Source organism: Zootoca vivipara, chromosome 1, assembly GCF_963506605.1.
Source record: "Zootoca vivipara chromosome 1, rZooViv1.1, whole genome shotgun sequence".
Lineage (NCBI taxonomy): Eukaryota > Metazoa > Chordata > Lepidosauria > Squamata > Lacertidae > Zootoca > Zootoca vivipara.
In genome coordinates this window covers 84837583-84957783 of record NC_083276.1, presented here as the reverse complement: position 1 = coordinate 84957783, position 120201 = coordinate 84837583, and the positions used below count along the sequence as shown (strand labels likewise).

The 120201-nt window shown below is 46.4% G+C and overlaps 5 protein-coding genes across 16 annotated transcripts; 3 read left to right on the top strand and 2 right to left on the bottom strand.

Moving 5' to 3' along the window:
• Positions 1 to 15419: 15419 nt before the first annotated feature.
• Positions 15420 to 27397, top strand: LOC118090854 (sterol 26-hydroxylase, mitochondrial). The gene is made up of 9 exons (XM_035127158.2): positions 15420 to 15708; positions 21034 to 21224; positions 22596 to 22795; positions 24321 to 24518; positions 24819 to 24979; positions 25366 to 25532; positions 25714 to 25795; positions 26141 to 26344; positions 26549 to 27397. The coding sequence occupies exons 1-9, from the start codon at positions 15472 to 15474 to the stop codon at positions 26672 to 26674; spliced, it is 1566 nt and encodes a 521-aa protein (XP_034983049.2). The 5' UTR covers positions 15420 to 15471; the 3' UTR covers positions 26675 to 27397.
• A 2200-nt stretch (positions 27398 to 29597) lies between these two features.
• On the top strand, positions 29598 to 45649 carry LOC118082394 (rac GTPase-activating protein 1-like). Its single transcript, XM_060278095.1, has 16 exons — positions 29598 to 29944; positions 30994 to 31196; positions 32789 to 32925; positions 34002 to 34074; positions 36067 to 36108; positions 36452 to 36532; positions 36873 to 36990; positions 37883 to 38058; positions 38777 to 38932; positions 39196 to 39291; positions 40573 to 40774; positions 40876 to 40981; positions 41765 to 41897; positions 42739 to 42850; positions 42991 to 43111; positions 43661 to 45649. Exons 1-16 carry the CDS (start codon positions 29863 to 29865, stop codon positions 43713 to 43715), a joined length of 1893 nt encoding a protein of 630 aa, XP_060134078.1. The 5' UTR covers positions 29598 to 29862; the 3' UTR covers positions 43716 to 45649.
• An 841-nt stretch (positions 45650 to 46490) lies between these two features.
• PRKAG3 (protein kinase AMP-activated non-catalytic subunit gamma 3) lies at positions 46491 to 62196 on the bottom strand. 3 transcript variants are annotated; one of them, XM_035127135.2, is made up of 13 exons: positions 62107 to 62196; positions 60353 to 60392; positions 58711 to 59363; positions 57269 to 57350; positions 56899 to 56957; positions 56626 to 56671; positions 54812 to 54866; positions 53813 to 53939; positions 52933 to 53098; positions 52231 to 52268; positions 51351 to 51497; positions 50069 to 50162; positions 46491 to 46855 (listed from the first exon to the last, which is right to left on the bottom strand). In XM_035127135.2, the coding sequence occupies exons 1-13, from the start codon at positions 62143 to 62145 to the stop codon at positions 46833 to 46835; spliced, it is 1569 nt and encodes a 522-aa protein (XP_034983026.2). In that variant the 5' UTR covers positions 62146 to 62196; the 3' UTR covers positions 46491 to 46832. The 3 variants fall into 3 exon arrangements, 2 of the variants coding, with proteins under 2 accessions (XP_034983026.2, XP_034983016.2); XR_004693326.2 differs by lacking the exons at positions 60353 to 60392; positions 62107 to 62196 and having other exon boundaries at positions 49981 to 50162; positions 58711 to 59643; XM_035127125.2 differs by lacking the exons at positions 60353 to 60392; positions 62107 to 62196 and having other exon boundaries at positions 58711 to 59643.
• Positions 59782 to 95553, bottom strand: TTLL4 (tubulin tyrosine ligase like 4). Of its 7 annotated transcripts, none has more exons than XM_035127079.2 (21): positions 95247 to 95384; positions 87807 to 89289; positions 86630 to 86751; positions 84910 to 84973; positions 84337 to 84461; positions 83102 to 83212; positions 82144 to 82220; positions 81474 to 81668; positions 79065 to 79147; positions 78517 to 78645; positions 77638 to 77760; positions 77218 to 77316; positions 75636 to 75770; positions 75062 to 75199; positions 74247 to 74349; positions 73604 to 73814; positions 72891 to 72961; positions 72578 to 72660; positions 70811 to 70975; positions 62107 to 68619; positions 59782 to 60392 (listed from the first exon to the last, which is right to left on the bottom strand). In XM_035127079.2, exons 2-19 carry the CDS (start codon positions 89213 to 89215, stop codon positions 70822 to 70824), a joined length of 3432 nt encoding a protein of 1143 aa, XP_034982970.2. In that variant the 5' UTR covers positions 89216 to 89289; positions 95247 to 95384; the 3' UTR covers positions 59782 to 60392; positions 62107 to 68619; positions 70811 to 70821. The 7 variants fall into 7 exon arrangements, with proteins under 7 accessions (XP_034982970.2, XP_034982979.2, XP_060134071.1 ...); XM_035127088.2 differs by having other exon boundaries at positions 62107 to 67281; XM_060278088.1 differs by lacking the exon at positions 95247 to 95384 and adding an exon at positions 95472 to 95553 and having other exon boundaries at positions 62107 to 70975.
• ZFAND2B (zinc finger AN1-type containing 2B) lies at positions 95365 to 109799 on the top strand. Of its 4 annotated transcripts, none has more exons than XM_035127178.2 (10): positions 95365 to 95500; positions 96096 to 96202; positions 99491 to 99585; positions 102322 to 102453; positions 103447 to 103598; positions 103904 to 104008; positions 104899 to 104974; positions 107043 to 107119; positions 107707 to 107791; positions 108647 to 109799. In XM_035127178.2, the coding sequence occupies exons 2-10, from the start codon at positions 96148 to 96150 to the stop codon at positions 108683 to 108685; spliced, it is 816 nt and encodes a 271-aa protein (XP_034983069.2). In that variant the 5' UTR covers positions 95365 to 95500; positions 96096 to 96147; the 3' UTR covers positions 108686 to 109799. The 4 variants fall into 4 exon arrangements, with proteins under 4 accessions (XP_034983069.2, XP_060134115.1, XP_034983060.2 ...); XM_060278132.1 differs by lacking the exon at positions 95365 to 95500 and adding an exon at positions 95551 to 95569; XM_035127169.2 differs by lacking the exon at positions 95365 to 95500 and adding an exon at positions 95716 to 95794 and having other exon boundaries at positions 96093 to 96202.
• The last annotated feature ends 10402 nt before the right edge of the window (positions 109800 to 120201 follow it).

Here is a 120201-nt window from a genome sequence, read left to right as displayed (position 1 = left end):
TGACAACTTCGTTTAGAAATTAAGCAGGGATGATGATCAACAACAAGGACTGTACTCTACTCCTACGTTTCACATCCGATTACGACTCCTGGTGAGTCATTTGAATCCCGGCAGCTTTTCTTAATATATAATTTTTGAAGACAGGAGTGCCTGGCGTGCTCTCGTCCACGGGGTCACAAAGAGTTGTACACAACTAAACAACAAAATATATTTTTTATTAAATTTTCTGTTTTACGATTTAAGTACTCATTTTTGCATCCTTGAGATATCAACAGCTTCCCTTCTTCTCTTTCCATGGTTCATTTTGTGTATCATAAATCCCTGCATATTTTACAAAAACTATACCATTCAGTATTCCATTATTACATCCAGCAAAACTTATTTACACTGTTGCATTTATCTTAATGCTGCCAGCGTTTTCAGCTGTACAGTTATTTCCTTATATTCAATAAGCGTTTTCCAATCTTCTCTAAACGTATGTTCTCTTATTCTATATGTTAAGTCTGCAAGCTGCGCATTTTCTGTCAATTTAAGATGCCTAATCCCGGTTGCTTTTCAATGCAATTCCATCGGATCAACGTGGGCAACTTTTAAAAAAAAGTCGATCCCGTTGTTGTTTCTCATTCCTAGACTGGGGACACCCCCCGCCCCAATTTCTTTCTTAAATAATAGACAGTCGGGGAAGGCGGCCTCCCTGCCTGGAACCTTCGCCGGGCTCCGCTTGCTGGAACACAGCGACCCCTAGCAGCCAGCCTGCCAGCTTGCAAGAGCAGCCTGAGAGGCGGCGGCGGCGGCTTAGTCCGGAGGGCTGTGCCACCTGCCGCCCCTCCGGCGCGCTCCCTCGTTGCAGCGCCGCCTCTCCCCGCCCCCGCCCCCGAGGCTCCGATCTTCGCGGCTGCGCCTCGGCCCCCGCCTGGAGGCCGAGGAGCTCTTGGCTTCTTCGCCGAGGCTCCGCTGTTGACAGAGGATCGCTCTCCTCCCCGGCCGCTCCGCCGACCCAGGGAGGGGCGGGAAGGGCCGGCCCCGCTGCGGGGAACGCTCGCCTGTCTCCAAGTCAAACAGCCGCCCGCTCCGCGGCCGCATACTTTCCCATCGCCCAGGCCGGCGCTGATGGAAGGCCGGTGGGCCCGGCGTCCCGCCGTGAGGTCATCAAGGCATGTTTGTGACATCCCCGGCCGTCTCCATAGCAGCACGCTGTGATGTCATCAGCACGGGGTCGCGACCTCGCGGCGGGCGGAGGGGATGATCTGATTGGAATAACAAAAGGCCCGGCAGAGAAGGTGGCGGCGCGGGAAGGAACCTCCGCACGGAGGCCGCTGGTGGTCCCGCCGGGGTCGGTGGGGCTTGCCAGCATAGCTGCCAAGTTTTCCCTTTTCTCGCGAGGAAGCCTATTCAGCATAATGGAATATCCCTGAAAAAAAGGGATAACTTGGCAGCTATGCTTGCCAGGAGTCGCCCACTCCAGCTGCACACGTCCAACAGGGCGAGGGATTGGCTGGTTCGAGGCCTGGACTTCCATCGCCCTGCCTAACTCCCAATTTTTAGGGCATGTGTGTGCAGCGCTGGCTCCCCATTCTACCCTTTTCCTGCAACCGAATAGCTAGGGATTAATTAAAAGTCAATTGGCAGTAAGAGGCTGTGTTCACACTTCTGCCCAGGGCTCTTTTTTAACTCCATCAATACTAGACTTGCCACATTGGCAGAATCGGTGAATCCCTCAAGTGTTGTAATTCCTATTTGCACCCTGTCCACAATGGCCAGCTTCGGCTGAATGTTACTGGATGGGGAAAGGCAGCAAGACAAAAACTGAGTCTGTGGCCCTCTAGATGTTGTAGGACTGCAGCTCCCATCAGTCCCAACCAGCATGGTCAGCGGACAGGAATGCAGGGAGTTCCAGTCCAGCACCATCTGTAAACCCACAGGTTCCTTGTTCCTGCTGTAAGAGAATTTCTTCAGATTTTCCTTTTCCAAGAGGTGTGGCTGACTTTTTGACCCTCCAGTTGTTGTTGGATTATAAATCCCATCATAAATAAACATTGGTCATGCTAGCTTGGGCTGATGGGAACTGGAGTTCAGGAACATTTGCGGAGCCATGGGTTCTCCATCTTTGCTTTTTCTACTGGAAAGCAAGGTCGCAAAACAGTAGCACACACATATACTGTACCGTGTTTCTCCGAAAACAAGACACTGTCTTAGATTTATTTTTCCTCAAAAAACCCCACTATGGCTTATTTTCAGGGGGTGTCTTATTTTTTTATTAAGTATGGTACAGTTTAACCTACAATGTTAAACTGCCTATCACTATGGCTTATATTCCTCGAATGCTTAAAAATCCTGCTATGGCTTATTTTATGGCTACGTCTTATTTTCAGAGAAACAGGGTACCACCTCCTCCCAAGCCCAGGGTGATGCCAGTAGAGCCCTGGAAGGTTTTCAGGTGAGACAATTTTTTGCACAGATCCTCTGTTGCTGCAGGCCTATTTTATATATGGGGAACCTCCAGATGTTGTTCAAAGTTCCATTGGCCCCAGCGAGCAGAGATGATGGGAGTTGTAGCTCAGCACAGATTCCCCATCACCAAATCAGAAGACATCAGAAAAGGCGAGAAGCCTTGTATATGTGCTGAGTATGGTCACAACCATTATTCTCTGCCTTGATTTTGAAAGGCACAAGACGACCAACATATTTGCACTCTGGTTGGAAAATAAGATGGAATGAACGACTGAGTTATCCAACCATTGGGTCTCCAGATGTTGTTGGACTGCAGCTCCCATCATCCCCAACCAGCTTAGCCAGTGATCAGGGATCTGGAGATGATCAGATGGAGGCCCAAGGCTGAAGAAGGCTTGCGTAGGCTATACTGCACTAGATAGGACATTGGTCAGACTTAGTATAAGGCAGCTTTGTATGTTCCTAACTACAGCATTGAGGTTGAAGGAGCAATTACACTTCCATTCCATACCCAATTGCCACCCACCTTGAGTGACAGGAACTGGTAAGTGCCCACCATCTCTTCCATTATGGGCCACTCCTGACTGCTGAAGAACACTCTACCTTGAGCCTCTTTACCAGCAAGGATAATAGCCTGTTGGAGCAGCTGCATCCACCATATTTCTACCCCTGACCAAAGTCAGTTGATCTCATGAAAGGAGGGCAAAATAACCGCTTCGGGTAGCAGAATTTGGGCATCATAAAAGGGCAACAACCAATTCACTTGTTTTGTTTCTTAATTACCACTCGGAGCACCATTTGGACCCCCCCCCCTTGTGTATCAAGAGATATTGGGTTAGCCTTGATGCTCAGAACAGATTCGCGCTCAAGTCTTGGCATGAATGAAAGTGTAGCCTACACAGTGTTATAACTGGCACAAATTCCTCCATTTATCTTTTTCTCCCTAATAATGGACTTGCACTCTCATCGTTACTTAAAGCACCATTCCTGTGGCAAAGGAGCAATTTCTTCCTGCGTCTTTGTGCCCCGTGGGACTAAGATCAGAATGAGCCAGCAGGCATTAATAATACGGTACCAATAATACTAAGAGTACAGTGCATTTTGGAGTGTTCAAAGCACTCCACGTACATAATCTTATTATAATCCTTAAAGGAAACCTGTAAAATTGGGCAGCATTATTATCCCCATTTTGCAGATTAAGCAAGGCTGAGGCTTAAGAGAGAGCCGTTTGCCTGTGGCTACTAAACGAGTTTCCGGCAGAGAGAAGATTTTATTCAAGGGGCCGCCTGATTCATGATTCTTAGCCACTATGATAGGGTCACAGATTTGGCAGCTGGTAAAAGCTGAATGACACAGATACTGTGACATATTGTAAAGGGCTGCCCTTTTGGTCAAATTACGAAAATTAAGGTGCACATTAGATTCGATTGCACATTGACATTTGCCAGGAAATACTTTCTTTGGTTTCAAGGTTCTGAAAATTGAGGCATGTGTTAGATTTGATGGCGCATTAAAGGTAAAGGTAAAGGGGCCCCTGACCATCAGGTCCAGTCGTGTCTGACTCTGGGGTTGCGGTGCTCATCTCGCTCTATGGGCTGAGGGAGCCGGCGTTTGTCTGCAGACAGCTTCCGGGTCATGTGGCCAGCATGACAAAGCTGCTTCTGGCGAACCAGAGCAGCGCACGGAAACGCCGTTTACCTTCCCGCCGGAGCGGTCCCTATTTATCTACTTGCACTTTGATGTGCTTTCGAACTGCTAGGTGGGCAGGAGCTGGGACCAAGCAATGGGAGCTCACCCCGTTGCAGGGATTCGAACTGCCGACTTTCTGATCAGCAAGCGCCACCTGGGTCCCTATGATGGCGCATTAGACTTGAGTAAATATCCTGCTGGATCGTCATTCACATTGCCCTGCATAGATCTGTCACTGCTGAGATTCTGGAGTTCAGCATATATTATTTTCCTATGATTATTGTTATTTATTTTTTAAAAAATACTTATATACTGCTATTCATTAAAAAATGTCAAAACCAGTTATCAGATGTCACTTGATTACTGCAAGGACATCCATGTCTGGCCCTTGGGACCCCCCAAGCCACACCCCTTTCTCCAAGCCACACCCATTACCAACACTGCTTTGCACCCTCCTTGAGTGTTACCTGGCTGGAATGTGGCCTTGAACTCTCATGATGCATCTGGCTTGTCTAGATGGGGGAGAGAGGGGTGCGTGAGTGTGCATAGAAACTAGTACAGTACTCTACTGTGTAAAGGTAACTTTTGCATTTGCTGCTCTGTCCACTAATGTAGCTCCTGCAAGACCACCCAGAAGGGTATGTGGCCCTTGGTCTGAGAAAACATCCCTTTTTGCAAGATTACAGAGAAACTAAGCCCAAGCTAGGATGCTGGAAGAAGTTGCTTCCCTTGGTCTCAATTCCTAACCTGTTTTAAAGGGCAGGGTCATTGGGCATTGATGGGCCGCTCTTAACCTGCTTAAAATAGCCACCTGTCCTGCGGGTCCATAGCCGATTACACCAGCAAGCATTTCCACACTGGAGGCATCCATTCAAACCAGCTCCCTGCTCTGCTTCAAAGGGCAGTTTGAGTCTGACCCAGACTCAGGCGGAGGCACAGTCCTCAAGCCCTGGGTGATATGGCGCAACCTTTCAGGACTATCAGGCTCCCCACACAATCTCCCTTTTCAGGGGTCGCTGGTGTGCTGACTGCAGCGCTGTGGGCTGCGCAGTGTCTGGATGCAGCCACCTCCGGGCCTCTGCAGCTGGGAGCTTATCGAAGCAGGAGGCCCTTTCATGTCCTGCCGGCCCAGACAGGCAGATGAGCTGCCAGCAGTGGAGGGGGGCTGGTTGGTTGCTGAGCCAAAGCCTGTCCACAGATGACTGTAGGCTCCTGGCTGTGTGTACTTGAGGGGCTCTTGCATCAGGCAAGATGCCTGTAGCATAGGCTAGGGCTGCCACATTTCAAAAAGTAAAAGCCAAGGCATTCCAAAAGTTGTTGAGCTTTTCTTAGAGCTCTTCTTTATGTGATTTTTTGATTGACTTGCCTAAGATCCAGGACAGAGTGCCAGATGTATGGCAACCCTAGCATACACACCTTCCTTGCGACAACCCCAGCTCCTTGTGCTTGATGGGGGGCTTGGGGGTTAGAGGAATCTTGCACAAGGCTCTCAACCAACTAAAAACTTTCATGCTTAATCTGGGTTCTAACCAGTTCACTGATAGGATTTAAATTCCTTTACAGATTACCAAATGGTTACTACCCACTGTTGGGGGCAGTATGCCTCTGAATGCCAGTTGCTGGGAACCACAGATGTCAATCTCAAAAGTTGTCGCTTACACCTCACAGAGCTGTACTTCCTACCACCTTTCAGAGACTACAGTTCTCAGGATTATTTGGGAAGAATAATGTGCTTTCAAGGTATAGTGTGCATGCAGCCAGAGAAAAGGAGATGGTAGAGATAGGGGGGTAGAAAAGGTTACCTATCCTTACAGTAAGGAGAGAGCAACCAATCACAGCTAAGGTCCTACCAAAGCATAGGGCACAGAGCCAACTAGGATTGTTGAAAGGGTGGCATGAGGGCAGCCCACTTGCCAGCCTCAGGCAAGATGGAATGTGGCAACTGTTGTGTGAGAGTGTGCGCAGGAGATGATTAAGTGAATGAAGCAGGAAAAGAGAGGCAGAGTGTAGAGATGGGCAATGGAGGAAGCATACTCAATGAAAGCAAGGCATCAGGGGTGGTGGTTACAGAAAATCTAGTAAGTTTCAAAGGAAGCATGATCTCACCATGTTTGAGAAAACTCTGGCATAAGGAAGATTTATAGCTGAGGAGGGCATTACTCAGATAACAGGGTTAATTTCTTAAACAATCAGAGAGAGAGAGGCCCACACTGCTAGATTAAGCGTGGACGAGCATTTCTGTAGGCATATCATGAAAATGATGGTGTGCACAACAAGCTTGGGAGATAGTCTCACAAAACTACACACAAATTGCACCAGTCTTTGAGCTGGACATGTATGTTGTCCTTCCCACGTTTTGCTTGCATACGTTTCCAGACATAGGTTAGGCTCGTGAGAATACATTTCTGCATTTCACACGGGAGTGTTTTGAGGCTCTGAAGATCTCCAGGTCTTCTCCTACAGTCTTCCTTCCTCAAACAACTTGAAACGTTGGCAAAGCCTGCAAAGTCAAATGGCAGCAGCGTCGTCCAATGGGCAGAGCACAGCAACAGGTCAGAAGATGCTGCGGAGTCCCTGTTGGGAAAGCTCTCGCTCACTCGCTCGCTCTCCACCCTTCAGGACAGGTCGACGGAGGGTAGCCTCAATGGGATGGTTTGTGGGAGCCCTGCAATTCCTTCAGGCATCAGCAAAGCTTTGAAAACCAACCGCCCCAGCTTCCTTGTCCCTGATTGTGTTTTACAGTTACGAGCCTCGCCTGCGTAGGAGGCATCTAGCAAGGGAAGGCGGCCAACTCCGACTGGAGACGGAGATAAAAATCAGGTTTGCTTAGGGCTGAAGGCAAGCAGCCATATGCAACAGGGGCAGGGACGCTGCTGCCTCCTTGGCTCTGCAAATTCACTCCCCACCCCCACCCAACAGGGGTTTTAAAAGAATGAGCTAGAAAGTCTGTAGGATGCAGGGTGTGTGTGCTTCCTTACAGCTGGGGAGGCCCCCATTTGCAGCTCTCCACCGGACAGGACAGATCTTGGCTGGGATGTGGCTCCAGAGCACAGGGTCAAGGGCCAGGCCCAATTGCTCTGTGATTATTAGGCACGCTGTCCCGAGGCTTCTTGGAAAATGCTTCTCTTTGATACTGTCTTGTAGGCACTTCAAGCCCTAATCAGCCCAGCCCACTTGAAAGGGAGACACGCAACTCTTTGGGGACTGGGCCTTGTCACTGCCAGGATCTTCCTGATGAGAAGGACTGGGCTGCACTCTCACTGATATTGACCTCGGTCTGTATGTTTCGCAAACTGGGGCTCTGCAAGGTTTTAACCCTTTCCTTCTTTTGAACCTCAGCATCAACGAGGAAACAAGCAGCAGCAACCCACACAGCAGCAACCACCAAACCATAGCTGATGGTGGAATTCAGAGCACCAGTTTGTCATCATGCCCACCCAAGCAACACGGAGATACCGTAGAGGGAAGCTTGAGGACAGTCATCTGAGATATTTATGGCAGGAAATCACCAGTATGTGCTGCTGAACAGCCACAAGCGCAATGAATAGCAGCTGCAGGCTGCCATAGTCCTGGGGTGTTAGCTCATTCTCCCCCCCCCCCTCTGAAAGGCAGCACTCTGTTTCACAAAGAGAACATGAAAGGAAACCAGGAGTTGACAATCAAGCAGTGAGAGGTGTGTGGGTGTGTGTGTGCGCGCGCGTGTTGTGCAACAGTATAAAATGTGTGGTTCTCCACCTCCCTCTGGTGGCTATTCATAACATAAGAACCCTGCTGGATCACTTCCCACTTGTGGTTCTCAGAGGCAGCTGGTATTCAGAGGCATACTGCTCCCAGTACTAGAGATGCTGGCCTCTGATACTTAAGAAATAGAAAGAGAATTGTTGCTAGCCCTACTCTGGGGCCCTTCAGCTAGTGAATTAGGGTCCACCGCTGAACAGCATCTTGAATGCAGCAACACTACCACCCCACATATGGGTAAAATTTGAAAAGGAAAAGTGGATCCTGAAATGCATGTTTGCATGTGGGTCTCTGGAAGCCAGGGTTCTCATGTATGTATGTATGTATGTATGTATGTATGTATGTATGTATGTATGTATGTAACTATACAGAGGCATACCTCGGCTCCCTTGCAAAGGAGCTGTATTGTTGCCTCTGAAGCAGGAGAGACCATGGACCAGAAATTCAAAAAGCTTGCTTTTTATTGCCTTTTGTGCTCTGTCTGTGACTTCCTCTGTGGACATTGGCGTTGGGTCTGTTCTGTTCTGCCTCACCTCCTCTTCTATCAGTCTGCCTGCCTGCCTGCTTCCACTCGCTGCTTTCCATTCTCCTTCCTTCCTTCCTCCTCCTCCTCAACTTGAGTAGCATTAACCGAGAGCATGGCAAGCAAACTGCACCTTCTGTTTCTCCCAGCAGCAACCACCAGAGGGATACAGAGAATTACACATTTTGAACATTGAGGCACTTTATAGTGTTTGGTCTTGTTTTCAATTATCAGAGTCTATTTTATGTTAGTGGCTATAATTGGCTTTGAAAGCCAAGTCAGGTAAAAAACAAACAAACAGAAGAATAGTAGGAGAATAAACACAAACACTTTCCCACCAAAGCCATAGAAATATAGGTTGCAAAGACAGGTCTACCACAAAGCAAGCAATATTAAGCAAGTTTTCCCAGGTGACAGATTCGTTTTCCTGCCTCCAACCTCCATTTAGTTTTTAAACTGGTTAAATCACTTCCATTCAAAAGGGAAGGTGTGGGTGTCTTTTTCATTTTTTCATTTCTCATGCAAAAAATTATAGGACCAGTACTAAGAGTTTACATTCTCTGCCGTAACTACACTTGTTCCGTGAAAAAAATCACGAGGCACACCACCATTAAAAAAGTTAAAAAATTTAACTCTGTGCCGCCCTATATTGACTATAATTATGACTGTAAGAAACACTTGCCAATTGCTGTGTTGGTTGCAATCTCCTGTAATAAGGCTTCACAAGCCGTCCGGCGGGTTAGCGTTGCTTATTGGCGGCCGCCAGGCACGTGACAATGCAAATCGCCCTTCTCGTCGCCGCACGTCGCGGCACACCAGCCAGCGTCTCGCGGTAGTGTGCCGCGGAACAGCGGTTGAGAAACGCTGCTGTATTGCATTGTCTGAAGCAGGAGTGCTAATATCACCATTTTTGTATGAATGATGCATTGTTGCTGCCCTCTTGTGGAGGCACCACTTCAGTTGAAACATTAGGCTTTCTGCCCTAAAATTGAAAAACAATATGAAATGAGCTGCCTCTCCCATGGAAATTCCTCCCCAACTCAAAATGGAAAATGAGATCTTGGTACCTGCATAATCTGCATTCGCAGAATAGTCCTTCAAAGACATTTACCCTAAAAAAAAGGTAAAGGACCCCTGACAGTTAAGTCCAGTCATGAACGACTCTGGGGTTGCAGTGCTCATCTCACTTTACTGGCCGAGGGAGCAGACATTTGGCCGCAGACCGTTTTTCCAGGTCATGTGGCCAGCATGACTAAGCCACTTCTGGCGAAACCAGAGCAGTGCACGGAAATGCCGTTTAGTTTCCCGCCGGAGCGGTACCTATTTATCCACTTGCACTTGTGTGCTTTCGAACTGCTAGGTTGGCAGGAGCTGGGACCGAGCAACAGGAGCTCACCCCGTCACAGGGATTCAAATCACTGACCTTCTGATTGGCAAGCCCTGGGCTCAGTGGTTTAGACCACAGCGCCACCCGCATCCCTTTATTTACCCTAAAGGTGCATACTTAAAAGTGGTTGACTCTTAACTGGCAGTGAATGTGCTGCTTTCTCTCTGTGCAAGTGACATGAACATTGTAATTTAGAAAAATGAGACCTTTCTGGATAAAAAACTAAAGAAATTGATTCAACCGCCATGCCAAGTTTGAAGACAGGCATGCATCTACAGCAATTAATCTGCCATGATGATGCCACTCCTGCCAATGGAGCTAACACCATGTTGACAACAAGGGGCACCAGCCAGTCACTAAGCAAAGGGCTGTGATGTACAAAAAAACATGGAATATTATATGGAGGGCCAGCATAAAAGACAAAAACACAAAACAGTAGGTACGGCTGACCTCAGCATGGAGATGTACAAACAGGCAATACTGTGCTTTGCCTGTTGTGCAGCTTTTGGAGGTGCAGCACCTTTGAATGAAGGAAAGAAACTTGGCAGACTTTCCCATTGATTGACAGACTTGCACATCTTTAGCAACCTTTATTAACTGTCTCCCACACATAGGTCTGCAGTGCCTGGACTTGTAGTGAACTGCCATGAAATAATAGGTTTTATTTCATAAACTTTTCTGGTCATGTGAGCAGAATGCTGCTTTCCATGGGGAAGTGGTATACAAATAGGCTATGATGAAACCAGAAGAAGGAAGAAATTGCACGTACACCCCAACACCTTGATTCTATGCTCAGCCTGCATGTTTGCAAATAAAAGCAAGTCTTACAACAGGCCTCCTTCCAAAGAGAACGAAAAACTTGGGTAAGCACTGACTGCACCCCTGCACCTACTTGGAGAAGTAGGATGAGCATGTTTAGTGTCCTTTTTGGCAGGGGTAGCTAACCTGCAGCTCACCAGATATTTTTGGACTCCCAGTATGGCCAGTGGTCAGGGATGATGGTAGCTGCAGCCCAACAATGGCCGGAGGGCCACAGGTCTAGGTACCCAGTAGAGGCTGCTCCAATAAGCTGAACAGAGCACTGTCTTACCAACCTCAGCCTGCCCTTTGCCAGCCCCCACCCACCTACCTTCTTACAAATGGAAGGAGTGGCATGGACTATCAACTTCCACCTCCTTAGCCTTGGTGTTGTTCTTGAAGAATTCAGCAGAGAGGAAGCTGGGGACAAAGCTAACATTAATTGGCTCTGCCTATTACTGGCTCCGGCTCCACCTACTGTTGGACTCCCTGGCTTCAGTCCTACAGTAGCTGCCCCTACCTTATGAACTGAGCAGATGCAGAAGAATGGAGAACTTCTGCACCTTTATAGTTGTACCTGCAACTTGTCAAGCCCCCTTCTCTACCTCCTGAATTTTCCATTTCTGTCCCTTGTTTATTAAATATGCAGGGACCCTATCTCCTTTTACATAAAAGGTAAAGGGACCCCTGACCATTAGGTCCAGTATTGACCAACTCTGGGGTTACACGCTCATCTCGCATTATTGGCCGAGGGAGCCGGCGTATAGCTTCCAGGTCATGTGGCCAGCATGACAAAGCCGCTTCTGGCAAACCAGAGCAGCACATGGAAACACTGTTTACCTTCCCACTGTAGCGGGAAGGTATTTATCTACTTGCATTTTGACGTGTTTTCAAACTGCTAGGTTGGCAGGAGCTGGGACCGAGCAACGGGAGCTCACCCCGTCACAGGGATTCGAACCGCTGACCTTCTGATCAGCAAGCCCTAGGCTCAGTGGTTTAACCCACAGCGCCACCTGGGTCCTTTTACATACAGTCCCTCTAATTCCTCATTAGAGGCATTCATCTCCCTAGGTTAAGGGCTACATTAGGGTGTTCACCTTTCTCTGAGAAGGCTGCTGTGCCTTCAGTAGCTAGAGTTATCCTAGTCTTTGTCCTGACAGAGCCACTGTGCTTTTCTAAAGAGTAACAAGCCCTTGGCACTGGGATTTGCCAACCGAAAAAAGGCAGCATGAACTTCATCCTCTCCCCTTCCCAAATCACTGTGTGTCTTTCAGTCAGTGTGACATGGACATAGGCTTCTATTGCAGAAACCCTGAAATTCACAAATTTGGCAGCTTCCCAAGGTATGTTACATACCGGTACCTGTCAAAAGTGTGATTTTTACCTCCTTGCCAAATTTCCCTTATGCTTGGCAGAAAATCATTTTGTTTAAGATAGCAGAGCAAGTCATTTTCTCAGAGCGAATGTATTCTCCTAGCCCAGAATCATCCAAATAACCCTCCTCTCACACAAATTTGCTTGAAAACAAAGTGTACTTCAGATATAAGTTTAGATAGAAAAGATGGCGATCTGAGTTCAAACTAGGTAACTGCACTGTCATGGACTCATCTTTGGATTTGGACTGCAGTTGTGAAAGGAATTTCTGTTGCCTGGGTGCAAACCTTGAGGCAGAGCTCCTTCCCAGATACCACCATATTCTACTCTTGGAAGAGGTGATTTCTGACACCTTCTATTTCTTAAAGAAGTAGGGACCTTTTACTTCTTAGCTTAGAGCAGGGGTAGGCAACCTAAGGCCCAGGGGCCGGATGCGGCCCAATCACCTTCTCAATCCGGCCCGCAGACAGTCTGGGAACCAGTGTGTTTTTACATGAGTAGAATGTGTCCTTTTATTTAAAATGGGTCTCTGGGTTATTTGTGGGGCCTGACTGGTGTTTGTACATGAGCAGAATGTGTGCTTTTAGTTAAAATACAACTCTGGGTTATTTGTGGGGCATAGGAATTCGTTCATCCCCCCCAAAAAAAATAGTCTGGCCCACCACATGGTCTGAGGTGGGCCCACGGCTGGAAAAAGGTTGCTGACCCCTGGCTTAGAGTATAACTCTAAGCTAAGAATGTGAACAATAAATGCTGCCACGCACCCCAATAATTTTGCACACCAATAAAAGAAAGTGTTGCTTTAGTTTGGTTTATATCTATGTTCTCGAGTTACATACACACATCATTCAGGCACATTATTTCTGGGCAAGTACCTGGTTCATCTCTAGCAAAAGATTCCCCTCCTCTCTAGGAGTTGTGTTGATATGTGGGGAACAGGTTCACTTACAAGGGTTCCCAACAGTCACATGTGTTAACTTATTCAACAGACGCATGATTGGGAGTGGAGGTGGGAGGATGACAATCTGCAGTTAGAGATGTGATGATGGAGATACTCCACCTATTGCATTTCTGCCTGTTGTGGCTATGTTTAAATTACAGGAGCCCTCATGGAACAAAGGTGGAAACTTTGATTATTATAGGCTGGGCAAGTTGCTCAAGCTCAAGGGACATCCCAGAACAAAGGTTGGCCCTCTAAGGATGTCCTTGAGCCAAAATATCTGATAAGGGAACTTAATAATTAGCCTCGGGATCTACAGAGTAGCAGGAGTGCTGGGAATACTTCAGAACAGGAGATGGTTCCGGGGGACTGGAGCTAACATACCTGCAGCTGTGCCTACTTCAAGAATCCCACAAAATCTGCTCTCATTGTCGGGTCTCAACTCTAAACGAGGAAGAAATTACTCAAAGAATACTACCCTTGGTTCAACTGCAACTGAGATCATGGAAATAATGGAACGTAGCCAATAGCCATTTCTGAAACAAGCACAGAAATATTCATTAATTACTGGAACATAGAGCAGATCCACACCACACATTCAAAGCACATCAATGAAAAGAAAAGAACTCACCCTAAAACCTACCTACAGGTGGTACCTAACACCAAGAAAGCTAGCACTAATACTCCCAGGAACCTCACCAAAATGCTGGAGAGGGTGCACTTCTGCAGGTACATACCTCCACATGTGGTGGGAATGCCCCAAAATCCAATTATTCTGGGCAACAACCATACGAGAAATATGTAAAATAACCGGACAAGTAATAGAAATTACCCCAGAATTGGCCCTACTAAACATCTTCCAAGATAATAATGCCCATTTAGACCACAAAGACCTCATAACCCACCTACTTTCAGCAACAGAAATGTCATAACCAGACATTGGAGAGACCTGTCAGGAGTAAGCATGGACCAATGATACCAAGTAGTATGTGAAACAGCCTTACTAGAAAAACTAACCAGCAAGCTGAAACTGGCACGGGGACAAATAGAAGAGGATGCCTTCACCCCGGTATGGTTCCCCTTTATCACACACACAGCCCAACAAGATAATGACAAAAATTTACCGCCAGCATACAAATCAGTATGGCTAACCTGACCCAAAAATACCCACCCACCCCACTCACACATGAAAACAAAGACCATCATAGCCAATCACAAATGAACAACCACATCCTTGGCCAACCCCAATCTCTCTCACCATCAAAAGAACACAAGCAAATAAAAGAGTACCAACACAAACAAAGCTGACATCAAGCCCTACATATATTAAGCAAAACAGAAACATCGTCACCTACTCTAACCCCCATCCACCCTCCCATCCCCTATCTACCTCGTTTTTCCCTCTTTCTTCTTAGTGTCTTAACAAATGAAACTGATTTGCAAAAATGATGCATGTTGGAATATGAGAGACACTGCACACACCTTTGTAATTCAAGAAATCTTTAATATTTTTTTTTTAAAAAAACCACACACATTCAAAGCACATGGCTTCCTGCAAAGAATCCTGGGTACTGTAATTTCCCTCAATTCACTGTCAGTCAGCAAGGCAGAGCAGCTGACACTTATCCACGGCTCCCCATCGTAGTCGCCAGCGGTGCTCCCACCAGTGTGTTTGCACAACAAACCCTTCATTCCTTTCCCTCCTAATAAGCAGCAGCAGCAATGCCTGGTGACAGGAGGTCAGGGAAGTGCCACCACCCCATGGCCCACTAACCAAAATTTTGGCTTGTATGATTATAAAGTGCTCTGGCAAAATTAATCCACTTTTAAAAACCCACAACTTTTTGCAATTAGGGCAGTGGCAGGCAAGTGCACTAAAAAGTGTGGGATAAACTTGATTAACATGAAGACATATAAGCACTGCACAAACCAATCAGGATGAATGCTCTTCCCTGCAAACGATTCAGAAAGTTTCTGACAGAAATGCTCAATAAAGGCTGAACACAGCATATTCTATGTTTGTTTTTAAACCATTGCTCCGCCCCAAGTTTTTAGCCGTAAGCCGCCTTGAGTCCCTGTCAGGAAAAAAGACGGGATATAAATAAATAATAATAACCTTCACTTCAGTTTTGTGCAAGCAAATAATCATGGGCGGAGTGCAATAAAAAGGACGCCTGGAGGAGGCCCCCACCCTCGCGATAAGCACTGCTCCCAAGCGACTCGACACCAAATCCAGGGCACCGCTCAGGATGGGAAGTGGCTACTTCGCTTCTGCTTTGTCCCGTAACCATCTGCTGCAAAGCACAATCGCTTATCGTCTCCAGCGCAGAAGGGCTCAGTTGGATACGAAGGAATGCAGTTACTTTTCCCGCAAAAGCTTTTCCTCAAATACGCAAGCAGCTCCCGAGTCCCGCCCCCTCTCGGTTCCTCCTGCTCCTCCTCTTCTTCTTCGGCTTCTTTAGGTCAGTCCCGCCCAGCTGGCCTGGCCCCGCCCCTCCTCCTCCTCCCTCTCCCTCTCCCTCTCCCTCTCCCTCTCCCTCTCCCCCGCCTGACTTTCAGTCCACGGGAGCCATGGCGAAGTTGGGAGGCTTCTCCGGGAGGCTGCTGCGGCGCTGTCTGGGGTCTCAGCCAGGGTCTCCGTGCCCCGATCTAGTTTGCAGAAGCTCATCCAGCGCCGCGGAGGCAGCTTCAGTCTCCCGGCATGAGGAGCGGCTGAAGCGGCCGGAAGAGTTGCCCGGACTGGGGGTCCTGGGATCCTTCTATTGGCTCTTCGTGAGGGGCTATTTGCTGCACACGCACCGCCTACAGGTGGGAAATGGTCGACGGTGGGGCACCTCGGGCAGTGGGGACGGGCAAGAGGGGGCAAATCCTAAGGGATCTCACCTGGTGATCTCATCTGGCGTCGCCAAGGCTCCCAGGTATGTTCATGCCAACAGCTGAGCCAGTCCGGAGCCAGGGACGTTGCCAGGTAGTTTATATGAATCTATTCCTCTGGGAAGTTGAGACTTAAGGCTGACGTTCTGCCAGCACAGTTGCCCTATAAGGAAGGATAAGGAATAATTTATTGGCCAAATACAAAACATACTTGGAATTTTGCTTCGACATTGCAATGTAAAAAACGTCGTTTTCAAGGAGGAGATTGGCAGGTGATCTCATGCTTGTCATAAAGCACCTGGTGCTTAGGGGGTCCAGAGATGCGCCCTGACAGTGTCCCTGCCCTGGGCATTTAGGATGGTTAGGGGACTCACAGCCACTTTGGGACAGAAGCCTGGATCCTCCAAGAACAACAAGGCTGATATACCACATCTTGAAGTTAGTGAAGTAGTGTACATCTGAAGAGGAGACTCTGTAAGATCATTCGCTACAGAGTTTTAAATTGCTTTTTAAAGCATTGCTGACAGTGCAACATGTACTCTGATATGTCTACTCAGAAGCCCCAGTGAGTGAAATGGGCCTTACTCCCAAGTGAGAGGGGCTAGGACTGCAGCCTAAGTGTCTTTCCCCATCTGGATAATCTGATGGGCTTCTCTGAGAGTAAAAGTTGTCCCTGTGTTATGGTCCTGCCTCCCAGCCTCTTTGAACCTGTATGTCTGATCCTTCACTGCTAACACAAGTAATGCATCATAACCCCCATTGATGCTTCAGATAACAACAGCTGACTGGAAGATAAGGAAAACTTTTAAGGTTCAGAGGACTGAATGGACTATGAGCCCTTAGGTAAAGGTAAAGGGACCCCTGACCATTAGGTCCAGTCGTGACCGACTCGGGTTGCGGCGCTCATCTCGCGTTATTGGCCGAGGGAGCCGGCGTACAGCTTCCAGGTCATGTGGCCAGCATGACAAAACCGCTTCTGGCAAACCAGAGCAGCACATGGAAACGGCGTTTACCTCCCCGCTGTAGCGGTACCTATTTATCTATTTGCACTTGACGTGCTTTCAAACTGCTAGGTGGGCAGGAGCTGGGACTGAACAACGGGAGCTCATCCCGTCGCAGGGATTCGAACTGCCGACCTTCTGATCAGCAAGCCCTAGGCTCTGTGGTTTAACCCTGTGTCCCTACATGAGCTCTTACTAGCAAGTAAAACCAAAGTGATTCTTGGATGCATGTGCAAAATAGCTGTGGCTGGGGTCATGATCTGCATGTTGCTTCATAAGGTCACAGGCACTATGATCTATAACTGAGCTATTGTCTCATTCTGGTGTCTATGCTTTAAAATGAACGGAGAACCTATGGCCCCAGATGTTATTGAACTACAGCTTCCACCATCCCTGGCCATTGGCCATGCTGGCTGGGGCTGATGGGAGCGGGAGTCCCAAGAACTTCTGAATCCCTGATCTGAAAGGATGTTGGAGGAATTAACACCAATAACCCAAGAACTGGAAAGGTGGTCAGATAGCTAGGCACGGAAGGAGTTTGATCTACTCTATGGCTTCAAATCATGAAAGAGGATCTGAAGGCAGGGCTTCCACTGCAAGAGGGAAAGTGTTGGCTACTCAAGGGCTGTGACTGAACCCACTCTTGGGAATTAATATTGGCCACATGACATTCGGGGTTCAAGAGTTCAGCAAAACAGTAGCTCAGTCCAAAGTACACCAAGACAGAAAGTTTAGAGAAGGGGAAATAGTCTCCTTCACTTTCAGATACCTAGCCTGTGGTCCTCCAGATGTTGATCCCAGCCCCAGCCAGGATGACTAACTGGCAGGAAGATGGGAGCTGCTTTAGCTCAGCAGTTTAACAGGCTTGATTCCATACAAACTATAGCAGTAGGGAGGGTGGAGTAAGAGTTTCATAACGTAGCAGCAGCAGCAGCAGCATATTGATTTATTAGATTTCCTCACCACAAAGTCCTAGGGCAGGTAACAGCCCTGTACAAATACAATAACAAAAGGTGTCAAGAGATCACAAGGGGATGGGGAGCAAATCAGCAGGCAGATATGACAAAACTGGATAGCAAGAGTCAGTTCTCAGTGGCTGTTTTCAAGGTTTATAAAAGAATAAAGAAAACTCTAACTTGTGGCCGTTAGTAACTGGCCTATAGGCATGTTTACAAGTTTTGCAAACATTTGGTTTCCCCAAAGTCTCTGTGAACTCAGCCAACCCCAGAACTGGTGTGGTTCTTCTTTTTCTGTTTTTTTTTTTTTTTTACAAACTGCTTCTTCTTGGGAAAGTTGCCAGTTCCCTAACATGAGAAATCGGTACAGCAAGAGCATAGCTTCTTATGCGTCACTGCTTGTGAATTGTTCTGAGGTGAAAACTAGGGCCAAAGAACTCAAATGGTGGTTATTTCTAACCTTTGAGGTGTGTTTGGTGTGAGGTCCTGTAACCAAGAGTTGACTACCGAAGCAATTCTGTGCATGGACTTTGCTTTGGAAGAAAGTTCCCCTGGGTTCAGTGGGCCTTATTCCTGTATGGATAGAATTATAGCCTCAATTAAGGAGAGAGAGAGAGAGACTATTACGCTCTCCTTAGAGTTTATCAATCTATGTGACAGCCAGTCTCCAGGAGGACTCATCACCCCCTCATATCCCCAAGAAACAGGAAAAAAAGTTAAGACTGTGGAAAAAGTAGCAGACTCTATCCTTAGAGGATAGAGGTTTTCTGCTTTAAGGTAAACAGCTTGCAATGGGAAAGTCTGTAATTAGTTATTACACGTATATCATGCCTGTCCTCCAAGTAGCTCAAGGCAGCAAACATAATTGCCATTATATCCTGAAAACAATCCTGTAAAGTAGGTTAGACTGAGATTTAAGATTCAGTCCAAACTCCATTTATGCCAGGCTTTTGGCCCGGGAGATGGGACTGAGTGGAGGCAGCCAGGTAGGGAAATGCTTGTGTCTTTCTGCCAGCACAAACCTCCCCATTCACCCACCAAATGGGTGAGATGCTAGTGGAGCTTGAGGGGTGGGGGGAGCTGAGCCAGCCTGGTATCTGCTGAATATAGAGCTGTGCTCACAGCCAGTGCTGGCTAGTGGAGGAACTGATCTGCACGCTATTTGCCACGCTTTTCTGCTGCTGCTGTTACTGCTGCTGCAGTGAGTGTCCAGCCCATCATTTTTCAGAGCCTGGTTAGGATTGCTCCATCAGTGATTGGCCTAAGCTCACCCAGCCAAATTTATGGATGAGTGGAGATTCGAACCTAGGTCTTGCCAGTCGTTTGTCACTCTAGCCCAGGCATCCCCAAACTTCGACCCTCCAGATGTTTTGGACTACAATTCCCATCTTCCCTGACTAGCTAGGGATCATGGGAGTTGTAGGCCAAAACATCTGGAGGGCCGCAGTTTGGGGATGCCTGCTCTAGCTAATACAGCACGCTGTCCCTACTTCACATGGATTGTTAGAGAAGGGGCTACCCCCAAAAAATAGTGTAATGAGGAGCAAGTACTGTATTAGTTTTAGCCCACTCTAAAATGGGTCATCTCTTATCTAGTAGGAAGAATGCCCTAGAAAAACCTGAGGAGAACAAGATGAAAGAGTCGATAAGGATTAATTGATTACACTGGTTGAAAGCAACTATTGTGCAAGGAGTTCAACACCATTTCCTGGTATTTACTTTAGTTATGAAATGGCAGAAGCTAAGCATCAAAGCCAGTGTGGTGGTGCTGTATTTCCTAACCAACCTTTGCCCGGGGCCCAGTTTACACCTGCTTCCAAAAATAAGTAGAACTCCATGCTCTCACAGTGAGCCAGTGTGGTACTGTGGTTAGATTGTCAGACTAGGACGTGAGAGACAAGGGTTCAAATCCCCACTCAGCCATGAAGCTCACCTTAAGCCAGTCACTGCCTCTCAGCCTAACCTACCTCACAAGGTCGTTATGGGGATTAAATGTGGAGAACCATGTACTCTCCCCTGAGCTCCTTGGAGAAAAAGGTGGGATGTAAAAGCTGGATCCCACTAGCGCAGCTATTTACAGTAGTTGAATCCGGCCCCAAATATCTCCTCTTGTCCTGACTAAAAGGTTGGGAACTGGAGTGAAAATATTGGATATAAAGCAAGCTAGAAAACAGGGTAGTTAGAAGGCTGCAGAACTGGCAACTTGCATAAATGCCAAATAAAGAAGGGATTGAAACACTTTATTTTTTAAAAAAATTTTTTAATTAGTTCTACATAAGAATAAATAAATAAATAAATAAATAAATAAATAAATAAATAAAGACATAACCTTGCCTACAAAGGTCCGTATAGTTAAAGATTTGGTTTTCCCAGTAGTGATGTATGGAAGTGTGAGCTGGACCATAAAGAAGGCTGATCACTGAAGAATTGATGCTTTTGAATTACGGTGCTGGAGGAGACTCTTGAGAGTCCCATGGACTGCAAGAAGATCAAACCTATCCATTCTTAAGGAAATCAGCCCTGAGTGCTCACTGGAAGGACAGATTGTGAAGCTGAGGCTCCAATACTTTGGCCACCTCATGAGAAGAGAAGAATCCTTGGAAAAGACCCTGATGTTGGGAAAGATTGAGGGAACTAGGAGAAGGGGACGACAGAGGACGAGATGGTTGGACAGTGTTCTCGAAGCTACGAACATGAGTTTGACCAAGCTGCGGGAGGCAGTGGAAGACAGGAGTGCCTGGCGTGCTCTGGTCCATGGGGTCACGAAGAGTCGGACACGACTAAACGACTAAACAACAACAAAGAATAAATAAATAATAAATAAAACACCATAAACATAACATTTTCACACATATAGAAAAATGTTCTTTCGAACCTTGAGACCTCCTTCCTTCCCCCCATGGGTTCCAATTCTAAATTTTATGTCTGCATCTTTTACTGTACATTAATCTATCTGTTATGTAATCATAGTATCCAAAATCCAGGGGCTGAAACACTTTAAGAGAGATGGAACTATGGGAAGTTTTATCACAGTTGGGCACTGCAGGAGGAAGGAACTTGGGGAAGACCCCCAAAGTGACCCTGAAGCTCAACTGAGGAATGCAAGCTCTAAACTAAGCAAAACAAATTAAAATGGCAGTATGTCCTTGCTGAGAATGAAGTGATGTGATCCTTCTTGGTGTATATGGCATGTGGACTTAATTATTGTCCTCAGCAATAAGGGGAGTTATGCAAACATTTATGATTTTTCAGAATGGGCAGGTGTCATGGCTAATCCCACTGACTCTGTGTGTCTCTTTCAGGTCCTTTCCAGGAAGAAGTATGGCCCCATTTGGAGATCTTGGTTTGGCCCTCTTGTTAACATTAATATTGGCGGTCCTGAAGTCCTCGAGGAGCTGTTGCGTCAGGAGGGAAAGTATCCCATCCGAAGTGACATGGCCCTCTGGAAGGAGCACCGGGACATACGGCACTTGCCCTATGGCCCCTTCACTGAGTGAGTGTGTGAAGCATTCAATCTCATATCATGCCGCTAGTGTGTGGGCATATCAAGGGCAGTATTTACAAAAGCAAGGGGAGGCACAGACTTTGCATAGCATGCATTTTATTTTTCTATGATGGTTTGATATTTCAAAGGCTTTGTATAAACTAGGCTTTTTATTGTTAAAAAGTGTAGGAAAAGAAGCAGCTAAATTCTGCAATTTGATTCAATGAATCAAATTTGCATGCTTGGATACTTTGTATAATTTGTTCCAGCAATCATGAGAAAGGCACAGTGCTTTCTGGGCACACATCTGGAACGGAACAAAAAAACACATTCCAGATACATTCTCTCCAGTTCCACGCACTGGTGTGGATGGCAATGAATATCATGAATGAGAAGCAGGGAATGTGTGAAGACTCATGCGCCAGTTGCACACAAAGGAAAATCAGATATGATGTTGCAAGAAAATGCATTCCTCTGGAAGCATCCGTATGAATAGCAAATACAATTCTCCAAATACCAACCCCTTTGCAGCCAAGATGGTACCACACAAATAGGAGGAGGAGGAGGTGTCAACAGACTTAGGGGAAATCACAAGGTTTGCCAAAGTATAACGAAGATTCTTCGGGAGAGCACCCCAAAAGAGCTCAGTGAGAATGGGCACCCAGAGTGGACATGGAATGCCAACTGACTGTTGGGGAAAGAAAACTGGGGTAAGAGGGGGAATGGAAAGGATTATCCTACAAAAAGGCATGGCTGACTTGCTGCAACCCTGAACAGGAACTCTCCACACCGCAGCATCTTGTAGGTTGCACTTGCATGGGGTTCTTTGCTTCTACCCCTTTCAAATTTTAAGAAATAAAGCCAAACTAACATTTGTTTTATGAGATTGGAAAAGGAAAGTATTAGTGCCTTTATGGGTGCAATCAATCAAGACCTTCCACAGTTGACTTTCATTGCACAATATATAAAATTGTTTGTAGTTGTTGTTTTTAAAGAGTTTGCAGCTGTCTGCTGTTCCCTGCCTCTTCCTGTCAGCCAAACGAACAGGCTAGCCATTGTAGGCTAAAGGGTTTATTAAGTGATGAAAGGGTTTCCAAAACCCTCCTATTCCCTGCAGTCAGGGCTGCCTAAACATGCCCTGTGGCAAGGATGGGGAACCTGTAGCCCTTCAGAGAGGGTTGGATTGTAACTCCCATTATCCCTGGCCATTGACTATACTGACTGGGGCGGATGGGAGCCCCACAACATTTGGAGGGTCACAAGTTTCCTATCGATGAGGAGCAATTCCAGACCAAAACCATGAGCAGATACTGGCAGACTGAGAAATATTCCAAGGCATATATGGGTTTCTTACATGGATCCAACTGTCTCTCTCCTCAGGGATGGAGAGCGGTGGCACCGCCTGCGGCAGGTGCTGAACAACAGAATGCTCAAACCTAAAGAGGCCGTTTTGTATGCAGATGTTATCAATGAGGTGGTGTCAGACCTGATGGTGTTTCTGGAGGATGAGAGAAAAAAGAGTCCCTCGGGGATAGTGGTGCAAGATATGGCCAGTGTATTGTACCGATTTGCCTTGGAAGGTGTGTGGACAGTTACAATGCTGTAAACTATTTCCTTTCAGTGATTATTCTATTATTCTCCTAGTACAGCTTATGGGTAGGTGGAAGAGGAGCTGTTCAGGTGTCAGATAGGTCTAGGTGTGACCTCATGCATGTGAGGGAGATATTTTGATTATAGACCCCACCGAACCTGACATCACATGCATTGTTTCATTTCATTGAGGCAGCTAGACTGGTGACTAGGAGTGGCTGCCAAGACCATATAACACCAGTCCTGAAATACCTACATTGGCTCCCAGTACATTTCCAGGCACAATTCAAAGTGTTGGTGCTGCCCTTTAAAGCCCTAAATGGCCTCCGCTCAGTATACCTGAAGGAGTGTCTCCACCCCCATTGTTCAGCCTGGACACTGAGGTCCAGCTTTGAGGGCCTTCCAGCAGTTCCCTCACTACAAGAAGTGAGGTTACAAGGGACCAGGCAGAGGGCCTCCTAGGTAGTGGCACCTGCCCTGTGGAATGCCCTCCCATCAGATGTCAAAGAAATAAACAACTATCTGACTTTTAGAAGACATCTGAAGGCAATCCTATATTGAGAATTTTTTAACGTCTAATGTTTTACAATTGTTTATGTGCTGTAAGCTGCACAGAGTGGCTGGGGAAACCAGACAGGTGGGTGGGGTATAAATAATAAAATTGTTGTTGTTGTTGTTGTTATTCATTGACTAGTTGACTCAAGTGGGGCTAAGCACCAGCAACTGATTACAGGATTCAGCTTAAGAAGGTTTTCCATTTTCCGTTTAATAACCCCAAATGTTATTTTTTCATAGAAACATTATCTCTCTCTTTTAAAGCAACACTTCCCCCCTCTGCATTTCAGAATAAGAGGGGTTAATCAGGAGAGAACATATTTTTCCTAAAATACTGAACAATTCAAAATGTTTTTCTTTAAAAAATAATAATAATCAGGAAGTGTATAGCTTGTTTGATCTAGCACTGGGGAAATCTGTGGCCCTTCAGAAGGTGTTGGACTCCAACTCCTATCAGCCCCAGCCAACATGGCCAATGATCAGGAATGATGGGAGTTGTAGTTCAGCAACATCTGGAGAGCCACTCCAGAAAGCAGACCAACTCTGTGGGGAGTATAGTCAGATGAAAAATGGCAAAGGAAAGGATAGTTAGACGTTTTTGTGTCTGCCACAATGGGGATCCATGTTTTTGGTGTTCATGTGTAACAGCTTATCCTGAACACAAGTCCAGTCTTTTAAAACAAAGTACACAACTTGCAGCTGGATAGACACTGCCATCCCTGGAGAGTTAGGCAAAAAAAAAAATTGCCCAGATAAACATGGCAGCCATCATATACAGTACCCTCCTTTCCGAGCAGTCATGCTCATTCCAATACTTTTGGTCTGACAGTCCACAGTTGATATATTGTTCCAAGTACAACCAAACTTTTTGGAGATATTCCTTCTAATGTGATTATAGTTCTATGATGGAATATCAGGGCCATTTCCTGAAGTCTTCCCACCTGTGGTTTCTGCTTCCAGGCATCTCCTACATCCTCTTTGAGACCCGCATTGGCTGTTTGGAAAAGCAGATCCCTGCTGAAACACAGAACTTTATCCATGCAATTGGGTATATGCTGAAGAACTCCATCTTTGCTACTATCCTGCCCAAGTGGACTCGGGATGTGCTGCCTTTCTGGAACCGCTATCTGCAGGGCTGGGACACAATCTTTGCCTTTGGTATGTCAAGAGTGGGGACAACTCTGGAATTAGCTGATCTCTCACTTTCTCTCTTGAGAGTGGGAGGATTCGTAATCTAAGCTTCCTCAAGTGCCTGTGGCAGTAGGCCAAGAAGTCAAAGGTGAGTGGTAGATATCCAGCCAACGTGGTAAATGCTGTCATGAGCAGTCCCAGGATTGTGCCCCCATGGTAACAGTAGGCCACAGGTGAGTGGTAGATACCCAGCCTGTGTGATGGATGCTGGAGTGATCAGGCCAGGCCTGTGTTCTCATGGTAACAGATGCTATTTAATTACTCCAGGGAAAAAGCTGATTGATCAGAAGATGTTGGAGGTTGAAAAGTCTCTGGAGAAGGGTGAGGTTGTCTCAGGCTACCTAACTTACCTACTGTCCAGTGGGCGGATTGGCCATGAAGAGATATATGGCAGCATAGCTGAGCTACTCCTGGCTGGCGTAGATACGGTAGGAAATTGACTTCTTAGCCTTCCTTACTTGGGTGCCCACCCCAAAACGTAATGACCAAAAACGCAGCTTACAAGCAATATCAAGCTACATAAATAAAACAAACCATCAGGAATCAACCCACAGAGCAGTTGGTGTTAGATGGCTCTTGGGTGGAGGGGGGGAGGACCATGATGTCTCCTTGCCCTGCATCCCTCAAGACACATAAAAAAAATAATAAACCTGCTGTATTCCATCATAATAAGCTTTTGGAAGAGATTTGACTGCCACGTGCTAGTCACTGTCTGATTCATTGGGATGGTCACATATGCAAGTTCATTCCAAGGTTTTCTCCTGCCTTTGCTGCCTGGTTGTAGCATCTTCACCCCTTTGCTTTGCCCTTTCAGACATCAAATACCCTTTCATGGGCCATGTATCACCTGGCCAGAGACATGGAGGTCCAGGAAGCCTTATACCAGGAGGTGATCAGTGTGGTACCCGAAGATCAGATCCCTGAGGCCAAGGACCTCACCAGGATGCCGCTGCTTAAGGCAGTGATCAAGGAGACTCTTAGGTAAGGGGCCTTTCTCATTGTTCCAAGGAGCAAGATCACAGGCCTGGTCTTTGCGGCTCCTGGGGCTTCATCTTGCCCAAAGTGGTTCCACCCATTTCCCATTCATCTTCTGTAGCTTCTGAAGAGTCCTCCTTTGTTCTGATGCACAGTGACAGCCCTTCCTCCACTAATGTCCTTATAGGCTTTACCCTGTGGTCCCCACCAATGCCCGAGTCATCGCAGAAGACGATGTTGTTGTCGGAGGATACAAGTTCCCAAGGGATGTAAGTAGCAATGTATTCCTGATGTTGCAACTCGAGGCATTTGTTAGCGGCCAGAAGTGGATGAGGAATAAAAGGAATGGGGCTGTCACTGAATTTGCCATATAGGCAGTTCATGTTGGGCAAAAACAACAGTGGGGGAATGCAAGGCTTGAACTTGGTGAAGGCCGTATGTACATATGTCAGAACGGGTTAGCGTTGGTTAAGCTGCCCTGATGGGAAATGGTAAACTGCATGGCAATAATATTGCTTTGCCACCAGCCCTCATGTTGCTGTGGGGAATCGACTGTCGGAGAGCAAAGTATTTGTCATTTGCTAACTCTCTGTGCTTTCCACTTGTCCCTCCAGACCCTCTTTGTTTTGGCCCATTACGCTCTCTCGCACGATGAGTCCAGCTTCCCAGAACCAGAGCGCTTCCTGCCACGTCGCTGGCTGCGAGATCAGAGGGACTTGCCTCCCCACCCGTTCAGCTCCATCCCCTTTGGCTATGGGGTGCGTGCCTGTCTGGGGCGCCGCATCGCTGAGCTCGAGATGCATTTGGCTCTTGCCAGGGTGAGTTACTTCTGTGGGGGCAGAGGGGGTGTCCTTTGGGAAGAAGGGCGGAATATGAATACAGTATAATAAACAAACAAGAAACAGGGCAATGCTGTGGCCCAAGAGGTCATCACAGCTGTAGGCATATTTGATTACTTGTGCTTGGGGGGGGGGAGAGAATGAAGCTTTGCCCCAAAATAAGTCAACCTTTTCTTTTTCCAGCTTATCCGGATATTCTTAATCAGACCAGGTCCACAGTGCAGAGACGTGAAACCCCTCTCTCGGATTGTGCTTGTCCCTGACAGGCCCATTGACCTGGAGCTTCTTGACAGACGGACAAAGCTTTAAGGCAGTGGGGGGTGTCACAAACCCACAGACTGGATCAGGCCCTCCAAGACTATTTGCAGTGTTCCATCTGCCCCACCTTCCTCCCCGTTGCAATGCTAGGCAGAAGAGGGAGAGGTTCAAAGCTCTTCACCAAGCCCAGGACGTCTCATTTCTCTTCTGTGTGTATGCGAGCGAGTGTGTGCGCTGTGTACTGAGTTTGTATACATGTGGGGTGAGTCTGTGTTTGGTGGCCATTTTGGCTCTGATGGCTGCTAGAACGGGGCCCACAAAGGGCTGGCCAACTCTGAATGTAGCCCGCGGACCAAAACACTGGGTTGCCCCTGCTTTAAGCAAACCTTGGCCAGCACTCCTGAACTTCGTCTGGATAGACTATGAAGACTGAGCACTTAAGAAGATCAACCTTGTTTGTGCCTTGGCTGATCAGCTGGTGGATCTCCCTGTACCCAAATCACCTCTGATACAATTTACTAGTATCAGATTGCTCTGCAATCTTCTCCTGTGAATCCTTGCAAAGCTTTGCACCATATTCTGGGCCTGATTGATTCTTGCGGTGGATCTGAGGGGGGGTGGGTAGGAGTAGTTACTGTTAGCCAGTGTACCTCAGAACTGGCTGAATGATTGCATCACCCTTTCTCTTCTCTGGGTTCCCAATACTCAGGTCTTTAAGAATGAAATTGTCACAGCTTGGTGGTGGCTATTAAAATCCTTTCTTCTACCCTACAACATGCAGTCTTTTTTTTATGGCGCTACAGTTCCTGGTGTGTTTGTGCACCAATTCAGCAGTCTTTGGTCTGAAAAGAGTTTTCCACCCATGTGCCACAATATATTTCTTATTTGTTTTTTAAACTTAATCCCACTTAATTTTCAAATGAATTCCAGCCATATCAAAATGTAATAGTTAAGTATTTCACATAATCCTGGAATGGCCCCTGTTATTGTAAGTGGGATCTGGGTTTAAACACTGTACACAATGTTCATGGCCATAGCCACGATTCATGTTGGGGGTGGGCAGGCTTCATGTTAGGGGGGCAGAACCTCAGTTAAGTATTTCTATTGATTTGGGGGGGGGGCAGCTGCATCCATGACAATGTTCTCAGACCCAGATGGCTGCCAGGCCTCTCACTTTCTGCTTGGCATTGCTAGCTGAGCACTGCTAGTCTGGATGAAGCACCCTGCTCCCCCAACCCAGTGTTTGCCACTCTCAGCACTTTCCTCCTTTGAATTTGGCCTACCCTTATTAGGATAGCTCTGTAGCTGAAAAGGTGGCTGGAGGAAAGCTGACAGGCGCTGAAGGGCATCCGGTCCAGAATAAATCATCCTTAAAGGATGGGAGTGAAACTGTTTGGTATTGCCCAAATAGTGGTGGAATAGAACTAGGTAATGAAAGTGCAGGTGCCTGAGACCTTTGGAAGAGAGAAACCATGTTTATACCATCATCACCACCACCATCATCATCTCCTACCTTTTTCTCCAAGGAGCTCAATATATGGTGTACCTACTTCTCCCCATCCTTATTTAATCCCCACAACCATGTGAGGTTAGGTTAAGAGGCAGCAACTTGCCTTGCTAGAATATTCAAGAGCTGGAGTGCTGGGATTTAAAGGCAAGCATAGCTATAGCGGGCATGATCGAAGCCTAGTGGAATGGAGAGAGTACCAGAGGGACCCAATTATCGCTGGATTGGAATGCTAAAGGAAGGACAGGGAAGGATGTGCTGGAGGTGCTGTGCCTCTGAACGTCGAAGGAAGACACACGAGTCCAACAAACTATAAATCCCAGAAAGTGGCAGGCTCCCCTGCAGAATCGCTGTGGGTAGTGATTCCAGGACCTCTGACCCAATCACACCCCTGACCAAAATGCCCAGGTACACTGGAGATGGGGAAATGAAATCAAGGAGCCTAGCACCACCTTAAAAGACGTAGAGACAAAGTTTCACGGGCTGCAGGCCCCTTCCTCAGAAGCACAGCGTGATGTCTTGAGTGGCCGGGGAATGTGCACGTGGTTGGGGGCGGGCGGGTATTGCCTGCAGCCGGGAGCAGATGCCGAAAGTGCAAATGGATGGACAGCGGCCCCTCGCGAGGAGGAATGCCGTTGGTAATGCGAGCATCTTGGGCTTCAAGGTACCGGTATAGGCGAAAAGGTGGCGCCCACCTGCTCCGGAATGGAGCCTCCCCCGACTTCAGGAAGGTCGTGGAAGCTTCGTGGCCCAAGTACCGAAGGAGATGGGGTTCCGCACGTGCTTCAGCCCCCTGGAGACGCGCTCGCTTTTAAAGTGCCACAGAAACCTAGAGAAAGTCTCCTACGCCACTACTGCCTTTGGAGCGATGGGCTTGAGATTCTTTGCCGCTCAGGTCTGGGCGGGGCGAGGAGGGAAACCCCCTCACCTGTTAAAGAGCCAGTGTACCCACATCTTTGCTGAGGACGAGGCCTAGCCACCCACAGCCAGAAAGGGCTGAGAAGTCGCAACAACTTTTGACGGGCCGCTGGTAGCTGAGCAGAAAAGAAAGGCTTCCAAAGCGGCGGGGGTTTATTGCCGAGATCCCCGTCCCTCCTTAAAAAGAGGCCGAATTGGCTCCCAGCTTTAATCCCGGGGATGGGTGGCGCTTTCTAAGTAGGCGGGTTGCTTAAAAACACGCCGCGGCTCACCCAGTGGTTCTTAGATGGCGGAGGATGCTTTGTGTGGGTGGCTGTAGTAATATGGCTTGTTACCTCAGGTGCTGATTCATTGATGCTCTTAATTTGTTCGGCGAGCAGTCAGTGTGTTTCCATATTCGCCTGACTGGAGTCTCTATACCCTAGTAAAGTGTAAGTGGGATATAATACGCTCTCCTGCCCCCTCCTTTCTGTATTATAATGTATATAGATTTGCTGAGGATGTTTTCTTAGATAAAGAAAATGTTAAGTGGTTCCTCTGGCTAGGCCTCCTCTTCACAGCATATCAGGACTTCGTTTCTGGAAGCTGCTTTAAAAGTGAAGGGGTTGGGTGGAAGTGGCATAGCAAAGACTCTCTCTGTACATGCTCAGGAGAAGCTTTTCCTTTGTTAGTGTTTTGCATACACTAAAGGTGTTGGGCCCCTACGGGGCTGGGGCCTACACATACTTGGGTGTTGCCTGTTCTTCACTCCCTAACTGATTTTTGAAGCCCAGAGTGCCTTTGCTTCCCTCTCAACCCTTGTATCTTTAGCAGGATGAATCGCCTGTGCCCGCAGCTGATGCGCCACATGGACCAGCTCTTGAGACTCATAGAGTTCAACAGCAGCATTGAACTAGGTGGGTTGGCCAAGGTTCTCCTTTCTTTGCCTTTGACAAATCTGAACATATTGCTAATGGTGCTTGACGTGCATTAAGCAATGCACACAATGCCTTGGGGGGCTGCAGCCTGAAACTTCAGTGATTTTTGAGATGATGTTCTATTCTAAAATACAAATTTTATTTGAAGTGCAGAAAACTTGCAAACTGCATTCTCACCCATTGCCCAGTTAAGAAGTAAGTGTTAACAGAACAACCTTTTGTTGTTCTGCCCAGTCAATGCAGAGAGATTGGGCTTGGCTGACAAGTATGTAGCTGTTCATTATTTGAATGTTAATGGCATTACAGTACTAAGCTAGCTGATATATTTAGATTGCTTGTAATTATGTTGTTACTGAACCGAATAAAAGCACCCCCCTGCTGCTCATTCTTGGGCTCACATTGCCATGACAACAGTTCCCACTTCCTTTGATTTGTGGCCTGGCTTTGTTTTGTGTTTGTGAGCATTTTTCAGTGTTGTCGGGTTTTGTGTTACAAAAATAGTTTGTGTGTCGATCCTGGCACTAAGCCGTGCATGGAAACAGGTTCCAGTGTTGTCTTTCTTTATATCCTGCTAGAGGGGGTGGACAATCTCAGGCCCAGAGGCAAAATGTGGCCCTCCAGGTCCCTCTGTCTTGCCCTCAGGACTGTTCCTGGGCTAAACTAACTATCACCACACTCAAGTGCTTTTGCCTGTCTGGCATATGCCCTTGAACTCTGACCATGTCTTTTATTTGCCTCTGACTTCTCCCGTACAAAGGCTGGTGTCCACACCTGTTGCTCCATCCTCTTATGCCTCTGACCTTGCCCACCACTAAGAGATTTTCACAATCAAGCAGCATATAAAGTGTGTTAAATAAAATGGCACCCCCATAATTTGTAGCCACTGCATTCAGCTGTTCTTGAGCTCTTCTAGAATGGCACGTTTACTTAGAAAGAGTCCACTCCACACAGTTAGTTCTCTTTTTCATTGCTGTTACCTCATGGAGAACACTTGTGGATGTCATAATGCTTGTTCCTGGCCTCTCTAGACTGCCTCCAGATTGCCAAATGTCTCGAGGGGATGCGCCAGCGATGCTACCGCCTGAATTGTGACTTGCAGGGAGCAAGGGAGAAGCTGCGCCAGTCGGAGTCCGAACGTTCAGTCCTGGAAGTGAAGTTGAAACACGCCCGCAACCAAGTGGAGGTGGAGATGAAGAAAAGGCATCGGGCAGAAGCTGAGCTGGAAAAGCAGGTTCTTGGAGGGGGATGGTGGAGAAAAGTAGATGGGGGGAGTTTTTCCTCCCCTTCTCATGTTAGAAACTGAGGCCATTAAATGAAGCTGATTCAGGGCAGACCATAAGGAAGCTGCCTTGTACTGTGTTCAGGGTTTTGGTCCATCTAGCTTGGTACTTGTCTACATCGACTGGAAGCGCCGACTTTCCAGGGGCCAGGAAGCAATGACAGTCCTACCTGGAGATGCCAAGGATTGAACCTATCTGCATACAAAGCAGATGCTTTACCACTGAGCTATAGCACTTCCCTACGTAGTTCTTCACAAGCTCCTAATTAAGGTGTAGCAAGGTGTAGCAACAGCCACCAGTTTATATGGCTTTTAAAGATAAATTCATGATGTATAGGGCCAGGGGTAGGCAACCTAAGGCCCATGGGCCACAAGCAGCCCACGGGGGTCATTTAAGCCGCCCATGAGCCGCCCCCGAACTGAGCCACCCACTCGGCATGTCCCCGCCCGCTGCACTAAACCAGTGCAGTGTGGGGACTCACTTCCACGGTGCTGGAAATCGCATCTGCGCACGTGCAAACGCCGGAAATCGCATCTGTGCAGATGCTGGAAATCGCGGGTGCATGTGCAATCTGGCCCACAGAGGGATTGCCGACCCCTGTATAAGGCTATCAATTGCTGCCTATCATGATTGTACTGCTTCCAGTTCTGAGGTAGCAGGCTTCTGAATACCAATTGGTGGTGGTGGGGACAATAGCAAGAGAGGGCTATCCCATCCAAAGGGCTAGGGTTTCCAGAGGCACTCTCTGAGAAACAGGTTACAGGACCTTTAGTCTGATCAAGAAGACTATTTAACTTTAAGTACCTGTATCCCACTCTTCATTGCCAAAAACGACTTCCAGGGTGGGTAACAATAAAAAGTAAAATTCATATGCAGAAAAGCAACAGCAGAAAACAAGAGCAAATAAGATTCCAACCAAATAATGATGCCCATCTTATTATGTTCTTAGGGTGATAAAGCCTAGTAGGTGAATGGTTTGTGTTATGTCAGAGTGATGCATGCTGGGAAGAATAATATCTAAACCTGGAGTGGGGAGCTGCTGCCACAGAACTTGGGAACTAAAGAGATATGGCTGGAGCAAGAAGGAAGTTTTAAGCACGACCCGAATAGAAGCTAGTGTGGCACAATAGATGGACTGCTGCACCATAGCAACTACAGCTGTGCTGTTTCAGGTCTCATAAAAGCTGCCAGGAGCTGATGCAACTCAATAGCTTAGACACTGAACTATGCAGCAAGCAAGTGGAAATTCACTGTTCTCTAGAAATTAAGACTGCAGAATTTTGGACTTTGGGAGCACAGAACTTGGATGTATTTAGTGCATAGTCAATTGCAGTCCTGGAAATGCATCCCAGGCAAAAACAGTTCACTTGCATTAGGTTGGCTTGGGAGAACTAGATGCCCCCCACACACACCCTAAGGAGGGATGTACCAGTCTGAACATGGTTACAGCTGCAAAGAGGCTGCACTTGAAGACTGCTACATTCTTCATTCCAACAGGGTCTCCATTGTTCCACTCACCACCACCTCTTTTCATCCCTCTTAGGAGCGCAAACTGCAGCTTATCTATGACTACCTGATGGCTGATTCACAAATCAGTCCTTTCAATGAGGACCAGCACTCAGCCCTGGCAGCTTTAGACAGGCCGTGTTTCCGCCGCAGCACCCTGCTGCCTGGCAAACGGTGAGTGACAAGGGAGTACTTCAGACAGCTGATACTGCAGCTTCTCTCAGGCAAGTGAATCAGTCCCTGAGTCCTGTCTATATATTTTTGTTTCTTTAAATGGACATATGTAAATCTCTGGTTTCACACATGCCACAAATCAGACAATAAATGAAATTCAATCAAACAGTTGTATATACATTCTATAGCCCAAACACACAGCAGATCAGTTTTCCCTCTCAGCTTAATTGGCTAATTCCTGCTGTCTAGATTTACTGGTTCCAGTAATGGATAGAGTCAAATTATTACTATTTGCAGAAAGTTTCTGGTGATGCAGATGTGCAGGTACAATCATTCCATCTTCTCACATCCATTGCGCTCTCTCTCTCTCTCTCTCTTTCTCTCTCTCTCACACACACACACACACACAATTTGGGGCAAAAGGCTTTCAAATTAAATACCGATATACTGGTGTGAATAGGCACATTGAGAACAGGGGTGCCAACTTGAATAAAATATTGTGGGGGCCCAGGTAGGCCCCGCCCTGCATGATTCATCAAATGACACAGTGCAACCACACCATTTGCATGGCAATGCCCATCAACTATTTTAGTGGGGATGCAAAGACCCTTTGGCCCCTAGGAGTTGGCTTCTATGATTGAGAAGTAGTATTAAAAAAAAACCAAGTGACAATTCTATAGGTTTGAAGGGACCCCTTGACCTGCATATGGAAAATAGCAATAATGATAGGCGACTAGTTCATATGCGAACCCACAATGCCAGAACAACACAGCAACTGTGATAACTTGTCATGGCTTTTGGCTAGAACGATAAACTTACAATAAACTTGATTAAACGTTTCTTTTGCCACGACTGTCTAACCTTCATCATGGGGTCCTTGCAAAGAAAGGGACTGAATGAAAACAAAATGTAGCTTTCCCACAATGCTATCCCCACATTAAAAAATTAAAACAATGATGGGTGTTTGGAGAAGATATTGGATTAGAAGAGCTGAGCTATATAGCAAGAGTGGGAGAGACAGGCGTGATGCGAGGCTGTTATTTGTGATACAGCCCCTGTGTTACTCTTCTCTGAAGGCCGTCTGCAGTGGAAGGACTTGGCACCTCAATCATCTCTGACATCAGTTTTGATCACTCGGATGACGAAGTGGTAAGTAAGCACCGCTTCCTCCCAGGCTTGCCAGGTCAGAACTGAAAGCTCCAGGGCTCAGCCAGACTGGTTACTGTTGTCTGAGATCTCTGCGCTCTACAAGAGCAGAAGCCAAGACTTCACACTTGAAATAGATGGAGCCCCATGTACTACCTGCAACAGGAACTGCATGTTGGTGTATCTTTTCAGAAATACACATTGATATGAATAGAGGCAATGTACGTGCAAGGGGGTGGGTATGAAACAAAGTACCATATTTTTCCATGTAGTAGATGAGGAGTTTTTTAAAATTAAAAAATAATGTTAAGAATCTTGGCTCGTCTTATACACGGGTAGTGCTGAGGGGGGACATGCGATTGGCTGCTGCCATGAGTTGGAGTTTCTTAGCGGCAATAGGGCGGCTGATTGGTGGTTGTGGCAAGGGTTTTTGGCGATTGGCTGCCGCTACGGCAATTGGGTGGCCCCGGCAATGCATGAGATTGTCAGTGTATGTGCGGCGGGTGAGCGATTTTTGTAAATCCTCCCCTAAAGAAAGCTCAACAACTCTGGGCAATTGCCCTAAAAAAGCTTAACAACTCTTGGCAATCTCCCCCCATTTTCTTAATTTTGAGTCCCCCAAAATTATACACAAAAAAATACGGTACTCTTTCTGGAGGAATTATGCTTGGTCACCGAAGGGATGAGATGCATGTGACATATAAAGAGCAACAGTCTGAAAACACCCTTGTGGCACTTGTATGCCCCAAACAGTACTGTACAACTACAAAGTTTTCTGTTCTACGGGGAGAGAACCAGTTATGCAACATTGTTAGTAGAATTTGGTTTGAACTAGGGAAAGCTAGCTGTGGAGAGCAACTATTGCCAAGTGCATGTATTGCAGCACCATCATGACCACCTCCTTCTTCCCAGATTTCCAGAGCAGTCTTGCAACTATTCTAGCAACAACAAGGGAAAGCAAAATAGCTTTGCCATTTTTAAAAAGACTAAACTATGTGAGGAGGAGCAGGACTAAACCAGCCTTTGACCTAACTGGTGTGTATTTGTGTAAAGCAAGTTGCCAACACCCTTCATAGGTTCAAACATTTATTTGCTGTTTTGGGGTGAGAAATGGGCACCTTGTTCTAATGAGAGCACAGATTATTTGGAGCCAGATACCATGGCAGATGAAATTCAGTTGCATTGTTTATTTGCGTATTTATTATTGCATTAATACCTCTCTCTTCCTCCCCAGGTCAGCAAACAGATACACAACTTTAAAATTAAGCAAAAACATTCTAAAAATAGCTAAAAGCATATGAACACAGCTTCAGTTCAAAACATTCTAAAATCAATTACAGTTCAAAACATTCTTCCATCCAATTGTCATGGGGTTGCCAGGAACTCTTCCTTGTCCCCCAAATGCCTGGATAAACAAATTCCTCTGCAAAGTTAATTATGATGGAGGCAGGCGCACCTTCTAATGCAGATCGTAGGCAACTCTGTGCTTATTTTATTTATTTATTAAAATTGGTATACTACTTGATGGTTAAAAAAACAACAACACTCAAAATACTTTACATAAAGTAAAAACAATTACAACTTTTTTTAAAAAAACAGCAACAAACTAAAAGCACATCAGCATTCTGCTTGACTGTAGCCAGAATACCAGGGTTTAGGGTAGCTTCTTGCAGAAAACAAGAATATGGAACCTTCATAAGATACATGTGTGTTGTTGATGAATGCAAGTACACAGATTCTTACAGCCATTGAAACACGTGTGCATACTGTGAATGCTGAAGAGGCTTCTGGGATCTAGATACAATCTGATACAGGGGGCTATCTGCAGAAGCTTTTAAAATGATACATATGTATGTATGTATACACACAGTTCAAAACTTGAGATGGGAAGAAGTGCTCAAGCTCAGGGTGCGCCATCATTTTAAGTAGCTTATGAGCTACAAATGTGTCTACATCCTCTCTCAAGCTTTTCCTTCCTTTTCTGTTTTCTTCTAGGATTTGGAAGTAATAAAATCCCTCAAAGGCAGAGACAAAGGGGTAAGTGAAGGTGGTGTTGGGAAGCATCCTGTCCTTCAGCTGCCACACATTCCAGAACTGAAGCACACGTCCTATATTAGTTCTGTGTGCCTGCCTCAAACATCTGTTTCATCAGAGACCACAACTGGACAGGAGGAGATAAATCTTCCTTACCCATATGCGATTCTAATTACACATTCAAATATTTGAAAACGTCTTCATCTGTATCCCGCCATTTACTTTGCTCTGTCTTGTTGATAGTCTGTAGGGTGGGAAACGGCAAGCAATTTGTGCTGAGCTTTCCCCACCCGGAATAACGTGGATCTGTCTTCCTGTTGCACTCACACCTCTTTCTCTCCACCAGTGCTCCTCCCTCATGCCCCTGATTCAGCCAGTGTCAACAACCAAATCTGCACGAATATCTGTGTCACCTCCGCCTCCTAGCGTAAGTACCTGGCAGTGCCCTTGTGCTTATCTCTGTGCGAGGGAAGACCCAGCCTGCAACCTTTGACGCCGTTGCAAAATTTGCTCTGATAATAAATGGCTCTGATACAAAGATATTGCAATGTGGTAGATTGCACAGCAGGGTATGTGTTACACGTGGCATGATCAAACAAGGCAATGAAGCTTCAAGTAAAACTGAGGGGGTTAAGATTCCTTTGAACGTGTGTGTGTGTGTGTGTGTGTGTGTGTGTGTGTGTGTGTGTGTGAATAATCCTGCATCCTTCATTTAAAGGGGTTTGATCAACACTACCATTCATCATTCTCCCCTCCAATCTTGCCAGGCCAATGAGATGTCTGTGGCGACTCTGAGATCGGGAGCCACTGCCCACGTTTTGCCCCCTATTGCTGTGGTGCCCCGTCGCCGATCCCAGCAGAGCCGTTGCCTCTCCACACGCTCAGGTGCCTCTTCCCTCCTCCTTTTTTGGGTGTGGCCTGGCCTGTTTTGAAAGTGGGCAGACATGGTTAGGTAATGAGTGTTGGCAGTGGGTTTAGCAGTAGAATTAGAGAATATGCTGCAATAAGCTTTTCTGTTTCCAAAATGGAAAATGGGCTGTTCCCAGAAAGCTGTAAGGGGAGTTGGGGACAGTGAAGGGGCGAAAGATCCTGGTCTACCTGGGCTCCTCATCTCCATCCCATTTTCCTTAGTTGCAAGTGGGGATAGGGAATCTACTCAGCACATGCTCAGGGTACTTATGCCTTTCCTTTGAAGAAAGGGTGTGCAGTCCAAACATGTTAGGAGGTGGTGCTGGTTTAAAGGAGGAGGAGGGATGGAACCACGAAACCATGAGCAACGTTATGTGCAAGAGACTGGCAGGCAAACCCTGAGTGTTTCCGAATGGTTTAATAGTGATCTCAGAGGTGGAGGTATGTATTCATAGGAGCTAGAATAGTCAGAATGGCTTTATGAGGAGCAGGGAGATATTTAGCTTGTCTCCCTCTCCTTTAAAGGTGGGGTCTGGTTTGCAAACTTTTGAGTCCATTCTCCCACCTGTCTGTTGGCTGCCACCATGCTCCCAAGCCCAGGACCACTGGAGGGGATTGAGCAAGTTGTCTGCCCCACCTTAGCCCAAGTTCCTGGCCAACTCCGTCCACACATAGCAGTCACACTGAGCTCTTGATTGTGGGCTTCTGCACCCCCAGGGTATCATCCTCCAAATGGGAGTCTGCAGATGGATGTAGGTAGACCAGTACTAAGATCCAACAATGCCTTCTGAGAGGTGCCAACTTGAATGCTGGACTAAAGTGTCCATGTCTTTAAATGTGTCTCTGATGTGTGGTCTTGTCTCCACAGACATCACTTCCGTCTGGGGCAGCAGTGAGGGGTCAGGCAGAAGTAATAGCCAGGCTGAGAGTGACGCCATTGGCACGAAGATTAGGACTGAGTTGAGGGGTGTTCAGGACCCCTTTTCTCCTTCTTCCGCACAGGGAACACCACCCCTCCAAGAGCACCACTTTACTTCCAAGACGGTGAGAAAAGAAGAACAGGGCTGCCTCTCAGCAACGCCCTCAGCTGGAGTGCTTATCTGCTGGGATGCTTTCAATTGCTCTTAATGCTAGGTTGACTGGGTTCTCCCTAAGCCAACTGTCTGCATTTGTTTCCAATGCATGCAAGTCCCATAACTTCCTGTTGAAATCCTGTAACACCATACCACAAAAGGTCTGCTTCTGTTTTACCCAAGAGTGCTCTTCCTGATGGCAATAATGCAGTAACATTTTGAAAGTATTGCAGGATAGCTGATAAAGTGGAATGATGTGTGAGTGCTCCAGTACAAATCCACCACTAAGGAACTAACGATCATGCCAGTAACATGTGGAATATACCTACAATAAAAGCTCCATTCTGGAGGGGCCTACCACCTACCTTCTGGAGATGAAGAAGAGATTGGGGTGGGGTGGGGGGCAGGCAGGGGTGACACCAGAGCCTGTGCCAGTTGGACTCTCCCATCCCCACCTACCCCCGGGCCAACTATACTTTTTATATCATTTATTTGATTTTTTAAAACTGTCAACCGCTTTGGCAGAAAGGCAGTGTATAAACGCAATAAATAAATCCAAGAGCTCCATGGGACAAATTCAAGATACAGGGATATTGTACAAATGGGCAAGCTATGGGAAGCCTGTTGTCTTTGTCCTCTTGATCTCTGCTGTGCTCATCTAATGCTCTTCCCTCTTCACTGGCTACAAGATGATCAGCCTGGAGTCGTGTGCGGTTTGCAAATCCCGCCTGCGCTTTGGGAAGGTGGCCCTGAAATGTCGGCCCTGCCAGCTTGTAGTGCATCCTGAGTGCAAAGAACGCTGCCCGTCCGTGTGCAGGCTGACTGCCTCCCCCAGAGTGAGAGAGGTGAGGACGGTTCCCTGAGATGGGAGCTTGTGGGGCTTTGATTTCAGTGCTGGCGGCTTTGCCGGGGGCAAGAGCAATTCGGGTGGCTGGGGTGACTTGTGTGTGGCAGGTGTGGCTGAGCTGTTTCTCCCCAATCCACATTGATGGCTACTAGCCGTGATCAATGGCTACTAGCCACAATGCCTGTGTTCTTCCTCCACTGTCAGACAGTATGCCCCCGACTACCAGTTGCCTCTTCTAAGGTTCTCCGTGTCTTCTCTCAGGGCATTCTGGCAGATTTTGCACCCTCCACGCCACCTCTGGTGCCCCCACTAGTCATCCAGTGTGTGAATCAAGTGGAAAGGCGTGGCCTGAAGGAGGTAAGTGCGTTTGTGGGGGGGCCCAACAGTGGGGCTCTGAAAGGCTGGTTGAGCTGCTGTTTTATTATGTTCTGGATCTCTTCTCTTTTTCTCTTTCTCTTTCTCTCTTTCTCTTTCTCTCTCATATACCAGTCAAACCAGATTTCCATTCCACATTACCCTTCTTGTCCTACTTGTGGTTTACTGAAGTGCTGTGGTTTTCTTAAGTAGCTACAGCTTCAAAGCTTATAATGGTTTACTCTTACCTGTCATAAACCTGGATTTCCACATCTAATTCTGTCACTGCGCAACTTATGTGATATTTTCCTTTTCCCCCTAATATCCCCTGTTGGGATAGAGGTGTTGCATTTAGTTCACTTGCTTCTCCTGACTTCTGATCTTCCTTTTCCTTTTTTATCTTGGCTGGTTGTTTGGTTTTCTAATGCATTTTAATATGTATATTTCTGTTCACTGGCTATGTTTCCTCCCCCAAATTTCTCTCAGCCTCTCTAGGCTCTTCATAATCTTTCTTCTGATCTATGCTGCTACTGTTCTCCTTATCATAGAATCATAGAGTTGGAAGAGACCACAAGGGCCATCTAGTCCAACCCCCTGCCAAGCAGGAAACTCCATCAAAGCTTTCTTGACATATGCCTGTCAAGCCTCTGCTTAAAGACCTCCAAAGAAGGAGACTCCACCACACTCCTTGGTAGCAAATTCCACTGCTGAACAGCTCTTACCGTCAGGAAGTTCTTCCTAATGTTTAGGAATGTCCATCCTTTCCCCTTCTCCCACTTTTAAATGTGCCCTTGCTAGTTGCTTTTTTTCTTCCTGGAGCAGCGAGCAGCCAATCTGGTGCCCTCGTTCTTTGCATTCTGCATGCTCTGAGCTTTCTCATTTGGCATCCTGTGTTGGTGTTGCCTGCTCTGACCCTCTCCCTAGGCCTGGAACTCTCTGCCTCTGCTACCCGCCTTACTGGTGGTGGGAGATGGGCTTGCATACCCACTGCCTGTTTTTATCCAGCCACAGAATTTAATTATATACTTCCAGGCCCAATCCAAGGTCCTGTCTTTCAAATTTCAAGTCCTAAAGTATCCATGAGGGTGCAGCATTACACAAAATGGCTGTGAAGTCTTTAAAAAGCAGAAAGAGGCAAGGCCACAAAATGGTGCCAGCAGATGCTTCTGACTAGTGGTAGTGATTCCAGGCCTGAAGTGCCGTCTGGGACCGTACCTTAGTGGCCGTTACAAGCTTGTGTGTGTGCATCTGTTCCTCTTGTCTTTTGCTCCCCGTCATCTGCAGACCGGGCTATACAGAGTGCCAGGTTCAGAGCACCTCGTTAGAGAATGGAAGCGCAAGCTGCTTTGTGCCAGAGGAGCGCTTCCCTCACTGGACCAGGTGGCTGATGTCAATGTGATCTGTGGGGTTCTCAAGGACTTTCTGAGGAGCCTGAAGGAACCTCTAGTGACCTTTGCCCTGCACCCTGCCTTCCTGCATGCTTCAGGTGAGTTTGGACAAGGCTGTAGGTGGAAAGTGCCTTTTCTGGAGTGGTAGTAATGAACCACCACCCCAACAACCTCATAGCACTATTTTCTTCCCACCCAGAAATCCCAGATGAAGCTGCTCGCCAGACTGCACTCTGCCATGTTGTGATGAAGTTGCCTCTGGCCAATAGGGACACTCTGGCTTTTCTGGTGCTGCATCTCCATAGGTAAGCTGGTGAGGGCAGATTTTAGGCTTGAAGGAGATACCTAGGACTCTAAAATGTGCAAAACTTTCCCTCAACATGGTGGAGGTTTCTATCTTGGCAAAGGGTGTCACTGAATGTTCAGGCCACGCATTTTCTTTTGAAACAACATAATACTGTTTCTGCATGTTAGGATCCTAGCAGTGTTGTGAATTTGCTTCCCCATTTGTAAAGGCAGAGGCCTTTACATTTCATTCCATAAAGGTGAATGTCTTCCTTTTCTTAATTTTCTTACTCTGTACAAGGGCAAGCAGATAAGTATCTGACAGTTGTTCCATCATCAATCCTTGTTGAAAGTGCTGACTGCACCACTTCCTACTGTGAATATTTTCCTGTCTTGCACAATAGGTTTGAACACCACTCTTTTCTGTTCATTGATTGGATCCTCAGTAACTGTTCAGAAACCTATTTTGGGACACTTAATTTGCTACAGCAGATAATGCACTTCTCACTTAAAAGAAACAAACATAATGGATATCCGTTGCATCAAGGGGTGTCAAGAATACATTTTCTGCTAATGAGGGGTTTTGTCTAATCCTGTCCCCTGCAATTTGTCTTGTGTTGTGGGCTTGGTTGCTTCACCCATTGTGTGGCCTGCATGAACCATGGTTTCTGACCCTGCTGTGATGCCCACCATCCATGTTATGGACACTCTGAATGTTATGAATATAGCTGGGTTTTGTACCTTTGGGTTAGAAGGATTCTGCTTTGGCCTTTGACTCTATGGATCCATCTCTCTATCCTTAGGGTCATGCAGAGCCCTGAGTGTCGAATGGACCGGCACAACCTAGCACGTATCTTTGGACCGACTCTAGTGGGGCACAGTAATCCTAGCCCTTCCCCACGCATCATCATGGAAGACACACCACGCCAATGCCTGGTAACAGATGTGACCTGTATTTGTTCCTTGTGTGCAGTGTTTAATTTTTTTCTGACCCTCTGTGGGACTGCAGGAAAGACTGCACAATGCTCAGACAGTACATCAAGCAAAATCCTGATGTAGTTTGGAACTGAGGATTAATTATTTTTGTTGCACCAGGGTAGCTCTTGTGTACTCAATGGAATGTGGGAAGGTACCCTGAACTTGGAGGAATGCTTCTGCTAATTGTGAGAAAGGCAGGAACATAGTCCTGACTGTGGGAAATCCTGCTTACTTCTGAGACTTTGCCAGGCATTTTAAACAGATTTTTAATAGTATATTTTTGTCTTACGGGCTAGAAACTTGCTTTTTTATATTAAAAGGTGGAGGGTGGGAGCTGAGATTCCCAGAAACGCTAATTTTAGCCCAGTGCAAAATTTGGCAAGTGAACCCTTGCTATGTGCCATGGCTTCCTTATTCCATAAAATTTCATAAGAGCATGAAAGCTGCAGTGAGAAATTCAAAAGTCAAGGTAACAAATGGGGTGCAACTAACTGCTGCTTAATCAATGCTCTTGCATCTCAAGTAGGAGAGTTCGGAGAATGATTCTGAATGCTTTGTTTCAAATATTGGCTTGTGAGAGTGTCAGCTTTCACTGCTCCTCCAAGCTTGCATTTTTGCAAGCTCTCATCTCTACCACATTGTCAATAAATTTATGATGAGAACTGAATCCATGTGAAAACAATGGGCAGATAGACACCTCTGTGGAACATAAGCAAAAACCAGCTAATGAAGGCCAGGAGGGAAGAATTTCCGTAATTAGGCAGCAGACAAAAGCTAACATGATTCCATTCCCCCACAGGTGGTTGCCCATCTCTTAGCACTGCCTCTTTCGTTCTGGAGACATTTTGTGGGAGAAGAGCAGGAAAACCTGGTGCCTTCAGTGCAAAAGCCCAGCATCGTGAATGAGCAAGGTGAATTGAAGTGTGGGTGGCTTGGGGAAGAAGAAATATAAGAGCCCCATCCTTACTCAGTTTTGGTGATCCTCCAAGGGACCAGGTTGGTGATGGTGGTGGTGAGGAGCTGAACCTAATACTTGCCTCCAACCTTCCAGCCACAGACCAGCTCTTCCTTCCTCTGACTCCCCCTGAAGTCAGCACCATCCAGATGAGCCCAGGAGGTGGCTGTCTCCCTAATAAGCTACGGGACTGCATTGGGACCACCTTCCCACCCTTGTAAGTGAGCTGGCACAGCTGCTTGGGGTGCATTTTGTGGGGTGGCAGGGGAGGGGGACCTGTGAGTTGAATGCAGCCATCAAGGCCTCCTTATCAGGTCTCCCAGGGCTTTCCACAGGCCACACCCCTTACAGATCTTGCTGCACTCCCTGCTTTTGCCTAACTGGAATGTGTCATAGTCCAAAGATAAGTCACACCTGCTGCTCTGACCACTTTTGCTTCCGGCCCTGTTCACCACTAGTTTGCATCAACAGGAAGGTTGCCCATGAGGGAAGGCTTTCTTCCGGCTGAAGAAGATGCCCCAACCCTGCTGCTATCGAGTGCTGCTACCATCTTTTGATAAGGACTGGGTTTATTTGGGAAGGGTTATCCAACTCTTGTTGCCACAGCTGTCCACGTGCCCATGCCCCTGAGGTGTGGAGACCAGGCTCCTACATGTTATGAGGGTTCTCTGACCTTCCTTTCACCTGCCCAGAGGAGCTGCTGCCAAGGCTGCCATAGATGTCCACTCTGGGGGTCTCCCACTCATTCTGTTTTGTCTTCTGCCAGGAATGCCTCCCGCACCAAGAAGACGGGCAAATTCTTCCCACTTCCAATATCATGAAGCAACTCTGATGCACCAGCATTGCCTTGGCTTCCTCCCAGCAACCCTCTTCCTTGCCACCTCCAGATTCCAGGCCTGTGTCCTCACATTTCATAGGGAGATGCTCTGTGCCTTATCTCTTAATGGCGGCTGACAATCCTTTCTCCCTCCCTTGGTCTTGTTTTGTGGACTTCTGAGTTGGCTGAAAAATCCAGGCATGTTCTTGGGCCATCTGTTTCCTCTGTTATGATGGACCCTGGGGTGTGTGTGTGTGAAAACTGGATTCAGCTTACCTTGCGTGCATACCTTTTGTGCCTTTCCCCCCATGTCCATTACTGGTTATACTTGAATGGCTGAGTTGGTGTCATGTGGTGGGTGGAGGAAAGTCATTTACTGGAGCAGTTCATTAATGGTCTCATTCTGATCAGAGTCAGATTCTCCAGTAGCCTCTTGCTCCCTTGTCCCTTCTGTTGGATGCAGTAACCAAGATATGTGGGGTGGCTGTCTTCAAAAACCAAACATGGCACATTTGGAGGTTTCTCTAGCAATGGAATCCTCATCACCTTAATCACTGATTTTTGCTCTTTATTTACACTGTTACCAGTCCTTGTTAGAGCACTTACATGTTTACAGAGGGCAGCTTCCTCAAGAACTGGAATGGCTAAACAGGAAGTGGTGGTATTTACTAGCACATGAGGTTGGTGTTACTATTTCCCCCCCTTATTACAGTTTCTGTAACTCCTGTGCCTACTCCATTTGGGGTTTGTGGGGGGGGGTGTCTGCTGTGCTGGCCCACCACCCAATCAATCTCTTCTGCCCAGAATCATCCTAGAAGTAGTACCTCTGACCAGCTTGGCCACATGTCAGCCCTGAGTGAGGCTATTTACTGTTAACGGGTGTGCCTGAATCACTGATGGAACTTAATTGATGCTGAACTTAAGGAAGTAGGACTTCTTAGCTCTATACCCTGTATCAATCTGTTATGAAAATGCCATAGAAGTCTCCTGGGGCTAAAATGTTCACATATCCTTCTGAAGTAAACAGTATCAAAGAAGGATGAAAGACTGTCCAGAGCAATGACTTGGTTTTGTTTCAGTTTTGTCTCTCACACAGTTTATCACTTTCCTTCTCTCTCTTGAGACTCACTCCTGCCCTATCCCTTCTCTTTCTCTGCTCATTTCAGCAGTGCTCTAAACTTATGTACCGATACTTTGCTGAGGGAATTTTGGGTTCTTGCCACCTGAAAGATTCCATGGAACTTAGCAAATCATTCCCCTTTGTGACCTCCCAACTGAATCCCAGTATGCTGAGTGGAAGGAGCTGTAGCGTGAACTTCTTTTCCAATGCGTGAGTCAACCTTACTCCAGTGGCTGGGAACTGTGCTTCTAAATGCTCAGTGAAATCCCTCTAATCGGTGCTGAGTGCCTTAAAGGCATGGTCAACAGCAGGGAATTGGGTGTGGATGAGGATGCTTTCAAAGGGTGTTTTGAATTTTCGGATCCCCATTAAAATTCCATTGTGGGTTTTTCTTTCATAAATATATTTGAAAAGACTTGAACAAGAAGATCCTAATAGCCTAATAATAAAGACACTCTATTATCAATCTATCATAATAAAAACTATAACATCAGTATGTGACAGTCTTGCTATTTATCATTCAAATAAGTCCATCCTCTCCCCTTCCCCTACCTTTAAATGTGCCCTTGCTAGTTGCTTTTTTTCTTCCTGGAGCAGCGAGCAGCCAATCTGGTGCCCTCCAGATGTTTTGGACCACAATTACAATCACCGGCCATGCTGGGTGGAGCTGATGACAGTTTTAATCCAAAACATCTGCAGAGCCCCCTATTGGCTGCCCCCTGTCCTGGAGTTGCATTGCTCCTTCTGTGAAACGTAATAGCATCACCAACTGGCCACTGAACATGTGGCCTCCAGTGGGTAAAATAGCTCTACCTGTCTCAGAGTGGGATACGAGATGGGTGTTGAAAGAAAAGGTGTAACTATCCTCAGCAACTTTCTACTTTCTACCTGGAATATTCAAGTAACTTGTGCATACAAACAAAGGTAATCATGCTTGTTTGCATATAGCCTGTGTCTTAATATGAAAGTTTATTTCAAAGAACATGAACACAACAACAAGAAGAGAAACTGCATGCTGTGAGACCCTCTCCACTAAGTCTGCTGGAAAAATGCTACCTGCCTCCTAGCAAATCCTTCTATTGCTGCTAGGGGGACTTAATAGTCAAAAGCCTTGGTTTTTACTGAAGAGGAAAGATTGCAAGTCACTTGTTGTTGTTATAGGAAAATGGTGGACTGAGCTAGGCTTTTTCTACCATCTCTTAAAGTTGACAGAAAATGACCCTATAATGTTCTGTAATAGGATAAAATACATTTGAAAGAATTTCCATGAATTTCAGAACTCCCAGTTCCCTCTTAAATTATTTTTCTCCAGCTTAGCTCATGTCAGCCTCACACCTTGTTGCTGGTTCAGGAACAATGGAAAATCACAACAATACAAATAATGCAAAAGCCTGCTAAGTGCTTAGTCCTGTGTTGGAAGCAACCTGCCTTTTCTCCAAAGCAGCAGGGTCTAATGCGGAAATCCTTTCTCCCTCTTGAAGTCATGGAGCCAAACCACTTTTATCGTAGTCTACCTTCCTCTTGTGTGTGTCATGGGCCTTCTTGAGTATCCGTAAGTCTGGAGCAGTAGCAGTTGCCTCGGTTCAGTCAAAAACATCTGCTAGAGGCCTTGAAACAGGGTGGATTTTTGTGCATGATAACACGTCCTACAGTCAGCAGGGGATAGAAAAAGACAAGCAACAGGTGCAAATGTTCAACCAGGGCCAGCTTTCTCTCCATCTGTAGCACGGCTGCTTGTATAACACTCTAGCAGATTTCGGCGGTTGAAAAATCTATTTACAGTTCTGCAGTTCAGATCCTCCTTTCTTATCGCTTCTCTCACCTCTTTCTGCATCATGGGAAGGAGGAGGAACTCGCAGCCAAAGCACCAATGTTGCCTGTTAGGAAGAAATCTCTCTCTCTTTCTTTCATGGGCTGGAAAGCCCCACCTTACCCTCATGTGTCATAGATGCCCTGGAGGTAACCCAAAGTGCTGGGTGGCAAGTGTGGCCTTTAATGGCATCAGATTGAATACCGGTCGATGCCTGTGGAAGGGAATGAAGAAAGTTAATACCATATTGGCAGAAGGATCCTGCCCTATGCTTCTCCCTCTTTGTTGTCTGATGGGCATGATTCTGTTGGGAAGCAGCTGTTTCCTTCCATGAACTACATATCCCAGAGGATAAATCCTGTCCCCCAAGCTGGCCTGCTGGGAAGAATCGCTGCAGTCATAGGCACAGGCCAGGCTGTGCCTCCTATAGCAAACCCCTGGCCTAGAGAACGTGCAGAAGCCTCATTGGATGCACTGGCCTCCTCTCTAAAAAGAAAAGTTCCCAAATGGGGTGATCAGTAAAGTTTCTAAAAGTTCAAAACCTCTTGCTTACAGTTAGAGGCTTTTGATGATCAGAGGCTAGTTGGTGCATGGTCTCTCTTCTTCTCCACCCCAGCCCTTATGGTTCTTAGGTAGTCCCATGGTTGCAATTATCAGAGAGGGGTGTTCTGCTTAAAAGCAGTTGCATTGCTCAAGCTGAGCAAGTTTGGCCCTGAAAGCTATATACAGGGGAAGACTGCCTGAGAATCATAGGGAAGCTGCTCTGAGCTTTAGTGTTTTACCCACTGGTGTTACATGCTTATTAAATTTCATGTGCTGCATCATAAACTAGATAATCGGGAGCCAAAACCAGTCAGCTGAGTGGCAATCCTAAAAGTAACTCAGCCAGAAGTTAGGTGCAGATGGAACTTGTCTGCAGTTTCTTAGCTGCCTTTCAACCATTGTACTGGGAGGGAGGGGTGAGGTCCTAACAGGGCTGTTCTGCAGCCAAAAAAAAGGCTTAGAATTTTGTCTAAGCACCTCTATCTCATTGAGTTCTTCTGCAGTGAATTATACTTGAGGCAACTTGCATTTCCTTATATCAGGCCCAGGAAGTGCATGGTCCTCCTAGATGTTGTCCTACTACACATCCCATACTGTTCCCCATGCTGGCTGAGGGCTGATCTGACCTGGGGAGTCCAACAACATCATGAGGACTGCACAGGTAAGCCACCCCCACTATGGCATGGTGGCTACAGGCGTCAACCAAAGGGATGCTACCCTACATAGACCACGTACAGATCCACCCCAGCTTGCGTACAAACATGTAGCACAGACGCAGCCGTACACACAGCTAGTTGCGGGAGGGTGGCAACACAGTGAACCAGGGAGCCCATGGCATCAGGCAAGAACAAGGGAGATCATTCAGACTCAAGCCCAGTGGAACAAGGCAACAAGAAGCCTTTTGGTGGCAGCCTGTGTACCTGTGGCCAGAGCGACTCCTGGGAGCCGTATCAGCCAGAATTGTGTGCTTTTGGGGGGAATTGAGTGTAAACACAAGAGGAAATGATAATGTGGTTGCTATAACAACTAATGGGTAGTCTAGGTTGTCAACCAGCCACGCAAGGCATGAGGCCGATCTACCCCACCCACCCTTTATAGCTTATGTCGGAGGAGAAGGTTCCTTAGCTCCTTTTTCTAGCTGCTGTGCTCATCCATCACTGAGATGTTCCTATGCAGGTGGAAGAGTGAGAGAGCTGAGGACACCCCCCGAAAACTTGTAGATAATGTAATAAAAGTAGCAGAAGCTGGATCCAGCAATAGTAAACTGCAATACTTTCCCCACTCCCCACAATGGTAAGGGTAGCCTTGTTGCAAGGCAGATTGCTGGGCCCTTTAGAGAGATTAAATATTAATTTAAATAAAACTAACTGGGAATGAAAAGAATGGAAGTAAGAGAAGAAGTGAATGTAAAAGGGAACAAGGAGAAGGGATTAAAGAAGCAGGCTGTTTCTGGCAGGGGAAAGTAGGATACAAGTTAAGTGTGAAAGGAGACGGGGAGAAGAAATGAGAGATTATGAAAAATACTTTTTTGAATGGCATGTGTTTTTGGGGGGGGCAGGGGTATGTACAGATAAAATGCTTTCTCCCCTTTTAGCCTCTAGCTCAGCAAATTCTGCCTATAATGGAGAGGCTGAGCCACAGTGGCTCCAGATCCAATGTCTATACTTAGCTTGAGGAAAACTGAACTATGGAACTCCTTGCCACAAGGAAACCACTCTGGCAGAGAATTTAGCAGGTTCCAGAAATGGATTAGAGACCAGTGAACAATTATGCCAGATGATTAGAATAAACTCTGCCTCCATTCACCACCATTCTGTTACTGGCTCTGCCATTTTGTGTCTGGTGGGCCTCTCAGGTAGAAAGCTTGAGAACTCCTGAGTTAGAAGTCAGATGTGAAAGACAGAAGAAGTCACAGGGGATGAGTAAAAATAGTTTACAAGGCATGGAAGGGGGGCAGGGGGAACTCTTCTGAGATACACAGTGGCTGAATTTCTGATGGGCAGCTTTGAAGTCACAGTTGAGCTTTCAGATAAAGGGGGGAATTGGGGGGGAACTGTGGCTGTGTGTGCGCTTTTTCTACTGAATACCATCTTTTTCCATTGCAACCTTTAAAGGCTAGGCTTGCCAGCTGACCTGACACTCTACTTGCCCCCAGGCTGTAACTGCCTCTGTGTCTTTAGCAACCACAACAGGTAAAGAAATCAGGCGAGGTGACTGTGTAGGGCATGGGAAGTAACATAACTCCCAGCTCATGTTACCCTGTGAACTGGTTGTTACGGGGAAAACCCAGTGATAAAATCTGTGCTAGGAAAATGCTATGTGAAAAGCAGGGTTTTATCATTGCAATTGGAAATGAATCTAACATGCATGCAACAAAACACTTCCAACAATTGGTGTGCCGTGTTAGCACCAAAAGATGTGAAAAAGAGTAAGGAGAAAATCCAAATGGATTAGAGGTGGAATGAGAAGCTGCTGATTTTAAAGGTTTAAGCACAGCTTTGGTGTATCAAGAGGCCTCTCTCCTGCCAGAAGCTGGAACCCTGCCTGTGTGTGTCTGAGCAGCCCCCCAATCGTAATAATAATTGCCACCCTGTGGACCTCTCATGAAGAGGTTCCTCCTACAAGGCTATGCTGTGTTTACGATCCATAGCATTGGCCTCCCTTCCAGGCTGGGTGTTTGGTTCTAGACAGACAGAAATACAGACCTGGCTTGGCCGGACGGACAAGAGAGACCCAGCAGCAAGGCAAAAACGAGCAGCAGGGCAGAGGCTAGAGAGGCCAAGGCATGGGGCCTACCTGAGCTGGAGAGAAGCGGAGGAAATGGAGGGTACAAATGGAGGAAGGATGGAGCGTCAGGCGGCTTAAGAGTTTAGGGCATCGATACCTGCAGGCGTGAGAACCAAGGCTTGGAGAATGTCAGAGAGGGACACGATCCCCCGCGGGGTTTTCTTCTCATCCACCAGAACCAGACGATGGACCTGCCAGATGAGTGAGCCACACACCATCATGAGTAAGAGTAACGGGATGAGCCAAAATGAGTGCTTGACATCCACAGGGCAAGAGTGGCAAACCTCAGAAACATTTCCCTTTGGTGGCATAATGCTATTCTTATTAACACCATCACCATCCTAGTACAGCAAGATAGCCAAGGGACAGGGCATTCTGGGAAAAGTTACAATTAAGAGTGGCAGGCAGGAAATTTAAAGCTGAGTGCTGCTGCACCACCTATTAGCCTTTAGTTGCAGAGGAGCAACTGTGCTGTACAGAAAATAAGTCTAGGGCTGCTTCCCACATTACAATTTTTTAAGCTATGTGTGTTTGCATATGGAAACACCCGTTTGCTTCTAGGATGGGAAATCTGTGACCCTCTAGGTGTTTTTGCTGAACTACATTTCCCTTCATCCCTGGCCATAGACCATGCTGGCTGGGGCTGATGGGAATTGTGGTCCCAATGCTTTGTGAAAGACCACAGATTCCCCATTGGTTCAGTAAATCATTACACGCAACAGATAGATGTTTCCAGCCATATGCATGAGACCCGTATGTGCAGCAGGGAGTCAGGACTTGCCATGGCTTCCTGCTGTATGGCAGCAAGCAGCTGTTTACTCTCATATAACATGTGAAGCAGCCTTTAGGTGTCCAGTTCTCATCAGCATCTGAAGATGGTTTCACTTACGTTGGGGACCACCCACCTGAGCAATCTACCTCTTCTGTCCGGGCTCTCTGCTTTCCCCACGGACGCCCTTTTTAAGTGATTCATTGGGAATAGCTTCTACCCTGGAGATGTCTCATGAGAATTATTTTGGGTGTTTTTGTTTTTTGCTTAAACAGTTGGAATACAGTATCCTTTTCCTAGGGCCTGTAAGCCGCTAGTGTGGACTTGTCTCTTCCATGAGTGTCATGGGGAAGAACAAGCTAGAGGTGGTTACTGCTGGAACACCTATGCCAATAGAGCAAAGTCAATTAGGGGACAGGATTAGAGGCTGACTGGATTAGAAAGTGTCACTGGGCATGACTTGAGAAAGCAGAAAGTAGAGACAGAAGAGGTTTAGGCTGAACATTTAACTCCTGAAGTCAGATTTTATGGACCTGGAGAGGTCAAGGTCTTGCCACAGAGTTAACTGTTACCTAAAGCTGCACATTCTTCCTGCTCCACGCTGGCATACCTGCTCCTTGGCGATGCGATCAATAATGTCTTCCATCGTTTCGTAAGGATGGCAGGTGAGCACCCCTTCCAGGCAGACTGAGCGCTGCTTCAGTGCTTCCCCCACAGTAATGTCCAGGTTGTTGTAGGACTTCTGGGCAGCCAAGTGCTAAGCAGAGACAATGAAATGAATTTGACGCGACCATGACAGATCATCCAGGCAAGGGCTTGGCATTACCAGAGAATAAAGCCACCCCAATCCCACTTTGCAAAGGTGGGAGAACTCTGGTTTTAATATCCAGGTAACTCTTGCTGAAACAAGGCTCAGTTGCTACCCACTGGTTTAATGCACCTTGTGACAACCACTTTGATAAATGGACCCTAATCCGCCATCAATTTAGAATCACAGCATTTGGAGACAATGTTCTCCTTTGCTTTTCACCCTATGTTTAAGAGGGAAACCGCTGCTGACTTCTCTGTCTAGAGCTAAAAAATAGTAGTGAAAATTTGTATCGCCACCTCAATCCCTTTAGATCAGGCATAGGCAACCTTGGCTCTCCAGATGTTTTGGAACTACAACTCCCATGATCCCTGACCACTGGCCCTGTTAGCTAGGGATCATGGGAGTTGTAGTTCCAAAACATCTGGAGAGCCAAGGTTGCCTATGCATGCTTTAGATAGATGGGAGTTCAGGAAACATTTGCGAGGGATACCCAAACACACGCACGCACACACACACACACTACCAAGTGATCTTCCCATCTTAAAATTTCAAACAGGTACTGCATCCCCTAGAGGCAAGACAGGGAAACATTCCATTTTCTTAGCTATGGCTATTTAAAAAATCCATTCTCCCGCCAACCAACTTCACATCTGCAAAAATGTGATTGTGCTGTACTTACAATCACATCAAAGCGAGAGTAGAGGCCAACTACCCTCCCTGTAAAGAGAAAGCGAGGGAAGCATTATAAGGGACTCGGTAGAGAAAACCCTCCCATTCACCCACCTCATAATGTAGCTATCACCCATTTTTTAAAGAAGTATTGATATATTTAATACATTCCAACTAAGCAAGTATTCCATATGTATTAATCAGAAAAATAATTAAGAAATACCCGATAAAAGAAAAAATCCACTCACAATAAAGTTTTGAATAGAGCTAGACACAGAGTATTATGCATTCATATTTTCATACATGTGAACACCACTTTTCCAGGCTTTTATCACATCTTGAAGTTTATGAGTTAACACATAGAAAGAGGGTTCCTGATTTTATGGCAGCGGGTGGAATTTACAAAAGTGACAAAATCTGGGAGATGGTGATTTAACACTATCTCTGCGGTGTTACATATAGCACAATGGTTCATTGGCTCAAGCAGGGTGGGTGGGATTCAATGTGGAACCCTGAAACGGTGCAAAAGCTACATCACGCGATGGCTCGGATTGTTTTGATAAATGTCACATAGGGTTTTTGGACTTTCTGGGCCCAAGAAAAAAAGTAGAGATTGAATTAGAAAGCTGATAACATATATGAGAGGGGTAAGGCTCACTGAAACTGCAAACATAGCGGTGAGAAGAGCAGAGGAGCTCCCCACAGCAAGTACCTTTTTCATTAACAACAGGCAATGCTGAGACTCTGCGGTCCACAAAAGTCTCCAAGGCTGTGTAGACAGGGGCTGACTCCAGGACCATGGCAACGTCACGGAAGGTGCCGATGCCCAGTTCCAGGATGGTTTTCTGCAGGAATCGTGGCTTTGGAAGCATGGCTCCCTGTGGTGAGAGAAGAGGAGGTTATTTTTCTCAGTGCATTATTTATGATGCTCCCCCTGCCCCACAATGGAAATGATGTGCATTCACACAATAATGTAATTAATTGCATTATTAAATTTGGCCACAGGGAACAGTGAGCTGGATAACATTTTTTGCAGAAGCTGAACTGCAGCAGAATGGAAATAGAGCTGCAGACAATGAATATGGGGCAAAAAGGAAAATGATACCTTTTTACATCCCTAGTGGAGCCTAACCTCTTACTCCTCTGTTCCAGCTGTAATCAAGCTGTAAATACACCGAGCTGCATTAGCTCACGTTCCTCTCCCACCCTTGTCTCCCAACTTCTACTGTTTCCCCAATTGTCTATTTTAGATCATGAGCATCTTGAGGGAAGTGGCCAGTCTATTTTTCCCTATGCAACTCTGCAAGGCACCACATACCCTGTTGGCTCTGTACCAATAAATAAATGAGAGCATCGGGCACTGAGCCAACATATGGCCCACTGAGACCAAAAAAATCTGGCTTGCCATCATCTATGCCAGGTGCCCCCAAACTCGGCCCTACAGATGTTTTGGGACTACAACTCCCATCATCCCTAGCCAAGAGGACCAGTGGTCAGGGATGATGGGAATTGTAGTCAAAAAACATCTGGAGGGCCGAGTTTGGGAATGCCTGATCTATGCCAAGAGGAATTTGGGGCCACCAGACACTCACGAAGATATGCAGGAACTTGAGGATACGTTTGTGGGTCAGAATGTGTAGGACGTTCCCTGAGATGGGCTCAATAACAGGCAGACGATGGATCTTGTGCTTAATCAAGGAATAAACAGCATCAAATAGGCTAGGAAAGGGAGAAACAAAAGGGCAATATGACATGCCTGGAGATTGGCTTTCTGTACCCAGGGAACTGTACCTATTTGCTGCTTCCTCTTTGGGCATCATGCAGCACAGCTGCTCTAAATGGAGTAGGTGATGTGAGACAGTGAGGGTTCCCCCAACCCTATTATGGACAAAGGCTCTGTGCATTCAGCTGTTCGACAGGCAGAAATGAACAAGTGACTTACCTTCCAAGTCCTGGACTGCAGAATCTGGGACCGGCAGCCGTGTGACACCGGAGGTTGTGTCGACGTAACTTCCGGTGTCGCTTTGCCCTTCTATGGGCACCCAAAATGGCCGCCGCCGGCTTCGAAAGTCGCTTGTACGCATGTCAGGAAGTGCGTCGACACAACTTCCGGTGTTGCTCCGCCCATCTATGGGCACCAAAAATGGCCGCTGCCGACACCGGAAGTCGCGTCTATGCACTTCTGGACATGCGTAGAGGCGACTTTTGAAGCCGCCGGTGACCATTTTTGGTGCCCATAGAAGGGCAAATCGGAAAGAAAAAAATGGCCGCCGGCAGGAGAAAATAACAGAGAAAAACGGGAGACAAAGTGATACAGGGGACCACCGGGAAAAGGTAAGTAAAAACGGGGGTTTCCCGGGGAAAACGGGGTACTTGGCAGCTATGACAAGTGAAGTGTTTTCCGGCAAGGAACTGATGAGTAAAACTTCACTCTTTTTATACTAACTCCCATGCAGTTGTTAAAAGTACAAGACTCTTTCCATCAAAGCTAGCCACACTATTATTATGTATTCATTAAAATTCTTTCCCACCTTTCCTGCCAAAGAGGACGGATCTGTGGGAGGAGTAAGCAAGCATCAGGAATGACTTACCTATCATTTGGGGAGATGAACACCAAGGGTTTGAAGAAACCTTGCAAATACACCTCTGGGGAGAAAGGAAAGCACCTGAATAGTATATGGAACCATTGCCCTAGGTAAGATGGGAGAACTACTACAGGTCAAGGACAAAGCTACTTCTGTGGGGGGAGGGGAATCTGGCAAAAGAGGTAAGTTGGGTTTCCAATCTGTTTAGATTGAAGGATGATGAGTTTCTTAGATTTTGGCATACAGTAGCGTGAGGTCACTATACTATGTGGTTAATCACTGCCAAGTTGAAGATTATTTACCATAACATCAACTGTCTTCCCATTTTATGTGCACTGAAAGCATCTCAGAAATTGGGGCAGTGATTCAATGTATAAAACTTTTTTAAAAATAATTTTTCCCCACTTTGAAGAGAGGCAGGGTACTATAGCTTGTTGTACTGAATCAGACCAATAGTCCACTTAGCCTAGCACTGATTGGCAGTCACCCTCCAGGGTTTCAGCTAGGGGGCATTTCCCCACCCAAACAGGAGATGCCAGGGTTTGAATCTCAGGTCATTTGCAAGCAGAGCATGTGCTCCACCACTGAGCATGCAAGCAGTGAGCAGATGGAGGAGGATCCTCCCTATGCCTTGCACCTTCCCCCTTGAGTCAGGGGCAGCCCACGTGGCGCCCTCCACATGTTGGCTTTCACCTGCCTTCATCCTTGACCATTGGGCCATGCTGGGTAAGGATGAAGAGAGTTGGATCAACACCTGGAAGGTATCACATTAGCTACCCCTCTTCTGTGTGGTTGTGCAGATCAAGCTCAAAGGGAGAGAGCAAGTAAAAACAACGCCAGGGACAGAAATGGGACAGGATCCAATGAGCTCACAGCAATGGGCTACAGCACACTGAATCTCATCAGAGTGCAGCAAAATAGCCTGTAGTGCAAGGAGGGTGAGCCTATGAGCCTCCAAATTGTTATTGGTCATCCTGGCAAGGGCTGATGGAGTCCATCAAAACCAGAAGTCACTGGTTTCCGATCCCTAGAGTACTGTAACCTAAACCATTTGCCTAGGGGCTGGGGTGGCCAATGGGCCCCAACTCCCATCAGCCCTAGCCAGCATGGCCAATGGGAGGGAATTATGGGAGCTGTTGTCCTTTAGATGTTGTTGGACTAAATCAAGGGTAGGCAGACTAAGGCCCGGGGGCCGGATCCAGCCCAATCACCTTCTAAATCCAGCCCATGGACGGTCCAGGAATCAGCGTGTTTTTACATGTGTAGAATGTGTGCTTTTCTTTAAAATGCATCTCTGGGTTATTTGTGGGGCATAGGAATTCGTTCTCTCCCCCCCCCCCCGAAAAAATATAGTATATAGTCCGGCCCCCCACAAGGTCTGAGAGGCAGGGGACCAGCCCCCTGCTGAAAAAGTTTGCTGACACCTGGACTAAATGCTGCCCGCACCTTGTCTAGAGGCAAGACTATCAAGTAGGAAGGGATCATAGAATCATAGAGTTGGAAGAGACCACGAGGGCCATCCAGTCAACCCCCTGCCAAGCAGGAAACACCATCAAAGCATTCTTGACATATGCCTGTCAAGCCTCTGCTTAAAGACCTCCAAAGAAGGAGACTCCAAGTTAAGCAAGGAACTGTTTAAATCAAGGCCAGAAGTAGGGAGACAGACATACGGTAAACAGACACAGACACACACACACACACACACACACACACACACACACACACATGGTGCAATTCACCTTCTACTGCTGCCAATCAATTTAAAAGATGTTCAATAGCATCCATGCATACACTACTCCCCCTAGTGGTGCCCTCCTCACCTCTCCACGTTTCAATTTTGTGTTCCTCGATCTCATATATCTGAACCTAAAAACAGCACAAAATGATACTCGTGAGCATGGTGATGTCACCCACAAAAGGATAAGATAGAGTTCCAAGCAGCCCACACTTGTACTTTGAAGTCACGGGTCCTCATGCTTTGCTGTCACCCCTCTGGCCCTGCCCACCCCCCCTGCACATATTGGGAGGGAGATGCTGGAAGCTGGTTTGCTCCAGATCTTGCAAAGGCAATTGAGCAGGCCTGGAAAACTCACCAGAGGAGATCGGTAGTAGCGATGTAGGATGTTAATGAAGTCAGTGATAGTCAACATACCTGCAGTAAGAGAGAGAGTGGGGGAAAGAGGAAAAGGAAGTGAGTGGATACACACAGGTGTAGGTCTGGAGGAGCTGAAGCAACAGGCATGAAGGGCCTACCTTGTGCAGGCCCCAGTTTTCAGGACAGCAGATGGTTGAGCCTTTCCTTAATAAGGCACCTGCAGAATTCCTGCACACACCCATCCTTGCCTTCTTGACCATCCCTACAGTTTGAATGGCCAGCAGTAGTCCTCTGAAATCCCAGTTCACACTTCCTTTTGCCCAAAACCTGCTGTCCCGTGTTGCCCTCCTGAACGCAGCATCACTTACCCACAAAACACTGCTGCTTGTTGTCCCACAGAGGGGCAGCTCGCACCCCATTGGCGACCATGGCTAAGAAGGCCTTCTTAATCTGGGGACAGGAGGGGAAAAGAATAGGTCGGCCAGACAGGCAGTTGCTGTTCAATATTCCTGTCTATCTGCAGTTAGGAGTAGTCAATGTGTCTTTCAGGTCTTGTTGGGCTTCAGCCCCCATCATCCTTACCATTGGTCTGAGGCTGATGGGAATTGTAGTGCAACATCTGGAAGGCACCACACTGATCAGGCCAGATCTACAGGGTGAGGAAACAGCTGCATCCAGCCAAGGCGGCTTGGCAGGGGAAAATCCAGAAGTAATCGGCCACACTGCACTCCCTTGGACTCCAACTCTATGTAGCAATTATATTCTTCTGCTAGACTAGATATTATTAAACATCGTGGTTCAATTTTAGGGGGCAACAACCTTAGCCCTATTTTTTACCAAATGATGGGGCTTGGACTTTCTTCCTAGTTTGCTCTCTTCCCACAATTCTACCTCCTCCTAAATCACAGCTCTAGGAAGGTGATGAACTACAACAAATATGAGGGAAGATAAACTTGCAGCAGCAGGAATAACCTGATGAAACAGGTAGCATTGCTGCATCCAAAAAGTGAGCATCGATTTGATTAAATAATCCTTGCAGGAGGATTTGACTTCCTATATCCAGCTCTGCCAGTCGTAAGAAGAGTCCAAAGGCCCACCTAGTCCAGAATCCTGTTCTCACAGTAGCCATTCAAATGCATATTGAAGACCAACAGCACTCTCTCCACTAGTACTCCCAAATAGCAAGTATTCAGAGGCCTACTACCTCCTAACATGGAGGGAGAACACAGTCATTGCAGCTAGTAACCATTGATAGCTTTGTCCTCTATTAATTTCTACAGCTCCCCACCACACACACACACACACACACACACACACTGCCATAGCAGAAAGTCAAGTACCTGACAGATTAGGAAGGAAGTTGAAAACTGCTGAGTGTAGTGGTTATATTGGGGGGGGGGGCAGACATGTACTAAAAGGACTATGCTGCTTCCAATTATTCCCAACCCTGTGTTATCTGAGCCACTCACATTCAAGCCTTTTGCACACTCCCATCTGCACCATTCCACCCTGTATTCTATTTTGAGAACTAGCTTTTCTTGAGTGCTGATAACAATTTTACTAGGAACATTGAGAGGGAGGGAGCAGAGCTGCTGACTTGAGCCTATTGGACTACTGTCCTGTCTTTGCTGGATGTTTCAGGGTTTGTAACAGGGACCGGGACTTCAACTCAGATCAGTTCCAACAGTATCTGGATTGCCACAGGTTCCCCACCCCGATTAATAAAGAAGTGAGCTTCCATTATCCCATTAAAATGACCAGCTTTCTATCCCCTTCCTTGACCCACAACAGCTCCCACTTTCCCCCTTACCTGCAAAGTTGTGTCAAACACTACCAGTTTGGAGCTGGTGGGAATGGCATCATAACAGTGGTGGCGCCGCATGAAATGCATGTAAGTCTCAGCATCTGGTCCCAGCAAATCAGTATCAGGACCAAACCCAAGAATTTCACAGTCGAGAGAAATGATGTCACCGTCGTCATCTTTGTTGCTCTCTTCTGGCTTGGTGACTTCTGATGCTGCTTTGACATCCACAACTGTGCCTTTGCTTTGCTGACCTGCATCTTTAGCATTCAGGGTGGGGGCACTGGCGTTCCGGCCCTTGTACCTGCCTCTTGGCATCACGTCCTCCTTGCCCCCTGGACCTGTTTGTCTCCTATCTGTCACTGTGGCCTGTGGTCCACCATAGTTGTCAGCTGTATCCAATTCTCTGGCCTCTGAATCTGCAGCCTTAATATCCGATTCTGTAGCAACGGCATCCACAGCTGTTACTTTGCCATCCCGATTTGCAGTCTTGGCATCTAGCCCAACAGCTTTGGGATCCCCGTTCATGGTCCTGCCATCTGACATCACATTCATCATGCTCAACTCTGTACCTTTGCCATCTGCAGCCAGGTCCTTGGCCTCTTGCCCTACAACCTTGGCTTCCAACGCTGATTCCTTAACATCCAGAGACAGGTTGGGGCCTAGTGGGTAAGGGGAGGCATTGCAAATCCAGACACCAAAAACTTCTTGGTAGGTGAAACATTTAAGTAATCTTGGCCCTTTTGACTGACACAACCTTCCCTCCTTCTCACTAAGCCTAAAGAAATGGTATCTTCTCACATAAACTGCAGGAACACGCATGCTGAGCTGAACAACCCGTGACTTGCACAGAGAACCAGCCAAAAGCTGCAGCAGTCACTCACCAACCCTGCCCCACAGAGCAAATCCAGTTAGTTGATTGTTGACATCCCTTGACAGGCAGCAACCCACACACTTCAGCCTAAGGTGAAGGCATTCGTTGATTTCAGTCAGGGCCTAAACTGACTTCTACAAATTTTACAGTAGAGGGGAAAGTGTAAGAGGGGCTAACTACTTGCTCTGAAAAAGTAGACCCGGTCAGGAGGGGGCTGTATATTTATTCACACATTTCTGTGGCAGTTGAATAGCTTCATTATCTTTATTGAGTGCCCTCACAACAACCCTGTGAGGTAGGTCACCATTATTCCCACCTGGCAGATAGAAAATGGAGGATGGACAATACTGGGCTTATCCAAGGAATCTAAGTATGAGCCCAGATTTTGAACTCAGGCCTCACATAATTCAATTTTGTAAGATGGCATTAGGATGGGTTTCACAGGTACTAGCAGAACTGGAACCATCCTTAAACAGGAAAGCAAAAAGTGAAATCTGGGTATAACTGAGATTTTCCAAGGCTAGAATGATAGGGGAGGCTGTGGTTTGGGTGGCTCGCAGCATGGCTCAAAAAGTGATGTATAACATCCCAAATTTAGTACACACAATCATGTTATGAATTAGCAGGTTTAGAAGCAGGCAATTAACTCAAAGCAGGCAATTAACACACAAAACTGTTCCCTGCAACACATGTCATGAGTCAGTCTGGCTGGCAGGCAGTGCTGTACTTGAATGTGGTCACTCCACCACCAGCAGGCAAAACCAGTGCACTACCCACCTGCTTCCTGAGGCTGGAGGCCATTGCTCAGTGGTGCTGCCTGGGAGTTGAGGAAAAATGGACAGAGTTAAAAAGTGGCCTCTGTGGTCCACATTAAATGTGCAAAAAAGTTCCGCTTTTAGGATCTGATAAGTGAGAGCTACAATTCTGCAGTGGACAGGGAACCTCACCTCAGACTCCACCCTAGGCCCTCAGTCCCCACAGTGCTACAAATCTAGTTCAAATTGAATGCTGGAGGGATAAAAAAAAACTTAGTGCTTCACATATTTTCTGCAGGCAGGGGCCATTTCCTTCATCCTCACATGGCTGCTGTTTATTGCCTTCAAGTTGCAGGCAGAGTTGTTTGCAGGGAATGTTAAGCATGTTGTGGGAAAGCAGATGTTTAAATCTTGGGTAGGATAATATGTCCTTTTTACATCATGGGGAAGAGGGTGGCTTAACCAGCTAATACCACAAGGGAATTAAGAAACAATGCCATGGTGGGAGAGGAGACCTCTAGTTCTAACAATCCCCAACAATCTTACCTATAGCTTCTCCAGTTAGTGCCCAAAGCTAGCGTCTGTAAGGACACTGCAGTAAAGCGTCTATTGTTAATGTGGAAGGGGTACACACAGATGTTCCAATAAAGCTGATTCAGGCTGCACCCAGTCAGACTGTGCATGACAGACAACATACTCAACCACAATGCATGCAAACTCAGACACAGGAGGAAACAAGAGCAGAGTGCAATCAGACACAGACATGCTGAGACATGGAACAAACCCCAGAAAGAGATTTGGTAGCCCACAATTTTCCTACCTCGAGCGACAGGAAGCAGAAACATGCCGGCTGACAAATATAATCAAGATAATCAACAATTTGTTTATTTAATTTATTTGTCAGTTGCTTTATCTTGTCCAGGGCAACCCAAAGCAACTTACAGCTAAACAATAAACAAACTAGACAATAAACCCCACACAGATACATTAAAATCAAGAGGGAAGAGAAATACTTTAAGAACATCCCACCCACCTCTAAGTTAAGGACCAAAGACCTGGTTTTGGAGGAAATAATATTAAGAAAGGCACTTGCAAGACAGCAAGAGAGCCATATAGGAATGGGATTCAGCTGCCAAGTTTCTCTCACCTCGTTTATGGCTGCACTATTTGCTTGATCGATTGATCAATTAAATAAGTTGATTAAAAAGGTGTCCTCAATTCAGCAGACAGATTTTTAAACAAATAACGCCACACGAAAAGCATTTTTTTCTGACACAGAGGGAGCCTGTTATGACGACACATGTTTGCATTCTATAAAAACACAAAGCGCGTGCGTTTCCCTCTTTGTCTTCAGAGCTTTTGTTTTTCTTCACCCGGACACTTGCGCGGGTCGCATTAATGCATAAGATTTATTTAAATGGGCAACAACAGACCGAGTCCAATTCCTAAACGTGAAATTGTTACGGACCAAGCACGCCTAGGAATCGCACCCGAAGGTGTGGGGGAGAAAACGCAGAGGGGCAAGGCAGCGCTCTGCACATGCTCGAAAGCTCCGTTCTTCACACTCAAGGGTGTCCCATGAGCTTGGGGACCACGTTCCGGGGCAAGTAAGCCCCGCTAGCCCCACTCCCCCCGGCAACCGAAAGCAGGAAGTGGTCTCGGCGTTGTTGCGCCAGGAAGTGCCCTCCGTCCGTGCTCCCCGGGTCCGGCCTGGCCAGCAGAAAGACACCCGCCTCGGGGAGGTTTTTCCGCCGGGCTCCTCGCCCCGCGCCTTACCTGCTCCAAGGCTGGTGCCGCCGCCGCCGCCCGCTCCATGCCGAGGCAGCTGCTATTTTCGAGCGCCTGGCCGGGGAGCCAGTCCGTGTCAGGAAGGCGGCGGGCCTGGCAGCAACACCCGGGTGCGCGCGGCGCCAGGAGGGGCCACCGCCTGCTGCCGCGCTGTGCGAAGAAGGGCCTTCCCGCCGCCGGGGGACTCAGGGCAGCGCGCGCGCCCTTCCCGAGAATGTGGAGGAGGAGCAGGGCATGCTGAGAGCGGAGCTCTCCCAGGCGCCGAGGGTTGCTCGGGCGAGTGATGCAGCGAAGAAAGCGGGCTCCGCTGCCGGGGGACGCGGCCTCTTGCTCGGGAAGCTTCGGGCAAAGCCTCCTGTTTGCCCTGTATACGCTGGAGGGCGGGGGGAGAGAGAGAGCGACTCGGCTCCGGCTGTAAATAAATCGCGGAATGTGCGAAGGGAGGAAGTCGGGGCACAGAAGAAGCCTGTGCGCGGTGGGACATGGTCTCGCGGGGTGGGAGGTGGGGTGAGGAGAGATGATGGAGGCTATTTGGGGGGGGGGAGCCCCTCCCGGGAGGAAGAAGCAAAGGGGTGAAACGCCAGTGATCGGCCGAGGCCAAGAGGAGCCGTTGTAGAGGTACAGTCCCTGGTGCAATGGGGACACTATAACCTGGCTCCCCAGGGCAGAGGCTGTTCCCGCTTGCAGTGGGCTGCTTTCTTTCAAAAGGCCCCTATGCCTTTAAAAGCTGAGAGGTAGGCAGACATTCAACTGGCGAAGTCGCCCCCACCCGCAAGGAGTGCTGATTGGAAAGCTATGCAACTTCCAACTGTTGCATTTAAAAAAAACACCAGCTATTGTAATACTGTATCCAGGATATAAGATGCAAATTGTAATTTTAATGGTTGAATCTTCCAGCCTTTTCCCCACCAGTCCCTCATATCCTTTTACCAACAAACTCATCCCCTTCCTATGTTCCAGCAGCAACATAATATTCCCAGTGTTATTTTTTAAAATGCTAGTTTGTCTTTACCAAAGCATCTGGAGAAAAGGAGCTCATATTTCCAAAAGTGTTTGGGCCATGATAACACTTTTAAAATAGGCCACTTTTTTCCTGGATGTTCACCTAGCCAACTCATTTATCTGATTACAGGTAGGTAGCCGTGTTGGTCTGGATCGAAGTAAAATAAAAAAATTCCTTCAGTAGCACCTTAAAGACCAACTAAGTTTTTATTTTGGTATGAGCTTTCGTGTGCATGCACACTTCTTCAGATACAGTGAAATGGAGTGTACTGCAGTTCTTCAGATACAGTGAAATGGAGTGTACTGCAGTTGCTTTGCGACCCTCATGAAGCAAAGCTCCCCTCCTGAAGCAAAGCAGCTTGTGATTCAGTAGTGCTTGATAGGCATGTTACCTGAAATGGGAGGAGAAAATGTAAAAGTGTGCATGCAATTACAATTTCAGTTGGCATCCTAGAAAATGCTAGTCTAGAATGGCACCATTACAAGATAATTCTAGACCCTGTTGCTTGTGGCTAGCAGCGGTCAGCAAACTTTTTCAGCAGGGGACCGGTCCACTGTCTCTCAGACCTTGTGGGGGGCTGGACTATATTTTGGAAAAAATGAATGAATGAATGAATTCCTATGCCCCACAAATAACCCAGATGCATTTTTAATAAAGCACACATTCTACTCATGTATAAACACCAGGCAGGCCCCACAAATAACCCAGAGATGCATTTTAAATAAAAGGGCACATTCTACTCATATAAAAACACGCAGATTCCTGGACAATCTGTGGGCTGGAATGAGAAGGCGATTGGTCCAGACCCGGCCCCTGGGCCTTCGGTTGCCTACCCATGGGCTAGCTATTACCAGGCACCTTTTTTATCTTTACAGGCAGTTCTGGTCCTGCCTCAGAGCCTTGATCTTGATGCAAGTGCTTGCTGTCTTCACCTCCCCATCTACACATACTAAACATAACCCAGTTGGGATTGGCCTCTCTTCCCCACTGTGGAGAATTCCTGGAGAATGAGTCAGGCTCCCAAAAAGAGAAAGTGGCTGTCCCCTCCCCTCTCAGTTTATCCCCACTACTTGTAGCCTGAACTCAGCAACAGAGGCCTTACTGGCTCTTGGCAAGAAAGGAATTGGTTACGGGTGCCCACTGCCACCAGAAAGCCAGCTGTGGTTGGTCAAAACTCCCAACACTTCAGGGGATAGATAACCTGTTCCTATCAAGATCATTTTCTCAACCTAGCAGGGGGAACCTTTGCTCCAAAAGGGAAAACATAAATATAAAAATTAAAAACATTACACTTTGCAAAGCAAGCAGTGTGGAGGAGACTGCTTTTCCTTTGCAGCCCAATAGCAACTGTGTGTGCTCTAGCAAAAAAAATTAAACTAACAGTAGGGTAATACCTTTATTGTGACCAAGAAAAGATGCAACAAAATGCAATATCCACTTTAAAATGGGTAAATTTTGCCCTATGTGGAAAAATAACACCAGGCAGTGTGTTGAGCAGCTTTTTCTTCAGAAAAAAGTAACTTTTTTTTTTTTTAAAAAAAAGGCATTGTGGGAGATCAGCATACACACCAAAAATACAGGCTTGGTGGCAGATGATTTGCATGGTGGAGAAGACTTTGTTGGTTGCCAAAACAGATTTCAGGTTGCACCAAGGGCCCTTTGGTTACTAAAGAAAGAAGAGTTTGGATTGGATATCCTGCTTTATCACTACCCAAAGGAGTCTCAAAGCGGCTAACAGTCTCCTTTCCCCTCCTCCCCCACAACAAACACTCTGTGAGGTGAGTGGGGCTCAGAAACTTCAGAGAAGTGTGACTAGCCCAAGGTCACCCAGCAGTTGTATGTGGAGGAGCGGAGACGCGAACCCGGTTCCCCAGATTAAGAGTCTACCGCTCTTAACCACTACACCACACTGGCCTAAAGAAAACTCTGGTTGGCACACATCCACTGTAGTTCTTAGGAAAGTGTGTATATCGGTTAGTGGCCATCAAACAGCAAAAATTACTTACAGACCTTTAGTTTATATTATACTCACTTACCGGAGAGTGGCCGGTCTTGAAGAATTGCTAGATATGTTCTAGGCCTCTAAACCAACTTGCTTGCCTCAAGGTGCCCACCTCAAAAGCAATTACTCATATTTCAAGAAACTGTATAAAGGAGCTGGAGGACTTGATTAATGCTGCTCTACTCTTTGAAACCAAAGCAATTTCTCATTGTTTTATAGGGTGGCAGCAAAACAGAAAGCAAACCATAAGAGTATAGCTATGATACTTAAGATTGGAATGCATATGCTGCTTCTACACAAACTCTGCATAAGAGGTATGGTGACCATAGGAAGATAGTTATGGATTGCTGTACTTCAACAATATACCGAATAACGGTGGCTTTGCTAAAGTGCTCATATGAAATCAAGGTTTATTGAAAGCAAGGGCCATTTTTGAAACTTAGCTGGACATATTAAGCAGCAAGAAACTGCTTAATATTAAGCAGCAAGAAACTGGAGAGCTGTCAGATTTCTCAAACCTCACATTATTCTAAAATCTCACATAATTATCCAGATATGCCAGTAAACTATCTCTTGGATTTAAACTTATTGTTTAAACTGGCTTGTTTAAACTTATCTACTGCTGAGTCTGTAACATAAAGTAGCTGTTTTAAAGGAAGTGTGGCCACAAATCCTGGAGATTAGGAATCTAATTGACAGGATAGTTTTATGTGAATTATAGATTCTGTTTGGATATCTCTGAAAGACTGCAAGGTGGTGGTTTTTTGCTGTGCAATAGAAGATTAATTAGATTTGCCCACATGACATTATGGCAGCTTAAGCAAATCAGATATATTACAACTGCATATCTGCCTGGAATAGTACACACTATTCCTACCTCCCATGCTGAGCAAAAAAACCAAACCAGTTTTCCTTGCTTGCAGATCAAAAAAGCTATGATTTATGACAGACCCAGTTTTCATGCCATGCTAAGTCAAACTATGGAATAGCACTCCTCCATAGCTCCTGCTGCAGCCAAGTTGCTGTGAGCTAAGCCAGAGTTTGGCTTAGTGTTACTTCTGAGTCTGGGCTTGTCTCCTCTCACTCCAGACAAACCATGAGTGGTAAGCCACAGAACAAACATTGCCAAGAGCTCATGGTCTGTATGGAGCAAGATAAACCACAAGCTGTGATTTGGATGCATCACTAAGCCAAACTGTAGGTTAGCTCTAATCAGTGCAGCAGCAGAGGAGCAGGGGAAAAGCCACAATCTTCTCTCCAGGAACCTGCCCATTTGCTCATTTGTGTTAAGCCATAGCTTGGCTTAAAGTTATATGCAAAATGGGCCAGAAATTCTAGGAAGTTTATCTAGCCGTGTATTTGCTCCACACTTTCCTCCCACTTTTTTAAAACCTCAGTCAGTTTATTAGATTCACTATAATTGGGCCTTGTATGAGAAATTTAGGTGAAGTGAGGCAATCACTCTACAGAGGTTGATGTTTGTTCTCCTATTCCTCTCTCAAGAATTTGGTGTTGACAGCAGAATCTCACATGGCTTACCAACCTGGAGAAAATTTGCTTGTACGGTATTTCTTAGATAAGCAAACCTGCTTAGTGGCAGCTTAGAGGAGGAGCAGGGCTCACCTAGACTCAAAAATCCCTAAAGCACCAACATTACCTTTACTGCCACCCAAATTATATCACAACAGTCATGACCACATACTTGCACTTGAATCCTTTATTATGCTTTTTTTTTTTAAAAAAAAAAATCTTTTAATTTAGCAGTGTGAGTTAAACTGGACTCATGACATCCTTTTGAAAAATATATGTTTACCCTCCTCTGGATCTCTCCGATGCACACTTCAGAAGACCCAAACCACCACTAGTGCCCTCCATGCAGCAATACATTGACCACTGACATTTCACTCTGAGCAGAATAAATCCATCTGAAGAAGATAGTTGTGTTAAACAAGTTGAGACAGCAGCTACTCGAGCTTCAAATCCCGAAATGTGGAAGGTGCTGGGATGGCTTCTCTATCCCAGAGCAGTCTTCTTCCATTCCTGAAACACTTGGGCAGAATTCTATACCCTTCTGCATAGGGTGGCTCCTCACAATCATAGCACATCATTTTGTTCCTCTCAGTATCAAGCTCTATAGCACACTGCTTGGAGGATCCACCTTAGCAAGATAAAACCAACAAACGAGGCTTCTATTTACTGCAATGGTTTGCTTTAGGGGAAAAGAAAACCACCAGGACAAGGAAATAAGTTCATTACAAAGCACTACATAGGAAGTTACCTTATACTGAGTCAGACCATTGGTCCATCTACCTCAGCACTGTTGGCAGAGGTTCTCCAAGGTTTCACCCATGAGTCTTTTCACCTTATTTGGGAACCTGGGATTTTGTGCATGGAAAGCATTTGCATATGTTCTACCACTGAGCTGAAGGGTGGAATTTGTCCAGAAATGCAGTGACTTTTTCCTAGATGTCTTGAGTTCCACCAATTTACATTGAGCGATCCATGACATTTTGTGCAGAGTAGTACCCACCTAAGGTTCAAATACTGATGGGGCACGGGGGAAGGAGAGAATCAGCAATGCCTGTTAATACCAGGAAACAGAGATAGCTGTGTAGACCACATTGGAGCAGTGCTGAACACCTGTTTGCTCGTAATTACTCAAGTTAGGAAGGGTGGGTGGTGGTGGCAAGAGTATAAGGCGGCTCAGGGAGACGGCCAGCTGGGAGAATTCTTTAGGACACTCGAAGAGGCCTCTCCACTTTCACACTTCTACACAGCTAGCTCTTTTAGGTCATTCAATACAATCCTAGGAGTCAGGCTAGTTCACAGAAGATTGTCGCTATGAGATTTGAGAGGGACACATTAGGCACCAGCCTCCTACAGAGCCCAAAGAAGGGACATGACACTCAGTTTTCAGTAGGGGACAGTGAAATAAAACCTGTTGCAGGGCTAGGACACATAGGCTGGTTCCTAAAAGAGAATTCAAAAGGCAACCCTTCATTTTCGTGTACCAGGCAAACAGGGAGAGAGGATTTAACCAAGTTAAAACTGAACATATACTGAGGATGTTAGCAGTAGGAAGCCAACTCTCCCTGCACCCTTGTTTTATTACCTTACTAGAAATTGGCTTGCCCTCCTTTTGTTAATGCACAGCCTCACCAAGATCTCAGCACCTGCCCGACTTGGCTTGCAAAAAGGGCATAAGAAATTAAAACAAAAATTCAACACTCAAGTCTCCTAAAGGATTAGACTGTTTCTGTTGGCTTTTTGGAGAAAAGGCTCTCCCACAATAGAGATTAGTGCAACACACCCTTCCCCTCTGTTTACAATGTTTTGCAGGGAAGGTTGGTAACTGTCAACTGATGAAGCTAGTAGCCAGGAACATATAGAGTATGAACTTGGAAGAAGCAAGCCGTCTCCACTTCTATCTTCCCAACCTCAGCGACAGCCAAGCTGGCTAAGAGAAGAGCCAAGCTGGAGAGAAGTTATGATGAATCTGAAGGGGGTGGAAATAACAAGCCAAGGGGAAAAGAAGCTTTAATTCTGGGGATCGTGTCATAAAGGTCTCACCAAGATAGATACCTGTGTTAATACAGCCAGTGAAGTAAGACAGAAACACAAGGTAAGTCACTGCAAGGCAAATTCTGAAATGATTTCTAGCAACTCATTCCCTGGCATGATGCAAAGAGAGCTGCTGCTTCTACTGCTAAGGCCCCAGGAGAAAGCACAACTACATCCAGTGTGCCTGGCTTGGCTTCCAACCCTCTGTTTCCCAGCTTTTCTGCTCTTAAGAGCTTAGCCGCTGAGGTTACTTAGGATTGGCAAATGACAGATGTCCTAAGAAAGAGGTGCGCTGTTACTTTGTTGTTATGTACTCCAGGGAATCTCACACCCCTCTGCAATGACTTAAACCGCTTTAACAATAAATGCACACTGCATCTATATTCTAGATTATAGCAGCTGTATCCAGTTGTATCCAGATTTCCAGGACTGTGTGTGATTCATAAATACTGCCCTGACCAATGGAGAAGCAATCTATTTGGTGAGCTGCACTGTATGAATGATGCCTTCCTTTTTCTGGCCATTTTTATCACAAGTAACCACCTAAACACATCTCACCACCATAGTGAGAAATACAGGCATTTGGAATATCATTATGGCTACATGGAAAAAATAGAAGACTTCACAGTGATGCATCAGGGGACATACCTCATGCTGTCCATAGCATCTGGAGAGAGAGAGAGAGTGTGTGTGTGTGTAATGAGACAAAAGGACTCCTATCCTTCATTAAACAGAAAGATGTCTTGCAGCCAAAGTTGTTGAGTTCACCCTCAAGGCTCAGAATTTAGCAGCTTCCTGCACATGGTGTCTGAGTACAGATGGGAAATGCTCCTAAGTGTCAAGGTATCAGGAGTCAAGTAGAGCAACAGATGCATCTATCAGTGCCCAGGCATCAGGACAGCAAACAGCCTTTGCTGGCTGAAAGTGCAAGTTTACTAACACATTCCGGACATACGCACACAACTGAAAAGTGTACCCAAAGCTGGGATCCAGTACCAGATTCAGATTAGGAGTAAAGTATAACACGTGCAGAAAAGGCAGAATTCTCCAGCAGCAGGGAGAAGAAGGCACTGACTGATCAGAAATAACACTGACTGAGGCTGCAGTACTTAAAGCAAGAATTATACAGCCAAGCACCACTGGGGCTAAATTATAGTCAAGTCTTCTTTAGGGGTAAAGAACTGGAACGTGTTCTAGGGTGTGTATGAATGCTAGGAGGATTAACACAGATAACCACCCGGTCCTAAACCAGAGAGGAACAAGTAGCAGCCACCTTAGCACACCTTTTTCTAAGTTCCAGCACAAAGCTAGAACCGAAAGGAGATGTTCCTCCTGTCTTAAGAAACCACCACCAGTGCTTAAGCTACACAGTTGTGTTTTGGACCGGCACACTGCAAAATCTGCTTCTCCAAAGTAAAAAGTAAGTAGAAAATACCTTCCATAACTAAAGTCCATCAGGAAATCTGTACCCAGGAACTAAGTAAACATGGGTGTGCACCTAGAGAATAAGAGTATTCAAGGACTCCCCATCACCTCCCTCACTGTTTAAGCCTATTTCTCTTATGGCCATGCACCAGAGAGTTTATGAAAAAATCTGCCTGATTTACTGGTGTTAAGCCATTCTAAAGTTTGTTTTCCCACCTGTTCAGCTAATAAGGAATTTGTGTCATATTGTGAATGCATGGATTATTATGTCAATTGCAAACATGCAATTGCCTCATGGTAGCAGCTCATTTCACAAATGGTCATAGAGGTTGTCAGTGTCTGGCCAAACCTAGTATGTTGGCACTTAACAGCAAGAGGCACTTATGGCTCAAGTGGTGACGATCATGGCAAGGTCAATAAACTATAAGAAACTCACACTAAAAGTTAAATAGGCTTTCCAAGCTTCTGTGTTTAGCAACTTCCTTTGTCATAAAAAAACTATAAACAGAGCATTTGTCCCTTTTAACCAAGTTAAACATCTCCTCTTCGACCCAATTCCCTTTCCAAAAAAATAGTTCTACGTGGGCGTGCCGGACGAAAGGTCCTCCCCATCCTTCCATGCTGGCTCTCCTAGCTTCTGTTGAGGTAGGTCACGTATGCCCCCTCCTGACACCATAAGGAAGGGGATGTTGGCCACTCACTCAGTCCCCCGTCACTTCACTAGGCTTGAGTTGCTGAGGGTCCGAGGGATTGTGGGTTTCTTGAGATTTCCAGCTGTGTATTTAATCTGAGGTAAGCTTTGAGTGCAAGGGTTTGGCTCAGAGCTTCGGACTGGCTCCTCCCCATCTCGCTGGACAAGGGTTTTGCTGTTGGGAAGAAGACAGAACTTGAGAGAGAGGCAGATCCGTCTTGCAGCACAGAATGGAGCACACACAGAGAGAACCACTTCCATAGCATATCATTTCCACCCATCTGAAGGAAACAGCAGTCTTTCTATTACTACTGTACTGTCTCATCCCTGTATTTCATGGGAAAGAAGGATTTAGGGCTTATGGCTCACCACTGCCTAGGCCTGATTACCACAATGTGCTGTACCTTGGGCTGCCTTGAAAACAGTCTAGAAACTTCAGCTGCTCCAAAACAGGGCAGCAAGATTGTTTACAGGGAGTGGCTGAAAAATTATATCATGACTGTGCTTTGCTATCTACACTGGCTTCTAATCTACTCCAGGGGACAATTCAAAGTGCAAGTATTAACTTTTCAAGCCCTAAAACAGAGATGGAGAATCTGTGACCCTCCAGATGTTCTGGGACTAGAACTCCAATCATCCCTGACCATGGGCCATGCTGGCTGGAATGCCAACAACTTCTGGAAGGCTGCAGGTTCTCCACTCCTGCCCTAAATAACCTGGGGCTAGTTTACCTGAAGGGCCATCTCCTCCCATATATACCCAGCCCAACCTGAAAATCATCTTTAAAAGTCCACCCCTGCCAAGTGACGTGAGGTGACGCAGGTGCCGACTTTTCAGTGGCCATAGGTCAAGGTCTTTTATTCAGCTAGGCTTTCCTACTTAAAAACATGGTCAAAAGGTTTTTTTAGACATTGGGTACTACTGGTTCCCATGTTGCTGGTTTTATTTTGAAGTTTTAGCTTTGTTTGTGATTTTGTGTTCATGTTGATTTTACATTTTACATGTTTTTTTAAGTACACTACCCAGAATACTTAGTGTTACAGGTTAGCATAAAAATGCTACAAATAATTATTTATGTCAGAAGTAAAAATAAGAAAGGCTAAGACAACAGCCTGGTTTGAACTTAACATGAAATCCTAGCTTGTAGCTACATGATCAAAGCTGCCTGACCATACATGGGCTCAGGGCTACTCAGGGAAAACTAAGATTGGCACTGTATCCAGCCTCCATGATTTTTTTTAAAGAAGGAGTTGCAAGTCAGAATGGCAGAAAAGTCTCACAGCCATTGCAGAGTGCCTCAGTGTGCACCACACTGAAAAAGCCCAGTTGAAATTAACTATACTTTGCCCTTACTGCATGTAATGATTAACCACAGTTGGTTTAAACCCAGAAGCAGATGCTTCTAATTTAATCCTCTGGCACATCCTAACAGGGGCAGAAAGTAGCACATAAACAGTTAAGACCACGCTTGTTAAAAGGGTAATATATCAGGGGAAGGAAGTAAACAATGTAAAGGTGTCATATAAATAACAAAGAAGAGTTTCCTTTCTCTCCATGTATTCATGAGGTTAACAACCCAAAATGCATTAAAATATATTAACCATGGCTACACTCCTACACACAACCACCTGGGAATAAGTCCCATTGAATGCAGTGGGGATTACTTCAGAGCAGACTTGCAAATAATTGCACTATAAGGGAAATGATGAAAAATCATGGACAAACCCCAACTGGAAATGTATCAAGAGATAACAGTGGCTGGTTCTCGCAATCTCACCTGGTTCTGCCTAATTCCATCTTGCTCAAGCCATTCACAGGGAGTTCATTCTTCAAATAGAGGTGGGATCTTGGAATTGACCACTGAAGTTGAGAGAGTGCAGAATTAGATAGCTAGTAAGGGGGCTACCAAATGTTCCTTTCTTATCTCCCAGCATACCTCAAACTTAGTGAAGCAAAGAGAAAGTGCTTCAGGCCAGAAACTCACAGATATAGAGCCACTTGATTAGTAACAAGTAGTTCTGATGGGCACCCTCATGAAAAAGCAGAACAAATCTAAGGTATGAGGAAAGGCAAAGAGGGCCCACCCTTACCATCACTGTGGATTCTGTCACCACTCCATTATGAAAGCCTTTGTGACACCAGTTTCTGAGCAGATCCACCCCTGCAGAAAGGAACACCACAGAACGAATGCTAGTTCACATGTGAAATTTTGAGGGCTATTACTAAGCAATTGCCCTGGTTGTAAGAAGGCAGTGGGTACAAGTAATGCAGGGCCTTGATACTGAGCAACCCAAACACACACACACACACACACAGAGAGAGAGAGAGAGAGAGAGAGAGAGGTTTAAAAATCAAGCTGCAATGGTATGATGCTCATTTGAAGATGGTGAACTTCTTCCTGGTCTATTCTATGGAATTATCGGGACACACTCAAGAGAAGCAGGTAACACTGATGAACAGGAAGGCTCTGGGTGAGGGCGTGGGCTTAAATATATCCAATAGAAACCAATGAAAGGACAAAGGGGTGGGCAAGAATAAAGAGAGACTTCTGCCCTAAAGCCAAAGAGGTGGCTGCAAGGTGTGGGGAGAGGAGATGACAGAAATGACCCAGCAAGAAGCAACACTCAAACCACACTGGCAGCCTGTAAGGGCGATAGATAATAATGCTTTGGGGAAGAGCACAGACAGCTCTGGGTTGGAAAGCAAGGCATGCAGAGGTCAACTTATAAAGGGCTGGTCCAAACAATTAACTGCTTATCCTAGAAGGGAGCTTGCAGGGAGGAGGTGATGGGAACTGCTTTACCTTTGACCTTATTCACAAAATATTTCAGCTCCCACTGGGTAGTAAGGATGTTGAAGTATCGCGGCTGCTCAAAGAAACGTAGGTAGTGCATGGAGAAGCGCGAAGGGAAAACTCGCTCAAACTGTCCACGTCGAGCAAATTCATCCTCTGTCTCTACTAGGACACGTACATCATCTGGTGTTAGAACATCTAGGATGGTGGAATAGAACTCCTGCAGCCAAGATGGACAGGGAAACACCTTGGTTTTCCAGGAGGTAACTGCACAAGTCTACATGCATGCCACTTTCGGTTCTCTAAAACCACTATTATTGCCACTCTAGGATGCTGGCCACGTAACACATATTCCCCTCCCACTGTGACAGCAGTGGAAAGACAGAAGAGAGACATCCAAATAGGAATTTGTTGGGGGTGGGTGAAGAAGGCAGGTTTCTTGGTTATGGTCCCCTAATGCTTCTTGTACCCCTTGAACAAACTAAACCAAAAAGCATGTGCGTAAGTAAGAAATAGGAAATCTTACTGCTTCAAGGCCCACCCATTATAACAATGGCAACCAGTGGCTATGGCCTACTGGGTCTTAGCTATAGTTTGTAACATTTTCTTAAGCTATGCTGTGTGTTTGATGGGAAGGCATGTTCTTGCCTACCTGATCAGGCACTTTTGAGGTCAGATAAAAAGCTCTTTTCGTTTTCTCAGAAGTGTACAGCTCCAGAGATGACTTACTCTTCTCCTTTGTGACACTATTCAAGCTGGGCACAGCAATAATTAAAGTTAGTACACAGAGAGTTAGTCAGTGCCCTCAATTCAGCCACCTATAGCCAGAATCATAATTGGCAAGCTATACTCTGTTAAGCCAAAAGAAAGCAAAAGAGTCTCAAACGATCCATGGAGTCATAGATCAAGGATGGGGAACCTTAGGCATGGGGGCAGTGTGTAACCCTCCACCCCCTCCATCTGGGCCCCAGAACTCTTCCCAGGCCAGGTTCCCTTCCCCAGGCCACATCCCCCACCAGCCTGCTTCATGCTTTCCCCAACCTGGTGCCCTCCAGGTGTTTGCTGCCATCCCTGACAGCTATTGTGGCTGAGCTGAGTTGGGGAGCAACACACAATTCCAGCTACTGAAGCCTAGTATTCCTGGCAATATGTCTAAGATCACCACCACTGCTCAGCTTCCAAGGTTGCATGAGGTATTGCCTGGGTATTTTCAAGCCCATCTTGCAATTACATGGACCAGAAACTGCTTTTAAAATAACAAAAGCAGAGATTCTTTGGGTGTTTTATTCAGTTTCTGTACCAATAGCGTGACTGAATAAAATGCATACAGGCTACAGCTATGCTTCTGTGCACATACTATTTGTCTCAGTCTTTCCAACTCAGGCCTCCTCACTCCCCTACTGAACAAGAACAATGCAAAAGATGAGATGCCCAGTAAAACTTATCCTTCTGAGTTTGATCTCTAACCTCGTTGTGGAGCTGCTGGCACTTCCAGAGGGTGAAGACATATCATCTGTGCTTGGCAACAGAAAACCAGCCAAATTAAGGGCATCTCTGACCATTTGACCCTTGATGCTCACATCCAGAGGAGAGTTTGAATGAAGGCTGCAGAGAGAACAAAACCTTGATTGGACAAGCCCATCTTCATGTCTTTGGCCCTAGCTTTTGGCATTTCAGATAGCTGTTAAGTTTGATTTCCAAAAGAGAGAAAGGAGGAACTCTCCAAGGCAAGACAATCTCTCTCTTTTAGTATCCCCTCCCCCCTCCCCCACCGCACCCGCATGCATACACAATACACAGACATACCTAGCAAACAGAGACACACTGTGTGATACAGTTCAATGTAAGTGTTGCCTCTCTCACATTAAGAGATGGAAGCCATCAGCACATGAAGGCATTGGCAAAACAGACTACATGCATCTGTGCATACAGGCCTAGCATACATCTGTGGGACAAACTGGAGGTAAAGGGTGTTCTTGAAATTGTAGTGAAATGCACCAAGTCAGAGCTCAAGCTGAAGGGTGCACCATGCACAACTTACCTGGGGGAAATATTGACTTCCAAAATCCATGGCTTAAGGTTCTCATCCAGCATGATATCAAACCCGAACAGCTCATGGCAGCAGTAAGGGCGTCTCACATACATCTTCACAAGATTGATTATGTAGGGCTCTGATCTAGAAAATGAAACAGGTGATGGGTTGTTCCTGAGCAGCAAAACTAGCAGCAGGACTTCCCAGCCTCTTATGCATCACTCTAGCCAGGTACAGTGGTACCTCGGTTTACAACCACAATTGGTTCCGGAAGTCTGTACTTAAACTGAAGCGTACTTAACCTGAAGCGAACTTTCCCATTGAAAGTAATGGAAAGTGGATTAATCCGTTCTGAATGATGAAAAACACCCCCTAAAACAGCAATTTAACACGGATTTTACTGTCTAATGAGGCCATTAATCCATAAAATGAAGGCAATAATCAATGTACTGTACTATAAAATAAATCTATGCGGAGCCATGGGCCTCTGCGGAGGCATCGGAGCGTCCACGACTGGGCCGCAGCTTCGGAAGCGCTCCCGACTTCCAGCGAGGCAAAGATGGCGACCGGCACGTTCCCGCGGAGCAGCCAGTGTGTCCGCGCCCCCCCGAGCAGCCCCGAGCCACGGAGTCCACCGCCGCCCCATGAGAGGTGGGGGAGCTCGGGGAGCCCAGTGGCTTGGTTAGGGGGTCGTCACCCCCCGACAACCACACGAGCCGGGGATCGGAGCCAGAGCGCCCGACCATCGGCACCCAGCCATCGGCCGGGAGGAGCCCCAGTGCCCTGTGGCCTAGGGCAACATGCTCAGTAGAACTCCGGTGCACCGGAGGAGAGGGTGAGGGAAGCCTGGAACCCGCCGAGAAGGCCGCTGCCGCCATTCCAAACGAGAAGTGAGGGAGAGGGACCTTGCGAGGCGACGAGCCTCAGCCTTATCACCCTGCTGCTGCATCGTTGCACTGAGGACGCTTGGCTGCCCGAAGCCCCGGGGCCAAGAAAGGCCCAGAAATGTGTGAGTGGGTGGAAGGGAGAGGCCCTGTGAGCGCTTCTGAAGCTGCGGAAGGCTCCGGGCCTTCGCGGAGCCATGGGAGCGCCTCCGCAGCTGCGGCCCAGTCTTCAGGCCTTCACGGAGGCCTCCGTAGGCCTCAGACACCTTGGTTTACTTCCTTCCGGGTTACAGTCGTTAGTAAACTGAAAATTCGTAAACCGAGGTGTTCGTAAGCCAAGGTTCCACTGTATACGGTACAAGCATGCCACAAAAACAGGGCTTCAGCAATAGCTTCCCCACATGGCTCAGATGAGAGCCTGATGAAGATAGCACATGACCCTTCCTTGCTTCAAAGTTATTAAGATCCAAACAAGATAATTTTGGGGCCAAGGAACAATCAACATCCTTCGAGAAACAACACAGTAGGAGGATCTGATTCCAGAAGCACAAATCAGCAAGAAAGAAGCAAAGATGCACACTTGTTCAAAACATCTGAAAACATTGGTACACATCTCTAGCTAATGGATAAGATAACTCAGCAAAAAGAGGTCCTCCTGAAATCAAAGGGCTTGGGGGCGGGGGACACAACTAGATCCTGAGACTTACGCAATGATGGTTTTGACAACAATGTCTTTTATCTTCTCCCAGATGGCTTCACTGTCAATTCCTTTCTGGGTCAAATAACTCCAAAGTGCCTTCAGTGCCCTGTGGAGACAGAACAGAGCATACAAGTACATTAGGGTTGCCCCAGATATTGTTATTAACTCCTCTCCCCCATCTCTGAAGGAAAAAGGCAACATGAACTGAGAACTGACTATGTTTTTAATGCAATTTTATATAAACCACTTATGAGACCTTTCTTTTTTTGATTACGTGGTCTATACATTTTGTTTAATAAATGAAAATAAAGTCTCTTTCCTATGGAAACAGTAGGGCCACATCTGGGCTATTCAGGACTAGAGAGGTAATACAACATAAGCCAGTCAAGAACGTAACACACACGAAAGGATGCTCATCAATACTCACCACTTGTGACCCTGACATGCAGTTTCATCTGTATTAGCCCTGTATTCAATATTCTTCTTGTTGATACTGTAATTAGTCAAGTGCATGTACTTGTTGTTGAGGCTCTTCACAGAGGGGGAATATCTGAGGTGGAGGAAGAACAGAAGTTTACACTAAATAAGGAGACATCACTCACCAAAATGAAATGGCAAGAAGAGGGAGGAATGCTAGCAGTGTGGGAGCTAAAAGACAGAGGCACACACACACCAATCTTTAAGTATCTCCTCTAAGCTCCAGCCTAGCGAGTGTGCACATGTGTGTGAAAGAGAATGAGAATGAATGTGTGTGCTCCACAGAGATATAACTGGTATAACAATTCAAATTGTTAATAATCAAGAGTTGATCTTTGAGTTATTCACCAACTTTGTCAGTTAACTAAACATCCAGATGCTTAGGAATTTGAAGTAATTATAATCTGTCTTATTATTTTAATTTTTGTATGTTTTAAAGTACAGCTGTAATTTTTTTCTTGATTTTCTTGTTTTATCTTTTTGTAAACCACTTTGATTTTTGTTTTTTAACAAGCAGTGTATAGGTTTTATGAAATAAATAAAACAAAATAATAAAATAAATCATTTTTTAAAAAAATAGTTTGAATTGGCTATTTTAAAAGCACACAGACTCAGCTACACAGTGTAACCAAATAATTGGTTCTCAATAGTCACTGCTTTAACCAAAAGGATGTGCACAGACTGTCATACAAGTGACACCTGCAACTAATAGTTAGCCTACTGTTTTCAGAAAACATATTTAATCTGCTATTCATGAATCTCAGCTGGTCTTCTGACAAGCAGTCAACTCAACCCTCTTTCTGAGGTTACCAATTCATAGGAAACCTACTTGCAGCTGGCAAAACGAACAAGTCCATCTTTGAACAAGTAAACCCGAAGTGGATCATAGCATGTGACGTAAACATAAATCCTCAAGTCGAACTTGCTTCCACCAATGAGGTAGGGTTTATGTAAGTACCTGCAACAGAAAGATTGGTGAGCATACTGGAACCACATCATAGAGTAGCCCTGAGATTTAGTCTCAAGATATTCAGGACATTGTCACCAGTGGAGAGGCTTGATGGAGATGGTTTGAGAGACTGCTGATGAAATGCCAGCTTTCTCAACAAATGTGCCAAGCTTTCTCCTTGCCACAGCAAAAGGTCTCCTTTAGCCATATTTCTGAACCCATGTCAATATCATAACAATTCCACAATTGCTCTACTCTTTAGCTGGAAGCAGAAGCAAAAGAAACAAACCCCACAGAACAATGTAAAGTTTTACAACGGCCGAAAACATAATCAGAAACAAGTTGGTTCTTTGATACCTTAAGATATTAAAGCCAATCTTTTGTTAGCAGGATGGGGAAAGACCGGCAGAGTGGGGGGACTTGCTTACCTTTGCACCAGCAGTGGCCTGCGCTTGGGCAGCTGGCTCCACTTATGGATGACCTGAATGCCGATGCCTCTAGCTGATGCTGGCTAAAGTGAGTGAAAGACAGAGAGTGATGTTCACATTGCATCCATTTGCTGCTATCCTACAATTCAAAGCTGGAACATCCGATTATAGTCTAGGAAGGTGGGGTACTTGAAAGGAATTTGTTTTAATACTATCGGTCTTAAGACAAGCCTCCAAAGAAGCAGCCTCACAAAAATCTCAATGTAATTTTAAAGTTCATCAGTATGTTAAAATCAATTACTGTGGCAGCTTTTTCAAAGACTGAACAAGTTAACAAAGGCTTTTTAAGTCAATAAAAGCTTTGTACATTTACAAGTTGGTGTATAGCAGCTTTGAGCTCCTTGCTGTCACTGACTGATAAGCTAATTCCCTAGAGCAGGCATCCCCAAACTTTGGCCCTCCAGATGTTTTGGACTACAATTCCCATCTTCCCCGACCACTGGTCCTGTTAGCTAGGGATCATGGGAGTTGTAGGCCAAAACATCTGGAGGGCCGCAGTTTGGGGATGCCTGCCCTAGAGGTTTCAAAAATGTGCCTGGCTGTAGCCATGCAGTACAGTACAGACTGTGGCATCTGTCAAGTCTGAGAATATCTACAGTTTTGAAAATACTTTAGTCCTTATGAAAAGGGGGGGGGGAGGAGGCGCATCTCTCTCTCTTAAGGAAATGTTTGAGGCTCCTAGGAACAGAAGGAGGCACCCCCTGTCCATCTCCCAGTCTTCTCTCCTCATTTACATGTTTAAGGGTGCCTCTCTTCATCTAAAACATTCAATACAGAAACACCTCAGATTCAATGACTAGGGGAAATGCAAATGTGAAGCACTTTTACTCACAACCTTTACAAGATTGCAAAGAATAAAAACGCAGAATATTTTAAAACAATACACCAGGGAGGATTACACCTGTCCTTCCCAATATCAAGGAAAGGAATGAAGAAGAAGATGACAGGTGGGTTTTCGAATGGTGCAGGTCCTACTTGCAGCAAGAGGGTAACTGACAGTCAAAGGGACCATTGGGCTAAAGCTATGGTATAGTCAAGAGGGAACTAGAACAAGTAGAAACTGTCCATCCATGAGAAGAGAATATGCAGTGTTAGAATCATAGGGTTGGAAGAGACCACAAGGGCCATCCAGTCCAACCCCCTGCCAAGCAGGAAACACCATCAAAGCATTCTTGACATATGGCTGTCAAACCTCTGCTTAAAGACCTCCAAAGAAGGAGACTCCACCACAATCCTTGGTAGCAAATTCCACTGCCGAACAGCTCTTACTGTCAGGAAGTTCTTCCTAATGTTTAGGTGGAATCTTCGTTCTTGTAGTTTGAATCCACTGCTCTGTGTCTGCTTCTCTGGAGTAGTAGAAAACAACCTTTCTCCCTCCTCTATATGACATCCTTTTATATATTTGAACATAGCTATCATATCACCCCTTAACCTTCTCTTCTCCAGGCTAAACATACCCAGCTCCCTAAGCCGTTCCTCATAAGGCATCGTTTCCAGGCCTTTGACCATTTTGGTTGCCCTCCTCTAGATACGTTCCAGCTTGTCAGTATCCTTCTTGAACTGTGGTGCCCAGAACTGGACACAGTACTCCAGGAGAGGTCTGACCAGAGCAGAATACAGTGGTACTATTATTTCCCTTGATCTAGATGCTATACTCCTATTGATGCAGCCCAGAATTGCATTGGCTTTTTTAGCTGCTGCATCACACTGATGACTCATGTTAAGTTTGTGATCTACCAAGACTCCTAGATCCTTTTCACATGTATTGCTCTCAAGCCAGGTGTCACCCATCCTGTATTTGTGCCTTTCATCCCCCCCCCAAGTGTAGTACTTTTCTCCTTGTTAAAATTCATCTTGTTTGCTTGGGCCCAGTTGTCTAATCTGTTAAGGTCATTTTGAAGTGTGATCCTGTCCTCTGGGGTATTAGCCACCCCTCCCAATTTGGTGTCATCTGCAAACTTGATCAGGATGTTATAGTGTTGCTATAGTGGAAGATGGGGGATGTACGTAGTTTACATTACTATTAATTATTGTTAACTGCACTTCAGTACCATCTAATTACTTAAGTTCTCAGAGTAGTTTACAGAGATTAAAACCATGAAGCAGAATACCTAAAATCTAAAGCAGAATAAAAACCACACAATACAAAAACAAAGCAGAGCTCATCCCAAAGGCAGTCTCAACATAAGTCCTAAAGCCTAATGAAATGCATCAAGAAAAATCAGATTCATCCAAGAAAACCTGAAACTGGCAATGCAAGGGAAAGCATGGCTATACCATGGCAGAAGGCACACAAAGGATACACCCCTATCTCCATACAGGTTGAACCATATCTGTGCCCTCCCTCACCGGCTTCACAATCCATTTCTGTCGGCTCCCACAATCTTCCCAAGCCTTTCTGAGCAGCTTGATATCCTGAGGAAGGATGAAGGACTGGGGCAGAAAGTTGAACTCCTTCTTCCCAAAGCGCAACTGCAGTTTGGACACATTTCTCCACAGACGGTCCTTCCGACCAATTTGGAATGAGCCAGGGAAATGATTCAACTGCAGGAGGGAAAGAAAGAGACAAGAAAGGAGAAATGAGGTTTCCTGCTGAATCCTAGCTGGTAAAAACGTAAGATAAAGGTTCAACAGGGGGGGTACATTCTCCTCCAAATTCAGGGATAGCTGCAAGAACCTAGATTATCCATACAACCCCACCCACACCCCAAAAGCCCCTGGCTGGCACACCCAACAGGTAGTTCCCATGAAGGAAGCATGCCAGCATTGAGGTATCTACCATATAGTGTCTTGCAAACCTAGGCTGCCTCCTTCAGAAGCACAGCCACCAAGAGGAGAACATGAAGGGACTAAGGGAAAGAGAACATTGCAGTGGAAAACAGGAAAGTATCAACTGCATGCAGTGTTCAGATGGAGAAAATGGCAGAAAAGGCCAGAGTGAAATGCATCTCATGCCCTTTCCCCACACTGTATTATATTCTTTAATATGTTCTTTTGTAGTCATGACCATATCTCATACCTTCTGATGTTCTCTGATAACTCTGAACCCCGGAGATTTCATGTGATGGCCCCAGCAGCCCAGCCAGTCATTGTTTCCTGTGGGCAATAGGGCAGTTCACAGACTATTATCTGCAAGAACTGCAACAGTCTCAGGCATATAAGAATTTCAGTTTGGAAAATATGAATTGGAAATAATTTTCCTGCCTTATCCATGTTTCCCCTTCCACATGAACCAAGAGTGGCCTCATACGAGCAGCCACAATAAACCCTATTGAGAACTCTAACAAGATTGTAGCATCAGCATCAGCAGCGCAGGGTATACTGCGACATCAAACCCTATTCAGTTACAGGTGAGCAGGCAGGAGATGTCAAAATAAAGCCCCCACAATCCCTATCTATCTAAGTCTCCTCTCATTGGAAGGGTAGGACGTGAAGGATTGCTGCATTTATCAAACAGCCTACTGGAAAGAGCAGCTACAGCTCTGCATTACTAGACACAGATCATCAGGTGTATAAGCAAACTCTACGAGAATTGCTAGGACATGGAGTTTTATTCCATGTCTTGAACATTCTTCCCCAGTTTCTAAGCACAAACCATGCTGCAGCTCTTGCTGTTCTGCAGCAAACATTAGCATTTTGTGGTCAGTATCCATCTTGACAAGAGGTGTCCAAGGGCATACACACAGGCAGAAGTGCCATGAGGCTTGCCCAAGACTTAAGAGGGAAGCAGCAGAAGAGCCACAATTAGATCTGCAGCTTCATGATTTGTATCATCTTGCAGAGTCCTCCATGCAAGGGAGGTGCATTAATCAATTCTATGGGAGCTTTTGTTGCTCTGCTACTGAAGATCTGCGTCTGAAAGTGGAACAGTTCATTTCCAAACATCTAGCACTATTCCAAGATAAAGCTGTGAGTCTGGGTGTATTTAAGGCAGGAGGCAACATGCACCCACAGACCATTGCCACAGTACAACTCACTCTTGCTGATTTTGAAGTGGGACCTAGAGATCGTTGCCTTTACAATGTTTGGAGTCACTGTGCTCATCTTCCATCGTAGCATCTTCCTCTGTTCCCAAGGGAGCTTCTCCACTAGGAAAGAAAGAAAGAAATCCTAAGGTTAGGGGGGGGGGCAACCAGAGGAGCATCTCCTTTGGTTGAGGACATCAATTTGTCATGAAGTGCTGGAAGGGTAAGATTTTTATTCAATGAATTTCAACAGAATCAGATGATCAAGTGAAAGAAACCCCTTGGCAAAAGCTCTGTCACTTGTCCATAGAACAGTGGTTCTCAAACGGAGAAGCACAACACACCTGAAGGAATGTGCAAAGTTTATGAGAGGAACAGGGTTTTGAGGCAGGTGGGGCTTCCCTCCTCTCATCAGTGAATAAATGGATGGGTTGAATGCCCTCTAACAGAGGATCCGAATTTATTTTGGGGACAGGAGTGTGGCTGTTCCCCTAATTGCCGTATCATACCAGTCTGATCTGAGAAGAGCTGCTGCCTTGATCTCCATGCTATGCAATGGGACAGATGGCTAGTCCTGAACTGGGGAGGGGAAAGGCAGAAGTTTAAAAGGTGAATAGCAAAATTAAGCTCAAGAAGTTTGAGAAATTATGCTATACTGTATATAGCAAGAAGCATGCTAAGTCTGTCTATGTGCATATCCCATCAGGTCAAGACCAGCTTTAGTTCTTCAAAGACCAAAGGTTGTTGTGGTGCTGTGATAATGCCTGCTCTCCAGTACAAAAGCATCCAGGCCAGAGCAAAATACGACAAATGGGACCATCTCTGCTACAAGGGAATCTGGATGTCCACACCCCATCATAGGGCAGGGCAGGAATGATACATGCTCCACCTATGGTGGGATTAAGATTGAGGGTCAAAGTGAACGCCCATCAAATATTACTGTACCTTCCAGCATCTCAACTGCTGTTTCAGTCATTTCAGTTCTGAACCTCTTTGCTGGTGATCTCAAAATCCTACAGCTCCACAGATACAAATCTAGATTTAAGGTTTTCTCTTCACATCACCTGCAGACCCTAGTAACTCCATTGGAAAGGTGTTACTACACTACATACTTAAATGACATGACCACATGCATCCCCCCATCACCTCCCTACCCTAGAATCTCTCATTTTAAGCTCCAACTCTACTCCACCACTAGGGTTTTCTGGCATTGCCTGTTTCGTGCAATGAATTCAGATCCACCTTACCTCTCTCATCCCGAGTACCAAAATATATGGTGGGAGGCACATTGGGGAACAGGCTGCATGAAAGAGCTGGCTTGAGAATTCGTTCTTGGCCCTCGAGTGTAGGCACCAATCCCTCAACGCAATTCCTAGGAAAAGAATACCAGGCAGAGTTGGAGAAGTGAGCAGCACAACACTTTCTCTGGGACATCCGTTTCCATCATATGCCATTCAGTTTAATTCCTGAGGCTCTTGACCAACACACTGACTGAGAAAGTGAGGTGCTTTGGCTGAGAAACACCAACCCAGAATGAAAACTAAGCTGCCTTTCAGCCTAGTAGCATCTCTGTTTCTCTTTGCAGATGGGCACAGCCAGCAAGTGCAAGCCAGGTGATTTCACCAAGGCAAACAGATCAGGGTCTCCAGGTGGCCATCCCATCATAGCTGCCAAGTTTTCCCTTTTCTCGCGAGGAAGCCTATTCAGCATAAGGGAATTTCCCTTTTAAAAAGGGAGAACTTGGCAGCTATGCATCCCATGGGATTATCCAAGAACAAAAGGATCCAATGCATTACAGACAGAACATTCCTAAAACGAACCTGGATATAATAGCTACAGAACCATTGGGGGATAATCCGGATGAAGAGGAGCCATCTGATTCACCTAAAGAAAAAAGGCAAAAAATAGTTTAATGAGTGAAAAATCTTGGCTACACTCCATGACTATCCTGAAGAAATACAACCTCTTTTAGACATTCACTCAGATAGCTTATCTTAATCCACAAGGAACTGTTACCTGACTGGAAGAATGTTTAACTAACAAACCACCTCTCTTGCCCCTAATCATGAGAGGTGTTTGCGTAATTTCAGAGTTTTCCCAGCAGCAAAGGAGCTGCTTACTGATAAGTGCTCCTTGTGCAGCTGCATTTAAAGGGCACCATAGTTTCAGCACAATGGCCTCAAACCAGACCCTGGATCTTGACAATGAGAGGATATCCATTATTTGCCTGCTCTTCCACACAGCCATCAATTTCCTTATTTGTACACCGCAAGAAAGGACCCCATGGTAACGTTAGAAGAGGATAGAATATCATTCCCTATGTCACTCCCCAGAAGCTAAAGTTTGCCTTCTATTTACAAAAGGATATCATAAGAGTGTTGAACCACAGCGCAATATACTAAAGCAATAAAATGGTTGAACTAAAACATAAGTGCTGAAAATGTCAGGCTGCTACATCACAATGTTAGCAAGAACTACAATAATCACCCTAGTGCAGCTTTCTTCCAAACTCTCATGCAAGGTTCAGGATGGGGGACAGAATGGGTCAATACTCATGATGAGTAGCATTGTCCCAAACCGTAGCAAGACAGCAACATTATAATAAATCCACACACAAGTATTTATTGGGCCTGATCAGAACATTCCTAGCAGGAATATTGAAGATGAAGTCCTGTAGTTAAGATCTGCTAGCTGAAGGCAATGGGATTTGACAGAAGCTGTATCATGCTTGCAGAATTCAAGGTATGCCACCACCATGACAGATCTGTTGGTGGAACAGCTAAATTGGGGCCCAGTTGTACGCATCACACATATCTGTAGTTTGGGCTCTCCCTTCCCAGACTGAGTAGTAGTAGCAACAACTTCTTATTTTATTTATACCCCACCCTTCTGGCTGGGTTGCATAGGATACAGAGGCCCTTCCAGCAGCATATGGCCTTCCCAGTGAATTAGTGTTGCTCTGCCTCAGTACTGAATGCTATTACTGCTGTTCATCATCTAGAAAAATTGTCAGGCCTTGTACATTCCAATGGTGAAATTATCTCACTTTGAACTGTTTCAAGACAGTTCAAGACAGACAAGGCAAGTTTGCCTCTGGGTAACCAGAAAATAATTAACTGAATGCTGAATAGAATACACCAGTAAAATGTAAATGGAGATCAGACTGTTGCTCTGCCTACAATAGCAGTTAACTAAATATCACTCAAAACAAGTTTTACAAGTGCTGAAGTGCATAGGCTGAAGGTGCCCACAAGGCAAACTATAGTATTCAAGTTAGCAATTTTATTTGTTGCAATGCAGTTCTTTCGCTCTTGATATTATAGAGTGATTTGCCATATATCCATGCCCTAATAGTAAGCATGGACAACTATAGTAGGAATCGTTTTAGCTTTTTATTAGATTCAAGCTGTGTTTTGAAATGACAGTAATTAGTAATTTGTATTAACAGAATAATTGGTGTATGAAAACCCTTCTCTGTTTTATGTGGGGTGAGTAGGCTTGTTTGTAATTTGAAGAGAGGAAATAAATGTGACTGCTGACCTTCCCCATCCTCCTCTTCTCCCTCTTCATCCTGACTGCAGGCATCTTCCAAGCCGTCTGGGAGCTCTTCCTCTACATCTTCCACCTCTGCTTGGTCCAGCAGGGGGAGGTTGACTGCAGCTCTACAACACAAAGGGTTACAGCCCTAAAGTGAAGCTCTGTAACTCCTCTCAGTTAGCAAAGCAAAAAGATCTCTACACCCAACAACAGACCAAGAGATCACAGACAAGGCAAGATATCCCAAATAACTACTTCTATACTCGCTCCCCATTATTCTTTTCCATAGTGAAAGTTAATAAGAACTCCTGGATTCCTGCTCATGTTTAGGAGTAAGAGAAGCTTTGCATATGGTGATTTCCCCAAATGGTTATCACTTCCACAGACAAAAAACCTCAAACCAGTGTATACACCAGCACATATGACAGTGCAGACACGATGTGCATGTTTTATTACATTGGAATAATTGACATACAGAAAGGTGCCACTATTATAAACATTAACCTATGTTAGTGATAGAAGTGGTGTGGAGAGAAAGGGAGGAATAGTGCAAGTGGCAAATTTTGGACTTGACTTGTGGCATACTTGTCAAAACAATGAGCTACCAGTGGTAAAGCAGAATTGTCATCTGATTCGAGAAACATTTTGGAGACAGTGAAGGCTATAAAACCATCCAAGGCATATCAAACACTGATGGATGACCAAGCTTACATATACTTACATCATAGGAACAATATGCTACTAAGTTCTTTAGCGTATTCTACTATATCAAACCAGGGATGGCACTGCTGGGGATTTTGAGCCTTCCCGGGTGCCAGCTGAGCCGTGCAAACAAGCTGCGTTGTCCTAGCCTGCTAGGTGCTATGGTGAAACCACCTCAGTTCCCGCAGTGAGAGCTGCAGCAGTTTCACCTGGTGCCTCACCGGCTGAGGCCAATGTAGCTTGTTTTTTCAACAATGTGGTATATCACCAGACCACAATGTTTGGCTGACGATATACTGCAATGTTGAAAAGCTGATATCGAACCAGCCCGACAGACAGCATGGCCAATGATTCAGGGATTATGGGAAGTGTAATCCAGCAACACTTGGAGGGCTACAGGTTGGCAATTATTGCCACAAAGAGTACTGAAAGGGAAACGCTAACCCACCCCAACAGACATATTTGCCAGAGTACTTACTCGGTCTCTTTCACAGTAATAGGGTTCCCCCATTTTGTATCCGTGCCTAACTGAAGAGAGGAAATTTTGGTCTCTACCTCAGAGACTGCAGTCCGTGGGGAAAGCTCTGTTTTCATCACTTGTTCTCCAACGTTTATAGAGGTGTGGTTGGCAGTCTGACTCAAGGCGCAGTGGTTGGAAGGTTCAGGATTTGAGGCTAAGAAACGAACATCGATGCGTTTAGTGCAGACATCGGCAGCTTCTGTGACCATAAGGCTCTGGTGGCGGCTACCAGGCTCCAGATTTACGGGGGTGGCAGCTGGTACGTCCTTTGGAGTGATCTGTGCTACTATGTGTGGCTTCCATCGATTGAAAAGACTGGAGTGGAAGTTTGCATTCATAAGGCAAGAGCTGTCAATGCGGTGACCAAATTCGTTGTAGGTGCTAACCTTCCGGAACCCACTCGCAGTCAGCTTCCGCATAGCTTCCGTCAACCGCACATCTTGCTCTTTCAGGTTCTGAGACCTGTTCTCACCATCTTCGAGTCGCCAGGAGGGCCGTTCCACTTTGAGAACCACGCCATTGTGAATGGCCGAGCGAGGAGATTTGGCACTGGGTTGCTCAAGAGTTATGCCACTGCTTTTCCCAAGCTTTCTTTCAAGGTTCGCAGGAGAGCCATCTCCATTTCCACCAGAGTGGGTCCAAGACAAGGCAAGAGGTCTTGACAAACCTTTTAGCTTCTTATTTTCTGGTGGCAGCGGTTGGTGGTACTGCTGCTGCTGCTGCTGCTGCTGCAAAGGCACTTTTGCACTAGTTGGCCGAAGGAAAGAGTTATTGTTTAGCACTGGCCTGTATGAATTGGAGTTTTGCTTCCCTGAGCTTAGGGGGAACCCCTTTGACACTGGATTGGAACAGTCAGCAGCAGTATTCGGCATAAAGAATGGGTCTATGGCTGAGGATGTCATGGTGTTGTTGAGAACAGAGCGATAGGCAGGGAGCGGAGCACAAAGAGGTTTCTTCTCCAAAGAAGTTGGCTGCAAGCAGATGGACTCAAGCCTCCGATAAGGCTTGTGTCTGAAGTAAGAACGTCGGTAGAGCAAGGTGCTTCCGAGGAAGTTTGGGAGAGTGTGGGGCAGAGGTGGAGGCGAAGTCAGGAACGTTGTCTCACTACATAACGACTCTGGGTACAAGAGGCGGGGACGTTGGGAAGAAATCCCTGAGTTGACCGATTGGAGGTCCTGAAAATTGGTCACATGTTTCTGTTCCAGCTGCCAGACAGGCTTCACCTGCTGCTTAGTAAGGTACCAGGCCTTACTCTCGTGAAGCTTTGCTGTGAGTGGTGGCACTGTCAGCCCTGGTGCAATGCCCACCTGGAACTGGTTTCCCCTCTTGAGGCCAAGGCTATAGGCTTCTGGCCCTACAGAGGCCATGTAGAGCCATCCCACACCCTCAGTGAGTACAGATGGTGAACCGGAGTCAGAGCGGCATCTTCACCTTGACCAACCTGAAAGAAACACACATGTGAACTTTATGAGGCCCAAAGGAAGCTCCATTCAATCTCTGTTGTCATTGGTAAGATGACTAATGAAAGACAGTGCCATCAAGGCTGAGAAAAATACCAGATTACAGGATACAAAGGACCTGTATTGTATTATTATTTTTCAGAAGACATCTGAAGGCAGCCCTGTATAGGGAATTTTTTAATGTTTGATGTTTTACTTTGTATGTGTGTTGCTGCAAGCCACCCAGAGTGGCTGGGGTAACCCAGTCAGATGGGCGGCATGTTGATGTTGATGTTGTTGTACCACCAGGAAGGCTTGTGCTACAGGGAAGATTGAAGAACAGCCAGAAAAGGGCTTTTTTCCCTGTGTGAGGGGATGGCAGGGGAATGAGGTTAACAACATTAAAAAAAACTTAGTTGGTCTTTAAGGTGCTACTGAAGGAATTTTTTATTTAACATAAACACTTGTTTATAATGCAAATAAGCTAGCAATAGTTGCTCAGTATTCCTGCTTGCACCTTTGTGTTTCTTGTTCTCATGCAGGATTATTCCATCCACCAGTTCTTTTACATCTTACATTACATAAAGCCTAGAACCAAGAACAGAACTAGACATAACAGCAGAACTTTGTTTATTATACTTAGCTCCAGCACTATAGGTTCTTCACTTGGTTACCCAGCCATGCAACAAATCCTTCTGGAACTGTTGCGGAAGAGCTTGGGAATGGAAGTCCCAAGGTTCAGAATTGGTTCCCCCAAAAAGAGGATGAGTATATAACTCAGTCATGTTTCTAAGCAATTTTGTCCTCTACCCCAGTCTTGCCAGAATATAGAGCAAGCTGTTGGAACAAGAGCACAATGCATAGTTTGAAAAACAGGCATGTCTACAAAATCAATCTACATGTTGCAGAAGATTACACGGGGTGCTGATAAGCAGCAAGGTGACATTTCGATAGCCAAAACGGTATTGAACCAGTGATAAACTTCATGCTAGAAAGCATTTCCTTCCTGAAAATATCCAGATCTAGTGTTGGGGGTGTTTGCTAACCTATGTTCTGAGGTTAAATGGATTCATTTGCCCTTCTCATTACATAGTATATATATTATAATATTGGGAATCAGCTATCCTACTCAAAGAAAATCTGACATTTAAATTGCCAGGTTCCTACTGGAGGCTGGCTGTTTCCTCACAGCAGATGCCTGCTGACTCATCAAGGCAATGCGAAAGAATTCAGTCTGTGTTTCAATCAAACAGACCCTTTTGTACAAAGAGCCAAGAGAGGCAGGAGGAGGCACAAGCAAAGCACAGTCCAATCCTGGCTCTAAAATAACATTCACCCATTTTATCCAACAACCTGACTAGCAGGGGATTAGCAATGAGGCTTCCCTCAACATGCTGAATATGCCCCTTTCACCTTTTGTGCTAGGATGCTTATCAGGCAATCTTGTAAAACAGATGCTAGTGGATTTGAAGGCAGGGAGAGGAAGAAAAATGTCACAGCATACATATGAAAGAAACTAAAATGCCTACAACACCTATTGAGCCAGAGAGGTGTATTGACATCCATTTCCTTGTAAAATGGCTGGTATTTAATGTATCAGACAACAAAACAAATGGATCCATTATACCCTCAAACAGAAGTGAACTTGCTCAGCTAGAAAGACATGCCACCCTAGAGCAGACTGCTCATGTGATAAGCCCTTTAGGTTATTCGGGGACAGTGCTGACCTTGTACAACCAGTAGCAGCTCACAGAATTGGCAGTAGTGTGGAACTCCAGTGTACTAGGATGCAGACGTGGTGTTGCATGGTCCTCTAGACAGCCTGAAAAGGATCTCTACCAGACATCTCGTCTCTAACTTGATTAAAAAACATTCTTTTGGCTGGACATACTTTGGGCTCTTAGCAGTTGACTTCTCTCACAAAAATATTGTTGTCCCTGAAGTTTCACTTCACCGTTATTATGTTCCGTTCCTACCACCAGTACAGAGCCAACGGACAGCACTAACCTTTGTTCTGACAACAAGCTTCTATGCTATCTCAAAGCAAACTGCCTCTCTGCCAAAAGAACTGTCAACACCCATAACATTCTAGAACAGGACTTTGTCTACCATTCTGGCTACATGCTGAAGTGTGATGCACAACTCCTGCCCTCCTTCAGGTGATCTGTTATATCAAGAGCACCATCCTGCAGGGCTATTCTGGAACCTCCCCCCCCCCCCCAATCCTAAAATTGTTTATCAAAAGTTAGTGTACTGGAGAACCAAGAGGTGGGAAGTGATACTGTTACTCATTGCAAAAGGACCTTGTGTCCAATGCTCATGCATCCTCCCTCCCATGAACTGTTGATACAGCTATGGTGGTGTGTTCCAGTTCAGAAGGCAGCACTTGATACACTGCATGTATTGGATTACAAAGTCTACACCCAACAACAAACTCCAATCTGTAGTGACATCTAAGCCCTACACACAGATTAGGGCAAAAACAAAGACTACGCTGAGTTACTAGCACTTGGCAAGATAGAATTTCATTTTGTAAACGTGTTTGCTTGATATCCACCAGATACTATTCCTCAGGCAAGTTCTGAAGGCTGATTAATCCTCAAGGTATTTTGAGAGACCAGAAACCAGAAAGAGCAGAGAAATGAGATTATACAATTTCAAACACAGAAAACTCTCCAGGGTCTGTCTATCCCAGGGGTCAGCAAACTTTTTCAGCAGGGGACCGGCCCACTGTCCCTCAGACCTTGTGGGGGGCCGGACTACATTTTGAAAAATATATATGAACGAATTCCTATGCCCCACAAATAACCCAGAGATGCATTTTAAATAAAAGGACACATTCTACTCATGTAAAAACATGCTGATTCCTGAACCGTCCGCGGGCTGGATTTAGAAGGCGATTGGGCCGCATCCGGCCCCTGGGCCTTAGTTTGGGGATCCCTGGTCTATCCCCTCTCCAGAACCATTCCTATATAGATCTTCCCTAGGAGGCTCATCCAACCTACTGGTAGTTAAAAATTCAATCGAAATAGATCCATGAAGGAAAGGCCCTATGGTGAAGGGAAATGGTCCACTTCAAGTGATAATTTTTGATGCAACATTAAAAGGCAACCAACTGTCTTAAGAGCAGGATACCTCTCTTATGTACCCAAATGATCACTGTACTATGCAAGGGAGAGCCTCCTGCAAATACCATCTCATCAGGAGGTCTTTAGTGCAGTGACACTTACCCTTAGGAATTCCCTCCCCTTGAATACCAGACAGGAGCTGTCTCTGTTGTCTTTTGGATGCCCACTCAAGACCTTCCTCTTTCAACCTGCCTTTTAAATTGAGATATTTCGCTGTCCGAATCCATATTGGAATTATTTTTTATTGTTTTAACACTTACTGTTTGCCATCCTATGCTCCTTTGGGAAGAAGAGTGGGATATAAACTAACTAAATAATTTAAACCACCTTATAAAAAAGGCATCAGGACAAAAAAGCACACCCTAAAAAAATACACAGAACACGCTTTTATACATATTATACATGTTCAACAGGGCTTGCTCCTAGGTAAGTGTGTTGTTTCAAACTTTGAATCAAACACCATACAACCTCCTCCTTCCTCTCTCATCATCTAATCAGTTCACATTCTGCCTAAATAATTTTGGGACATCAAAAGCATAGAATCATATCAAGGTATCTGAACATCTCCCTGTCTTCAATATTATTATGGGTCCAGAGCAATACCAGGATGCTCTCAACAGCACTTTCTTCCACACATCTTCATAACTGGGCTTTTAAGAGATTAGCTATAGCTCTGGTGCAAATATGGCCCACTGCCAAAACAATAGCTACAGTATGCCACAGAACGATTATGTGAAATTGTAACAGCATACCATGGCAACCCTGGAAAGTTTCACTTGTTACTTACAAACAAGATTTGAACAGCTGCTGCTGAATTTGGCACAGAACCACCTTTCTTCTTTTCTTGAAAGCACAATTCTTGCCCCAGTCTCGCACATGGGTGCCACACTGTTCCCTTGATCACAATAGAGGTACTTGAATCAAGTTCAGCTTGATTTACGAGAGAAATAAAACGTCAATTCCCATTTATTATTCACAGTAAAGAGCTCTCCAAGGAATACTCTCACCATAGTAGTTCTCAGAACTGCCTACTGGTCCGAAAGCTCTTCTAAGAAGAGTTACACAATTAGCAGCTGCTGGCTCTTCAAAATCTAAATATGATTAGTAATAAAGCTACCAGCATCGCACACACCCCCACCTCCGTGTTCAAAAACAGCATAAGGATGCATTAATTCCTTCTAATCTATTGCCCCCATCCAATGAACTACCACTACAAATGCTACTCCAAAGGCTCCCTCTTCTGTTATGACTGTACTAAAGATTTGCAGGAGTGGTGTGCTTTTCACTCTAGTTTAAAAGCAATGGAAAAAGCTCACCATCAGGCCACCAGAACATTAACCTCAAAAGCCTGTAATGGGATTCTGCTTGGAATTGCTTGTTTGAGTCCTAACCAATGAAACCCCTGGAAATGGAGGAGAGCAGCAGGAAATATATTTGAGAATGTTATTTATGAGGGGTTGTGCTACTAATAAGAAGATGGGAGAAACTGTTAAGGTGGAAACGCTAGATGCAGAAGCAGTGAATATGAGCGAGTTTTCCTAAAGCATAGCAAAAAAGCTAGGGATTTCCATTTGTTGCAATGGCTTCCAACAACAAGCAAATAAGATATATGGAAAGCTGCTTCACAGTAATATTGAAAATTATTAACATGTCCCAACTTGCCTAGTCATCTATAAGTTAACAAGAGTGCACAATGTAACTGTACAAGACAGGGAACTGGGTAACAGACAAATGAATTTTGAAGATGGATTGCATTTTCCATCACCCCAGCTGATAGTAAAAGAACACTCACCTGTCTGGGCATTTTTATACCATTTGTACTACCCACAACTGTTAAGAGTTACCTGACTAGGAAGCAAAGGTGCATATTTTCAGCTGTTTTGCACAGATGACATAATTCAGGAAACAGAGTGCAACACATGTCAGGAATCACCTCCTTTTCAAACTCTGAGATTGGGCCATTAATATACTGAACTACACATCTGTTTCAAAACCCTAAATGTTGCAGCTAGCATGAGCAAATGGAATCAAGGTCACACCATTAGCAATTGTCTAAAGGGTGTGTGATGCAATGACCTAACAGACCAAGGGATGACTATGACAAAACCGGTCATGCTTTCAGAGAATACAAACGGTAGCATAAAAATAAACAACTGATTATATCAAACTAGCAGTCAAAAAACTGACAAGATGGAGACACTGGTAAAATGCTTGCCAACATGTAACATGTGAACCGGCCCACCCACGAATAGAACTAGTTCACCAGCAGAGCGAGTCTACCATTGGGCTGTGAACGCCAAACACGGGTCTGATGTTTCGAGATAAAACCTGCACAAGAATGGAAGACCAATCCTTGAACGCTTCATCACTAAAACACCCCCAAGGCCAGGAGTTCACATGACCACGTTTTTTCTGTCTTGAGCCTGATGAAGGGCTGCGCCCAGATCTGCCCCCATTAATTCGTCTCAAACCCCCCCCCCCATTCCGTAAACCTATAAGTAGAAAGACAGAAATATAACTTTCCCCAACCCGCCATCGGGGATGTGGGGAGGAAGACTGGCGGTCCCCACGTGTCGACGTTGCCTAGGGCAAAAAAAAAAGGCACTAGAGGGCGCGAGCCTTTCGAGTGAGCTCAGTCGGCGGAGCGCGTGTTGTCTCGCGCCTCGTGTGAGCGCCTGAGAACAAGAGCCCGGCACGTAACTCTCGCTCTAGGGCAGGACCAGGGACGCCTGGGCGCGGAGTCCAACACCCTCATGAAGGGAGACGGGGAAGGAGGGACAGGCGAGCGGTAACCCGGCGCTGGTGGCCATAGGGCCCCACTCGTCACTTACCGGCTCCAGGGCGGGCGGTGGCTTGGCCCCCTCTAGCCCAACCCGAACCTCCCGCCGTCACCATAGAGATGCTTCCGGCTAAGGCGGGACCGGAATGCCGCGTGTGGCGGCTTCAAGCGCACCCCGCCCCACTCCCCTCACTCAAGCGTACAGTATGAGGGACGCTGACGGAACTGCCCGGCATAAGGAAAAAGCGGGAACTACGCAACGCGTGACTTCAGCTACCGTCATACACCGCGCCATTCCACTTCTAGGCGAGTAGAAGGCGGCTTCGGCTCGAGGAAGCGCGTCCAGCGTTCTACTACATTTCCCAACATTCCGCGGTGCTAAGGCAAACGGGGCTCCTTCCCGGGGGTGGGGGAGGGGCGCGGGGCGGAGCTAGTGAGAAGGAATGTCTGATTGAATTTCTCGAATGTCCATAGCATGACCATACTGTATGGGCCTTGCAAAATGACGTCACCGAGCCTAGGAGCGGAAGTGGGTGGGGTGGGAAGAGCCAAGGTTTCCTTGTTTGCAGCAGAGAAGGCGGAGTCTACCTGCTGTTTTTGGTACTGATCTGTCCCCCTCCCTGCTTTCTCCTGTTTTCTTTATGGGTTATTTTTCCTCCTTCCTGATATGTGGCTTATCTTTAGCCGACAATGCTGTTCTCCCTTTTCTTTCCACACCGTTTGGGTGCTATGCCCCCCGCCCCTTCGTTAGCTCCTGAAGCACCCATGGGTGCTGCAGCTCCTCCTCCTCTTTCTTCTCACTCTGCCCCCGTGGGTGCTGCGGCATCTCCTCCCTCCTTTGGTGACACCTCCCTCCTGTGCTCTGATCCCGCAGTTTCTAACCCTGTTTTCCTCCCAGCAGGTAGGATTATTGCCCCTCATCCCTCGCTGACTCCAGCCCCACTAGGAGCGCCATGGAGTTTCCAGATTTAGGTGCCCACTGCTCAGAGCCGTCTTGCAAGCGCCTTGGTGAGAATCTGTCTTTAGCTGCATGCCCCACATGGACTCCCGTCCTGGTTCCTATCTCATTGGGAAACTAAACTGAGGTCAAGGGACTGGGATTGGGGAGGATTATAGTTTAGCAGAAGGTCTCATGTTCAATCCCTGGACTCTGGGCTGGGAAAGGCTCCTGTCAGATCGTGGAGAGTCTTTGGAAGTTTGTGCAAACAGTTCTGAGCTAGGTGGACAAAGGTAAAAACGGGTGGGGTGAGGAGGGACGAAATACTGTACTGTACCAAGGTAGGCAATAAACAACAGCTGCTAAAACAGGGTGAGAAGCAAAACTCTGTTTGCAGCTGTGAGACAGACTAGTCATCAGAATTCTTCCATTCTACCCCCCCCCCCCCCCCCGTACAAAGAGCAGTGCAGTGTTCCATGACAGGTTGTACTACCGAGTGTGGGAGCCTGGGTTTTCTGGGTCTGCTTACAAGTGCATGTTCTGGGGCTGAATATCAAAATTCTTGTTTTTGAGTCAGATTTGCCCTTCAGCCAAGGTATGTGTTTTGAAGCTAAGTACACTACGCAAAAATTTTCCACTGAAATGAACCTTGAGCATGTTGTGGAGCTGTAGTTAATGAAAGTGTTAGCAGGCAGATTTGTGCTGATTTTTTCAAGGGCTTCTGTTTTCTCAACAGTTCATATCTTGTTTCAGTAAGTACTGATGAGTTCTAGGAACTAGCTAGAAAATTTCTGAAATAGTTTCTGTCATCATGCTCAAGTTATGCTGGTAGTATGTTGCAGCTTGCATAGCATGTCGTGATGGCTCCATGATGGCTCCATCATGTTAAAAGGGCTTGCCTCCATTTAGGTGGTGTGTTAGTGTTGATACTTGGAATTATGTTGAAAGCTAACAGGTGAGTCGGTGCCTCTCTATGGAGATGCACCCTTGGTATTTTCCAAATTATAAATGATCTTGGTGTCCCAAGTTGCTTCAGTGCTTAACGTAATGGCATAAATTCCATTCCCAGAAGAAATTGAGCAAGTGCTAATGATCATAGCACACTGCACAGTCTTTGTGTTTTCATTAGCTCTACCTTTAAGGGAAAGGCCATAGCTCAGTGGTAGAGCAACTGCTTTATTATTGATCAAGGTGGCAGAGAGAGTGATGGCAGAGTAGAACTGGAGTTCCTAGAGGATGCAGATGATCAGGATCCATCTCAGGTTGGAATCAGGCACAGTTTTGGGACTGAATCAGTCTTGGTTACTTGGATAGATGATCTGTATTGAGAGCAGGACAAGTAGAATGCACCTGTGCTTCTGCCTCCCAGTCTGTGGCTTTTGAAGCCATTGATCACAGCATGTTGGGATGAGTGTTGGGGGCACTTTTTACACTGGCTCCATTCCTACATACAGGGCTATGTCCAGTGAATAGCACTGAGAGATTGCATCTTTGTCCCATGGTCCTTTTGTTATGCTGTGCCACAGGGCATAATTCTGCTGCTGTTTAACATCTGTATGAAGGTGTTTGGAGCAGTTCTGTTTCTCCATAATATCTGAGTCATAAGAGGCTGTGTTTGGTCTGGTGCTGCAAACTGCTGTGGGTGGGGTGCTGGTGGAGGCAGGAACATAACCCTGGTGCTTAAAAAATGTGTACTAGCTGGCTACATGTTACTGGGTCAGGTGCACAGTTCTTGTATTAATTTGCAAGACCCTTAGCTACTTGGGTCTAGGATATCTTAAGGACTAGCTGGTCCCCACATCCCTGTCTGATCACTCAAATCTTTCAGGGAATCTCCCATGGTTCAGATGCATGTCTCGTAACTACTAGAAGCTGTGCATTCCTTATAGTGAATCCAAGCTTATGGAACTCCCTCCCAACTGAGATTTGATGGACACTCTTCTTGCTGAACTTCAGGCATATGACAAACCTGCTTTTTTAAAATTATTTTTTTATTATTTTTCCAAATTATTACAAATCAAACCAAATTACTTTAATACAGTTTCTTAAAATCAGGTTTCCCGCTCCTGTTACAAACATATGTTTGCAACTTTCTCAACCCAGCAGATACTTTAAGGTAGTGTTTGGGTTTATGTTAAGTTTCATTATCCATTTTTATTGTTTTGTTCTTTGTATGGTTTATTAGTAATGCTAATGATTAAGCAGTATATAAATTATTTAAATAAATATCCAGAAAGTTCCAGGTTTGATTCCTGGCATCTTCCGATATGGCTGCAAAAGATTACTTCTGACTGAACTCTTGGGAGAGTCACTGCCCCTCAGTGAGCTAGGTTGACTCAGTATAAAGGCAGCTTCCTTTGCTAACCTGTCTTATATGAACACATACCTTATGCCAAGAATGGAAAATTTCTGGTCCCGCGTATGTCGCTACTTACACCACCCCTAACCATTGGCCACTGACTGGGGATGGGATGGAAGTTGTAGACAAACAACATCTGGAGAGTCACAGGCTTTCTCAATTCTACCTTACCCAGCCACTCTCTCCCATACAAGAAGACCCATCAGGGAATCACAGATAATAACATCAATACTGGTGCTTTTTAGCTAGAAAAATACTAGTTGTGTTTGCATGCTTCAGACAGAAAGGATTGTACCCTGTCATGCTGATGCAAGAAACTGCCTATGGTCAGGGATTGGGATCCTCCTGGGGGTGCTACCTAGGATGAAATGTAAACTGCCCTCTTATGCAGATGGGCTTTGAAACAGGTCCCATTGTTTGTGCCAAGGAAGATTAGATATGGGGTTCACACACCCCAGTGTTTGTTGAAGTAGAAGCCCTCCTACTGTGTAGAACTTGGTGTGTGTGTGAATGTTTGAGAACATTTAGCTTAGTTGTCCACAGTCTTTTATTGCACGCCCGGTTTTTTCTCTACCAACCCAGCCACCTGCCATGCAATCTGGCTCTGGCTCTGTTTCTCGATAAGACAAAAATAAATGCACTTTCTTCCTCTCCTATTTGTGGAAGCTTTTTCCTAGTTCTCTTTATTTGAAGAGACCTAGGGAGAACTGGATATTAGCTTGTTACTTGAACCCAGCAATCAGGGGCTGCAGAAGGGGGTAGCTTGGATCTTATTTTCCTAGTTGCATACCTATTTGAGTCTGTGTTAGTCATCAGTTACTATGGCATCGTCATTGTGCTCAGATCTTTTCTTACCTTTCCAGTATGCTCTTGGGAGGTCACATATCCAGTGTGTTCTTGGCACGTACCCTCAAAATAAAGGATACCTAGCAATTCTCGTGCAGGGCTGCAGAGAAGACAGCTGCAACTCTTCATTGTATTGTCCTCTCCTGCCCCTCAGATTTCCTCCCCCTGAAATGTGACGCTTGTGAACAGCTGTTTTGCACTGACCACGTTGCCTACGCCCATCACAACTGCACTTCGGCTTACAAGAAGGTAAGTGAAACTTGGAAGGGACAGTCTGGTCGCTCGCGGCACTCTGACGTATCAGGTGTAAATGCCCTCTCCGCGTTCATGAAACACACTGACCTTGTCTATGCCAAAGGGTAGAATTTGTCCTGCTGCGGAGGAAGCTGTTTCTTTTCAAAATCTGTGCATTTTCTGGAAGTGCTTCTTATTGGGACCGGCAGTTGGTTTGCTGTTGTTACTTCAGTTATTTGTTCAAAGGCTCCCTGTGCAGCAAGCACATCATTAAAAGATTATAATTAGAAACATTATGAAAGCTGTTTAGAAACAACATTCTCCCAGCCAGTGATTTCAGGGTTGCCAGGAATAGTAGCTTTCAGAATCAGATACAGTAGCTGAGTAAACAGGACAATTTAGAAATTCCTTCTGAAGGTTAGTAATGATGGAAACAAATACACCTCACCAGCGAGGGCATTCCACAAGTGGAGACCCACCACTAAGCAAGCCCTGTCATGGGTCAATGCCAACCAGTGGCTGTAATGGGATGTTACATTTTAATGGGACGGTGTTCACTCTCTTTAATAGTGAACTTAGGTGGTGAGTGCCAACAGAAATGGAGCCAAAACAGGGCCACTGATGGACAAAATAGATAATTTGTGGAACTCTAAAGATTTCAGAAGTGTGGGTGTTTGTGTGTGTGTGTGATGCGGATGGCGCTGTGGTCTAAACCACTGAGCCTCTTGGGCTTGCCGATCAGAAGGTCAGCAGTTCAAATCCCATTGCTCTGTCCCAGCCTCTCCCAACCTAGCAGTTCAAAATCATGCCAGTGCAAGTAGATAAATAGGTACCGCTGCAGCAGGAAGGTAAACGGCATTTCCATGTGCTCTGGCTTCCGTCACGGTGTCCCGTTGCACCAGAAGTGGTTTAGTCATGCTGGCCACATGATCCAGAAAGCTGCCTGTGGACAAACGCTGGCTCCCTCAGCCTGAAACGAGATGAGTGCTGCACCCAATACCGTGTTCCCCACATTTTAAGACACCGTCTTATATTAATTTTACTCAAGAAAATAAGCCTATGGCTTATTTTCGGGGGGTGTCTAAAAATGTTTATTACCATAAGTACCGCATGGTTCTGGGCACCTGCCTCCTCCTGCTGCTGGCTCCCGGAGGCTCGGGGCGCTCTGCGCGGCGCTGTTGGGCACCTCCGGGAGGAGGAGGAGGCGGCCTGCCAGGTCGGCGCCCAGCAGCCCCGAGCCACGTGGCGTTTTCAACCGTAAGCAACAAAGCAAGGCGCAAGGGTAACTGAAAGGAAACACGTTTTTAAAATGGCAAAGGGGGCAAGCCGCTTGGGTACTCGGCGGCAGCAGCGAAGCCCAGAAGCCTATTTGACTGTGAGGAGCGGGAGAGGAAGCAGCGGGAGCGATAACAAAACCCCACTTCTCGCCCCTTTTTCTCAACTCGCCTGAGAGAACCAAGAGAAAAGCACGGTGTTTGTTGTTAGTTGCCTTGGCAACCCAAAACGGGACGGCAAGTGGGGAGGGACACAAGAGCGAACCGTTAGTGGATCTGTCGGCCGATCGCTCTTGCGCAGCCCCCGGATTCGTTCTCCAAACCAAGGCCTGCCTCTTGGATGCCCGGAGCCGCCTTTCAAGCAAAAGTTTTGCCCCCCCCTGCCGCCGCCGTCGCCGCGTCCCGCCCACTCCACTTAGGTATTGAAACTGCCTCAGCGCCGCTCTCTGGTTTCACCTGGTTTCGCGTTTACGAAAAGGGAAGCTCGCGGCATGGCCAGAGAAGGAGGTGGTGGCGAGACCAAGCCTTTTGGCCGAAGCAGGGAGCCAGCGCTCCTGTTGCTTCTAGTCAGGGCCCATTGACTTGGGACTCTGCGGGGCGGAGCGGGAGCCGGCAGCCGCCTCGGGCTCGCGGAGCGCCCTGAGCCTCCAGGAGCAACGCTCTAGCAGCAACGCTCCCGGAGGCTCGGGGCGCTCTGTGCAGCGCTGCTGGGCGCCGACCTGACAGGCTGCTTCCTCCTCCTGCTGCCGCCGGCGTTGCTACCGTATCGGTAGTGCTGAATCCGCGAAAACCGAAGCAGCTGGGGTAAGGAGCACCCGAGCCAGCGGCCTCGTCTCTTCCTGGCCCTGCCAAGGAGGCCTGCCGCCCCGCCGCCCAGAGCTGCTGGGCGCTCCATCCGCGCTGCTGAGTGCTCTGCGCTGCAGCAGCCGGTTCCGGGTGGGGGCGGCAGGCTGAAATCACTTCAAACGGCGTTTTTAAACGCCATTTTCCCTCCTCAGCACTGAAGTTCATCCTAAGCGCGCGCTACAGCTGAGCCAGGAACAGCTGATTCCCGTGCTACAGCTGATCTGCACCTCCCCGCTCTGCTTCCTTGCTTCGCCGGTGCCTGGGTGCTCCGTGCTGCAGCAGCCGGTTCCAGGCCCCGAGCTGGCAGGCATGTCTTATTTTCGGGGTATGTCTTACATTTCTCAAATGCTTAAAATTGCTGCCCTGGCTTACTTTATGACTACGTCTTAAAAAGGGGGAAACACGGTAGTTGCCTTTGATACAGAATTTTGAATGTCAGAAAATGAACATGGAGATTTGGTGGGGGGCGGATGGAGAACATAATACTCTCCTTGGAAGGCATGGCCCTCTGGAACCATGAACAGGAGCACACCTTAGGAGATGAGGAGACCCTGCAGCATCTAGTATGCTCTCATATTAAGTGAGCCAGGGGCCATTGTGTAACCTACTCTCTTATCTGTTCTGTCCCCAGGATGTGCAGGTCCCCGTGTGCCCACTCTGCAGCATCCCGATCCCTGTCAAGCGGGGAGAGATGCCTGACATTGTGGTGGGAGCCCACATTGACCAGGACTGCAAATCGGACCCAGCTCAGCGAAAGCGCAAGGTAAGAGGCTGCATCTGTCCTCTCTGCTGCCTCTTGTGGGACACGTTGCTTTAAGTCCATCAGAATCAGATAGGTAAACATACAACAGTTGGATGTAACCTTAATTGTGTGTTTTTCTATGCAAATATAATTTCCTTATAAAATAATAATATTAAAATATATACACACACAAAATCTGATATGCACTGGATTGTGTGTCCCAGAGGACTCTGGGTTCCACAAGCAGGTGTGGGGCCATTATTCAGTGGTACAGTGTGTGTTTTCTTACCCAAAAAAAAGTACTTGTAATTTCCAGGTCAGGCTGGGAGAGACCCCTGTCCCAAACCCTGCAGAGTCTTTGCCAGTCAATCAGCTAGGATGGACCAATCATCTTGATATGACACAGCTTGCTATGTTCCTATGCAGTGTAGTCCACATGGTTAGGGGTCCTTTCAATGGCAGAGCTGTGAACAATGCACAGCTTGGGATTTCTGTGGGTCTTTATCTGGAGGGTATCTGAAGGGCCGAGATAACGGATGAGCTGTGCATCCAAATTGAGTCGCACTAGTGAGTTTAGTCTGGCTGCAGAGTTCAGACTGGCTACGAGCCAAATTGGGGCCAGCCAAGTTAGAAGAGCAAGCTTCAAAACAGGGGCGGGGGAAATGTGTGGCCCTCCAAATATTGTTGGACAGCAACTCCTATCAACCCCAGCCAACATGGCCCGTGGTCAAGAATGATGGGAGTTGTAGTCCAGCAGCATCTGGAGGCCCATTCTTGGGAATTACCATAATTCGGATGTAATTTCTCAATGGTTAGAGGCTTGCAGTTTGGCATTTCCTTGTCATTTGGGCAGTCCAGGGCCTCCATGCACACTGCCCAGGCTTGCGCCCCAGAGAGGTCACTTCGCAACGAGCAAAGGTCTCTTGTATGCATTTACAAAGCAGCTGTGTCCTGGGTGCCTTCCTTTCTCCCCCCCCCAACTGTCTTGAATCACAACTGTGTCCATCTGCCTAGATCTTTACCAACAAGTGTCAGAGGCCTGGCTGCAAGCAACGAGAGATGATGAAGGTTCTGTGTGACCAGTGTCACGGCAACTTCTGCCTCAAGCACCGACACCCACTGGATCATGATTGCGCTGGCCCTGGGCATTCCCTCTCCAAGGCAGGGTAAAGGCGGGACAGAGGGCTGGCCTGGGAAAAACGGTTGGCATGTGCCAGACGCGCCTGCAGCCATGCATTAATGCTGGCGTGTGCATTCTTCAGTAGACAGTGGTTTCCTCCCCATCCTTGGTTGTTCCAGCACACAAGTTGGGAACCTGTGGCCCTCCGGATGTTGATGGTCAACAGTTCACATTGTCCCTGAAAGGATAGTGCTGCGGTGGATTCTTGCTAGTCTCAGGGGCAGGGGGAATGGCTTGCTGCAATGGTGAGAGAGGTGCTCCTGTTACCAAGAGTTGGTTTTGCCATTTCAGGAGTGCCGCGATCGCCAGAGCTCAAAAACCTGCCAAAGCACCTACAAGCACTACACCCAGCAACGGAGCCACGAGAGCTGCTGCGGCTCTGCCAACCTCCAGCAGGTACAATAACCGCCCGAGTCTGCGTTGTCCCCTACCCTTTATTCTTATAGCAGCTAAGCCTACCGTACAGCTTCAGGAAGCATTGCACAGGCAACTCCCAATGGACGCAGGGGTTACATTCCAAGGCACTGTATGTTTCAGTGAAATCGCGCAAATTTGAAACACCATTTTAAAAACCTGCAAACACCTTGTTCCGCCCCTGCCCCCTTTTGTGACATTTTTGTGGTGTTTGGGGGTCACTTCTGGGTTCGGCGCAATACGCTGTTGCAGTCACGCACATGTTGGACACAACTATTGCCTGTAATAGTTTTGATCCCTGACACTTCCCTACCACTTAACGTTTGTCTCAAAAGGAAGTGGTTCAACCCAACCCATAGTCGTCTCATGGCCCTCCAAGCAATTTTTGTCTGCATGTGACAGCCCAGAGCACCAATTTTGACAGTGAAAAGGGGAGGGGGGTAAAATAGACGTAGTGCTCAGGTGGGCGAAGAGATTTAAACCCCTCTGCCTAATGAGGATGCAAATCACCCACCCAGCAGTTAAGCCACCTGCCATCTTCATGAATAGGCTGGTGGGGCTGGGTGTGTGCCTGTATAGGTGTGTGAAAGTGTGGGGTGACCACACCCATGGCACCCACAGCCCCCAAGGGTTGACCAAGGGTCCTTGGTCCTTGGACAAAAAGAAGTTAGCCAGCCCTGGTCGAAAGACTGTCCAGCAATGTCCTTGAACCCAATGAGCCCCACCATCGCTGTGCATGTTCCAAACCCAGATCCCAGTTTAGCCTTCTCTTCCTGCTTTAAATTATACCTTGGTGGATCATCCCTGGGGATTTTCTCTCTCCATCCTCATGCCTCACAAGTAGTTGACATCTCTTCTTTTTTTGCACACAGAGCCAGTGAGATGGCAAGAGCACCTCCTCCGCCACAAAGCATATCTCCTCCGGTGGTTGCCCTGCAGAATGGATTGGTAAGTCCTGGCCAACAAACTGGGCATTTACACCATTAAACACAGGCTGTTGCCTTTCCCATTGCACATATGCCACTCTCCAGGTAAATGGCTGCAAAGTGGATATATGTTGTTAGGATCACATTCCAGAATATACTGGGTGCAGTACATGAGAGAAAACAAATGGCTTGCAAAACTGCTTGCAGTCTTAGCAGGAAAAAAATGAAACTAAGACGGAAATACAAAGTTGTGTATTTCGTGATTTAAGAAAGTAATCTGAAAACAGTTTTAAGGCTGCAATCCTAGACCTTCTGAGAATAATCCTCATTTAAATTGATAGTGCTTACTTCTGATATAAATACAGCATTGTCAGTTACACAAATGGGTTTTCCCCCTGAATATAAATCTAGAAATATTAGAAATCAAATAGGTTTAAAAGGACCCAAATGCAGGGTGGGGTGGAACTGTCAGGCAGAAACAGGGGAAATGCATTTTAAGAAGTTATTATTTGTAAAGAAACAACAAACTATGAATATTTGCAGAAAAAAACATTCTAGTGTTAAAAAGAAGCCAGAGAAAAAGGATGGTGGTAGTTGGGACAAGAAATCCTGGGTCTAACAAGGAGAAGAGTCGTGTATAAGTGTTCAGAATGGAATCCAGTGGGGAACCAAGGACAGATCAGGAGGAGAGGCAAATAAGTAAGAGCTTCAAAAGTGAGAACGAAAATCTTAAGCCGAGTTACAAATGAAACTAAGGAGCCAGGAAACAGAGAGAGAATAATGTATTATCTTGTGGGTTCCTTCACTTGTAAGTCTCGTCTCAGCGTACAAGTGGACATATCGCTTCATGTCCTTCGTTTAATATGCATCTGTGAATGGTCGCTGTGGTGGGACAGGGTGGGCTGGGTCCAGGTTTTTCCACTGTGGGACTCTGCTAACTGGATGAATCCAAGGTCAGAAGTGGGGGAGGTGATTTTCTGCAGTTCTTCCTTTCCCCTAGGCCTCGAGAAAGTCTGCTCCAGGGGGTTGGGAAGACAGTATTGGGGACTGCAGGGGAAAGGGGAAGCTGGTGAAAATTCCTTTTCCCCATCCAAACTCCCTCTAGTGAAAACCTCCACTTAGTGGGGTAGAAGAGCTGAAAGAAAATCCACACCTTCCAACCAATGTATCCCTTTGTTTTGATAGCACATGGGTAAAGGTAAAGGGGACCCCTGAACATTAGGTCCAGTCGTGACCAACTCTGGGGTTGCGGCGCTCATCTCGCATTATTGGCCAAGGGAGCCGGCGTACAGCTTCCAGGTCATGTGGCCAGCATGACAAAGCTGCTTCTGGCGAACCAGAGCAGCGCACGGAAACGCCGTTTACCTTCCCGCTATAGTGGTACCTATTTATCTACTTGCACTTTGACGTGCTTTCGAACTGCTAGGTTGGCAGGAGCTGGAACCAAGCAATGGGCGCTCACCCCGTCACGGGGATTCAAACTGCCGACCTTCCGATCAGCAAGCCCTAGGCTCAGTGGTGTAGACCACATCACCACCCGATCTACATGGGTAGATGAGTCTAAAAAGTTTGGAGCACAAATTTTCATGGCCCTCCAGCGGCTGTGGTGGCTCATTTACCAGAAGTAATGTTTTTACATTTAACGATTTCTGTTTGGGCAGCATAGGTTGACCAACTTAGTTTATTGGGGTGGGGGTGGCTTTTTGTGTGAGTTTAGCATGCATTTTTATGGAAGATTCTTAATTTTTCTGCTATTTCAGTATTTACTCCATTCTTTTGGGATCGCTACAGGATTGTATTTTAATATTTTGTTGGAAGCCGCCCAGAGTGGCTGGGGAAACCCAGCCAGATGGGTGGGGTATAAATAATAAATTATTATTATTATTATTATTATTATTATTATTATTATTATTTTAGTGTTAACTCTCGAAGTGTATACTCGATTCTCACCAAACTGCCTCCTAGGGCACAATATACACCAAGAGGCTTAGTTTGGTCTTGGCATATGCTTTGCCCTGTACCTATAAGCTGCAAGTTGCTGAGGCTGTTAGCCTCCTCCATGGCAGGCTGAATCTGCTTTTGTGTTTCAGAGTGAGGAGGAAGCGCTGCAGCGAGCCTTGGAGATGTCCCTAGCAGAGGCAGTGCCCACCCAACCACAACCCCTCAGGTACAGCACGGTTGCGCCAGCCCTGCAGAGATCAGCTGGCTTCAAGATCTTACTGGCGCCACTGTGCCAGGCTGCCTGCTTGGAATCTGCATATATGGGAGTCTCTCTGGCAGAGAATGGAGGGGGGAAAGGCTGTGTTAACATTCATGTGCCCAGAGTTGACATCAATTCCAGTCCTCTGAGTGTAAGGAGAGCCTGCTGGATCAGGCCAATGGCCCATCTAGTCCAGCAGATGCCAGTGGGAAACTGGCAAGCAGGACCCGGGCTTGAGAGCATTCTCTCCTCCTGTGGTTTCCAGTAAGTGGTATTGAGAAGCATTACTGCCTGCAATTGTGGAGGCAGAGCATAGACGTCTGTGCTGCTTAGGCCCTCAAAGCCTCAAATGGGGATCTAGATGTGGTGAGATCACCATGTGCACACCAACATACTGACCTCTGCTTGGAGGTTTTACTATTTAAATGGAATGCAAGTTCTTGTTGAAATAAATCACTCCCCTATCTCGGGAGGAATGTGCCAGGAAGTTGCTGGGGGTACAGATTCTTAATTGTGCGGCATGTCTGACTCATCCAATCCTGTGTCTCAAACAGCACCCAGGAAGAGGAAGACCTTGCACTGGCTCGGGCCCTGTCAGCCAGCGAGGAGGAATACCGGCGGCGGCAGCAGCAGCAACAGGTGAGCAAGATGAGGCGATTCCCACAAAGTCTCTTCTGATCCTCCTCCTGCACATAGACACTGCCAATCTACCGAGGCTTCCTTGTGTGTAAAAGAGGACAATCTCATCAAGGAAGTCCAAAGCCAAACCAACCAACTAGAGCCCAAATCAGATCAGCTGCCTTTAGGGTCTTTTCCTATCAGCTTTTATTGTATATAGAATTCTGGAGGCCGGATGCTCCTAGGTTTGGTAAATGCTTTTAGTTGCAGGGAGGAGTAGGTTAACTAACTACAGTGGTACCTCTGGTTAAGAACTTAATTCGTTCCGGAGGTCCGTTCTTAACCTGAAATTGTTCTTAACCTGAAGCACCACTTTAGCTAATGGGGTTTCCTGCTGCCACCGCCATGCCGCTGGAGCACGATTTCTGTTCTCATCCTGAAGCAAAGTTCTTAACCCAAGGTACTATTTCTGGGTTAGCAGAGTCTGTAACCTGAAGCATTTGTAACTTGAATGCCACTTTCCCACAAAACGGTGCCCAAAGCGGTTCACAACGTATCAAGTGAACAATTAAGTATAACCATTTAAAATATATATATACTGTATTAGAAATAATATCCTCAATATCTATAGAAGTGTGGCTTATTTGTATTGTTTTAGACAACATGAGTTCACAGCTTAAAACAAAACAGAGAATAATGCCCAGCACCATCATTTTATATATAATCATAGAATGTAAAACAGTGTGCTTTGTGCATGTGGGGTGGTGTAAGATTCTTCTGGTAGAAAATGGCCATTTTGGTCTTGTTGGGCAGGGAGGGAAGGATGTGTTGCCCTCCCCGGCTGTTCTTACCCTCAGCATATTTGTGTCCTCCTAGGCTCGAAGCACAAAGCCCTCCAACTGCTGTCTGTCCTGAGCACAATGAGATGCTATCAGCACGTGGATCGTGCCTGGTCACCATGGTTCTTCTCTCCCCACCTGGGTTACCTCCTTCTGCTGCTCCCTCAGGACTACTAACAATGAACCAAAGGCTGAATTCCCTGCCTGGTCCTCATAGTCCTCATGGTCGCCGCCGCCGTCCCCTCTCTCTGTCTCTCTCTCATTGCTACACAGCTGTTGTCACCTTGCACTGAGACCATCAGACACCTTCTGGGGTAGCTGGCATAGGCCCACTGGATGGAGCAAGTGGTAGTCCTGGGGTAGGGTTCCCAGTCTTTCCACCAGAGCCATGGCTGGCATAGGCCACAGCAGGGGAAAGGGGGAGTGGAGTGGCTGGCAGCATTGGCATCAGTCGGGTTAAACCTCAAACGGTCAGCTGTGTAGGGGAAGGTCCTACAGCTGTGGGGAGTTTGAAAGAGAGGCCCCCCCACTCTCTTAGCCTGCGGCAGTCCCAAAGTTGGTCAGTAGGTGGTGCTAAATGCTTTGTAGAGAGCTTTCTTCCCACCTTATTCTTGGTGCTGCTGGGCTTCCTCTTGCTACTTATCTGTTTAGGGGAAGCTGTGGGTGGGGAGATGTCTTTCTAAAGCTGCTCTTGCACAGTTTCTCTGTCAAATACTGGCGCTGCTGCTGCGTCAGAAGCAACAGCAGGGACATTCAAATCATGGGAAGCACAATGCAACGCCCAAGTCCTCCAGGAAGAGGCAGGATTTGTGATAGTCACAGCGAGCAAAGGAGGAGATCTCTGGGGCCTGTTCCAGGTAATCCCTTTCCCTGCTGAAAAGGCATGTCAGGATTCTCCCCTTCTCTGTGTTTCCTGACTAAGGCTCTTTCTGCCAGCACCCTTCTCCGAATGTCTGCCAAAGATCAGCCTTGACCAACCGATCGTCCACCGGCTGCCCTATAATGCTAGGGAAGGGAGATCTCCACTTCCAGTAGACGGCCAGCTTCTCTTAGACTGCATGTTGGCCAAGCTGGCTCGCCCCAAGCTGCACCCCTACCTCAGTAGGGTTGCCAGACTCAATAGAGGACAGGACTTCTGTGCCTTTAATTGCCCTGCTCTCTTTTGAGTCTGGAAACCTTAAAGAGAAACCAGCAGACCCTTTGCTTGGAAATTAAACAAAGGGTCTGCTGGTTTGGTTTCTCTTTAAGGTTTCCAGACTCAAAAGAGAGCAGGGCAATTAAAGGCACAGAAGTCCTGTCCTCTATTGAGTCTGGCAACCCTATACCTCAATGACCACATGGATGTCTTCTGTCTGATGCATGCTTTGTTCAGGCACTGTCTTCTACCAGATGTATAAAGAAAATGTTTGTTTTTTACAGCCTTGGGCTTCAGCTGTATGCTGTGCAGCAATTATTAAAGTCCCTCCCTCTGCAGGGGCCACATCATCATCCAGCAGTCTGTGCCTTTGCTATATCACCTCCAGTGTTGTGGGAGGAAAGATGCAAAGGCAGGGCATTGTGGGAAAGCTGGTGGGAGCCAATAAACTCACAGATAGAACCAGCTTGTCCTTTGCTTTCATGTTCTTTGTTTTTCTGGAGAGCACACAACACATTCATCCTTTCCAGATGGTTGGAGTGGGTGGGTGGGAAGGAAGGAATTGTTTGGATTTCTCTAAGAAAATGCTCAGCATTTGGGAGTGGGAATAGCAATTCTAGTAGTATACTGTCCCCCTGTGGCTGCTCAGAAGTAGCATGGCAAAGCGTGTAGACTAGTCCAGGGGGATTAACTTCATGCCTGGCAATTTTTAAGTCATGGTTGATGGTAACAACATTTTCTAGTTGTTTGTTTTTTAATCAAGTTTCCATTTTGAAATGCATACACTTCCAGAACAAGCATGAACATTATCCGGTTGCCAAAAGAAATAAAATCAATTGATTTGCAGTGAAAGAGAGCCTTTATGCAACCTAAAAGCCTAGTTCAAATCCTTTGGTCATGCAAGCCAATATTATATGCTGCAAGACCAGACTTGCTCTCTTTTTCTTCTTCTCTCTATACACATGCATGGATACTAAGGAAGATGTTTTGCTTAAAGGCTGATGCACGCTGATCTGAAAGTAAAATTTTAGAATTGAACAAAAGGGCATGGATAGGATCGGGATGCAAGGGCCTTCTAAAATTTCATAAGCAAGGGCTCATAGTGGGCAAAATGAGGTTCATTCAGGACTTGGGCAATAGCTCCCAATGCTCTTTCAGTGGTAGAGTTGTATATGTTCATAACTTGAAACTCAACACATTGCATAGCTCAGATAGTTGGATAGCATGCAGTTGGAAAATGGCATCTCTTGGCTCCTCGTGTCTTGGATAACCCTGGATCCAGTAGGAAGCCCACAATCATAAATGTAATATTTTATTTTTATATTTGTTTTCTACATAGAAGTGCACCTGAAGTATCAGGTGGCAGCTGTGTTAGGTTTTCTTTCTTACGTAGCTCTGTGGGTATGATTAACTCAGTGAAACACTTCAACAGAAATTCTCTGCAATGAGGCTCCCTTCCTGTGCCTCCAAAAATCAGCTCTGGAGGTGGTCAGGAGAACCCCCAGAACAGTGGGGGAGGGGGGTCGTTCCAACTGGCAAGGGGATATGCTTGCACAGACAACATTTTAAATAGTGCAGTGTTGAATTTGGCCCATTGTGTTTGGTACAACTTGGGTGTAAGCTTTGAACATTTTAGTTTTTTATTTTGAATTCAAGTTTTTTGTTTAAAAGTTATTTTAGCCTGTGTGTGTGTGCAAACATTGAATTTAAATACAGTCATACCTCGGTTTAAGTACGCTTCGGTTTGAGTATTTTCAGTTTAAGTACTCCGCGGACCCGTCTGGAACGGATTAATACACTTTCCATTACTTTCAATGGGAAAGTTCACTTCAGGTTAAGTACACTTCAGGTTAAGTACAGACTTCCGGAACCAATTGTGTATTTAAACCGAGGTACCACTGTAAAGCTTTTCAATATTTTTAATTGCCAGGAATGGGGAATGATTAAACAAAAAGCTTTTTGATATTTTACAGCAACTATAATAGCGTAGCAATGTTATCTGAGGATGGAGCAGGTGGATGCAGGGATATGGTCCCAGCAGCTGTCATTTGCAGCATAGTTAGGGCATCTGCCTAGAGAATGGAAAATGACCTTGAGCTAAAACAAGCCTTCAGGACGTGGCTGAATCCAGCCCACCTGCCATCCAAGGCAAACCTTCACATGACAGAAATCTGTATTTCCTGCCTTCCTGAGATGGGAGAAATGGAAGGCTGCAGAACACTTGGGAAGCAGCCGTAGGCAGTTGATGGGCTGTGTTTGGCTTGCTGCATCATAAATGGTGCAGGTTTGGCCTAAAACGTTGAGAGGTGTCCGATTCGTACACTAACGTTGGGTGCATGTGTATGATCAGTGCTGTATATAAAGGAACACTAAGTGCATATTTGCAGTCAGGTGAATTTGGGCACTTGATGCAGCACTTCCTAATGCTGCCAGATACACTTGCACCACTGTTTATGCATCACATTATCTACAAAGCCCCCTCACTGTATGAAGTGGGGGACGACCCCTGTGCATCCAATAGCCTATCTGACTTCCCTTATAGCTCTGTGCCATAGGTAGATAACCTGTAGCTCTCCATATGTTCTTTTTTTCTGAAGTTTTCCAAAATTTCACACATGCATTTCAACACATCATAAAACCATTTCCCCCCCCCCCCAAACTTCTTACTCCCTTTCCATGGTGTTTCTGTTTCTCTCCCTCTGCTGCACTGTCTTCTGTCTCTTAAACCTTAACAAAACTACTATAATCTTTAATCCCTTCTGTTGCTCATGGTTCAAATCCTGCTCTTGTGTTCATCCTGTAATAATAGTTAGCCCTCCATATGTTCTTGACTACAGTTCCCATCATCCCTGACCGTTGTCTTCCCTGGCTCTGCCTGCTGGGACATCCAGCTCTCGGTACATTACTGCAGTACTTGTGAATGGAACATGCAGGAATTCTGTGACTGAAAGCAGGGCCTCTCCTGGACTTACTGGACCAAGTCATAGGATGTTGGTGGCAACAGCAGCAGCAACCATTGTGAAAAATTGCTACTTAAACCAACAGGAAGGGCAGAGATCTTCTCAAACGTAGGGACTTTCAAGTTAGTTGCAAAATTGTTCTAATTTCCTAGGCCAACAACTGTCCCGGATTACTTAAATAGAGGCAAAAGGTGATAAGCCTATAAACACACACAGGTTTCTCAACATCACAAGGTGAGAATTAAAGATCAAGGGAAAACAGGGTCATCTCTGATTACTGTAACACTGAACATTTTAAATCTGATGCTCAATTTAATGGGCAATAATTTGATTTCTGTTGTGCCAGAAACAACAGCCACTAATCTTTATTCTAAATATTGAGACCAATAAATCAGTTATCAGTGGCAATCTCTTGCTGTGAAAAGAAAGGAAAGGGGGGCCTTCAACTCACTTTAGAGAAAATTATTGGCTGCCCACTCTCCACCTTAGAACAAATCTATACCACCAGGTGCCATAGAAAAGCACTAGACATATCAAGAGATCCAACGCACCCGGGTCACCATTTGTTTCAGCTCCTGCCATCAGGACGGAGATATAGAACTATGCAGGCAAGAACGAGCCGCCTCAGGAACAGTTTCTTCTCTAGAGCGATTTTGGCCTTAAATGGAAAGCCTGGACTTTGAAGTCATCTTATTTTACTTGTTATTTGTATTATATTTACTGTTTTTAATTAGGTTTTGTAATTTTGGATTATGCGGAATGCTTTATCTGAGTGGATGTAGCCACCGAGTAATTTCATTGTTCCCGCAAGGGGACAATGACAATAAAGATATCTTTTAAGTCATCTTTTTTTTTTAAAGTCATAAGTGGTTTATTGCATTTGTGGTAGGAAAGTTCATTGCACTTTGCAATAGATCAATTAACTTCAGAGGCACTGCTGCACTTGTTCTTTTCTAAACAACAAAAAACCACAGTCTGATACTTCAAGAAATCCAACCCTGTTGCATCCTAATTACTTTTTGTGCTGTGATGTTCCGTCAAGCTGAAATGCTCTTGGTCTATTGATTTCTGGAGGTGACCTTCAGTTTCTGAAAGTGAGGTTCTACTTTTGTTAATGCCCCCCTCAGCAGCCAGCAATGCTGCAACAAAGTGTCAATGTACTCCTCACAACAGAAATAAAAATTTCTCCCCCTTTCTTGCACACTGCTCTTAATGCCATGCTTTACAATGGCTACATTCCTGGACGCCCTACGGGAGAGAGTTTGGTAACTCCAATTGTTTTATTTAAAAAAATTCACATTTTAAACCCACTTAAATCATAGCAACGCCATGACTACTAGAATTAAATAGGTGTCGCTTCTGCTTCTCAAATGGTAAGCACATTCATGCATGAATAAGTTGTATTTTGTTGAAGAAAGGAATAATGTGAATAATAATAATAATAATAATAATAAATGAGCCAAGCATCTGAATCATGTGCATGCCCAGCCTGCAGTCCCTTATCTTTCTGTATGAAGAACGAAAGGATCCTGTCTTTCTTTGGCGATCACTCGTGCCGAGTAAGATTGTCTTCCATAAACACAGTTTTAACAATGGGTCCGTAAGTGACCTTTGGAGGCCAATTCTGGATCCACACATCCTTCCACAGTGGGGACATTGGTTCCCAGGCAGGAGTTGATCACGGTGTGGATTTGCCAAGCGTGCCTTCCTCTTAGCACGTTTCTCCCTGTCGTCCTGAGATCGAGAGTATAACCAGCATGAGTCCTGTTGGGCTCCAAGGTGCCCCTTTCCGTCCAAGATGCTGATGCCAGGCCTATTTGCTGCTCCCCCATCTGCCACTCTTGGGATGATGGTCATCCTCCCTCCCCTCAAGCTTCAGGGCATTGTACTCTGGCCCCACAGCCGGCCCTATCTGCAACACTGATGTTTTTTGGGACACAGTGGGACTTATTCCGAGTAAACATGCGTGGGTTTGCACTCTATCAGGGTGCGGAATGGGTCAGAACGCGTCCAACGTGGGGCCTGCAACCGAGGAGAGGGCTCTATTGCTGCCGTCGTAGGGCGTCCAGGTCGGCGCATGACGCTCCAAGGCAGCCGCAGCCGCAGCTCCCAATTAAGCCTGCAGATAACAAAAACACGAGTGCGCGCGCGCACTCTGGGGCAGAAGCCTTCTTCCCGCCCCGTCGGGCCACCGACTGCAATAACACAGAGAGAGGGATCGAGCGATGTACGGAACAGTTCAGCGTCGGGGGATGAAGTCGGGAGAGCTCTTTCGGCAACCCAAATACTGTAATTCGGTTTTCCCCAGCACAGGGCGCGCCTCCGTCCAAGTCAGGCGCACCTTCATTCATTCATGAAAGAGGCCGTTGTTGCCTTCAGAAGCACAGTATTCAAAATATACCGGCTGTGAACTTGGATTATTTCAATAAAGGTTTAATATGAGGGAAATAACACGGATCCCACCCGAAGGGTCTCGCCCCTCCGGGTGTGAGTTGGAGGCAGTCTTCGCATGAAAGGGAGGCGCGCACACTGAGCTTATGCTCAGGAGTTCTGTGCCCCTTGGAACGATGTTTCCATTAATTGGAATAGGAAACAGGAAAGCCACACTAACAGCCCGTGCCTTCTACTTAGATGAAAACCCTCGAGAATTCAATGGGCCAGGTGGGAATTGTTGCGTAAGATTATACATCGACTCTCCTTTTGGCGGGGGGAGAGGTCGACCTGGATAACTCTCCTGGGCATAGCTGCCAAGTTATCCCTTTTTTTAAGGGAAATTCCCTTATGCCGAATAGGCTTCCTCGTGAGAAAAGGGAAAACTTGGCAGCTATGCTCCTGGGTGTTCGTCCATGACTGTCCTACCGATGGTTAATGATGACAAACACACTCTGCATATGTTTGGTGTTTGGAGGCCCTTTTCTTCATTGTTGCTGTACAGTTTTCAGGGCTGGGCCAGTTTGGAAATTTGAAAATTAACTGCTTATGCCTTTCCTCGCGTTGCCTCCTTTCTCTTGACCCGCAGGCGCCCAACTTGGGGGGGGGGGTCCTATCTGTCCTGGTGGATTCTTGTCGTTATCCGTGTGGAGAGCAGACGAGGGCGCCGGGAGAGGAACGAGCCGCCCCGTCGGAGAGAAGCAGCAGGGACAGCAGGGTGGGGCAATAGGAGCTGCCCAGCAAGCAGCAAAAGGGGACGCGGGGCTTGGAGGGACGCAGTCCTTGGCTCCCCCCACCCGCAGCCACCTCCGTCTCCTCCTCCTCCTGTCGGGGCAGGGCGGGGACTCGGAGCCCCGCTGGCCGGGCAGAGCGCGCGGAGCTGCTGCGGGGCGCACGGCGAGGGCTCCAGCCGCCCCATGGCCCCGCTGCTGTTGGCGCTGGCCGCTGCCTCCCTCGCTTGGCCGTGCGCGGCCGCCCCGTCGGGGAACCGCTTCTCCGAGGCGCGGGTGGCGCGCTGGGCGGCGGCGGCGCTTCGGCACGTGGCGGCGGCGCAGTGTCCCGAGCGCGGTGGGCTCTTGCCGCGGCCGCAGTGCCAGCGCCTGGCGCGCCTTTCCCAGGGGCCTGGCCCCGCCGTCTATGTCTCCGAGCCCGCCCGCCCGGGCCACAAGGTGCGGGCGCTGCTGCCCGACGGCTGGGGAGACAGGCCCGGCGCTCCGCCCTTCGTGGCCGGCCGAAACCAGAGCGGCAGCCTGCTGCGCCCCACCGGCGCGCCCTCCGCGCAAGACGCCATCCTCGTGCTGGACCCCACCCCGGGCGCCAACTTCGGCCACCCGCTCCTGCTCTTCTATGTCGACTTCAACGTCAGCCCGCGCCGATGCCGGAGCCGCGACAGCATCTACGTGGGTGAGTGAATGCCGCATCCTCAGGCCACGCGCGCCCCGTGGGCGACCACTCCCAGCAGAGAACATCTTGGCTTGCGCCTATCCCACCCCAGGCTTCCTATTTCCTCCCGTTCCATGGTGCCAGACCCAGATCAGATCTGGCATTTGTGCTCAAATCTGCATTTCAACCCTAAACTACAAGGAGCAATCCTATAGAGGAGACTGATCCTAAGCATATGCAGAATGCCTTTCCTTCATCGCTGTGTAACCGCCCCCAGCATCTGCTCTGCTCTGTAAAGGCGTCCACATCAGATGACCCGGCATAAAATAAGGTGGTTTAAAAGAAACGTCGTACAGCGGTTAGATATGAGATCCAGTCATATCTGAGGCCCAGTGCCCCTCTGGTTTGCAAAATAGGCACTTGCCCCTTCCCTTCCCCAAGATTCAGTATCTCAACTGCTGCACCCTGTGACCTGCCTTATCCTCGGGATATTCTTTTCTCACGAAAAGTACTGGCTGGTTTATGCACTTTAATCACCCTCCTGGTGTTGGATCACCTCTTCAGATATTTTGTAGCTTCTTTTTCAGCATCGCTTCGGGCAGAGTGCCCTTTGCCCCAGTAGTGTATCTTAAAAGACAGGGAAGAGAATGTTGGGGCGGGAGATTAAACTGTCCGATAAAGTTTCCACTGAGGATGGGCTAATGGAATTAATTAAAAGCAGTTTTTATATTTGTTTGTTTGTTTGTTTGATTAAAAGCATTTATAGACTGCTTAATATTAAAAAAACCTCTAAACAGTGTACAGAAATCCACAAAAAAGAAAATTAGACAGTATCCTAAAAACAGATAGAACATTTTAAAAAAATAACCCAGGAAAACAGTTATTATAGAATCAGGAATTAAGGAAAAGCTTGAACCAAAATATACGTCTTTTCAAGAAAATCAACTGGTGGATGATAGTTCAGGTATGGCAGAGGGAGAGACATTCCACAGTGTAGGAACAATGTTTGGGGTTGCAAGATGATGTCCTACTGGATAAGATTTGAAGGGTGATTGATCTTGTAACTTCTCAGTTGCTCAAGGGATCTAGTTGCCTGCTCTTCAGTAATCCTGGCTCTTCCTCTTTGCCAGACACTGATTTCCATGGTAGGAGTTAAGCAGGGTTTGGTGTGAGATGTGAGGAGCACCTGCTTACAAAGGACTGGTCTTTGGGTTCCCTCTGATCCTATGAGCCAGTGAGATCTGGAAGGAAGGCTGTCTGGCTTCTCCAGCATCCTCCTTTCACATATGCTCCTGTTCTCATCTCCTCTGCCTTCCACACACATGCTTTTATAAGTGCAATTGGCAAGTGCAGTTGAGACTGTCAGGAGACTCTCACAGTCTCTCCTTTCCATCAGTGAGTTGTGTGTGACGCTGTCCCTAGCTCAGTGTGTTTGTGTCAGTCCTGTCTGCAGTGGCATCCTGAGACCAGTCTGCAGGGGTTACTCGGAGAATTTGAGATAGCCAAGAGAGAGGATCTACTGCTGGAGGGGCATCTCCAGTTCCCTCCTGATCCTGGGAATGGCTGGGGAAAAATCCATCCCTACAGCCGTGATGGGCTCTCTGGGCTCTAGTAAGCTTCTGTAATCTCAAGGCAGAGGTGGCATGAGAGGAAGAGTCTGGCACAGGAAAGCGTTAGAAGGTGCTGCAGTGCAAAGGATGACAGGTGGGAGGCTCACCTGGGTGGAATCTCTCTCGGCATGACTGTCATTGATGGGCTAATACTCTGGGTGTCTTTCAGGGCTTAGTTTGAATCAGAGTTTAGCCCTTTGAACAGAGGAATCCCAGAATCTGTGATATATAAGATATGTGGCGGGCAGAAATCAGCCAAATACTTGTGCTAGTGCAATAGGATTCCCTCCCCCCTGTGCAATCCCCAAATCTGATCCAGAGGGTTGAGGGAACCCCCAGAACAGATTTAGGGGCTGTGCAAAGGGGAGGAGAGGGAGAAAGCCTCTCCTTCTGCAAGGATAATCCCTTGCTCTTCGGCGCTGAATACAACTCAATGAGTTTATCTGAGCCCGGGGAGCATTTCCTTCACATCAGTCTTTCTTGCTGATGTTGAAAAGTAGGATTGTTGCTCTAATCCTAAACCATCTCACCTGGGAGTAAAGGTAAAGGGACCCCTGGCCATTAGGTCCAGTCGCGGGCAACTCTGGGGTTGCAGCGCTCATCTCGCGTTATTGGCCGAGGGAGCCGGCGTATAGCTTCCAGGTCATGTGGCCAGCATGACAAAGCTGCTTCTGGCGAACCAGAGCAGCACACAGACACTCTGTTTACCTTCCCGCCAGAGCGGTTCCTATTTATCTACTTGCACTTTGACATGCTTTTGAACTGCTAGGTTGGCAGGAGCAGGGACCGAGCAATGGGAGCTCACCCCGTCGCGGGGATTTGAACCGCCGACCTTCTGATCGGCAAGCCCTAGGCTCTGTGGCTCCATTGAATTCAATAGGATTTGCTTCTGAGTAGACAAAGTAGTGTTAGTTAGATATGCTTAGTTAATTAATTGATTTGTTCTATGTAAATGGGGAAATAAAAAAAATTCTAAAAGGGGAAAAGCATCCTTAAAAAGAAATATGTTTATGAGCATTTCTGCATATTGCAAGTCCCATATTAGAAGAGCTTTTCAAGCATGTGGCTGAGACAACAGAGGAGGAATGCATCTTCTTTATTTTAAAAATAATTAACCTTCATTATTTTAAAATGATTAACTTTTTTTAAAAAAGTGTGATTAATCATGGAGTCCTTTTTTAGCCTATCAAAAATATGTTTTAATCCATCAGCCTGGTGAATTAATTGGCCAAGCATTGCAGCCTAACTGGCAACCAACTCCTTTCCTATCCTCTCCATTTTTTGGAGGGAGTTTTATATTCCATACTTTACACCTCTAGGAGGAAATCCTCTTTTATTCTGCTTGGGGAGACAAGAGTCTGACTTGGTTCTGCACATTTTACAGTAGAGACGTAGTATGCACAGGCGATTATGGCTTGTTGCTGTTTTTGTGTTTTTTTCTTTTAAAAAACATTTTTACTGAAGTTTTAAATAATACATACAAACAAGAATGCAAAAAATATTGTGAACCCCCAGCAAACAGGAGGCAAATGGTCATAAACAGTATATAATAAGACAAAATAAAGAAAAACAAGATATATATTTTCTCTGGTCTTTCCACAGAGTTGAGGGTGTTGCACATGCTCTATAAACTGCTCATAGATCACAACTGAAGCAAAGATTTTTTTCCACCATCTGTTCCACAGAATCTAATAATCTGTTGGCACCTTTTTGAACTCTGCTTGTCCCACGGAGAAATTAAGAAAATTAAACCATGCACTAAAATAAAATTTTGTGTGTGTGTGTGTGTGTGTGAAATATCTATTATTCTGTGTCCAGGGCAGCTGTCTTCCAGCTCCATCTGGTATGCCAGCTGAGACCCTGCCTACCTGTGCTCTGTCTAGCCAGAGTGGTACATGCTCTGGTTATCTCCCACTTGGACTACAGCAATGCGCTCTGCATGGGGCTACCCTTGAAGGTGACCCAGAAACTACAACTAATCCAGAATGCGGCTGCCAGATTGATGACTGGGAGCAGCCACCGGGCCACATAACACTGGTCCTGAAAGACCTACATTGGCTCCCAGTACATTTCT

Bases quoted from the DNA above. Each gene is read 5' to 3' on its own strand.
- LOC118090854 (XM_035127158.2), top strand. From the start codon at position 15,472: ATGGCGAAGTTGGGAGGCTTCTCCGGGAGGCTGCTGCGGCGCTGTCTG. The intron at 15,709-21,033 runs GTGGGAAATGGT...TGTCTCTTTCAG, and splicing joins TGCACACGCACCGCCTACAG to GTCCTTTCCAGGAAGAAGTA. The intron at 21,225-22,595 runs GTGAGTGTGTGA...CTCTCTCCTCAG, and splicing joins CCCTATGGCCCCTTCACTGA to GGATGGAGAGCGGTGGCACC.
- LOC118082394 (XM_060278095.1), top strand. From the start codon at position 29,863: ATGAATCGCCTGTGCCCGCAGCTGATGCGCCACATGGACCAGCTCTTG. The intron at 36,533-36,872 runs GTAAGTACCTGG...CAATCTTGCCAG, and splicing joins TGTCACCTCCGCCTCCTAGC to GCCAATGAGATGTCTGTGGC. The intron at 41,898-42,738 runs GTAACAGATGTG...ATTCCCCCACAG, and splicing joins ACACACCACGCCAATGCCTG to GTGGTTGCCCATCTCTTAGC.
- PRKAG3 (XM_035127125.2), bottom strand. From the start codon at position 59,523: ATGCGTGTTCCTGCAGTTTATGTGAGAAGATACCATTTCTTTAGGCTT. The intron at 56,958-57,268 runs GTAAGTGATGCT...CTCTTACTGCAG, and splicing joins CAAGCAGCAGTGTTTTGTGG to GTATGTTGACTATCACTGAC. The intron at 54,867-56,625 runs GTGAGGAGGGCA...CTTTCTCCCCAG, and splicing joins CAAAATTGAAACGTGGAGAG to AGGTGTATTTGCAAGGTTTC.
- TTLL4 (XM_060278088.1), bottom strand. From the start codon at position 89,215: ATGGCCTCTGTAGGGCCAGAAGCCTATAGCCTTGGCCTCAAGAGGGGA. The intron at 81,669-82,143 runs GTATGAGATATG...TCCCTCCTGCAG, and splicing joins TTATCAGAGAACATCAGAAG to TTGAATCATTTCCCTGGCTC. The intron at 77,317-77,637 runs GTGAGTATTGAT...CTGTCTCCACAG, and splicing joins GCATGTCAGGGTCACAAGTG to GGCACTGAAGGCACTTTGGA.
- ZFAND2B (XM_035127178.2), top strand. From the start codon at position 96,148: ATGGAGTTTCCAGATTTAGGTGCCCACTGCTCAGAGCCGTCTTGCAAG. The intron at 99,586-102,321 runs GTAAGTGAAACT...TTCTGTCCCCAG, and splicing joins GCACTTCGGCTTACAAGAAG to GATGTGCAGGTCCCCGTGTG. The intron at 104,975-107,042 runs GTAAGTCCTGGC...TTTGTGTTTCAG, and splicing joins TTGCCCTGCAGAATGGATTG to AGTGAGGAGGAAGCGCTGCA.